General features: G+C 36.2%; 1 protein-coding gene across 2 annotated transcripts; it reads right to left on the bottom strand.

Annotated features, from left to right (window-relative positions):
• Nucleotides 1–39,940: 39,940 nt before the first annotated feature.
• Nucleotides 39,941–114,362, bottom strand: CXCL12 (C-X-C motif chemokine ligand 12). 2 transcript variants are annotated; one of them, XM_044056767.1, is made up of 4 exons: nucleotides 114,083–114,362; nucleotides 67,879–67,996; nucleotides 43,013–43,105; nucleotides 39,941–41,185 (listed from the first exon to the last, which is right to left on the bottom strand). In XM_044056767.1, the coding sequence occupies exons 1-4, from the start codon at nucleotides 114,150–114,152 to the stop codon at nucleotides 41,170–41,172; spliced, it is 297 nt and encodes a 98-aa protein (XP_043912702.1). In that variant the 5' UTR covers nucleotides 114,153–114,362; the 3' UTR covers nucleotides 39,941–41,169. The 2 variants fall into 2 exon arrangements, with proteins under 2 accessions (XP_043912702.1, XP_043912703.1); XM_044056768.1 differs by having other exon boundaries at nucleotides 39,941–43,105; nucleotides 114,083–114,359.
• Between the last annotated feature and the right edge of the window lie 29,817 nt (nucleotides 114,363–144,179).

Here is a 144,179-nt window from a genome sequence, read left to right as displayed (position 1 = left end):
AATCCAATCCTAAAGCTTCTATCACCTGGTTAACTGGATTTTATCAAAGATGCTTAAATGACACCTACAAATCACTGACTCTGGAGTTCTCACCTGTTACATTATCTTATGTGCTGTCATGTCTTAATTTATTGTAGTTTATGTCTTTCACCATCAAGGAGAATAAAGCAATGAAGCAAGTATTTTTAAATATTCTCTCATATGTGTGCCCACTTCTTTGATTGTTCATTTTTCTAGAGATATTTTTTAAGTCTTCAGACGTTGACATTAATAATCAACAATTTCATCTTAATTTGTGACTTGAGAGCAATGAACTTTCTCTCTAAGCAGCCATCATGTTTCAGTCTGAAAAAGTTCTGCCCTCCTAAGCCCATCCTGTGTACTACTGTATGTTACAACAGATGTGTAGAAAAGAAGTGTTACTAGAACAAACCCAGATGCATCTCGTAAGGATGGAGTAAGTTCTAATACTGCTTCTGGAAGAGCATTAAACAAAGCATGTTTTTCTGTAAAATGATGTTGCATAGTTTTTATACAGTAAAATACATTGTTACAGAGGGAAACATAACACATATTAATTAGGAACAATACCTTGAGTATACAAAAATTGCCTTGTATTCACATACATAATTTGCTGTACTTAAACACCTTATTCATTAACAGGCATTATAGCAAATAGATTGATAAATGGTACATGCATCTTAGGAATCATAATTACCAAGCAAGGGAGTATGAACTATTTATAGAGCCCAGCTCAAGGGTTGAACTCAGAAACCCACAAATCATTTATTTATTTATTTGTTTTTCTTTCTTGACCAGGCAAATCTGAATGGGCAGAGCCCATTTTCAGTGGAGGCCAGGGGAGAAAAGCTCCACCACATTACATTAATTTGTAACAAGTGAATTTCATACAGTTCTCAGAAAAAAAAACAGTTACATTTCTCAAGAAGCACCAAACATAATTACAAGGCAGATATATACAGTAAAGTATTTACATCAACAATTATAAGTCTATACGGTTGTTACAGCTGTAAAATCTTGCAGATGTAAATGGATTGTTACTGCAGAAGGGAAGCATTATTGTAAAAAAGTTTAGTGATTTTTTCATTTCTATAATGAAAGGTTTACAATGAATTTAAGATATGTAATGAAGTTAGTTATAAAACTGTGTAGGAAGGGAGATTTTATTATTATATAGGTTTGTAAAGAGTTCAAAATATACATTGAACTAGGTTATAAAATTATGTAGGAGGGTATGGAGATATCAGTCGTGTATAAGAGGATAGTGGTAATAGCATATGATTGAGGAGCATGGTATAGGATTGTTTCTGTTTAGGCTGCCTGTTCCAAACTGGTGTATCTAGAATGTTTATAACTTATATATACAGGAGATACATGACAGGTGTAAAACAGTGGATGAGGGCAGTTAGAAAAAGAGCAAGATGAGAAATGTTATTTGGGGGGCTGAAAAAGGATGTATTGATTCAAGTGTAGAAGGAAAAGTTGTTAGAGGTGTAATGATTCAAGTAGAGGAGGGCAAAATGTTAGTGATAAGGAATAAGAAGCTTGTGTTTTCACTAGAGGTCGTGACCTGGTGATGACCGTTAGCATGGTCAAGAATGACGAAGATATTTTTTGAGATGGATTTTATAGCCTGGGAATTTGTCAGCCGCTGTTACTCACCTAGAGCTTGGAGATGTAACAGGAGTATTGTGAATCCTCCTATGAATTATCTGCTTCAGTAGTGCTTAGTCTAAATGTACATCTGTGTGATTAAGGAGTTTTGAAATAGAGATTGCCATCCTTATTTTGCTCAGAACAGATATACCCTTATTATAACATCCATGTATATCCCCTAATAAGCAATTCAGATCCAAGTAGGGCCCTCTTTTGTGCTTGGGTCCCTATTTCCACTTAATCAATACTTTCTGTAGTGTAGTGACTATGGACCTCTGAGTTGACATTCACTACAAATTTTGAGTGCTGATAGTCTGACAACGTGATGTATTAACTATAAGCTTCCGTACTGGTTTTGTAGGAGGCAGGGCTTTAAAAGGAAGCAAGTAAAGATTACTAGCATGTGTCCACTTGGTGATTCCATGAAGAGATTTCACATAACATCCTCAAATATCCGTACCCCCCCAGTCCACATGGAAGTGAGAGCCCTAACTATTCCCATGTCTCCAGCAGATACTAAGCTCCGGGGAAAAGTTTAACAACTATGGCTGGCATGAAATGCTATTTACGTAAAATATGCCAAGGTATTGTGAGGAATATATTTCCCAGGTTCAGAATACATTGGGGCTCACATACCTGTGCTAACTGATACCAAGTGATGCCATGTGACAGTTCACTATCCGAGTCTTTTAAGGTATTTTTCATGGAATTAGTCCCTGTTTCAAAAATGTATAACCCTGCCCTAAATTAAATCTCTCAGAGTCCTGGAGTTCAGCAGTTCTAGACATAAATCGTACTACTTCACTACTCTGGAGCAGTTCACTTCCCCTAACTCACCCATCTGAGCTGATAAATAGGGGCACCCTTCTGTTTGATACAGATTGGTTATACTGACCCTGACTATTTTTGCTATCTCATACATATCACTCAGATCTGTAATATACAGGTTTTATTTCCTGTTAATTGGGTTAATAATGATATCCATGCTGTAATGAATGACAGTTACCCCTTTTCAGCTTAAAAGCCACTACTGCATAGTTAATGGAGATAGCTGCTAGCTAATAAAACAAGCTGCCAGAAGAGGTTCATTAATAACAGTATGCTAGACTTAGGGATTCGGAGATTAAATAGTTCTGAAAATGTCATTTCATGGTTTAATATAAGCCTACAACTCTATGTGAAGTAACCATGGATTGAAAAATGTCTAGCAGTTAGTGCAGATGGTTAAGGTCGTTACTGTTAATGAGCTATTTCTTGTGGTCCAGAGTTTGATTCCTTCATCTTTCAATAGTGTATTGCAGTTAAACAGCACTACCCAATGTAAATGAAGCACACATATCAAGTGACTCCAACATGTTTTCACATACAGACAGCTCATTAATCAACTCATTTAATTTCTAGCATCACAACTACTTCTAAAGTCAAGATTTAATTGCTTAAATGAAAGACAGATTTATGGGATAGTAGCAACTTGTTGTCCTGTAATTGTGGAAGGGATGTTATACCTATTGCTTAATATGTTTGGAAAGCATAACCATTTTGTATTTTCAGACAAAAGAAAATGATATAGACTAAATAAGATAATAAATATTTGTTATGTTAAACATTTTATGTTATATGAACTTTCATGAATATCTGGCCATAGGAGTTACAGAAAACATGATTTATTCAATGGAAGGAAAATCTTCAGTGAATGTTTTAAGAGTGTGCTCAGACTTTCACAGTTTACATGAACTTCTAACCATTCAGGTGGACTCATAAACTATACTGTTTTGTAACCCATCTGTTTTGTCCCTTTGAAACTAAAGAAGATGGATTTATTTTTACCTCAACTCTTCTGAGGCCAAAGACAGGATGTTGAGTCACTGATCCAGAGTGTCTTAGTTTAGTTGCCATGACTGCTTTGTAGACACAGATGTAGAAAAGGAAGTTTAGACAGCATATAATACAAAACCTGTGAACTATAGATAAATGTTAGCATATTGTAGCATATACCTTATTTGCATTTCTAGAGGGACAAAGTGAGATTAAATTTAGGAGAAATTGTCCATATTGTGTGTGTGTTGTTTTTTTTAGTTTCTTTCTACTTTTTAATCCAAAAAAATTTCCTGGAGGATTACATTATGGATGTTTGTTGACCTTTTATTTGCCCTCACAGCTGTCTCACATGCACAGTACTTTGTGGGTTTTCCTGAATGCACACAGTAGTTTCTAGCATAACTTTGTTTCTTTTTAGAAATGTTTAATATAGCTGTGAGTTATGATCTCTTGCAAATATGATTTAAATGCAGTAGAGTGATTTAATAGCAAAAGCCCCTCCACTGTCACTTTGTAAAGGGTCTACTTTAAAAGGTAATATGACAGTCTGCAGTTTGACTTTTTAATAATGTAATGGCAGCAACAGTATAGTAACTTATACAAAATATGCTTAAATTAACTATACTTTATTAATTCATTGAAATGATAAATCAGTTACTTTTGTTGGATATTTGTGATTCACCGGATGGTGTTTAAATGATCACCCATGTCCTTCATACTGGACATATGCGAGTTTGACATAGGCCAACAATTTGAAGAGCGCCCCTTCTTCAATGATACTCCAAAACAACAAGGTGCTGACTTTTCAATATCAGGATCTTTCATTATTTTCTGTGCAGGGATTTTCACCCTTTGCCCTGTTCCCCTCACGTTAGTGTATCTCATTAAAAGAGGTACAGATTTCAGAGACTTCTTTTTCCTAGGAGAAGTTAATGTGGGGACCATCTTCTACCAAACAGCAGATTTTTGATTCACTCTAGAAAGTCACCAACACAGGAATGTGACGTACTGTGAAATGAACACACATATCTCTCAACTGCTAAGATTCGTTCATAGTTGTATGTTGTATAATTTTTCACCACAGATTTTGGCTTGTTCCTTCTAGATTTAGAGATTTTCTTCTGATTTGTATTGCATACACAGACCTGTTTAATGGTTTATAAGTTAATTGACCAAAATAAGCATAAACAAAGAATCCTTATCACTAACCAAAAGTCTAGCATCTAAAAACCTTCAATTCAAAACATAAAAAGTGTTCATCTTTTTTGCCATCTACTGTGATTCCACAATAGTAGTTTGCAAAAATGTTGTTGCGCAGGGCCTGTCCACAAGATGTTACAAATTAAAGCCTACACTGGCATTTGCTGTTTCAATTCTAAATTAGCCAATACTTATCAAGACATGCCAGCAGCTGGCTGTATAGTACTGTTTACTGATGACAGGCTTTTAATTAAAATGTAAACTGACAATCTAGTAATCCTGAAATGCATGTCACTTTCTTTGTTATCCTGGCAAATACATTTCAGTGGAAAAGCCGGCAGTTGATTAAAAAAGTCTAGAAGTCTAAACCTCAAAATGCAATCACTCGAGGCACTCCTTAAAATGGAGAACATCGACATCTGTGCAGTGACAGAGACCTGGTTCAAGGCTCCAGAGAGCACCCCTGCATTACCAGGCTATAATTCATACCACACCTTTCGGCCACCTAACCTGGTCCGAAACACTAAAGGCAGAGGCATGTCCATATTCATTAAAGATATCCACACCTCCAAGCTAGTTGCTCAGCATAATGCATCCGAGATTATCCAAGTGCAACTAACTCTGGGCAAGACCGCAATCCAAATTGTAACTTGCTACAGATCCCCCACCATGTCCCAGGATTCCCACTCCTCATTTCTTGATACACTGGACAATATTAGGGTACAACCCAACACCCTAATAATGGGCAATTTCAACTACCCCACCATTAACTGGGAAAACTACTCATGTACCAATTCTTTTGCTCAACGTTTTCTGGAATTCATAAATTCCAATGCCTTGGATCAACTTATCCACATCCCCACCAGGGGCAGCAATATCCTAGAACTGATCATTACCAACATGGGCGACCAGTGTAACACACCAGAGGTCAATTCCTCATTGGTCAGATCTGACCACAAGCTAATCACCCTAGACATTCACATCCTGCCCCCACTCCCCATTAGGGAAACCACTGTAAAAACCTTCTCCAAAGCCAACTTCACACTTCTAAAGACAAAAGTGACAAACTTCACGACACCCATGCAGATGGACAATAGAGGTACGACTGCTGAAACCTACACAAATGTACTTTATAAGCACTTACATGAGTGCATGGATCGTGCTATTCCTAACAGAACGAAGATGCTATCTTCCAAAAAAAGGAAGCCAATCTGGTGGTCCCCTGCCATAAACAAATTTTATAACAGAGGAAAGAAACTGTTGCAAGAAAGAGTAAAATCCCACGATTGGAGGAACTCCCTGGTCAGCCTCAGTAAGAAGCTGAGATCTCTCATAAAATCCTCCAAAGCTAGTTATGAAAATAAAATCGCCACTGATTCTAAAGACAACTACAAGGCATTCTATAGCTATGTCAAGAATCTCAATGGCAACACTGAGATCTGCTCTGAGTTACAGCACAATGGCACTAAATATACAGAACCAACTGATATTGCCAACATCCTGGCAGATAGGTTCAGTGCTAAGTTTACCCCCCTCTCACCCCTAAAGGGCCCATCTCTATACCGGAAGAATGCAAAGTTCCTGTAATCACGGCTGCACAGGTAAAAAACACACTCTCTAAAGCCAAGAACACAGCATCCATGGGACCTGACAACATCCCAGGCTGCATTCTACATGAACTGCAGAATGAACTGGCACCCCACCTAAGCACCATGTTTAATCACAGCCTCACGTCAGGCTTTGTGCCCAATGAATGGTACACAGTGACGGTTATTCCACTCAACAAAGGGGAAGCCACCAATGACACCTGGAACTACCACCTCATTAGCCTAACAAGCCTGGTCTGCAAGGCCATGGAATGTATCTTCATGGAACTTTTAAACAAAGACATTGGTAATCTCCAAACTCTGGACCCCACCCAGTTCGGGTTTGTAAAAGGCAGATCATGTCTCCTAAACCTGATAGACTACTACTTTGAAGCAGTCACCAAAGCCGTAGACGAGGGTAAGGTGGTTCACACAGCCTATCTAGATCTCACCAAGGCTTTTGACACCATCCCCCACTCTGGAATTATAGATAAACTCACTAAACTAGGTATAAATACCTATGTCACAAGATGGGTTGCCAACTGGCTCACTGACAGAACTCACACTGTGAAAGTAGAAAACTCCAAATCTGACTTTAGACCAGTGACAAGTGGAGTACCACAGTGTTCAGTCCTGGGTCCTATCTTGTTTGGTATCTACTTTTCTGAAGTACAGGCTAACACATAAGGTCTTTGGCTAATGAAGTTCACAAATGACTGCAAACTAGGAGCCATAATCAAAACTCCTAATGATGTGGACATCCTACAAAAGGGCCTCACTGAGACAGATGCCTGGTGTCAAAGCCATGGCCTAAAGCTCAGTGCCAAAACGTGCATTGTCATCCTCTTTGCCAAAAACTCTGTACCCATGAGCTGCTACACAGATGGTAGTCTACTTAACACCGAAAGTGTGATAAGATAAGTTGGGAGGGTGGCCTAATGGTTAAGGTTTTTGCCTTACAAACCCAATGAAGTTGTCTGTGATACCCGAAAGATTTTGCATACTTGAATATCTAGAATATACCCTAAGAAATAGTATACCTCTTAAATAGTATTGCTTGTACTGGTGTTAGGATATATTTTTCACAAATCACCTATAGAAAGGATAGTCAGGTCACTGTGAATGAAAAGATTTTTTTTGGTAAATACCTACATGGAAAAAAATGTCCTGTTTTAAAAAATAAAAATGTGTAGAGCATCCAAGCCTTGTTTTGGACACACATGTTCAGACAGGATGGTGTGCATTTGTGTAGATCAGGGAAGAAAATTTTTGCAGCAGATATTTTACAATATTTGACAAACACTACGCAGGATTTTTGCTGTGTTGAAAATTTAACAATGCACAGATAGCAGAATTTGATGCCTCTCTGATCATTGTTAATGCTAGGAGCATTAATAATACATTTTTTAATTGGAAAATTTGCTACATTCCCACAAGGTTAATGCTGTTGTTGTTAGTGAAACATGATTAAAGAACAATGACTGAAAACCAGTTCTGTCAGGGTATAAATGTTTTTACTGTAACAGACATTCCAATAAAAAAATCAGGTGGAGGTGTTATGATAGGGATTAAAGATAGCTATGAGACCTGTTACTATTACATGTTCAGTGATAACACCAACACTATAGACTGTGTAACTGTGACAATAAAGACAACCCTGAAACATATAACAAATGTAGAGTATAGAGACCACCAAAGTCAAGTGCATATTACCTAGAGGAATTCATACATTTCTTGCATGTAACACAGTAGGGAATAATAATATTAGCTCTGGACTTAAATTTACCAGAAACAGACTGGAATAATGTGGATTTTTACAACATTACTAAGGAAATTATTCACAGAGTATATTCAGGAACAATTGCTTCAGATTGTAAAAAAACCTACCAGGGGACGGAACATACTAGACATTGTTTGTGTTTCCAAAGAAATTACTGTAACTTCAAGTCAAGTTTTACATTGATGTGCAGTGATCATGGGGTAAGATTAATTTGTTGCTAGATAATTCTGCCAAACTGAAATCTAAGCTAATGCACAGAAGACTGATTACAGATTATATGAAAGCAAACCAGTCACTACGTAAAACTAACTGGAGTGAGGTGTTCAGTGGAAAAACTGCAGACAGAATGTATAAAGTTTTGAAAGAGAAATTGTTTGAGTGCAAAAAAATCAAAAAAATGTTTAACATCAAGATCTAGGCATACAACATCAGGCGGATATATTTCCATAAGAACAAGATATTTGATTAAGGTGAGAGATAAAAAATATAAGAAATGGAAGAGTGGTCGAACTACAACTTTGAAAACTGAAATAAAGAAGTTGGACAAACAGATTAAGCATAGTGTGAGACAAGATCAAGAAAAATTTGAAGAAAATTTATATAAAGATATTGAACATAATAGGAAACATTTTTATAGATACATAAGATGTGGAAGGAGTAAAGACACACAAATTGATAAACTGTGTTCAGATTCTAAAATGTATTCTCAGATACAATAGATTATAGGTATATTTACAAAATATTATGCAAAACAGTTTGGCTCTACAAAAGGGGTAGTAAGTTGTCCTAGTGACATCCAGGTAACCTCGGATAGTGGAATCAAATTAGATTATATTGAAAAAGAACTGCACAAACTGGATCCAAACAAAGCAGAGGGAAGAGACAGAATTAATAAAAATGACCTGAGAACACTTCAGCAAGAACTTGCAGTACCATTATATCTATTATTCACTAGGTCATATAAATATGGAGAGATTTCTCAAGATTTGAGACATGCGCTTATTAAACCTGTTTTTAAGGGAAAGGGGAGTAGGACAAACCATATATACTCTTAAGTTTACTTTCATGTTGAGGAAAAATAATGCAGAAGGTAATATTGGATAAGTTAAAGTCAGAAATGGATAGGTTGGGACTTGAAACCATATGTCAACATGCATATGTTGAAAACAGATCTATTACCACCTGCAACGTGATGTTATATAACAATATAATAACAGCTATGAATGAATAATTGTGCTGTGATGTAACTTATATAGATTTAACTTCAGAATTTGACAGGGTCATACACATAACACTGATCAATAAATTAGTACAACTAGGTATTGCTGTACTCTTGATAAGATGGATAGCTGCATGGCTTACAAACAGGACATAGCAAGTATCATACAGCAACTGGACAGGCAAAATCCTTGGTTATAGTCAGGGTGTCCCACAGGGCTGTGTCCTAAGCCCTTACTTGTTTAGATTGTATCTTTCAGATCTAACTTTTTCATCTGAGGTGTTCTACAGTCTATATGCAGACAACCTGAAATTGGATAAAATGATTACTTGTTACAGATAAGGCATGTCTACAAAATAACTTGACTAAATTGACCATTTGGGCACAGGAGAATAATATGCTGATAAATATATCAAAAACTAAGCACATGAGATTTGGTAAGCATAAATTGAAAGGTGAATATTTAATACAGCACACAGCGATTGAACATGTAAACTAATTTAAGGACCAGGGTATATGGGTATTCAGCTATGAGTTTTTCTAATCATATTAACCAATTAGTTAATGATAGTTATAGAACAATAGGTTGTATAAAAAGATTTATAAAGTCTAGGAAATCAAAAATAATGAAGTCATTGTTTGATAGCTACATTAGACCCAAACTTGAGTACAGAATAAGAATATGGAAACCCTATAAGAAAACAAGCATGAGTAAACTGGAAAGAGTACAGCAGAAATATGCCAAGGGCATCCATGGATGTGAACATTTAAGTTATTATGAAAGACTAAAATATCTGAACTTGTACAGTGTCTCTTTCAGATATCTAAGCGGAGATCTTAGTCAGGTATACAGGGCATTTAGAGACAAGTACCTCTGGGAATGTTTGAGGTTATCAAAAAGTGCTAGAGAATCATCAGACAATCTATTTAGGAGATTCTGTAGGAATGAGAAGTGTACTAACTGGTTCTCTGAGAGAGTAGCTGATGCATGGAACAGACTACCACATTACATTAAAGCAAGTACTAGTTTTGATGTTTTTAATAAGAGGCTGGACACTTATTATGGGAATCCCCTTGCTTGAAATATTTGTATGTATTCATCTATGTATGTATGTATGTATGTATGTAAGAGGGTTATTTACTGGTCAGGGAAGAGTTGCAACTTTGGCATGTTAATAGAAACTGCCAGAAAACTGACAGCCTAGTTAGAGAATCAGCATGCTCTGTTAATCAGGGAAGGTGCAGCCAAGAGCCATTCATCTTACAAGGGGGAAACACTTGGCCACCTTGGGCCCTTGGTAAGCGACTACTAGTCATACAAATAGTAAATACCTCATGAAATGTATAATGGCTAAGGGGCAGACATCTGAACTGGTAATGATGGGTCCCATCTAAAAGAGCAGGTGCTTCCTGGATTCCCAAATGATGTTTGACAGTTAGCACAGAGGATTAAGGCGAGAGCCAGTTACTGTAGTCTTGGGTTTGCTTCTCTCAGTCTCCATTTGTCTACCTTATGATGTTGAGGAAGTCAAAGTTCCCCAACAGAGTTTGGAAAAAAGTCAATGTCGATCAGTGTTCTACCCCACCTAACAAATACAAATTAAATAAAATAAGTAGTACAATCCTTGACCAAGAGGTCCTAAAATCACATCCAGTGTCATTCAGAGAAGGACGGTTATAGTTCACACTGTGACCATTTGAAACTTTTGTTTTCTTACAAACTCTAATTTAGTTATATCTTTAATCTTAATTTACTGTTGTTACTATGTATGTAACCTGAGTTCAGCCTGCAATTTGATCTTTGCGCCATACCCTGGTAAACCAAATAAATGAATGAATAAATGAATTACATGTTCTATATAAAGATCTTAGGAAAGTGAAAAAGCAGATTTTCAAAAATTCACAGTCATAGTCATCTGTTAGCTCACAGCTGTGAAATTTATTTTCAAGATATTTATGGGCCTGGGCTATATTGATGAGTGTAAGGACCCTAAAAAGCTAGCTGTGAAAATAAATGACAGTCAAAATGTTCATCTTTTCCTAGAAGCCACATAGGTGACTGATGGCCTGTAAAAAGAACATCAACAAACCAACACTATCTGAAAAGATTGAAAAATAAACACAAATGAATGTCCTCAGTGTCAGCCTGCCAGAATCATGTAGACTAAAGAGCATCTTGGAAACTAATGGAAAGTCTACAAGTGATGACAAGGATACCTATGAATGTGGATATGATTTTCAAAGTGTAGCTTCTCTTTTTGACAACCAAAACCAGTTCTAGAAACAAGTCAAGGGTATCAAAGTGCAGCTATCGCCACAGATCTTAATACCATTATGACAATGACTGGGACTCTTTCTTGTCATGCTAATATCCTAGCTGACAAATTTAGTGCAAATTTTACTTCATCCACAGTTATAGCTATTTCATAATTCCAGCACCCCCCTTTAATTAATATGGAACAAGTTTTCTCAAAATCTAAAAACACCTTATCAATGTTTTCTGAAACTATAATAGATTGTCTGATTATCAATAACAAATGTGGATAACTGAACCCTTACTGAATTCTTTAATCTAAGCTTCTCTACTGGTTACTTTTCTGAAATCTGGAAAACAGCCATTATAATGCCATTGCAAAAGGATGAGACAAAAATGGATGCTGATAACTATAAGCCTATTAGTCTTATGTTTAAAGCTATGGAGCATATTATCTCAGACCCATACCTCTGAAATGTCCTGATTTTCTCAGACTGTCCAACGTTTTGCATCATATTTTTGGTGTGTTAATCATTGCATTTGTAGTTTTCTGGCAAATCATTGAAGAATGAGGTCACTAAGTAATGACAGAAATTTGAATTTCTGACCTCATATCCTTCAGAAAATACATGCCAATGTAAAACAGGTTAGTCTAGCAACTTTATAAGTTTATAAGAGCAACATTTAAAATCTGTTCTGATTTTAGGCCTTTTTTCCAGCATTATTTTTGGCTTTGTCAACATTTCTTACTGTAAGAGGTTAACAGGTATGCTCTGATCTCATTAATCTGGACACTGAGAATCTCTTGCCTCATCAATATGGCTTTGTCAAAGGAAGATTTTTGCCTCTTTAACCTCATTAATTTCTTTGAAAAGTAACCAAAGCAGTGGACAGCAGTCAGGCAGTACATGCAGCGTTACTGGACCTGATGAAGGACTTTGACATTATTCCAAATGGAGGCATTACTGACAAACTTGTAAATCTGAAAATGAATCCTTATGCTATGCGGTGGATAGCTGACTGGTTGTCTGACAGAATTCATATGCTTAGAGTCAGAGACGCCATGTCTAAAAGCAAAAAGGTTACCAGTGGTGTGTCACAGGGTTCATATTTGTTCCCTCTCCCCTTTGGCATCTATTTTTCAGACGTTCAAGCCAACACTCCAAATATATGGTTATCTCATTTTGTCGTCAACTATAAACCGGGTGTTGATATTCGATCATCCACTGACTCAAATTACTCCAACAAGGATTAGACCATTTTAACAACTGGTGCAAGGACAAAGATCTCAAATTAAATGTAAAAGAATGTAGCATACTTCATTTTGGTAAAATAAAAACATTTTCACATACCATATAGGTAGCACATCCTTCCAATCAGACACCGTTGCAAAGGATCTAGGCACTCTAGATGATGATTCCGTATCATTTCACCATCATGTCTCCACAGTGTTTAGGAAATCACTCTAACAGGCTCATCTAATTTCCAATGGTATCACCACCAGATCCAAAGAAGTCTTTATCCCCCCTTAATTGTATCTCATCTGACCCATATTATAATGCATCTTTTTGCATGTATCTTTCAGAAAATATCACTCAGCTGGAGAAGCCTCAGAGATTCATAACTAAACAGATCAGTGGCATAAAAAATCTTACTTGTCAGGACAGACTGGCAAACCTCTCTACACTCAGTCTCCTATAGACTCCTCTTTGGAGATCTGTGCCTGGCTTTTTGAGACAGGAAAGATCCAACTGTCTTTGACCTCCTATTCTTTCACAGAAGAAATGGTATTAAATATCAAATATCTAGCTGAATGAACTAAACCTTCTTCAACAAATAAATAAGACAAGTTAGAATGGTAAGTTTGTGTCACAGAGTATCCCTCAATTCTAGAACAAACATCTACTACATGTCACACAGAATAGTAGCCTTGACACCTTCAAGGTAAACCTAGATAATTAGATGAGTAGCCTCAAATTCTTCCCAGTCTAACTTGTCTTGCCCTCCTTGAGGCATGAGGGAACTTTTAAATATGTTTTTTTTGCTAGGCTTCTAATGGCTTGCAGATGGATTGCCTAGTATGCACCTATGTGCCATTGATTCTATGACTTCCTTAAATAATTATTACTCTTATCCCAAGTTAATATCCATTCCCCATGCAGTTCTTGTGACTCCTCCTCTAACTTCCTCAAGCATGGTCAACACAACTGTCATGAACTCACCTCCCTCTATTTTCATTATGTAAAGAGAAAAGCTCTTAAATTCAAACTACCATGATGGCCCTGTAGATAATGGATAGTTACTTTCCAAGCACATCTTATTTTGTAAAGAAGACTTTGTCCCCTGCTTCACCTCATATTTACATTACAAAGACATGCATCTGGAGCATTTCTCCCCGGGCCTCCGCTGAAAATTGGCTTCGTTCCAAGTCGGACTTTCCCGGTTAACAAATGATAAAATAAAATAAAATAAAAATAAAATAAATATTTAACTGGTCTGCATCACAAAATATATCCCCTTCCATCCAGTAATATATATATATATATATATATATATATATATATATATATATATATATATATATATATACATACACAAACTGATTGTGATTGTTATGTCAGTTTCATTTCTGTCTGCCTTTATTGCAGTATCCAACAGTACCACCTAGTCTCCAGCCTGCAACATGTTTTTGAACTAATAGAAGTACAATGTCTGGACAATGGTCCTTTTCTGAAGATATCCTACCTACTATAGATAGAGTAGATCTCACTGGTGCTGCTTTCATTGATCTCACCACGGCCTTAGACTTGATGAACCACAGTTTACTTTACAAGTCTCCCTTATCCATAGGTACAAGTGATAAAATGATTTAAAGACTTTGAAATAGATACTTATTAGGTAAAATTAGTTTACCCATCTCTAACTTCAACCCCCATTCATAAATGATCATTCAAGGGTCAGCAATCTTTCCTTTCTTATTCTCCATCTTTATAAATAGACTTCCTTCTGAATTACCTAAACTACCAATTGTGTTGCATACCAATGATATGATCTTTTAAATGTCTGACTCTTCCACCTTAGTACAAAAAATCTCACTGAAAATTATTTATTTCTCTTTTTTTTTTACTTAACAATATGCAGCTCATACATAACTGTAGAAAAGCAAAATCAGTGTAATTTTGTACTCAACCAGTAACTAAATTTAGCCTCTAAAATTGCCTCATTCAGTTTAAAAACACTGATAGTGTAGAAACTTTGGAAACGTTCAAGTATGTAGAGATTTCATGTGATCCAAATTTAAATTATCAATATCACACTGAGGTAAATAGTACCAAAATGAATAGGCTTTTATTCTAGACTTTGAGAATTTTACATTTCCTGGCCCCTGAATCTAGATCAACTACAGGAAAAGGGATTACTTAAACTGTGCCTATTTATTGTAGCACAGCTTATAAAAAGTTTTAATTTCTTAAATATAATGCCTAACAAAATCTGCTAGCTCATTGCACTTACCCCCACATTATGAACAGCACAACCTTGCTTAGTTGAAGTCAGTTGGCTTCCTATCCAGCTAAAAGCTGACCTATTCAAGGTTTTTCTCCTTTACAAATGTCTGCGGTAATAAGCTTTCCTGTACCAATAACTTCTTCCCTATATTAGTTCCCTTACTATAGGGATCCCTTTATGCCCATCTAAAGATCAGTGAATTTTATCCAGTCTTTTGTAACGCCATTAAAAATTATCCATTTGAAATAGCCAAATATGAATGCTTCTGAGATGGATCTCTTATTTTCTCATTATATGCTGCACATCCTTTTCTTCAATTAAAACATATATATAAACGATTTCCCCTCTTCCCTCTGTTTACCCCTTTTCTTCTGGTTTAGATACATTGCATTTTTAATTACAAATTGTTTGTGTTTTACATGTTTTCTCTTCCTAATGAAGCTATGTTACATTCTTGAACTGTAATTAAATTAGTTGTTTTTTTTTTTTGCATTTTAACTAAGATATTTTAGGTCATCCTGTTATCTTTTGTTCTTATCTTTGTGTCTATGCAAATTGATTTGACTCTCTTTAAGTTTTTGTCTAGTTTTCTTCTGAATTATTTCCAAACTTTGTACAAATTTTTCATTGTATCATATTAATTTTATTATTTATGTTGACTGCATATTTTAAGTACATACTCAAGGACTGAGTCTCAAAATGATCCTGATGGATCAGAATTACCATGGTTAACAAATTCAAATAAATAAATAAATAAATACAATCAAATAAATGATATTCACTTGATGGGTCACTGGAAAACTGAGGCCTCTTAAGCTGCTGTTTGTGAGATTGATGACCAAGAAATTCATTAATCAGAATTTCATACACATGATAAAATCATGTTGAAAGATGGCAACTACATGGGTGCCATGAAATACAAGCAAAAAATATATTTAAGAAGAATACAAAGAGGTTGCTTCCAATGATCATGAGAAAATAAATGCATCAAAAACAATATTTTCATAACCAGAGGCAACAGGTATGCAAATTACTGGAACAATGACTGTGCTTGGATGGCATAACAGCTCTGATAAAAGAGATGTGGGGACTTAACCCCTGATAAAAGAGATGGGACATAACCTCTGATAAAAGAGATGTGGGGACATAACTCCACAAAGCTGGATCACAGTGGGTCTCTTTTTGTGTCTCTATCTAATGATCAATAGCATTGTACCAACTGGTATAAATCTGGCCAAGTCATGCCAATGCCAGAAGATTGTAATGAGAATTACTTATCTGTCACATCAATGTTACAATTGATCCTATGGTTCTGAGGTGGGGAGATATGTGGCAAACTGGATAGAATATGGATTACTAGACATTAACTTCCTCAATACCTGCTTTAGAAATGGAAATGGACCTGTGCTGCGTCACATAAAAGGATACGTAGTGGGTGTTACTGAGAACAGACAGACAGAAAAAACTACAGAGGGAAGCACACTAGAAGAAACAAGTTTCCAGATCTGATATGCATACAACTTACATGTTAGCTCTTACAGATACATAAATATATCAAAGTTAGGTAGATTGATACTTGAATTTCAACAGTTTGAGATGGAACTCAGTGTGTGAAAAGAGGAAAACTGAGTGTGGAGTTTGGAGCTGCTGGGAAGGGAGAAGCTGCTATGTTTCTAGATCATATTATTGAGACAAAACATCTTCAGCATCTGTACCATTTATGTAGCCTGAAAGTCATGAGGTGGACTCAGTTTAAAACCTCAGGGCTGGCGTTTACATTCTGATTTATGCTCAAGAATTGTTTTTCTTCCTAGGAGCTTTTTGCCACAAATCAGGCCTCTTTCAATTTGTCTCTGACCATTTATCCCCCTGTATTAAGGAATAGAGCATAAGGATGAGATCCATTCAAAGGGACATCATGCAGGGAGCCATATGGGTTGCTTGTGCCTTTCTGGAACCCTTTTAATGACTGTATCTGTGTGGTCTGACTCAATCCTCATGGAGATAAAAATCCAGCTACACATCTCAGCCGGGGGGGGGGGGTACAAACCTCTCTGCTTGTAAATTCATGCTCTCATAGACTAATTACAAAGTCTTCCATCAGATGATTGCTTATTAGCAGAAAGCACACTCCCAGGATATACTCTGTCATACCACCAACTCCTGTGAGGGACTGTAGCTGTTTGTATCCTGCTCCACCTAACCCTCCACCCCAGGTTAGGTACACCCATCCCCTCCTGAGAATCCCATCAAATTTCTGAAACACTGAGTGACCTTAAGTTACCTGGGCTGTTTGTAGTCCACTACATCTTCATAACTGACTTTGTAAGGTCAAGAGTTTGAAGATTTATAATGCTTTTAAACTAGAAATTCAAAGGTTCTGCATATTTATTTTGTCTGAAATAAAGAGAGAATTGGTAAAATGTTGAATAGACCTCTCAGAGTTGTCACAGTTCCATCACCTGAAAACATAATCTCCCTCTTGGATAGAAAGATGTCTATACATCAGTCCTTTCTGGTTCAGTGCCACCTTGGCTGGATACATTATTCATTATCCAGGTCCTGAAGTCTCATTTATTACCTCTTTATCCTGATGTTATGAGGCTCTCAGATGTCTCCTCATAGTGTCATATCCCATATTATTATAACACTCTTCATTCTATTCTCTTTATTCTCTGCTTTAGCTTGTCATCCTTTGACCTTGACACGTCTAAGGACCACTATATGGCATCAGTCCACCAATACCCCCACCATTTGCAAACTTTATCTTCCATTACATTACATTTACTGTAGGTTAAAACCTTGTCTAGTCCTTCATATAATGAACACATCCACTTTGATATTTCATTTGATACCCTTAGTCCCTACCCTCTCTTTCTTCCTTATACAATTTAGATCCCGCACCTCTATGTTCACCTCATCAAATACTCATGTTTCTGTGATGTCAACAATGTCTACCCTCTTTTTCTGCATCCCATTTTCAGCTTCTCATCTTTCTTCCAGACTCCTTGCATTGTGCAGTAATTTTGTCCAACCATATATCATATCACCCGTCTTTATTCACCTATTAAACTGCCCATTTTGTCCTTTTGAATAATGGATGAATACCAACCTCATACTTCTTTTTCAATCTACTTTATCCATCTTCTCATTCTAGTTTGAAGATAAGTTGTGCAAACATATCTTTCTAAACAAAGTCTGAGCAGTGGTCTCCTTTTTGAGATAAGATGGAGCCTGTCCTTGATATAAAAGTGGTTTCCTGTCAGATCTCCTTCATTTTTTCAATGCTAGCCACTGGCACAAATAATATTTCTGAGTGTGTCACCTGCAGCTTTTATCTTGATATTTCTCTAATACCACCTGGATCTGCATGCCACCACCTTAGGTGTTTCCTCTGATGTATCACTGATGCCAACATATGTTATAACATAGACCCACCCCTCCCTCTTGGTGAGCACCTTGGTTACCTCCTCCACCATTTTGTTTTCTCTAAATTCTGAGTATTGTATCTATGTAATTTAACCTTTACAAAATTCTTATCCCCCTGGAAGAATGAGTCTCTGATCACCAATTCCGGTTCTCTTCTCCTATGCCTTCATTTATCCTTTCAATCCCCTCCACTTCCTGTTATCCATCCCTCTATTGCATCTTTTCCATCTTCTCCTGTTGATTCATCCCCTACTCTGTCTGCAAATTGATTCCACTTTGGAATTCTCTTTCTCCATCTAACTTTATGGCCTATTCATGTTTTCTTTCTTCGTGCAATCCCTCTAGAATTGACACCTGAATGGCCTCTTCACTTCTGCTTTGTTCTTTTTTTCTCATCTCTCTATAAGCTTCCTTGCCTGTTTCTTCCTGTGAACATCTAATAGTCCCTAACACAGATGGGACTGGGCCCACCCATGCTACCAACAGTCCATCCAATTGAATATACACATTCTGCTAAGCAATGTACCTGCTGAAAGCCACCTACATCCCATGCTTCTCTTTTAGTTCATTTCATTTGGTGATCATTCTACTTAAACTTGTATCACTTAGGCTTCTCCTTTTTTAAAATCGTTGGCTTCCCTCTATGCTTATTCTGTTGTATATATCCAGCCTCTTAGCACTAATTTACGAATGCATGTAAGTTTGTTTCTTGGTACAAGCCTAATTCTATCCACTCCTACACAACAAGGATTTCTATGCTGACTATAGCTCTCCTTAATCCTTAGCCTCTTCTTTGCTTTGTTTTCATTTAGCTTCATATGTGACAGCAACCTTAAAACTATGTACTTCTTTTCACAAACATTACATCGTTCCTTCTTTAAGGTCCCTCTGTATTGGTATAGCTCTGTTTCTTTTCCTGTCACTCTAAGACACATAAGCCTTCATCAGCATGGGTGCTATATTTCTGGTTAGTGGCTTCGGATCCCTTTTGTTATACATGCTTTTATTTGATGAGAACATGCATTTAATTCAAATGAGAGCATGCACTCAACTGTTCATATTGAAAAGAGCTTTTTGATCTGCTCTCTGTTTCTTCTCTTCAGTTTCTACCATGTCTTCAGTAATCCCCCATAATCTCTCTTTAATCAACTTTGGTGGTAATCAACAAAAGTCAGCAGCTTAATGCAAAAATTAAAACATTTAAACCAGATATGTGCTCCCTGTCTGAGAGCTGTATCATGTTTGATGTATTTTCCCTAGTTACATTATGCAGGGACAGGGCTTCCAGAGAAGTCATCAAACTGACATATGAGCTGGAGGCACTGACCTTCTGGTTATGAACTCCATGTAATCTTATTAGATTTCATCTAGAAAACCATTGCAAGATCATAGTTACAAATAGCTGACCTTGATAATTTTTATACAGATTTTCTTTACACCCCTTCACAATTCTTTGCTTAACCTATTCAGTAGTGTAATACTGTATATGCTAGTATACAGCTTTATGCTCCAAAACTGTCCCAGTTTCAAATACACCTTTTTAAGTATTTTTATGAAACAGATATTAAATATTTTCTGCAAGCATTCAGTTGCCCAAAACGCCATTGAGGTAGCTATTCATACAGGTTACATGAAATCTAACCAGTTTTAAGAGAAACCAAGTTACTCAAGCCTGTTTCACTGAATGAATGTACCGCTACAACCCTGGATAAAGTGGGGAGGCATCCACCCACACTCTTCATGTAACAACTTCTACCATCTGCATCCCTTAAATAGCTGCACCAGTTAAATGATTTAACTTTTTACAAGGTTGTACAACTTCACTGTAAGTAAAAAAACTTTGTAGATTCAAAATCATTTGACAGAATGTACACACGTGATTATGACTTTCTTGAAGGAAAATCAGAAACACATAGGAAAGCTTTTTCCTTGTAGACTGAGTTCACAATAAGTCTCCTAATCAGTACTGCTGCATACTGTAACTGACCTCCACCATGTTACTTTTTTGATTTTCCAAAGCAGACAACATCCAACTATTTTCATTCATCCATCACTCATATCCGCTTATTAAAAAATGTCTGCATGCACTCCCACTTAAATGACTCTGCTGTGCTGATTTAATCATGTTATTTTGGCACTAATATCTTTAAAATGACACTGTAAAGTCCATTTCCTTCTTTTGCCATGCAGGGCCAGAGGTGATCATTGCCATTTGCTTCCTCCATCCTTTGAAGCAAAGCTGAAACGCAGGAGGTCATATCTGGTTCATTTGGGGAAAATAAGACTTCAGTCTACCATAATAATACACCTCCAGCAGAACAGTACAAGCAGAAATAGCAGAGCAGCTCTTTTTTAACCTGGTAACATTGACAGTGAAGTACCACAAGCTTTATGGTTGTCTAAAGTGCTCTATCTATCCTTGAGAGAGGTAGCCTGCTTCTGTTGCCCTAGTTCATAAACCCCTTAATAATATCTGCTGGGTTGCCCTTTCACATGTGCTTTAGTTACCTCCAGTACTTACCATATAGAACAGAGGATAAAGGAGTCTTCACTTATTCACACTTCCTTTTCCTTACTGCACTGGGATAAAGCTTCTTCTATTACTTCACCTGCTATTTGGTCCTCAAACACTTCTTTATATCACACAACTGTCTAATCCTAATGGGTTATGTGTACATCTCATATGGATTCTTACTTCTTTGTAAATATGCTTGCTTAAAATATTGTTTTACTTAGTCTGCACGTTTGATTACCTACTGAATAAACTATCATTCCTCTCTATGGATATAACATTGTTTCCTCTTAGTTTATCCTCACTCTCTAGTTGTATTCTCCCTAAATGGCAATAAGTGCTCCTTGGGGGTTTGTTTTCATTTTTTTTCTCCCTTCTCTACTATATGTTTTCCTGAATTAGAGTTCTAAAGATTGGTATACCCCAAATCTTTCCTGTTTAAGCCATCTTGCACATTGCTTAAATACCTCAAAGATAACTTCACCCCTAGTCCAATTACTTCTGTCTTCATTATATTTCATTCTGAGTTGTAGCAATCATTTACACCTGGTTGTCATTTCTGCATTTAAACTATATCAGCTCTTCACAGAGCAGTGCTAACACTCCAGGCTTACAACATTTTGTTTCTCAGTTTCAGTGTCCATCAGTACTACCTCTTGGCCAGTTTAAGTAAGCTAAAATGTTTAGTTCTCTTTATTTATCTTTATAGCTCTTTGTTTCTTCATTCTTTACTATCTGTATACAAATAGTTTTCTATGTAGAAATATAAATTTTAGTAATCCTTAAGGTACTTTGCAGCACATTAGTTTTTGAATCCTTGCTGGTTGACCACTTTTTTGCAGTATATAATGTGATGTTACTTACTTTGCACATATCACTATTAAACTGATTGCCTGAATTAGTAGTATTTTATTTGTATGAACTTTTTAATTGAATTGAATCCTACTAGCACATTATATTGCATTTACTTGTGTAAAACTGGCTTAAGCCATGGAAGGGGGTCCATTTAGTCATGTTACTTGCTTAGCTAGTAAGTAAATAAATATAAATTAGGGTAAAGGAGCACCTGCACTTGGCCGAGTGGTAGACCTCTCAAATATCACTATTTTGGAGGAACATTCCTATTTTCAAACCTGATTTACCCTGCACGTGATGTACCTATTTTTGGAGGTATGTCTATTGATGTACCTATTTTTGGAGGTATGTCTATATTTTCAGGTTTAATTTACCTCTTCACACTTTTTCTGAATCCTACCCCCCCACCACATGTGATTTTTGAAGCAATCTAGTACCAGAAAGCAACTCTATGATCAACATATTATAGGCAACAATAATTAAAAAAAAAAAAAAGATGGCGCATATTCACTTATCAGACTGTATGCAGCACTAAATTAACTACACATCTGAAGTTTCTGAGTACTTCCGCGGTGGTGCAGCGGTAGCATTGTTGCTTCACAGCAAGAGGTTTTCCTGTTCGATTCTCAGCTTGGGTTGGGAGTGCCTTCTGTGTGGAGTCTGCATGTCCTCCCTGCAGTCAAGTGGGCGTTCGAAAGACATGCGTTGAATGGGCGTGCCTTTGTTGAAGGTTGGGCATCGGGCTGGCAACTCGATACCATAAAAAACCAACTGCCAATCATTAGTGGACCGGAGTTCCGCTGTGGTGACCCCTAACTGGGAAAAGCCGAAATACAAACAACAACAACATAGTCTGACAAGTGACTGATCTATAATGAAAAAAAGCTGCACCATTGTAATGGCTCTCAGACCCAGGTCCTCTCCAAAATATTAGGGCTTAACTATCATGTTATATCCACAGAACTAACTAATTACTGCCCCATAGCTATTCTCTCTCCACTCTCCAAAATACTAGAGAGATGCACACACTCTCAGGTCTCAGACTACCTCCTTACTAACAACCTCCTTTCCAATACTCAGCATGGTTTCCAACCAAACCATAGCACCACCACTGCCTTACTCTCCTTTACTAACACTATCCTTCAGCATAAAAACAATGGCTATCTCTCCTCTGCTTCATTCCTAGACCTATATAAAGCATTTGACAAGGTCCCACACAAACAACTTATCTCTATGAGAAGGATAGGTTATTGAGGACAATCAGTCACCAACTGGTTTCAGAGTTACCTGTCTGACTGCCAACAATCCGTTTTATGGCAGAATGACATATCTCCCCAACTACCTGTCTCCATAGGGTTTCCCCAAGGATCCATCCTTGGACCCCTACTCATCTCTGTTTTCACCAATAATCTAGCCTCTGCCACCAAACATGGCACACTCATACAGCACTCAGATGACTCAACCATCATCTGCTCAGCCCAGTCCCTAACCAAACTGCAAAAAGTCACACAGGAAGCCTTTTCCTCTGTTGAAACTTGGTTATCCAATGCCCAATTAATACTCAACCCAAACAAAACTAAACTACTCATCTTCCAACCCACCAAACATACTCAAAACAACTCTCACTTTAACATCACAGCAAAATACAATACCACGATATAACCAACTGAACACACCAAATTGTTAGGAGTGGAAATAGACAATAAACTAAAATTTGACATTCACATATCCATGACCATAAAAAAAGTCCACAAAAAACTAGGAGCGCTATACAGAAATAAGCAACTTCTCACCAAAGCAGCAAAGATTTCAGTAGCAAATTCCCACCTTATCTCCACCCTACTTTATGCCTCTCCAATATATACCAACCTAAGGCAATGCGATCTAAACAAGCTAGAGACCTGCTACAACAAAATCGCCAAATTCACCACAGGGGCATCCTACTGTAGTCACCACTGTCTCTCACTTGCTGAACTGGGCTGGCTTGAACTCCCTCACCTCCTTCAATGGTATCAACTCTCACTCGCCCACAAACTAGTAAACCATCCACTAAATGTCCCATCCCTCCAGAATCTACTCCAACCCTATCGCACCACCAGACCACTAAGATCCAACAATAAAAATCACTTGCAGATCACTAAAGCCAATAACTCTGCTGGTGAAGCACTATTCTCTTGCACCACAGCCAAATTATGGAACTACCTCCCACCCACAATTGCCTCCATACCATCATGCACCCACTTCAAAACTTTACTAAAAGCGCACCTAAAAACATGCTGGCTATGCCCTTGCAACTCCCACTTTAATATCACCCACCCCATCCAACCACTACCTTTCTTTCCACTCCACTAACTACCTTGATTATAGAAAGCTCAGATGCTCATAAGCCTAGTACTTATTATACAGCAGGAACTTCTTATTGTAACGTTTGTTAATGTCTGTTATGTACTTCACAGACAAAGATTCTAGTTGTCTACTGATGTACTATGTTCTTCATCTGTAAATATGTTGTAAGTAATTTCTATGTTAAATTGTTAATCGCTATGTAATCCAATGTAACTACTGTCTGTTTATTTTAACTGTGGAGCTTTTCTCCCAGGGCCTCTGCTGAAAATGGACCTACGTCCAGTCGGACACTCCCGGTCAACAAATATAAATAAATAAATAAATAATTAAATGTTTTCCCAAAGAAAAATAAGCTTAAATTTACTTAGGAATTGACTGAGACTCACCAAATCATACCCTGTCAGAGCTATTGCACATCCTCAAGTCCAGCAGTAGCATAAACACCCCATCAAGAGATTTTAATCTCTTCTGCAACATAAACAGAACATGTTAAAGGAATTGATGTGTATCACAGAGAATAGCACTTCTTTGTCTTCCTCCCGACATAAAGAAAAATATGTCTGTTACTCTATTTGAATGTAACCTGGACAAAAGGGAAGGGGAAATCACAAATTCAACCCTGGTATAGCACCCTTCTCTCTTATGGATGCAGTTTGAATGCAAATGCTCTGCCTGGCTCTAGATTAGTCATACTTAAATTACAAGGGCTAAAAACTTCATGGCAATGCAGGGCTAGGCTTCTAAAGATCCTCGAAGATCAATAGCCTAGTGATCATGTACCTATATATCTATGTCTATATATCTTAGATGTTCCAGTCTGTTCTATAATGTGCTTAGATTTTTCCATCATTTTCTCACTCTTTGCTTTAAACATGTGCTTCTGGGTAATATCTTATATTCCAACTGGAAGTGCTAAGAGTTTTGTGCTATTTGGTGTTCACATTTTATGTTAATTAGATGTATTGATATTTGGCTATATGTACACACATTTCAAGGATCTTTGTACCTATTTTCAATGTCTGCAGGTTGAGAGGTGTGCTGCATGGTCATTAATCACTACCAAATTCCAATAATTGTGTCTCTGTGCTCCCTCTCTGTCTCTCTCTCTCTCTCTATATATATATATATATACCTTGCATTATATATGTAGCTGTTTAAGTGGTGTATTTAGGATATGAAAAAATGTTCAGCTACGTTATCATCTGAGATACACAATTATCTGGTTATACCAGTACAGAAGGAAGGGTTATGCAATATATTTTGAAGAAATCGTAGTGAAACATGAAATGAAAGTTATTTGGCTGAAACTGCATTAGAGGTATTGGTTAGGTAATATCAGACTCTGGGGACATTGATTCTAACACAGATATAATTAAAAGAAATTTTGTTTGAAAATCTTGAAAATCAAAATATTAGTGATATGCTGTGCAAAAAGATTCTCAGATCTCATCAAGATGTATAAACATTTTTACTTTCCAGGGTGTCATTCAAATGTAATGCAGCCTTAAAATATTCTAGGATTAGTGTTTAGAGAGAGACAGACAAAGGAGAAGATATAACCACCCATATACCAGGAAAAAAAATCAATATCTGATTGAAAAGGGTGACAGCAAAGCAAAAGATGCCTCTGTTCATCCCCTAGATCAATACATATATAGTCTCAAAGGATAAAAATGCAGGCAGCTAATATATATTTCTTGTCACCAGGACCCTGTACTTCAGCAAGACAGGTTTTACAATATCCTGTACCATATGAAGATGGGATCTGCTTTAATGTCTGTCAGAATAAACATTGTTTAGTGTTTATTAGCATTTTGCTGATCAGATGGTCTTAAGGGAAAAAACAAGATGTCATACTTTCAAAGTAAACCTAGAATTAACACTCAGAAGCAAAACAATGAATGACTTAAGACAATAAGACAGTTTTACTTAGGATTTTTTAAGTTATTGCCATTAATTCTTAAAAAAATAGAATAGAATGGATTAAAAGTAAACAGACATTAGTCTTTCAACTAAATATGTTAGCCCAGTAGGAAAGGCAAGGGTAGCATCAAATAAGCACCCAGTGAACCTTGTCCAAAAGTAACCATTTGTTCACTCACAGGTAAATTTCATTATGCATTACGGTACACAGTAACTGCGCAGTCAATACCCAGTTCTGTTCTTGTCAGCAGACTCTTTTTGGCATTTTGTTCTATTAAAATGCATTTTCTAAATGTAGCTCAAATCACTGAAATAAACAATACCCAGTCATTAGGCACATTAACAGCTCATAGCCTTAATCTGCTGTGTTATGACCTTTCTGTAGACAAGGGTTTGATTCCCCCAGTTCCCAGTTTCCATTTGCCTAATGAGTGAGCAAGTGTGCTGGTGGAAATGAGGAAACAAGGCTATGTTCCTCAATGCTGTCCTAAAGACCATGCATAATATCTTCATATTAATCCTGTTTGGGTTGGTTTCCGTAGCTATCTACACATATATAACCATTACACCAGATAGCCATTTCACGCACAACATGTTTTTGCATAGCAGCACATATTATATGCAAAGATTTAGCATACTGTCTTTAGGAGTCACTGTCTGGATGAAAATATTAGACCCTTGTAGTGGTTATGTTGCTTACATGTTTGAATAAAGATCCTGGTCTCTATGACTTAGTTATGTTTATAAGTGCAGTAAAATTGCTACAATGGGAATTTGACAGTGTAACACAATTTAAATGTGATTAAACAGTAGGTGTTTATTAGAAATCCTCATTGGTTTCATGTATTTCATGAATTAATAATGACATTCAATAAATGGCTGTAGAAACATGCTTCCTCTGTACATCTCTGAGCAATTCATGTTTTTGATTAGTGTAGTTTCCTTTTCTAACTGTAGCTTTAAACATACTGAAAGATATGGTTGTTGAGCAAGGAAATGTGAATTCAAAAGCACCTGGGAAAATATCTGGAAAATATGTGTGCCACCAAAACTTTCATTTCTATGAACTTTCAAAGCATGAAAGAAGTATAAACCAAGGAGCTGACCGTCACACAGCCAAATTTATTAATAACACAATGCAAAGCTTTCAATACAGCAACTCTTTCTCAGTGCAACAGTTATATCAATTACCTTGCTAATTGTACAAAATGTACATGTTTTTATACAGACAAGACAAATCAAAGGCCGAAGAGAGAATAGCTCCACATCTCTCTGAAATTTGTAGAGAGACTGACATGAACAGCTTAAACAAACACATTCTGTATAATAGTAATGAACACCTATTTAAGTTTAGAGTTCTACCGAAAGTATATGCCAACCAGAAAGGACGAGATAAAGTTACTAGAACTGAAGCTGCTGAATGCAGATGGATAAATTATTTTAGGGCTGATATGCCACATGGCCTCAATAAGGTGAATAGTATTAAGCCTATACTGAAATTAAAACATTGCAATATCTAATTTTTAACAATAATTATTCTTTCATTTTATATAGTATATTTTGTTATTTTACCTAGCTATGTATCTATTCATTCAGTTAAGAGATGTCCTGAATTTAAAGGGTTAAATATTTGTGATTTTTTAATTGATAGTGTTTTTTGATTGGCTGGCTTGTGGTTTTTAAACATATTTAAGTATTGAGTTAATTAATATAATTGTTGCATTGAGAAAGAGTTGCTGTACTCAAAAGTTTTTTGTTATGTTATTAATAACTGTGTTTGTGTGATGGTCAGCTCCTTGGTTTATGCTTCTTCATTTACACTTTTACCTTATGGTCCATTTGGCTGCATATTCTGCTTTTTATTTTTATTAACTTATAAAACATGATCAGATCTACTTAATTTGAAGGAAAGTTGACTAAAATGTGAAACGCAACTGTCAAACCTTATTCCAGGTGAATCTATTTCATTTACATCTGTCAGAGATACATGACAATGAGATACTGAGACATGCACAAGTTATTTATTTACAAAAGGAAAACAAACATATTTTGAATTCACATGATTTTGACCTTCAGGGATTACACATTTTTAACTATTTCCTTGCAAGAGTAAATTATGTGAATTGACTTTAATTGTACTATTTCATTGTTTTCTTTGCAGTTTTTATTTTCAGCTTTGCACTTTATGCATAGATCCTTGAACAATAATTCATGTTCTTTGTTCTGCTTTTTTATTATGTGCTGCATACAAAATTAGCTCAACATTGTTTGCTTATTGTTTCAGTTGATCTTAAAACATCTCAGCTTCTCCTTAATTAGATTCTCCAAATTATCCTACACATAACAGTGTTTGCCACTATGATGTCATTTTCATTCACATTTTGTTAGAATCAACGTTAAATTTGCAGCTGCTAACTAAGCAGATGAATATATTTTCTGGGTAAATCTTTCCCTGTTTGATGTTCACTTCCAGAACTTTCCTTGTTCATGAAACTGAACACACCTACTCTCTAAAAAAGACTTGTTAACTCATTTTGTGCTAAAGATGTAACACCAGTTTTAATAATCTTTATGAAGGTATAGTTAAGGGCTCTTTGTCAGTACTTTAGATGATCAATATATGTATCAGATATTCAGCTCAGTTTACTCAGTGCATTTGAAGTATTTCTGTCCAAAAAAAGTAAATATTTTTGTCAAATGGAAATACTTTAAAATATGTCACTCTGTGAAGGAACACAAAGGTTTTACAGCTACAATGATAATATGAACTCAGTTGTATACAGCAGTAACATTTATTTATTTATTTAACATGTGTTTTACCAGGATTAAATCCAACTGGGCAACAGGTGTCCTTTTTCAGTGGAGTCCTGGGGAGAAAAGCTCCAAGAAGTAATATGGTGACCAATACATAGGTCAATAAGGTGAAATCCTTTTTTTTTTTTTTTTATGTATACACTTTTCCTCAGACTTATGATTTGATGAGTGCTCAGGAAGTGGCAATGCAAATGGCACAATGATGCATATTATTCAAAAAACAGATGCATCTTGTGTGACTCTATATCCCCTTGCAATCAAACACATACCTTCAGGCTCCAAGTCTCCGCCAGAGGCTGACTAGTACAATGCTCCCAAGACAAATGCTGGACCCATCACAGTTTGGCCTTGTTAAAGAAAGGTCATATCTATTAAATCTGGTGGACTTTTTTGAGAGAGTCACCAAAGCAATGGACGAAGGCAAGACTGCACATGGCTTACCTTGACCTGGCCAAGTCATTTGATATAATACCCAGCTCAGGCATTATAGACCAGCTCACTAATTTAGGTATAAACCCTTTTATCACCCACTGGATAGGCAATTGGCTTAATGATAAGACCCAGGAGGTCAAAATAGATGAGGTCACCTCCACCAAGAGGTCAGTCACTAGTGGAGTCCCCCCAGGGCTTGGTACTGCGCTCGCTACCTTTTGGCATCTATTTCTCTGAAATGAAACAAATGCTGAAGGTTTATGGCTGACTAAGTTTGCAGATAATTGCAAGCTGGGGAGTATCATCGACTCCCTTGCAACCTCTAGCATTCTTTAAGAAGGCCTGTCTCTACTAGCAAGTGGTGACAAAGCCATGGTCAGTCATCTGGGTACGCACATAGGCAGTAGCCTTACCTTCAACCACCACGTGGCTACAGTGGTGAAGAAATCCTTTTATGTTGTACAACTTATAAGTAAGGGGATGGCATATTCAAGGAGGTCATTATCCCACTGTACTCCACCCTTCTTAGACCAATCATAGAATACCACAAAAACAAGATTTCCACAGGATGAAGTGGCAAACTTACAAAACACTAAAATAAATCCGCTGGACAGGTAGACCAGGATCAAAAATAAAACACCATACTTAGTGAAAAAAGACTTTTATTATTGCTGTCATCCCCAAAGGAACTTCTTCGGAACCAGCATTAAAACACACAAAACTTTTCTCTTAAATAAGGTGAAACACATCCGAAATAATTGCCCGTTACACCCATAAGAACTTAATTAACCACTCAGAAAATACTCACAAACTTCCAAATAAAAAAAATAGTGATAATACTAAATGACAAAATATAAAAGAAAACATTAAGTTACACTAAACCATACAAATATTATAACAAACTTTAACAAACTTTTAACCTCCTGTTTTTTTCTTGTTTTCTTTTATATATTTTTTCATTTATTTTTTATGTGTTATTTGTAAGTCAAAAAGGTAGCAGAAATACAAGGTCTATGGACCTGCATTTTGTCTATGACTTAAACGGAACATGCTGGAGAGAGATATGAATCCCAGAGACTGCTTCTCCTATGGAAGAGGCTTCTCATGCATGTGAAGCTTAGTTCTTCTCTTACCCAGTTTAAGTGCAACCTCAACCAGTGGACGGGAATAAGAAATGAATACCAGGCCTGGCACCTATGTTCCTTATGGACAGAGGCAGCTTGTAAATACCTGGCCCTTGATGTCCTATTTGGATACAGGACATCATTATTCTTTTGGGAAATCTTGGCTAGGTTTAGATATGCCCCCTCCCAAGTCATTAGCCTAGTAACACTCTATGACTCTATAAGCTATACCTCCATCCCAGACTCTAAGGAGATGTAAGGAAGCAAACTTCTCATCATTCGGTAACCCCATCTAACCCTCTAATGAACTGACTACCAGCTTAACCAAGGTCATTGGTGATACTGATGGATATCATGTCCCTGGCTGTAGCAGTAACACTTTACATCATTAGAAGTATGTATCTCCACCCTGACTTGAATTATTATATACCATTAATAAGAGCAGATACTACAAAATTTGCTGACACTGTTCAAAGTAATTGTTTACAGTGCTTGAAATCTTTTCCTTGTATATTGTACTGTTGCAAGATTACTCCAAAGCATTTATAACATTTATTTTTTAAGGTGGAAAGCAAATACAGCAAACAAAAATGGAGTCATTATTTAAAAATATATATTTTCTGCAATAATATATATACAGCAATCTCTATTTTAACATCTACATAAAGAAGCCAACTTGCAGTTTTGCAAAAATAAAAGTATAAATGACAAAAAAAAAAAAACTCTGATTCTTCTTGACCTTGTATTGTACTTCTACATTTGATGTACATTGCTTTCTGTAACATATTTTCTTCTGAAATCTAATACAGTGAATATATATGACAGGGAAGAGAGATAATTCCAATACAAAATTTTATTAACAAACTGTAAGTGCATACATGTATACAAAAATACTGCTTTAAGTAACAAAAAGTGAATATTTTCAAAACCATATAAAAGTTTTATAAGCACCAATGTCTAATATAGCTATAAAGTTGATATTATGCAACAACAATATCATTCTTCACATTGTAAGGGAGAACGTTTACAAACATTCAAATTGCAACCACAGGACAACATAACTAGGCATTTGTATGAGAGACCAGTTAAATTTCTACCAGTGCTGTTTAACAAATAATGGATATTGATGCACTTGTTAGTGTGAGTTATATGACAGATATTGTTTGACCACATCCAGAACATGGAAAAACAGAAAGACAACAACATACAAGCTACAATAACCATGGTAAACCATAACAGGTTATCCATATTTCTTCCACTCATGCTGCATGTTATTGGCAGGTTGGACACATACTATGTCGTTATTAAAATAAAAAAAAATATATAAATGCTCCAAAAATTTCAAAACTTCGCACTACTTTAATCTTGTGCATGTGGGTTTGCGACATGATAACGGTACTCATTCAGTTGATGAGTTGATGAACATTCTGAACAGTGAGTAGATATAATGAAGGTCACCCATTCTTTATTAGTTATTTATACATGATTTGATTATATGGATATCATTATGTCCACACTAACAGCATTCATTCTTACATTATTCATTCTGAGATTGCTACTGACCTTCACCACTGCAGCCTTAATGCTTTACAAGCATGTCCTTCCTGTTAGGCAGTGGTTAGCAGTAACACATTAGGCCTAGAAAACACTGCCTGCTCATTGGCTACTGTTCGATAGTGAATTTATTGACATAATCGATCAAATGTTTAGGCTATTAATGGGTGTTGCCCAGACAGCATAAACCTGGATAACATTCACTATATTCAGTAACAAATAATAACTTTGATTATGTTTTTTTTTTGGTTACTGTGGTAGAGACAACCCCAAATGTGTAACTGCCCAGTTTATTAAAGTAAGGTATCTAACAATTTGCAAAACATTTTTCCTGAAACCAACATGATACTCTAGTTTACTTGGTCTGATTAGTTACGGTTAGCTTCATCCACAACTAGAAATATCATTAGTGATTATGTCAGTTATTATGCTGAGTTGTTTAGGATAAATGATAGTTCTATGATGCCTGTTTGACAAAAAAGAAAGTTGAACAGGGTTATGCTGGTGGTATTTTGTTACCTACAGCAATGATCATCACTGTTCCAGGGTATGTGATTCCTTTGACCTTTCATTTGATTGGGTCATTTGCATACAGCACCTAAAGTCCATTGAAACAACTCAGATAGCCACTATTTTACAAAAGTGAAATAAGGAATAAAAGAAATTACAGAGTTTCTTGAAGAACACTATGCTAGTTGTAATCTGTGTTTTTGTAATGATCTTTATTGAAAATGTTTTCCTCTATTAAAAGTACACATAGCCTGAGTAGTTAAAACAGCGAATGATAAGTAATTTAATGTTTGCATTCTTCAATAAGAGCTCATCGGATGATGTCTAACCAAGTCTTAAAGATGAAAGCTAAGAACAAATCATGAAGTTGGAACCTTTGCTTGATCATTTGTCAGTCATCAGTTTTAAGTTATTAGTCTTTTGGCACTGTACTGTGTTAGAAACTTTTGGTTTTGCTTATATCCTGAGAATTAACTTTAGAGATTGAAACCCGTATGCTGCAGATCTAACACATGTGACTTAGGTGATCATAAGACAGATGTATATTTTTTCTTATTAATGCATATCTATTAACACAAGCGGAGTTTAACACATGCATCCTTACTTGCTTCTGTTTACTTAATTAAACATCAAATTCATTTTTTGGCTCCTTTGTTGTATGTTTCATTATATTATAATGTAAACACCCTGTTTTGTGCATTACCTGAAAGAATCTCAGACTATTGTTGCTGTGTTCTATTTTTGAATGCATTTTTTGTTAACTTGTCTCTACTAACTTAATTACAATATCTTGTTTGCTGTTATATTTTGCATTTGCCCATATGGTCAGATTTGTGGCTAAAAAATAATAAAGAATAAAAAATGCAACCACATATCTGCAATTGTTAGTGTTAAGATATTATGAATACTAACATAAATGTTATTAAACACCCTCATTACCTTTAATAACACAGTCTTGTGAAACTGTTTTAATATCTTTGAGTGACATTGAGATCCAACATAATTGTTCATATTTTGCAACTCTGTTAATAATTATGTCCTGCAGTTATTATTGCTACCTTGAATACTGTCATTTCTGGTGTTGTTTTGTGCATTTGGTACTAGAATGGAGAACCTAAGTTTATAGGTAAGTATTAGGCTAGCTGCCCTTGTTGGCCATTTTAAACCTTGCCAATTTCCCGTGCAGGGGTAAGAATCAAACCCTGTAACTTGTGTCTGTGAGGTACATACCTTAATCATTAAACCAGCCCCAAACCCAGTGACTGGGCATTACAAGTCATACTAAAAGGTATATGTTTCTAAATCAAAGGCTATATAGCATGAAATACCTTACATATTGTCCAAGGAGTAATTAAACTGCTGTAATTCTAACTCCCAGACATGCAAAATTACTCATATAATACAGCACAATAGCAAAAAAATGTTTACATGCATGCTTTTTAACTATACTCTTTTCTAAAGGCTGCTTTTTATTATAATATTTATATTATATGCACTTTATGAATGACTATATAAGATCTGTCTTTATCTTTTCATTTATTTAACTTTGACACAAAATAATGACCAGACAGAAAAAAGGAGTGTAGTGTATAATATGTTATGGCAACATAACTGGATTGGTGGCAGACAGTTTAACAACAGTATTTACTAAAACTTTGCAAAGGTCATTGATCTTCTCCTTATCGAATCTGGAGAGCGGTCCTTATAGTCTACACAGCTGTTTGCAGGCATTCTGACAAAATAATGCATGGAGTTGTTTTATGGAAGGCTACTGCTTCTTGTTAAAAAAATTGTCACTGCTTTTGAAAATGATAGATTTCTCTGAATTTATTAAATGAGAAAGACGAGTACTGCCTTGAGCAAATGATTGTACGTGCATTATTTAAGCAATAGTGACCTCAGAGGTGATTTGCAATAGGCAACATAGAATTTGAAGATCTAGCCACTGATATAACAATATGGGATGTTTCTTAATCCATACATAAAGAATTAATATCAGACAGATGCCCACTCACAATATCATTATCACAATTTTGTGCATTTGGGGTAATACATTGATTATTTTTGAGAGATCTGTACATAGCTGGCCTGATATCACTGTTAGTTGTAAATGTCCAAGTAGAGGTTCCTGATTTTCTGAGGTAGTTATCATTATATCCTGAGCCTACACTCCTGGGTTGGTAATATTAGTTATTAAACACAACAGTGTATGAAACTTCTCTGTGTGGAACATTTTCAATCCATATATATCCACTTATGGATTGAAAATCTTCCCCTCAGAGAAGTTTCTTACACTGCTTTGTTTTTGGACCCACTATACTTGTTTAGTGGGTTGTTTGAAACTTCGGGGATACCACGAAGATTACTTGTTTTTTAATATTAGATGTTACTGGCATCATATTTATTTATAGCAGAAAATAATAATTTGTTATGTATGTTGGTACTTTTCTTTACTTTCAACCATTTTTATTCAATTAAACTTACTTTATATGTTTTTGGCTAAACAATGTGGTATCACAGGATATGGATTATTAAAGATGTATTTACCTCATTTTGAATGATAAGAAGCAGTCGAGGAGGATGATGAATGCATTAGAAGTGAATAAATCCAAATGTTCCACACCAGTAGTTAACCCAGAAGTAACCTTTAATATAGAACTATTATTTTCCACTCGGCATTCCTCATCCATAAACTATAGCAGGTAATCATAGCATCACGTAATATAATTTAGTCCTGGATACTCTGACTTCAGAATGCATTTCATGACTACAATGTAAGCAATGATTTACCATATTTTTATAATCCCAACATGAATTCACAATATTGCCCTGCTAAGTATCAATGGAACCTGCCTTTCAATATCTGTCTGTCTGTCTGTCTATCTATCTATCTATCTATTGTTAACATCAGTTATTTTTGGTTAAGTACTTTTTAACTATCAAAACTCTGTTTTTGAAAGGCTTTGCTAGCACTTCTGAATGAATTAGACGTGAATAATAGTTGACCAATAGCAGAAAGATGTGAATAGCACAACTAACTAAAGTCTGAATGCAGCCATTTAGTAATGCAGTTGGAATGTCTACTGAAGTCGTAAACCCCTGGTTTAGTACATGCTGTTACTTAAACATTATTTAAACATTTTGACAAGTGCTTTAGCAGAATTGTTTTGCTAGCAATAAAAATCCAATATTTCCAGTAACTTTCACCTAAAACATGCAGGGCTTACATTTAATTCAGAATGTCTTCTTCTGACATGTTTGATATAACACTAAATTACTTCTGTGCTGCTGTTATGGTTGAGGTTGTGCAGTATTTTAAGTCACCCAGGATGGCTTTTTCTTTTGATTTTGCTAGAGGCATTACTATCTAAAGAAAGTTGCAAGCCTTGGTAACTTTTACAGAATAAATAGTTAAAAATAAAAATGGGGTAAATGTGACTGACAATGAAGTTCTGACTGATAGTATGATATTCAACATTTTACAACAAGTGATTTTTGGCTAGTTAATTGTACAAATAAATGCAGGATTTTTTTAGACTCATTGCTGTGATGTGCTACACAGAAAACCCTGGCTATAATACATTGGAAAAGAACATACTCTCTGTTTACAATAAAGTGTACATTCCAATTAGTGCATAATTTACTGAAATGTTACAAAAGTGGATATTTTTTAAAAATTACTCAGTACCTTCCTATACCAATGCCTATCACTTGTCTACAATAGAAAAAGGTATGGCAGTATGTGTCACTGTATAAATTTCACTGTTTTAGAAATGTAGACTTTAATGCAAAAGTTACATCACTTGGAAGAATTTATAGATATTCTGGAAGCAACTGCCCAATATTTTAACAGGGAGTGTGCCTCAGGAATGAAATGAAATGGAACATTAAATGAGCATGTGTTGGCCTTGCTTTCTGTCACTATCCTTTTTGGAATCACTAGTTTTGTTGTTAATGGGACTTATTTAAAGGTGCAAGCTATTTCTTATTTGTAGGAACATGAACAAGAAATAAATAGGGTGGGCTTAGGATAGGGTTTTCATTCCCGCATCTCAGATGACATTATTTGTCCCCATTGACTCTTACCTAGTTTCCCCATCAAATTATCATGTAATGAGACGTATGACAAAAAATACAGTATCACAGCTTATTGCTTTTAATTCTCATATTACAAAAGGAGATACAGATTTCCAAATTTGTAAAAAAATGTCCATTTGAGAATAATTTGGGCAAAATTTGGTAGTCTAGCAAATTTTTTCTTCATATAAACTAACATGTTTTGTAATTTACCAAAACAGCAAAAAAGAACCACAAGATAAACCAAAAACTGCCCCGGGGACCTTGCTCCAGTCAATAAAGCACCAAAAAAGGTAAAATCCTTAACGCAAAATTTATTTGTAAAAAATAGCCAGCGTTTTTGCCACAGCCTCTGCCGTAGCTTCTTCAGAGGAAGTAATACAAAACATACAAAGCACAACCTCCTTTTATGTTGGCAATAAGATACAGGAAATGATGTCAACACTACGCAAATAAAAATACAGATCAAAAAACATTGTACATGAATGACTGGTTTACCCATTCATGTTTAAAACTCATTATTGTCTTTACTATCTAATAAACAGCAGAGGCTGTGGCGAAAACGCTGGCTATTTTTTACAAATAAATTTTGCGTTAAGGATTTTACCTTTTTTGGCGCTTTATTGACTGGAGCAAGGTCCCAGGGGCAGTTTTTGGTTTATCCTATGTTTTGTAATTTGTTCTATCAGGAATCAGTGAATTATCAATGTAGAAATATAAACAGTATGCAGGTCTCTACCCTGCGTGTGCCTAAACACTATCCTTCAGAAATGCATTTGAGTCAGATCCCCAAGTCTAAGACCAAACTGTATGAAAACACCCAGTCTGTAAAGGGATTAGAAAGACAAAAATATGATAGCCAAACCTCATATATATCCATAAATTATAAAATTCCTTATCAGGACACAACAATCTTCAGTCTGAGAAAGGGCAACTTACTTTATCTGGTTTCAGTTCTTCACTGTCACTTTTCATTTAGTTCTATTTTGATTATGTGATATCATATATTAATCCCTTATCACAAAATGCATAGCAATTCTTGCTACAAAATGTACAGAAAACATAACCAGGAAACAAGTGTTTATTTATCATTTACTCATGCACTGGGGAGGGCAATAAAAGATGTTTGTTTTAGAGAATGAGTGCAAAATGAAAATCATCCTTGCAATACAAATCATTTTGGCTAATACTAATCCATTAAGTGTACCACAAGCCTTTGCAGAAGAAAGGCCAACTGTATTACAGTACAGCACTGCTGCTATGTTCCATCTAAAGGTAACAGAAGAATGGCTAATGCTAATCCATTGTGTACCACAAGCCTTTGCAGAAGAAAGGTCAACTGTATTACAACACAGCATTGCTGCTATGCTTAATCTAAAAGTAACAGAAGAAGTGCACCTTGGGAAGTTATGCCCACAGCTACTCAACGGCACTGATGGAATGAAAGGTAAACCACCTGAAGAGATGCACATTCAGATGCTAAACCAAGATATGAGATGGTCAAGCAGATTCTAAACCAAGACATCTATTATTGTGAAATAGGACAGGGAATTAGAAAACTCAATGCACATCAAAGGTGCATAATTATGAAAGAAGAGGCACAGAATAGTTGCCATGTGCTTCTCTTGCCAGCTTACAAAGAATAGTGTGTTGCAGGTTTATTACTACAGCAGCAGCATATGCTGCACTTAAAATATATGACTGAGAATGCCACATCAGAAACTGTTATCAGAATTGTACTTATTCAACAAGTGTTTGCTTGTTTGTTATGTAGATAAATAGGAATGGGACCAGAAGGCACACAATTCAGCAATATATAGGGTACATAGGAATAATATTTTCCCCAGGGGCAGCCTGTGAGCTCCTGATATGAATAACCTATTTCATAAATGTAAAATTCTTTTGGGTACTGACATGTCAGCAATATTTTGGTAAATTTGGGTAAAATGGCCTAGGCTAAAATTGGCTCTTATGCTGATAACCTAGTAACAACTTATGAACCTGTTAGTCAATATTTATGGAGGTTATAAACTAAAGTTGTATTATTTCACCTATATGAATCAGTCAGATAGGATGAAACAGGGTTACCAGTTTTGAACTAATTCAACTTCCATTCAGTCTCTTCATCATACCTACAGCAACATGGATGTTACAACAAATATTATTGGGCATCACAGCTGCTCAAAGTTACAAAGGCCATTTGCAGACCATCGATGTAAATGTTTTGTATAGCCCAGTTTTACTGTGTCAGTAACAAATCATGGACTGTTGCACAGTATAAAGACTGATGCGCCCTGCTATCCAATCAGTTCACTTACTAAGGTACTGCTAGTTTTCTTCTGCTGTTATGCTACAGGGAGGTTCATTCATCAGACTCACTGCCTCACCAGGGGGGCATCAGAACATGTCATATGTAGAGACTTCTTAGTATCCTCATCTGTTCCACTCCAGCTCTTGAGTAACTGTTCTAGGAAGGAAATAAAAATCACAGCTGCACTGGTTATGAAGGGTCATGATCAGTTACTGCGCATCTTGTCTGAGAGCAACATGTGCGCAAGGGTTTCACAAGTACATGAATGAGTGCTCATGTCCACTCCTTAATTCTTTTTTTTGGCTCCTATGTAACTGACTAGTCTTACCCAAGTAACTGATACAATAATATAAAGAAATGCCATACGTAAAAGTCTAAATTATGATATGACATCTAAGCAAGCAGTTTAAACAGATTACTTAGTTTAAGGAAGTTAAAAGAGGGCTACTTGTGAAAAACATTTCTTTAGGAAAATAAAGAAAGCAAAAGCCATAGTAATAACTGAATGATATTATGCTTGTGGCTAACGGTTACAGTGTCCAAAGATCCACAAAGCTTTCTGAAAGGTTTCAGTAAAACTGAGAAATCGTTTGAGTAACTATGGAAGTATTTAGCTAGATAACTGAGAGCCACAAAGTCGAAAAAGAACTTTAAGATATTACATGTGCAAGACATAATCATTTTAAATCTTGTCATCCTTTCAGTATATCATATACATTGTACTTTATTAGAAAATGCTTGATTTTAATACTGTATTTTGAATTCACAGTGTCATTTGACAGTTAAAAAAGTGGGCAAGTTCCACTCCACTATTTATTACAAACTAACACTTGTTACTATACATTTGATTCATTGTGTGAAATAAAACAAATTAAAAAAAATTAAATTTGGGAAATGTCAGATACCATCAAATTCCAGCATTGCACACATCTAGTTCAGTTCGAAATAATTTGCATTTCTAGTGTTAATTTTATCATCAATGGAAAATTAATAATAAAGGACAACAACTTAATAAAATAAAAAAACAAAACTTTAATCTTTCAGTACAGTGGAAAAGTACTAAAAGTTTTGCAGAATTTCAAACACTGTACAGAATACAAAAAAATTGATTTCATAGTTTGACAATGCACTATTTACAAAACACAAAAAAGAGAGAAAACATGTAAAAAGTCATCTGAAGAAATGTATTCAAAGGGAACCTACACTGTTGGACATATTTACTTCAATCACTGAGGAACCCTGTACCTTATCTGTACAGTTCATCAGTAATTGATTGCTTGATATATGCTTACTACTAAAGAACTTGTGGGAAGTCCTTTCATAGAAAGGAAATTTGGGGGAATAAACAATAATACACAAATTTGTGAACATTCATAAAAAGTGCAGAAAATGATATTTACATTATATCAGATGTACACAGAATGTGGCTTTTCAATGTTTTGCAAAGGCACAGGTAAGAGTGGTGAATTATGGATAAAAAAACAAATAACATTAGCACATTGTGGGATGTGCTGCATTTAAAAGAGGATAAGCCTTAGGAAAAAATTTCCAACTTAGAGGCCTATTCTTTAATTCATTATGATGTACTCATAACATATAAAATATATTATACCAACTGGTACGTAGAAAAGCAACATTGGAAAGAAAGGCAAACATCTGGCAATGTGTGGGTTAGTTCTGTATTACAAATCTTTGAAAAAGTGATTGCAAGAAACCAGGACACAGCATAATGAAATAAGTCTTGTTTCTGGCTATATAGAGATATTAATACTTTACAACTTACTCTAATACTGAAATTAGATGGCATTCAGCTAATACAGTCTTTTATTACAATATTTTCAACAATCTGCCCTTATAAAACATTATTAATTCAGAGTTTTGAAAAAAATAATATTCCTGAAAGAATTAGAAATGTATACTGTAAAAATGTGTATGTCCAGAGTTAAAAGAGCATTTGAAGATCTCACACATCAAGACATATTGCAGTAAAACCAGAATACACTGCAATAGATTTGGAGAGGCAACTAAGGTGCTGCATTGGAAGGCAACTATGACCATGTATAAATTAACTAATTAACTCAGTAACTACACTTCTTTCACTATGACATGTCAAGCGAAGTCAAGACAGCTGGGAACATGACAGTGTCATTGTTACCACTGTCATATCTAGGCTGCAGGGTGTTTTCCGGGCTGTACACAGAGAAAAACAATAGGATTTGATTAGGCTGTAGAAACTGCCTTTCACTTCCGAGGTGGCCTGTAACAAAGAGAAGATGTGGTTATTTTGCCCTTACATATCATCACTTCTGTTTTTATAATCCATGTTAAAATAAATGGATTTAAGACGGAAATGTGGCCATTTTGTTAAGAAAAGCGCATGACGTATGAATCTATTTTGAGGAACAGTTGCATTGTGATGCGAATGGGTGTTTTGAGGCTACAGTTTTATGGTTTCCTTTGCCGTTACTAAGATGAATTCTAGTAAAGCTGATGCTAATGACTTCTGGCATGCATTGTTTTCATTTAAAGATGCATCTCAGAATCAAATCTGATAATATTCAGAGGCAACAGAGACTCACATATCTACATAAATATGTATGTTCACATCTCACTTTTAAGTTTGTATATGTGTAAAAAATATGACATATTTCTATAAAAGTGTATTTATTACAGACTTTAAATCCTTTCTACCTGAATCCAGAACATGCAAAAGAGAGTTACATGAATGCCCTGATATGTTCAAGGGAAAAAAATTAGAAATCACATAGCTAGTCTACAGAGTGACGTTTTATAAAGTATGTGCCCTGTCATCAATTGTTTGGTTTTCTTAAGACACATACAATATTGATATTTTGCATCAGGATGAGGTGATAGGTGCTGATTTTAAGGTATAATCTGTTCCCTGTGGCAGAAATACATGAAAATTACTACTTTTATTGCATCCACATTTTATAACATTTATCAGGATTTATTCTACAGCAAGGCTGTTAAGCTGGAATGATTCTAAAGTTAAAATGAGTTTGTTGCAGTTAGCTGTCACCCCAAGTATGATGATGTTTTATAAAGAAATGTACATAGTTTTCTCTCATTCTCTGTGTCCATCCAAGTAGATGAAATTTTCATGCAGCAAGATCTTCTCCTTTTAGATGCAGGTAAGCAATGCAAATCCTTGTTTAACATTTGAGCTGCAGTCTTGTGAAGCTTGAACCAGGCTAACGTAAGATGTCAGGAAATATATAGGTGGCTGCATATTCAAATTATTCTGTAAAACTTATTTTGCATGAATTGCAGAGGCAGATGAGTTTATGAAGGCAGACTCTGGAGGTCATAATGGGTAAAATGTAGTATTTTTTTTAGCAAAATAGAGGCTTAGCAGTGAGGCAGTCAGAGAAAGCTGATGGAAAGAAAACAAAGCCACATATTAAGTGCAGAAAGAGGAGTACCGAAGCACAAAGTTTTATTATATAAAGTGGCCAAGCTGTGAATATAGCGCTGAGATGCATGGCTCACACATGTAAAATCCCATGTTATCTCCTACGCATCACTCATCAGTTCATTTACTGTGACCACTTACATTTTCTTCTTGTAAACTTTCTTGCCTCTTGAAAGTCGCATTTACAAATCTTCTTAAGCAGTTTGACATGCACAAGCTGGTGTGGTATATACATTAAAAATGAAAGACAAGCATTCATAATGAGGATGTAGCATGTTGTCTCCAGAATGTTCTCTCTGCATACACTTACTTCAGAAACCATGCCATGATGCCCACTGTGGTGGTAAGCCCATCAAAGCCCCTTTCAAATGTTTGCATTCAATTGCTTCATGTCTGCATTCAGAGATACTCTACATTCATTCCATGGCTAGAAAAGTCTTAATAATAACACATTTTTGCACTCACACTGATAGGGGCTGAAAGGTAATGGCATTAAAATAAAGTATATGCAATAAGTCTTTGAGAGACAGAAAGAAGTTCAGTTTGTTTTTCTGGTGAAGATGTAGGTTAGAACCAAGGTGGAAAGGATGGCAGGTAAGGTGGGTTGCAATGGTGGTGACATATGAGATATGCTGTGCACTTGTATCTTACTTGGCATTGTTGCCTAGCGCCTTGTCAATGTAAGTCTTCAGCCATTTGGTCTCAGGGTTAAGGCAGACTTGTTTGTTACTCTTCAGTGTAGCCCTGCAAAATAATAAACATATTTGAAATCATACCTTAATATGTACATATTTCAGCATATAAAATAGAATTAGCTTATTGAAACTAATACTGAATATTGATGATGTTTTTCATTAGTATTTGGGGAGAAATGAAAAAAAAAACATGAACAAAAATGGTTACAGAAAAGCTGAGAAAATTCTGTAGAACTCAGCATCTTCTTCACTAAGGACTTTGTTTGTGCTTACTAAAATGGATAGCTGCATTCCAATGCAAATGTTTTACTAAAATAAATCTGTATTCCTGTTATGCACAGACCACCATTATATCATCAAAACGTGACTACCAGTATAAAATATATGATAATATAAAATGTTTCAACCATCTCTACAAGACCTAAATGAAACTGTAACCACTGCCTACAAGTAACTGGATTAGTGGACAACTAAAATCTAATGCAAAAACAATTCTTATTTGTATGTACTTATAAACAAAATGTATATGTGAAAGTCAGATTTTTTCTTATACCATATGAAAGCTTCATCCACAAAAATGTGACTAAAATTTGAATAACATTTTAAAATTGAGTGAATACTTGCACAACAATGCATTTTCAATATTGAAATTACAGAGAAGATGATTCATTGACACGCAGGTTTGCCTTTCAGTGCTGATAGCTGTCATATGTTTGGACAACATTCTGGATTGTCAAAAGGCTAGTTAGGGACAGAGACCAGGACAGGCTTTAAAGGGCAAAGAGTAGCTTAACTCAGGGGTAAAGATGATGCTTAACACTGCTGAGTTACCCCTAGTATGAACATGTGAGGTAATCAGCAGGACTTATAATAAGAAGGCATGCTAGTAGATATCCTGCATTCATACTGTCTTTTTTCACCTTGTCTTCACAACACTACAGGAAGAAACCTTTTTGGCCTTTGGAGTAACATCATAACAGGAAGTAATTCCTAGATTTCCTTTTCATAATAATACCATGCTCTCATGTTATTTTTGTTTATTTTAATCTTATGTTAACCAGGTAGACCCATTGCATACAGACGTACCTCTTCAGGGGCAACCCAGAAGCATGGTGACATGCTCAGAGTCACACAGTCAGCAAACAAGCACGGAACAAATCAACCTTGTGCTCTGGACTAGAAGAAGCAGTGTATTGAAAGTTTAGAGCCTTAATTCTCTATATGTACTGCTACACAGTGTTATTATTCCTTACCTGACTAAGGGGCGGCATTGTCTCCTTTCTTATGGGACAGGTAATACCATTAGTCTTTATCACTAGAGAAGTAGTACAAAGTGGTTCATGAAATCATTGCAGATCACCAGCATACATGCAATGGCTAAAATATAAAGATATATAATGCGATAATATTTTCACTGTTGAAAGAAATGCTGTAGATTCATCTTGATGTCTAGCAGGAAAGCCAGAGCAGCCTGCAGCATTTTCTATTCTTTCTACGACTAAAAGGTCACAAACAAGTGCTCCCCATAAGTCCTATGGAGGCAAATAGGACATACATATGCTAGGTCTTCTCTCATCCTCTAAACATATTTGCCAATGAACCATAGGTGCCCTAGAAAGAAGGTCTGAAAGGTGTAAAAAGTCTCCTATCCCCCTCTACCTCTGAAGCTGGACAGCTATGGGAATAATTCATAAAACAGAATATTTCCAGTTGTAGGGGAATGTGGGTAGGAGTGTGCACAACGATGGTCCTGTTATTTAAACATCTACTACTAATGTGATAGTATACTCTCACATCTGTACTGTGGTCTTCAACAAGGACTATAGCTATGGTATAATTTCTTACTCATAAGAAGAACACTAATGCAGTTTGCTTTCCTAGAGCAGGCTGACCCCTGACCCAGAAGGAAGTTACAACATGCTGTGCAAGCCTTAAGTAGCAAATCTCCTGCCTGGATTAATATGCTCAATTTGCAATACTTGAGTAAAGTGTGGCTATCTTACAATTACTAATAGTGGATACATTTTTGAAAAAGAATGCCATAGTAAACTTGAAATTGCTGTTTTCTCTGATTAGTCCTCTGACAGACTTATGATAGTTAACTACTAGAATTTAAATAAATGTGTCTGTTTTCAGTTATCAGCATGAATTGATATATATCAACTATTTGGCTGTTTTTGGTGGACTCACAGGAGTATGCTAAACATTGTTTTTCTCGGTGGTAATTTTTGTGCTTTCATTTTTGTGACTGTTATTAATTGATCTGAGTCATGAATGAAAGCTGTGATTTTGGGTTAATTCATTCACCAAATTATCAAAATAATAAATACATTTAGAGATAACTTTTCAGGATAGTGGGGTAGGGGTGTGGTATTATTTATATTTGGAAAACAGCACATGTGATTCCTTATGTCTGCTGTCAAAAGCTGAACCATCTATAGTAAGTGATTTCATTAGCATGAATTATAATTAATTGCAGGATATGCCCATTGATTTTAAATTAATTGTCATCTGACTGTGACTACCAAATCGCCCCCTCCAGCAGGGGTGCGTGCCTGGCATAAGCCATTCATGTCTATCTTTTGCACCCCAGCTTCTCTGGTACCTGAGCCTTTAATCCAAGTCAGGTCATCTGGGATGTAGTCAGGATTTTATTTCTTTATACAAATGAACTGGGAACACTGATTCTTTTTCATTTGGTTATTGAATTATTACAAGTTTCTGTTGAAAAGTTTTCATTTCTTTTTTAAAAAGAAATAATTTACTCATTTAATTCAAGATAAAATTATTTGAAGTAAACATTGTACAATTAAGTACATTGTTATTTGACTTACAGACATCATTTATTGGTTTATTATACAATTATTATTAAGCTTATTTCAGATAATAAGAAATAGATTACTTGCTTTATAGATGCCCAGTTAACTGTTTTTATCGTCTTCTAAGGCCAAGGACTGCATACACTCCTGCACACACTCACAACATTTGCTAATGTAAGGCTCACATGTAAATTATTTAACCAGGTTTCTGAAATGCTACAATTCACTACCATCTAATTATGTCTGCTACTTTGTAAATTTTAAAATTCATTCTATATCATGTACAGAACTCACAGCCAGTACAATACCTTTATTGTATTCTTGTCCCATGTCAAAACCTTACAAAGTGTTATTAACAGCCTGTGTTAATTTCATTTTGGCTTTTAACCCCAAAGCTGTTGATCATATTGACAAAGTGTAAACTAAACTTTTTTTGTCAGCACAAACTCTCTCCAGTTTATTTTCTGCTTGCAGCTGATGATACAGTGTGATAGGCAAATACCTCACATTATCATTTATTATATATTATCAACTGGAATTATGATAGAATTATGATAGAAAAGCAAGTAAGCTATCTGATCTGAATTATCAAATAGCGTATGTTCTGTGACATGCTGAAAACAAGTTATGTTTTACAAGTTTCATGTTGTGAAAATTAATTTATCTGTTTATTTATGTTTGTTTACCAGGGTAATGCCCTAATCAGTACTGACCAATTTGAGGCACACCCCAGGTGTTATAGAGCACTATCACTGAGCAATAAACTGACTGAATTGAAAACAAGTTGTACAGCATGATATAAAACTAAATACCATGAAAAACCTAGACATTAAGATTACATTTTCATAACTGTTGGTTCTATGCTATCAGCCAATAGAGCAAAGTAAAATGTATTAAAAAGTAGGGAAAAGGATTCAGTAGTATAACACAGAAGTAGCTGCACTTGCATTTCACTAGATTTTATGACACAAAGAGCTTGGCTTTACGTTTTTTCCTTTAGTCCTAAATGCAAGCTAGAAATAAGTGAGTGCCATTACTTTTTTATAGAGTTTCTGATGGCTCATTTGTAATATGATTTTACAAGCAAGAGCAAGCACTTTGAAGTTTGCAATCCTATCTTATTGAGCCAGAAATTGAGGAAATGTCAGATGTTATGTCCTATGTCCTCTCTCTCATCCATAACTGTCTGCTTTCTGAAATTAGAAAGAGTGAGAAATCCGTATTTATATTTACTGTGTAAATATGCAATGGTAGCATATTACCAAAACACATAGATGTCTAATACAGAGTCCTTTTTCTGAAAGCTATACTTGCATAACTGCAAGGAGGGAATGAATCATTGACTCAATGCTCACCCCCTTATCTTCAAATCCAACCATCAGGTTCATAGATAGGTACTAGGCTATTGGCCCTTGGGCCTATACAAGCCTAGCTAAAAAGGTACCCTGTCTTTTGCCACCCAAGCAAATTATTTTCCTGTGCCCCTGTCGAGCAGAGCCACAGAGGTGATCCCTGGGGTGAATTTCCTATTTCCCATCCAATCATCAAGATTTTTCTTGAAGAGTGCTAATGAAGAGCTTTGTTTGATATAGATAGGTAATTTGTTCCAGAGTATGGGAAGTCTCTGGGACAGGAATCTATCCCTCCAGCATGTTCTGTTTATTGTGGTGACAAGGTTTATGTCCCTAGAGAGTGTATCTCAGAGGGATTGGGATTTCTTTAACTGGAGCATGTCTTACAGCTCTGGGTTTGACATAGCTTTGTATGTTAGGCAGAGATTGCCTCTGAGTAGGCGATATGCGACGGAGTAAAGATGGAGTTTTTTGAGACAGTCTGAATATGGCATCTGACTGAGGCCGGTAATCCTTTTTGTGAGGTATTTCTGCAGCCTTTCCAGTTGTTGTAGATGTTTTGTGAGGTACATGCCAAAAGGGGTGTTGTACTCTAATGGGTCTAATGAGTGATAAGTAGAGGGGAACAATGACCTCTTTTTTCCTGGATGAGAAACCTTTTGTGATGAGGTGTGCAATGTAGAAGAATTTCCTGACTACTGTGGTGATGTGATCATCAAAGGAAAGACTACTGTCCACCTGTGTCCCAAGGTTTCTTATCACACTTTCAGTGTTAAGTAGACTACCACCTGTGTGGTAGCTCATGGGTACAGAGTTTTTACCAAAAGGGATGACAATGCACTTTTTGGCATTGAGCTTGAGGCCATGGCTTTGACACCAGGCATCTGTCTCAGTGAGATCCTTTTGTAGGATGTCCACATCGTTAGGAGTTTCAATTATGGCTCCTAGTTTGCAGTCATCTGTGAACTTCATTAGCCAAAGACCTTCTGTGCTAGCCTGTACTTCAGAAAAGTAGATACCAAACAGGAGAAGACCCAGAACTGAACCCTGTGGTACTCCACTTGTCACTGGTCTGAACTCGGATTTGGAGTCTGCTACTTTCACTGTGTGGGTTCTGTCAGTGAGCCAGTTGGCAACCCATCTTGTGACATAGGGATTTATACCTAGTTTAGCGAGTTTATCTATAATTCCAGAGTGGGGGATGGTGTCAAAAGTCTTGGCAAGATCTAAATAGGCTGTGTGAACCACCTTACCCTCGTCTACGGCTTTGGTGACTTCCTCAAAGAAGTCAATCAGGTTTAGGAGACATGACCTGCCTTTTAAAAATCCGAACTGGGTGGGGTCCAGAGTTTGGAGATTACCAATGTCTTTGTTTATAAGTTCCATGATGCTACATTCCATGGCCTTGCAGACCAGGCTCGCTAGACTAATAGGGCAGTAGTTCCTGGGGTCCGGGGTGGCTCCCACTTTGTGGAGTGGGATAACTGTCGCTGTGCACCATTCAGTGGGCACAAAGCCTGAGGTGAGGCTATGATTGAACATGGTGCTTAGGTGGGGTGCCATTTCATTCTGTAGTTCATGTAGAATACAACCTGGGATGTTGTCAGGTTCCATGGATGCTGAGTTCTTGGCTTTGAAGAGTGTTGTTTTTACCTGTGTAGCCATGATTACAGGAACTTTGCATTCTTACGGAATAGAGATGGGCCCTTTATGGGGTCGGGGGGGGGGGGTAAAGTTAGCACAGAACCTATCTGCCATCTTGGCAATATCAGTTGGTTCTGTATGCTTAGTGCCATTGTGCTGTAACTCAGAGCAGATGTGAGTGTTGTCATTAAGATTCTTGACATAGCTATCGAATGCTTTGTGGTTGTCTTTAGAATCAGTGGCAATTTTGCTTTCATAACTAGCTTTTGAGGATTTTATGAGGGATCTTAGCTTTTTACTGAGGCTGACCAGGGAGTTCTTCCAGTCATGGGATTTTAATCTTTTTTGCAACAGTTTCTTTCTTCTGTTGCAGAGTTTGTTTATGGCAGTGGCCACCAGTTTGGCTTCCTTTTTTTGGAGGATAGCATCTTGGTTCTGTTAGGGGATAGCACGATCCATGCACTTGTGTAAGTGCTTATAAAGTGCATTTGTGTAGGATACAGCAGTTGTACCTCTATTGTCCATCTGCATGGGTGTCGTGAAGTTTGCCACTTCTGTCTTAAGAAGCATGAAGTTGGCTTTGGAGAAATTTTTTACGTTGGTTTCCCTAATGGGGGTTAGGGGCGGGATGTGGATGTCTAGGCTGATTAGCCTGTGGTCTGATCTGACCAACAAGAAATTGACCTTGTGTGGAATACTGGTCACCCATGTTGGTAATGACCAGGTCTGGGATATTGCTGCCCCTGGTGGGGGTGTGGATAAGTTGATCCAAGGCATTAGAATTTATGAATTCCAGAAAACATTGAGCAAAAGAGTTGGCACATGAGTAGTTTTTCCAGTTAATAGTGGGTTAGTTGAAATTGCCCATTATTAGGGTGTTGGGTTGTACCCTAATATTTTCCAGTGTATCAAGAAATGAGGAGTGGGAATCCTAGGGCATAGTGGGGGATCTGTAGCAATTTATGATTTGGATTGCGGTCTTGCCCAGAGTTAGTTGCACTTGGAAAAATCGGATGCATTATGCTGAGCAACTATCCTGGAGGTGTGGATATCCTTAATGAATATGGACACTTCTCCACCTTTAGTGTTTCGGTCCAGGTTAGGTGGCCGAAAGGTGTTGTATGAATTATAGCCCGGTAATGCAGGAGTGGTCTCTGGAGCCTTGAGCCAGGTCTCTGTCACTGCACAGATGTCAATGTTCTCCATTTTAAGGAGTGCCTCGAGTAAATGCATTTTGAGGTTTAGACTTCTAGCATTGAGTAGCATTACCCTGAGATTTTGCTTGCTTGTACCTGTTACGGTGGTGAATTTGTCATTTGAACCTTGCCTAAAAAAGGCACTATAGGGGTGGCTAGAACCTTAGCCAGTATCCAGAATCCCAAGGGTGACAGGTGCAGACCATCTCTGGCAAAGCATCATGGTCTGTCAATCATGTCATCCCAGGCAGACAGATACTGGATCCCCTTAAAATGACACCAAGTCAATCATTTTGTCCTTGTACTGTGGTATCATTCTGGGTGATGGCAGGATGCTACACAGGGCTAGAGTCATACCTGCCTGGGTTACAAGATCAGAGAGCTCCTCCATGTCTCTTTTCATGTAGTCCAGGGAGATATGTCTCAGGTCATTCACACCAACATGGACAATGACAGAGTCATATTTGTACTTGTTGTGGAGTGACCTGAGTGCGTGTGTTATGTGGTGGATCCTGGCACCCGACAGGCAGCTGACAGTAACTTTTTCCTTGTTTAGCCTGGTGAGTGGAGCATCAGTGTGCCTGACTATAAAGTCACCTATTAAACAGAAAATCACCTCCACTCCACAAAACAGCTCGTAGTAGTCTGGCCAAGCCTGCTAGCTGTACAATAAAGGGTATCCTCCTACAAACTTTATGGAGTTTTGGATGTTCTACTAATAAATTTTCTTTTGGTGACTACTTGGCTCGTGACCATTTTACATCTTTTCGAACTATTGGGAGTGTGTTTTTGCCATCCTCTGAGAGTTTGTAGGAGGATACCCTTTATTGTACAGCTAGCGGGCTTGGCCAGACTACTACGAGCTATAAAGTCACCTATGACTAGAGTGTTGGGTACATTGTTAATGGGTTGTGGTTGAGGAGCACACTGAGTTTGTGGGCTATGTGTCATTTGGGTTGTGTTGGGGGGAGGAGGTTGCATGCGTTTCTGCTTTGGAGGTCTCTGTTGCTTGAGAAGATTTTTATTTAGAGCCTCCATGAATGTAGGTGTGTGTTTTGTGTTGCTATGTGTGTGTTTTGGAGGTGTAGATTTTGAGAGACTATGTGATGAGTGTGGTGTGGTGCGAGTGTTTATCTTCTCCTCTTGACTGTCTAGTCCAGTCTTGGGTGAAGAGAGTTTTGCTTCCAATTTGGCTATATATGTGCTTCTCTCATAGGTTGTAGTGTTGGGTGGTAGGAGGAGAGGGTTGCCTGTGTACATCAGGCAATTGCTGCACTGCCCCAAGATGCCCAGATTCATCAGGTAGACAGGAGAAAACACCGGGAGCTGACCCTTAGACATGCCTGGATAGGTGCTTATTTATTAAGTACTAAAAACTGTTTTCCTCTAGACAAGTGAGGAAAGTTAAGTGTTATAGTAATTTGTAGCTTATTTAGTGCTTACGAGTTCTGAACAAGTGCTGAGCTGAAAGAAACAGATTTGAGTGCTAATGCTAAAACTAAGAAAACTGGCTAGTTTTAAGGGAAAATTTGAAGAGCAGACTTTATTTCAAACCACCAGATGGAGAAATCAGTATGTCTGACTGAAACAACCACGTGCACTTTGGCTCAGTGTCTGATATTCAGTATTTCAGTTGCATACTTAAACTGCTCCACTTTGCCTACACATATTCAAAACACTGTGCATAGATCTAAAATGGGGAGGGGACTGCATGTTCAATCAAAATGCAGTAGGTATTTGATTTCATGGTGAGGACTATATGATATATTTTCTTAATTGAGCAGAAAATAAGACAGTGCATTCAGGCAATAATTACAATTAGCTACCCTGCTGTTGCATTCAAAAAGCTTTACTTCTCTAATGTAAATTCTGGGTAGTTGTTGTAACTGCCAGACTTTACCGAGTCATATACATTTTCTTCATGTGTAAATTAAAATAGGATGCAGCCTAAAGATTCTGTGATATAAAATATATGTATAAGTCAATAAGAGGAAAAGGGTTAACTGGCATATGCACAGTTAAAGATTAATAATCATCTCTGACGGTTTGCCAGACTAAAATAAAAGTGTTAGTTCCATCATAATTTATAATATATGTTAGCAATAAGACATTTTAATAAATCTAAAGTGCTTGAAAAGCAGTTGTTTGAAGACTATGTAATGATGGGTGTTCAGTTAGAAATACAGTTGCACTAACAGTTATTCCTTGAAATTATGGAAATGTCAGTTTCATTCTTTATTACGGTGAAATAGAATCACTCCAAGCAACTGCAAACCAAACAAACTAAAGCCTTTGTTTTGCAGTTGTTTGGAGTGATTTTAGTTTTTTGGTTATACAAATGGCTGTTCCATTTACATTTTGATTACAGTGAAATAGCCTATTTTCTGCCAGGACTGCTCCATATAAACTTATGTCTTCTTTCTGAGTTGTAGTAACTACAGAGCTGGCTAGTTGAAAACAGGTGAGCATGTATGGCACACCTCCCCCACCACAATGAGGGTGTTAGTGTCTCTGCCCCTTGTAAAAGTTATTTTTTTGAATTGTAAACATGCCATATTGTGCATTCAATGATACACATGTAGATGTTGCTTAGGCAAGTGCTGCTGTGTTTTGACAGTTTAAGTTCAGTGGCTTACCATCCATGCAGCTGATACAAGTTCTGAGAAGAACATTTTATTTTCTGTTTCTACATTAGTTAGCAAGGGAGGCCAACTGGATGCGAGTTTTCCTTTTCAGAAGCAACATGGAAGCACTGTCCAGATAAGTGTCTTTTCTCAGAGTCACACAGGACGTAAATTGAGGTGGAAGGAATCAAACCCTGAACCCATGGGTGCAGGAATCAGCTTTTTAACAGCTCAGACTTTTACACTTCTGTTTGCCACATCACAATAGATTTATTAATAAAGATGTTTGTTTCAGATTAGTAATACAAAGTAACCGGAAATGGGTAACCGGAAATGGGTAAAGATAGGTTTACAAGATCAGATCTGCAAGAATTACCTAGTTTCCATTATTCAGCCCAATGGAGCAGAGGCAGGGTGCCTGTTTGTATCATCAGTGAACTGAGTTTGAAAACAACCTCAAGCCATCAACAGAGCCCGCCAGGATGGATAGGATGAAGCAGCTGATGGATAGCTCACCTATCTTATGGGGAGGGCTTGGTGAAGCCCGATGTCTGTGCAACCTCAATTGGACATTCACAGGTCATTCATTCAGATTACAGGAGGAAACAATAATGCCTCTAACATCAGCATTGCACTAGCCACTTTGAGTGGCAACCCCACTGATGATGGCTCCAGCATCTGTACATGCAGCTTCTCAATGGAGGCACCACTCCCAAAGACTACAAATGAGTTACCATTGAGAAGGACTTCAGTAGTCTGGGAACCCAGCAGGCAAAGTGTTATACTCAGGAGGAGAAATTGAGGGATCAGGAGATGGGCAGGAGTGAATGATGGAAGACAAGCAGAAGGGTTGTTTGGTATTATGTTTGGCTGGGAAAATTTGCTAATGCAGTTTTATTACTTTTGTATAAATGTAAATTTGCCTATGTCATAAGTGATAATGTTTAAAAAAATTACTACATTACCTTTCATTTCTGTGATATGCTGTTTAACTGCCCATGCCTACATAAAAAAATGTACTAGTTTCTCAAAGAATATAGTTTAAAGATGGAGACATTGCTCAACATCTTAAATTTGGGTGAGTGACTAAAGAGACTTCTCAAGTCAATAAAACAAAGTAATAAGATTGTATTTCTGCATTTCTGTCCTCATCAGAGACATGTACTTTTTAGTTTAGCACTTCATGGAGACAGAAAGGTCCCAGCTAAAACTATTGGGTAGAGACTTGACAAAATCAATTAACTAGATGAGGCTTTATCTCTACCAACACTGTATCAATAATTTAAATAAAGAGGAAATAACACATTTTATCACACTTTGCAAAGAATGGCTGACCATAACAGTATTTAGTGCTGCAGCTGTCACCCACAGGGTCCATGGTTTGAAACTGTCCACTTAAGTTCTCTGTGGATTTGCCTAACAGTGTGTTTTCTTTCATCTCCAAAATCAACTCTGCTTAGGATTCTCTTTGTGTTCTCAAATCTGGGTTGCTTGTTTACTATTTTCTTGAAATAAGATAATAGATCATACATGTGCATATTGTGATGTGTTCATTACATATTACAGCTATGTATTTTTGCCACTGGTATATTACTGTATTGTATGGTATTACATGTTACAAAGACATGCGTCTGGAGCCTTGCTACCTGGGCTTCCCCTGAAAATTGACTAGTTCCAAGTCGGACTTTCCCGGTTAACAAATGAAAAATAAATAAATAATAAAATAAATATTAGTCTTTATACATGAATTATGTATTTACCAGGAAGATATACTAAGGTTTTGATTTTTTCTGTTTTTCATATTTGTAATGACATCATACTGAAAATAATAAAGTAAATGGTCATGGAATGCTCTTAGATGACTCAAGGTAAAAACTGTGTGAAATTAAGTTTTGTTTATGTTTCTGAAAAACTTCAGTTTTATTATTGTAAGGGAGTGTCTACTGAAATGTCAGCATTCAAAATGCTGACTGGCGACAAGCTGAAAAAAAAAGACCAAAACAAAGGAGAAGAGCGAATCTCGAAAATCTGTCTTCTCCTTTAACCCTCTTTTTGAAGGGTGGAAGCCCTGAACTTACCAATCCCAAGATCCCAAGATAAGGGAATATTCTAAGAAATGACATCTTGGACTTAATATATGTAAGTCCATTCTTTCAACATTTTAGTCTCTATTTTTCGGAACTTGCTCTAGTGTGCCCTAACATTTCAAGTGGTTACCATGGGAGGATCTTTTCTGTGCTCAAATAAATCATTTTGTGCATGTATCTCTAAAGGAATGCATTTTTTTGAGAAAGGGGAATCAAGATGATATAGTAAGCTTCTGTACTTAGTCTGAGTGGTTTTGTTGTAATTTTTCATTATTTTTGTAATTCTGAGCTCCTCTCATTGACTCTGCCCTACAAAAAGAGCAGTTGGTTTCATACCTCTCAACCTCTTAGAGCAAGAAATGTGGACATAGCCTGACATAATAGGGGGACAAAGACCGAAAAGTAGGGACGCATTTTAAATATTGCTCTTATAAACTTAATAGTTGCTAAAATAACAGGATGTGCATTAGCATATATTTGCTGAAGTATATGAAGTCTAAAACTGAAACGCATGTCATTATTTAGTGACGTTAATCCTTATATTATCCCAGTAATTTGTCAAAAGAAAAAAAAAACACTCATACCTTTCAACTGTACAGATTTTTGCAGAATGTCCAGATTTTTGCCTCATATTTTTGGTCTGTTTCTCATAAAATTGTGGTTTTCTGGCAAATTATTGAGGGTTGAAGTCATAAAAATAATGTCAGGTATTTGAGTTTCAGACTTCATACCCTTCAGAAAATTCATGCTAATGCAAAACATTTTAGTCTATCAACTTTCTAAGTGTGTAAGAGCAATAGTTAAAAAGTGTCCCTATTTTTGGACCTTTGTCCAGATTTCTTGCTCTAAGAATTTGAGAGGTATACCCACAATTGTATGAGGAACAGGCCAAAAATGTGATGCAAAAATCTGGACATTCTGCAAAAATCTGTACAGTTCAGAGGTATGCTTCGCTTACTGAGATTATCCTAGTTAACAAAAATAAAATTGGTATAGCAATGCATAGTTCCTGGGCATGTCACTACATCATACCTCTCAACCTCTTAGAGCAAGAAATCTGAACAAAGCCATAAATGAAAGTGGGACAAAGGCCCAAAAATGGGGACAATTTTTAAATACTGCTCTTATAAACTTAGAAAGTTGATACAGTAACAGGTTTTGCATTAGCATGAAGTTTCTGAAGGTTGTGAAGTTTGAAACTCAAATGTCTGTCATTATTTTCTAACTTCAATCTTTAATAATTTGCACCTAATTTACCAGAAAACCACAATTTTATCAAAAAACTGATCCGATATATGAGGCCAAAATCTGGACATTATGCAAAAATCTGTCCAGTTGAGAGGTATGCAACTACACAGATTACACTTGCAAGGTAATGAGAAAGAGTAAGAAATACTTCTAAGTCAGAGGCAACCTTCTCAATCTACACAACTGTTAGATTTATGTTGTTTTAATAAAATGTCCCGCGGTACTATGTGTTCCTTACCTAACCACTCATGGGATCATGGATATTAGTTTAATGGGAGCTGACATTTATATTAATAGAACCTGCTACTATTCATTTTTTAGCAATCAGATAATGGCATGCATCTTCAGTAATGTGAATAATAGTTTCAGTGCCAGTTAATGGAGCTCAAAAGACTACAATTTTACCTTACAAACAGTTTTTAAATCATTAGCATGAACCCACCATACAAATATTTATGTTACATCAACAAAAGAGATCATTGGAAAAGATATGCAAATCTCCAACTACTAACAATGTAACATTAATTATATATGGTCTCAGCATTATAAATAGCAGTATGGAAATGGAGTTTGTGTTTAATTATTACAGGCGATCTGTAAATATGATTCTATGGTGATATGTAGTAAGCATAAACAATCATATTGTCACTGCCAGGGATGCAGTAATGAAATGTGAAAATAATTATATATTGCTTAGGATTATTTGGACACAATATTTACTTGGTCAGTGAGATAAGGAATTGTCTTTAATACCAGGAAATGGATGGTTTTGAATGTTGTTAACCCAACATGTCCTATCTACATTCCATTTTTGATTATATATTGCTTGTATCTGAACAAGTTAAAGACTTACGGGCAACAACTGAAAATTATTTAAAATTCAAGGCAGATGTTAACATTGTAATAAGAAAATGATAATGTGTGGAAAATAACATACTTTGAAATCTGATTAAAGTTTTTTTTGTATAAGTTATTAATTAGACCTCACATAGAATAGCATTGCTTCCTGTGCACTTACAATATTTAGGCTCTTAAAAATTTGCAACATTACAAAGGTCTAACATACAAAGTATACCTTCAATCAAGTATCTGTGTTATAAAAAGTGCTTCTTGAAGATTCAGTTGCAGTTTTTCAGTTATAGATTATTTAGAGAAGATTTACTATTACTAAATAAGTGCTTCAAGAATGACATCTTGGCTTCTACTGTAGGGGCTATACTAAGAAATAACTAGTGTGACTATGAGAAATAACTATATATCACTGCAGGCAATCCCCGTTAATACAATTCTCAATATATTTTTCTATACATGGTTGATCAGGTCTGCAACTTTTTTCATTTGCTTTGATAAGGGCAGCTTTGAAATTTAACTAAAGTTCTAGAACAATAAGATTCTTTGTTTGAAGATTAAGTTTATGGACCATGTTAGTTTGGATAGAAGCTCTTTCATGTCTCTTACAGGAAAAAGTTTGATTTTGTCCACCATGGCACTTTATAACATACTATAACATTTTACCACTTATTTTGTCGTGGCACATGGACTACATAATCAGTTAGTGTTGGTGATTTCTGACATCATGTTCGGTTGCATGTCTCACTGGTTTAGTTATCACGCTGGGGCGGAGGATTTACCTACTAAGGAAAGCGAGTTAAGACGGCTTGGAGGGGAGTTTAGAATATTCAAGCATAATGCTACACAATGAGCTTTCTAAGGATGCAGGAAAAAATGTCAGAGCACAATTCCATATAAGCTTTTTAAGTGCTACATAAATATTCTTCTTCACAAGGAATACTTTACATGGCATGCTGTTACCTTAGATGAGCACAAAACACATTTATTGACAAGTGGTTATGTATAACAATTAAATGCGATGTGTTTTTTGATGAGTGAGTGATTTTTCAGACCAGAAGTATAAAATGTTTTCATGAAATCTTTTATTCCTCAGGGAACTCACTTATTAGTATGCAACATTTTTAGATTGCTACCCTTCATCCTCCTATGTCAGATACCATAAAAGAAAATATAGCATAATTTCCACTGACAGATAGGTAACTTTTGTGAAGACTGATGGTATTAAAACTGGCACTATGAGCTAAAAATAATAATACAAAGCCAAGCACAATTTTCATTACATTTTTCCTGTTGGGGTTTCACCCGTCTGTAACCCCAAACCCGAGGGAAAGGCCCTTGCACTTCCCTTATTAAAATCATCTTAGGGATGGTGCACATTAGAGAAAGGGATGCAATGACTTTTGAGCATGGGCCCCTCACACTATTAGCTGGCTCAAAATAAACTAAAAAAGCTAAGTATTCAAACAGCTACACCAATGCATTTTAAATGTGATTTCCAATTTGCAAATAAATGCTAATAAAATATATTCTGCATGTTCAGTGCCTAGTGCTATTACAAGATAAATGCAGATATCTAGAACTATCATATAGTCCACATATCCATTTTCAGTACTGGAAGTTACACATGGCTTACACTGTAAGGAAACATATTTTAATGATGAAGTGAGATGCCTCCTGCAGGCAGCGAGCAGAAAGGAAAGGAAAGGAGACAAAACATAATATGTAAACATGGACTAGGGATGCAAATTAAGCTGCTGGATAAATCATAGCATTTAAATATGAATGCATCCATATATTCCAGATTAAGAAGTTACATGAATGTATACCAAATAATTCCGATCCCAAAACTAATATGCAGCTGTGTCATGTACATGTCCCAGATGTAATAAATGTTAGGGGAGACAAGCTGTGGACATTTAAAGTTTAAACTGCCCTTTGATTTTCAAAATGAAATTAACAGATTGTGATTAATATTTCATAAACAACCAAGCCCTGCATGTGCCTTGTTTCTCTCAATCAGAAGGCATAAAACTGTTTACATTGACCAGGGCATCATAGTGTGCATTAAACCTCTGGCTACTTTTCTGTTTGCGTTTTCTATATGAGTAAATGTGTATGTATATGTATGCTCTGTGGCATTCTATCCAGGCTTATTTTTGTTGCTTTCTAATCACCAAGTCCTGTTAAAAAACACTAGTTCTTCAGTAAGCCTTGATTTGAGAACATAAACCTGCACTTGCCCAAGAAACACAGAGGAATAGCAGTAACCTGATGGCACACCGAAACTCTTCCCATGCGACATTAATCTGCAAATTTGCCTGCTCTGTGATTATGTTCTTTGATATCTTTTTTGAATTATGTGCCGGACCACTGGAGCTACAACTACCCTCTAGATAAGGTTAGTGTTTTTTTTTTTTCTTTGAATCTCACTTACTGTATACTGAGCAACAGTTGAAAGAAATTGGAAAACAATGAAAATTTAACTCACTGAAGTAGTTTTGCATATTTGGAAATTGTAGGTATTTTAATCCAAAACAATCAATATTGCCATATCACAAATCTGACTTCACTACTTTCCACAATTTTTACTAAAATTAGATTTTGAATTTGTTCTTCAAAATTGCATTTTAAAGTGGAAATTTTTGTAAACATCTGTTACTTTTGATCTTGAGGTAGTGGCATAAAAATGACACGTTAAAAGTTTACAATGAAACTGTTAAAACCTGTTAAAGGAGTACATATGTACTTCATTTAATGACAGCAACATCTAAAACTTCCCTCTTCACAGTAATACTAACCCATAAAACATCAAACCCACATTCTTTCATACTGCCTCACAAATCCAAACAAAACCGTATGGAACATGAGTGAGCATTGGCAAAGACTTGCTAATATACATTACAATTCGATATGGACTGTTCTGCGAATCACAACTATGAATTTAGGGATTTAGATCTATAAAACATATTGTACTTCAAAAACAGTTGTTCAATATTTTGATTATGAAAACTCCAGTGCAATTCTAGATGAAATAGCAGCTATAGAGATTTGTGTGATAACAAGAGAATGCAGCAGTCAGAAAATAAGCAAGTGGTCTTAGAAGATAGTGGTACAAGCATAAAGTTTTACTTAATGGGAGTTGACCCTCATAAAATATTGAAGAAAGAGCTTTGCACACTTACTGAAAAAGATTTCATTGGCTCATTACTGCGATCAAAAAAGGCTAATTCAAGATGCATTAAAGGAAAACAGTGAGGATTATGAAGGCCCAATTTGGCTGAATGAAGGAAGTGGTTAAGGGATTATGGCCAGATGAAGCCATAAAAATACAAACGCTAACAATAGATAAGGTGTCTTTAGCCATGTAATCTGCATAGTTACATTCGTAAAGTATTAGCTGCAGATGGTAGTTAACTTGTGGGCTACTTTACCCTTGCTCTTACCTTAACTACGTTTTTAAATTCTGCTCTTCTTTTAACCACACTATATCTCAGGAAAGTTTGGGGTATACACAGCATTGAATCTGGGAAACATAGCTCGTTGTAATATTTTTATTTCAATAAGCCCCTCAGATTTCCTTTGGGACTAATTAATCTTGCATATCCATTTTTCTAAAAAATATAAAACTGATAAAATATGTGGATTTCCTCAAAGTGCTTGAATACCTGAATTACTTAATCTTCAACCTTCATTCTTTGGTATTCTGCAGGTTCAGGTTCTGTTTGAACCTCCTAATGTGGTTATTAAGTTTAGATGTTATACTCTTTTTGTTATCTCTTTTTGTCTGCTTCCGTCGTCTCCTAAAAGTCTAGATATATTAAAAGTTAGTGACTTTCTTTTTACTGAATGGCTCATCTTTTATTATGCCTATTAGTAACCCAAAACTGTTCAGTATGCGTTCTCACACTGCTTCCCCAGCCTTGTGTCACCTAATATGGTCATGCAAATGTAATTGATATAATTCAAAAATGGAATTTTCCTTCTTCTACTCTTATAACAAATTATTTCTTAAGGCAATGTATTTGTGCATCATTTTTCACTGACCACATTACATCCAGATCTATACAAGCCAATTCTTCATTATTTCAAACCCTTATGTACATCAGGACTATAGTAAGTCTTTGTGCTAGGTACAGAAAATCATGCCTTTCATAAAACCTTAAGAATGTCTCCTGAATAATATTTAAAATCATCATTGCTTCTACTGACCTTTAAACACTTGTTCAATGACTGCATTGTTCTCTGCAGTGGATTGAATGTATTCTTCTTTTTTGTTCTGTTTTGTAGGTCATTCATTATACAGCCAATAATCTCGAATGCTAGTTGAACAAAGTGTTGATGGCCAAGTCACCAAACTTGATACTGTCATGCAGAAGAGTGATTAGGTCACTGGTGACTGTCTATACAAACTAGGAATCTCATTTTCCCAGGGATGCACACTACAAATGAAACATCATCTTCGCCATTACATTGCATGCTCTGCTTTCCTCCTAACTTAAATACTGCAATCCTGTGTGACAAGGACACCCTAATGTAGAAGACGACATACTACAACTTGTGCAAAACCTTTTGTTACAGTAAAGTTAAATCTAGTTGATTACAAAGTAACCCATTTCTTTGATGTCTACATTTCTTCACATCCTGTCATGTATCTCCTTTAAAGTTTTTGACTTCGTATATTTAGCCCTGTGCATGTAAGATTCATCTTATCTGAAGGACCTCCAAGACCCTAACGTATGGCTAGGCCTATAAATTCCTTTTTTTTTTTTTGCGTTAATTGGAGGTTCAAGTAGAATTTGTTCCTTCTAGACTCACTGCCTCCAAATCCTCCTTTGCCAGTAGCTGAGGAAGTCTTCCATGTTGGCCAGTATCTAGGAGTCCATCATCATAGACATATTTACTTCACCCTAATCCAGCCATGATTCATACTACTGTATATGTTTTTAAATCTTAGGATATACTTTGTACCTGTGCTGTGTTTACTTATGTGTTTCCTGTTCCATTAACATTGCTTGTGTAAAAAACACTTAAACAGAATTTTGAAGTAGAGCTATTGTGATTTCAGAGACAGTTTTAGGATGGCATTGGTTGCACAACACCTTAAAGAGTGAATGTGGGTGACTTTGCCGCAAAAGAAAAATGGTTTCTTGTTGTATATCCAATTTCAAACCAGACAATTTAGATGAATAATTAATTCATGACCTTCATATGATTTTGTTTTCAGTATTTATATTCCAGCATATTTATTTTTTTTTTATCTACAGTATCTATCTATCTATCTATCTATCTATCTATCTATCTATCTATCTATCTATCTATCTATCCATCTATCTATCGAACTACATATCTAAATCTCTATTTCTCTAGCCATCAGTTATTGACTACAGATGTGGTCTGGTGTAAGGGATCTATTTTAGTCATTGACCAAGCCATAGGCAACAGGACATTATGTATCTTCAATTAAGAATCTTTGCCACAAAAGAAAAATGGTTTCTTGTTGTATATTCAATTTCAAACCAGACAATTCAGATGAATAATTAATTCAGGACCTTCATATGATTTTGTTTTCAGTATTTATATTCCAGCATATCTATTTATTTTTTTTATCTATCTATCTATCTATCTATCTATCTATCTATCTATCTATCTATCTATCTATCCGTCTATCTATCTATCTATCGAACTACATATCTAATCTCTATTTCTCTAGCCATCAATTATTGACTACAGATGTGGTCTGGTGTAAGGGATCTATTTTAGTCATTGACCAAGCCATTGGCAACAGAACATTAAGTATCTTCAATTAAGAATCATACAGTATGGAAAGCAATGCATGACATCATGAAGACTGCATAACCTCTTCTTCTCTGTAAAGCATAACAACTGAAATTTAAAAAAAAAATCAAAATACTTACTGTACAGTTAGACAACATGCTTCCCAACCAAGTGAAAATAGTTACCAACTGCTAAAGTAACAAACACACTTATTACCTTGAATATATACAAGAGAAGGTGGCAGAAAAAGATTTAAAAATTCAAAAAGAATTTAAGAGCATAGATAATTATCTATAATATTACAAGTAAGGATTGGAGTAATACTGAGTTATTATGTTTCAGGCAGGTAAACTGAGCAGACTCTATAAGAAAATGATATAAGCTTGCATAATATCAGGCACTAATGAATTACATGATGTAGAAATAATTTAAATAAGGTTCTTCCTTAGGTGGGAAATACACAGGTATTATTTTTAAAGTGGTAGTTCTACTGATATGAGTTTTAATGAAGAAGTAACTTGCCAACTGAGAAAATTTGATGGTTTGTGGTCCAGATGTCTACATTAAGGAGTTTACAAAAAAAACTGTGCTCATTAAGTGAATAAAAGGATGATGGTGGTGTTTAATAAGAAATAGTGATGTATCCTGTCACTTACAAGCAGAGAGAATGTTGAGATTTTATTTAGGACAGAGAAGTTGTGTTTTGAAAGTTTGAAGGTTCAGTTATGAAATGATGAAATGATAAGTCACAAGATGGCAATGAACCACAGATATCCAAAATACCAAAAGGTCAAAAATCTAAACATCAAGTGCTTTCTTGCAGGGGATAATCCTTCTAGCACACCCCATGTAGGTGGCAACCCCCCCCCCACACACACACACGCCACCTCAACTTGTATATGTATATGTGTGTATGTGTTTCAAAGGAATAGTTAAAGACTTATTTCAGCTTTTTCCTGGTTAGGGGTCGCCACAGTGGATCACCTGTCTGCTCATGACTGGCAGTGGAGTTTTACAGTGTCGAGTCACCAGCCCAGCACCCAACCCTCCACAGAAGGCACACACATGCACACACTCACACCTAGGGCCAATTTAGAGTGTCCAATCCACCTACAGCATGTCTTTGGGATGTGGGAGGAAACCAGAGCACCCGGAGGAAACCCACGCGACCACAGGGAGAACATGCAGACTCCGCACAGAAGGCACCCCAGCCGAGAATCAAACTGGAGAACCTCTTGCTCTGAGGTGGCAATGCTAACCGCTGCACCACCATGGCCACCTAGTTAGAGACACTTAGCTAAATTTAATGATCATTAGTTCCTAGTAGTTAATCTTCTTTTTCTGAGGAAAAAGGTGGACAAAGTCTGCTTTCTCCAAAAATTTTTAGTAGTAGATGGATGAGCACTTATAGAAATCTTCAAACATTTTGTAACCACTGTTTTATTTCACATGCTTTATTTTATTTTAAAATGCAGTAAATTAAAATGAACAGAACAATGAATCTTTTGAACAATGACAATCAATATAAAAAAACTATATACGCAGTCTGTAACAAAGGTTACTATCAGAGAAACCACAGTAATATTTTTCTAATAAATCTGTAAGCTTTTGTGAATATAACTTCTTACGCGTAATATTTGTAGTTGTACTATGTATGGTTTGTAGCTCTTTATTACATACTTGTCTTGCTAGACATATGAAATCTAAAAAAGAGAGATAACCGGTGTTTTATAATGATTTGATGCTACTATTTAGACTTCTGTTAAATACTAGCACTACAGCATTGAAACATAATAGAAAGTACTTGCTGAATGATCATACTATAATGCTTTGTTTTATTTTTGACAAGTCTTTTGTGAACAATGGGCAACTGATTTCAGATGTTTTTCATGTAGTACTTAAAGTGCAAACTAAGTCATGATCTTTAAAATGAAACTAAAGTATGTGGTCACATTGTCAGCCTTTAGGTAATTTTGCTGAAATAATAACCAAACACATTTTAATGTGCGTCTCCAACTACTTTATTGTTGACAAGTGCTGATCTTGTGCTTTGCACATTTTGTTTTCTTCTTTTTATGTATCTACTTAATTGCATAGGTTCTCAGGACTCAGAAGGGCCTTAGATAGTTCAGAGCACAAACATCTGCTGCAAGCATTATATAGATAGTGACTTGTCTTACGGGAAAATGGAAAGCATTGTCTGATTTACGGAAGATGATGAAGGGTGGTGGCAATTTTTGCTGCATTATGCTTCATATGAAACTGCTTTAGCAGCACATGTTACTGTTACTTAACAATGAGGAATACAATATAATGGTGAGTGAAAGCATCCAAAGAGATGTCAAACAAAGTAAAAGCATCATGGAGGACATAAAAAATGGTGCAAAGTACTAAGTGGAAGCTATGGATAGAGAGATCTCTAAAACAAGATGTAAGGTTACAGAAAATGACAGGTAGCACAGAGAAGTATCACTTCTGAGTTACCAAATAGTATCCGTACAGTACTTGACCACAAAGGGAAATCCCAACATTTGTAATATAGATTAAACCTTTAAAAGACATTTAATTACACCCCAAAAACAAATGCAAGACTAAAGCAGAAAACAGATGCAGGTTAGTGGTGTTTCAACTAAATCCAATAACAGCTGCATTTCAGATATCAGTTAAAGTCCTTCCACACTTTGGAAAACCTCTATGAAAAAACAACTTGACCTACTGAACTTACATAGAAACCCCAATTAAGTAAGTTTGTACAGCTTGTTTTTTCTCAGGTTTAGGTCCTGAACATATTCATTCACAGTTGTCTTCAGTTCTCCAAGCTGTTGTGACAGACTAGAACACTTTGCCATCTGTCCGTACTAAAATTAATATTTTGTTTTAATTTGACAGGGGACTATTCAGGATGCCTGCTCTTTTATATGATGCCTTTGTGTACAGTCTCACAACTTCCTATTTCCTGATCAAGATAAAAAAAATGCTTGCATTCTACCTAATACCAGTCCTAACAATCTATTTTTATTATTTCTTACTTTGTTTATTTGTTAATCAAGTATATGCACTAGAAACAAATTCATCTTTTTATGGCTCAGCCAGGATCAATGTCTGATTTAGTGACTTGCTTAGAATAATATAGGACATACATGTAGACAGAATCAAACCAAGAAATTATAGATAATGGTTATTACAAGCTCATAGTCTTCATTTTCTGTTCTAAACTGCAAAGCATTCTTTCCAAAGCAATGGCCTCTGAAGAAGAGTTGAGATCTCTGCAGACATTACATAAGTGCCATGTGGTAGTAGCTTTTTATAACTTAGTTTTAATGCAATCCTTATTAACACCTCCGACAATATACAAAATCTCCACACTGTCACCCAACAATCTCTGCACCTAGTAGAACAAAGGCTAACTGACAACAACCTACGTCTCAACCCCAAAAAGACCAAGCTTCTCCTTTTCCTTCCAAAAAACCTCAGTCCAGCTAAAAACAACTTCACCATCTCATCCTTAGTAATGCAATTATCACCGCCGACTCAAACACCAAAACCTAGGTCTTCCATACCACAACAATAAATATATACTAACAAATCTAGACCTATATTGGCTCAAACATTTATTCTATCTTCCCTGCTATATGGTGTTCCCATACTTACTAACCTCCAAAATAATCTCTTAACCAAACTAGAAACTACCAATAACAAGATATCCATATCCGCAGCCAGTAATAGCTACAAATCCCATCAATGTATATCCATGAAAAGCTTAACATGGCCTGAGCTCCCCCACATGCTTCAAATATCACAACTGCAAATTGTACACAGCATCCTAAATAGCTCCAACTTCTTCCCTGCCCTTACATCCATAATTACACCCTACACACCCAATCGTGACCTCAGAAGCACACAAAACCTTCTGCAAGTGACCGAGCCAAACAAAAATATTGGAAAAATATTTTACAGTCATTCAATTGCATACTCTTGGAACAAACTTCCATTGTCCTGTCGCTCCACTACCAAAAGTGGTGAATTCAAAAAGCAAGTAAAAATTAATTTCCAACATGCACGGATATGTACTTGTCAGGAAATTATCTAATGAATTTTTCTTCTTCTCTCAAATAACATATCTGCCTGGTATCTACCAAAACTGTCTACATGCATTACTTTCTCTGGAGTTAGTACCTATGCTATTAAATGCATCTTTGTTGTACTATGTCATGTTGTTACTCCGAATTTTTTTATTTATTTTAGGCATTGCTACATTCCCTATAAATAACAATGCTAACCAAATTTCTCAAACATATTGCTATTGCATTCTCAAAATGCTGTACTTTTGCCTTGTATATATTGTATTGTATATTTCTCTCTGTTTTTGTACCAAGTATCTTACAAATTTAATTGTTAGTTTTTTTCTTATTTATTTAATTACTTTCCTGGAACATTTCTCCTTGGATCTCCACTGAAAAGGGGCTCTCTGAGCTCAGTCGTACTAACCCAGTTAACAAATATAAAAATAAAATAAATAAATAAAATATTAAGTTTTTACTAAATATTCCAATGTGAAAAGTTTTTCTGCCTTTTGAATATTTGAAGGGTGCCATCTCTGGAGTGGTAACCTAACAGTATTCTGAGTTATCAGCATTACTTCCTCCTGCATAGAACAATGCAGGCAAACCTTATAAGTACCAACTATTTATTGGATACCTTTTGTCTGATATTGAACTAAACACAAAAAAGTACAGGCAAGATTAATTCCTTAGTGCCTTTTTATAATTCTACATATTTCCATATTTTATTTTCTGTTTATTTACAAAGAAAAGCATAAATAAAGGCTGTGTAATACTGTCTAGAGATATTTGTGTGCCAATATTTCATGTTAACAGGAACAATACTAGTCTTTTGTTCTTCTATAAATTACTGGTATGAAGAAGGAGAAAAAAATATCAGATCAAACAATACCCAGCAGGAAAGCACAAAAGAAAATCCACAACACAAGACTTGCCTTTGTTTGTACAGTGATTTGAGCTGCTACTCGTAGCACGAAATTTGGTGTATCAGCTTGATTAGCTGCTCTCTGCTGTAATGAACTGGAAAGCAATTAAACTCACTCAGATTAAAAGCATTCACTCCAGACTCACCCTACTGCTTAGGACCATTCTAGTATATTGAAACAGGATGAACATCTTCCCAGCTCTCAAAAAAGAACAATTAATCTAATTCAAATTACTTACAGGACTTGAATAGGACAGTTGCCATTGTTTATTATCTTCAGCTGTTTAATCTGGTGTTTGTAAACACCCGAATCAAAGTATCGGCACCGACATCTCTGAGTCAAGCTCATGGGTTTTTCTAGGAGACAAAAGACATGTTCAGTCAAATTTTTTTTTTTTTGCTTATTTTTTTTCTTTTGTGTTTTTTTTATTGTTTGTATACACAGTATATATGCACATGCATGCATGCATGAGTGTTTTTTTGTGTGTGTGTGTGTGTGTGTGTGTGTGTGTGTGTGTGTGTGTGTGTGTATCTGTTTCCTTACTGCCCCCCTCCCAAGTATCCAGTGAAATAATGCCTCCAATTGAGGATCACTGCATGCTCTTTATGGATTCGTATCCAAGATGTCTTCCAGTCTGTGCATTCGTGCACAACTGCCAAACACACCTCTACTCAGTGATATGGGTCTTAACTCAAGCATCTATCACCCACATACTAAAGGTAGGAGCAGATGAATAGATGTTTAGATGCCAGCCCCTCATGTTAGGGTATGGGTACTGGGTTATAAACCCATACCCCTTTTCACAGGCAAAAAGTTCAGGACACAGGTAGACAATCAAGCCTCTGAATAAGATATAAATGCCATTTTTTCTTCTTTGTTACCTCCCTTACACTGATGTGAGATATGAATAAGTACGGAGCATCAGGCATACTTGTATATTGTTTTAAATCATGAGCTGGACTGGTACTGTTCCACATTAACCAGTGCTGACCAAACTCAATTAGACAGCACAATAGGAAAGGAGAAAATACTAGCACACTCCCCATTATTAAGAAGCAGCTGTGGTTTATTAATGCACACCCTTTTACCATTATGTGTACTTTTCCAACCCAAAAAAGGCAAAAAATAACAATAAAACAAGTTTCAGTGACATGAGTGGCAAGCTAAATATTAGTCTACATAATGAAACAGTTTTCATGCAGGCCACATTTTACAGTCTCTGAACATCTATCCAATATGACTAAGCCATGTTTAGCACATTTACATTATGTATACATCAACAAAGATAAGCCAAGTAATTAAAAAATATATACAAAAGTATGCATCATATCACTGAAACTCAGCTTTTTGTGAACGCCACAAAAAAGATTAAGTCACACATATTCTATGATTTATGACAAACCAGATCCTAGTTTACATTATCGCTGCTATAGATTGGTGGCATATAAATGCGCATGGACAATTTCCAAATTAAACATTAAACAAAGATGAACATTTGCAATGTATGATATAATGAAAGATTGAAAGCATGTTGCAGGAGGTCTTTTGTCAAGGAAACACAGATGCTGAGATGACACACTAATACAAAGCCCCATCACTTTGCCAGGTGACTATACTGATCACGTTGTTCATACATATGTGTTGGTGTGTGTGTGTGTGTGTGTGTGTGTGTGTGTGTGTGTGTGTGTGTGTGTATGTACCTACACACACACACACACACACACATATATATATATATATATATATATAGAGAGAGAGAGAGAGGTGTGTGTTTGTGTGTATGTTATATCTATATATCAAATAAAAAGCAAACAGTGCCATCCAAACCAACTCTTGGAGGTAAATCCCTTTCCTATGGTTGGAGAACCAGGTTAAAAAACATCTGTGAAAAACTTCACCATTCTAAAAACTCATGGCTTACAGGAAAAAAAAAAAAGCTATCAGTGTCCCTGTTGAAGTATCACATTCTCCAAAAGAATATAGTGGTGAAAAGATCCTTTGCAGTATCACACAACAGAAAGGTAGTTCAAAATGAAAGTAGGGCTCCACAGAATAGCACTTCTTATAAAAAGATAATAAACATCTTAGGAACTGTACAGTTATAAACATACAAATGGAAAAGCTAAAGAAAAAAGTGTAAAAGTATTTTAGCAGGGACAAGCACCATATGTACATGATTATATAAGCAACTGTCTCCTCTTTCTCCAGTCATATCCCATTAACTTATACTGTTTCATCAATGGTATGTATTTTCACAATTGCATTAAAAAAAAGTTTTGAAGTAGGGTCAGCCATTCTACATCCCCACCTTTTATATGGACTGACTGAGAGATCACACAAGAGTCCTTAAAATGAAAAAAACTCCATCAACCCCACTCTCCACTGATCTCAACATAAAGGCATTCATTAACCCTCACCCACCAGCAAATTCGCAAGCAACTGCAGAAATACATGTTCATAGCTCTCACACACACATACAGATAAAACTCATCTAGAAAACATTCACCTCTCAATACACCAAGAATGCAGCAAACAAACAAACACACCCAAACTTAACAACAATTAAATATTTGACTTCTTCACTCTTAAATAACAGCTTTATATGACAATACAAATTACCAAGAGCTCGCTGGGGATCCCCTTTACAGGTGTTTGCAAAGCTCTTGGTTCTGTAAAGGTACAGAAGATTGACTATGATGAAGTCTTTTATGGCTTGAATAGCAAAGCAAAGGTCATTGCAAAGGAATCAATAGGCATCTGAGTACAAAGAAAGGCCTGCCAGTCTATGTTGGTCAATAAGGAATTTGAGAACAGCGAATTTTATTCAACATTCACTGAAGCTTCTCAGGTTGAGCAAAAGGCTCATGATGGTGTGTGCTAAAAGGAGCATTCCATTCACACAGTCACGCACTCGTGTGTACCAATGCAGAAACATGCTCTCTCCTTCTCTCTTTCTCTCATGCTCACTGTGCATCCACATCTACAGATAATTAGGAGGCTTACAAATTAAATTACAATATATGTTTGGAATGTGTGTGAAAGTTATAGCACTCAACAAAAGCTCATGCAAACACAGGAGGAATGCGCAGTCCCCACACAGGTGGCATCCCAGCTGGGAACCAATCCAGGGTGCCAGGAGCTGCAAAGCACCACTGTTAACTACTGAAAGAGTGGGGTTTCCAGTCTTCTTGGCATAAAAAAATGGACTGCAGAGAGTAATCTCTGTTTTGGATTAAATGTGATGATACATGGTTAGTTAAAAAGTTACTTAAATACAGCGAGATGCAAACAGCATTGAGTAAATACTGGATGCAGAAAAAAATGGTTTCCTGCTATAGTAACTGAATTATAAATCCCTCCATGTCTCTCCTAATATTAATGACTTTAGTTGGTACACAAGTCTTTAATATCACCATTTCCAGTTCAAACAGTGTTTTGTATGCAGCCTACCTGCACCTGTCACATAAATAAAGAAAATGGCTTTCCCATTCCAGAAAAGCAACACCAGCAGCAGGAAACTTTGGATGTGAGACCCTAAGGTAAGCATACTGAAAATCTAGGACCTAAACATTTACTTTACTGAAAATCTAGGACCTAAACATTTATTTTACTGAAAATCTAGGACCTAAACATTTACTTTACTGAAAATCTAGGACCTAAACATTTACTTTACTGAAAATCTAGGACCTAAACATTTACTTTACTGAAAATCTAGGACCTAAACATTTACTTTACTGAAAATCTAGGACCTAAACATTTACTTTACTGAAAATCTAGGACCTAAACATTTACTTTACTGAAAATCTAGGACCTAAACATTTACTTTACTGAAAATTTAGGACCTAAACATTTACTTTACTGAAAATCTAGGACCTAAACATTTACTTTACTGAAAATCTAGGACCTAAACATTTACTTTACTGAAAATCTAGGACCTAAACATTTACTTTACTGAAAATCTAGGACCTAAACATTTACTTTTGATACTACCATACGCTTGTACTGAACGTGACGAATGCTTTCTAACATGCAGTAGTTGACATTTTAATTCATAATTTCAGTACAGTAATTTCTTCATTTGTCAGAAACATAACACTGCTTTTTAGATATATAGTACATAATACCTTTGTGTATGGACTGCAAAGCCTCATTTTGAAAATATGACCATCTATAGAACATCTACATGTAGTAAATGTGTTCGCAGTGTTGGTGCCTGAAAGAATAAAACTATCAAAAAGTAACTGGAATTGTACAGTATTTGAGGTGAAGCATTAATTTTATCTTTATAATGATATAAGTACATCATTATTACCGATTCAATATACGCAGTAACTGAATATACATTATCAAAATAAATGAAAAATAATGGAGTGATACAATGCATTCTTTAAGTACTTTTGATGCCTTTGCTACATAATGTTGGAGCTGTGGAAGTGGGTGTGGGAAAATATAATACTGTGGGATTTGGCCCTGGGCACGCTGGGTATTCAGTCCCATAGTTTGGTGACCTAAACTTATGTCTGTGTTGTTTTCATTTTTCCTTACAGATCAAATTCTACATTTCCTCGTGTGACTGAAAAGTGAACTCCTGAACTGGCAAAATGAAGGAAAACTGAACCAGTTGCAATGCTTGAAATACTCTCCATAATTATATGGTTGCATTCATTGTATCATTAGCTTTTCATGAGAGACTGCCAGAAGGTGTGTTAAAAACCTGTAAGTCTGTGCAATAGGAAATGGTTGGTTGACCTTCATAAATATTTCCACAGTCTATTTACTCAGCTGTGATCCAGCTTGTTCTCATTAGGGGTCTGACTGTAGATTGTTTTACAGGTAAGTACCTTTCAGCTCACATAGTTTCTTACAGCACTATAAGCTACAATAAACATTTTGAATTTACACCTTTTTACTCATGAGCCATTATCCATTTTCCACTTCTAAAATATAAACACCCCCCATGCACATCTCCTTATAAACCATTTAAAGACACAACTTTAAAGTGGCTTGGATTTTGTCTTACCAACTTTAATCACTCCAGAACATTCAGTTTTACATAGAATCAAATGCTACCACTGCTACATGGCCTATTGCATTCGACTTCCTCTGATAAAAAGAAAAGTGGCCCTTGACATTCAAAAAAAAAAAAAAAAATATATATATATATATATATATATATATATATATATATATATATATATATATATATATATATATAAACAACAGAGTTAATGGTGTGCTTTAAATGTATGTACTGAGGTTACTACAGCAAATATCCTATTCTGTGAGACTAACAAATAATGCAGTTTCAAGACAAAATATGCAAATAAATGGGTAATTAACAGTAGAGCTGAGTTGCAGTGACTCTGAGACGGGAATAATTATATGTCTATATATATATATATATATATATATATATATATATATATATATACATATATATATATATATATATATATATATATATATATGGGTCTACTTTGTTTCGTTGAATCTCTTTTCACTGAACTGAACTTAGTATATATGGCACTGTGTAGAGTAAGGCAAGTAAAAGGTATATGCCTTTTTCCCCACTGTATTGCAATCCTGGAGTTAGTATACATAGTTGGGGGGTTGGAGGCACAGCCTCCCACATTGGGGAGGTGGCGGGCATAGCCCCCCACCTTGTTTATTTTTACATTGTATTTTACCAAAATCTTCAAAACAATACATTTTAAACAATAGACATGTATAGTTGAAACACCAGTGACTAACTCTCCAAAAGACAGCATGTCCTCAAACTAAGTGGGGAGCTGTGCCCCCACTCCCTCCCTAACTATATATACTAACTCCAGGATTGCACTACAGTGGGGAAAATGGCATATACCTTTTACTTGCCTTACAGTACTCTACACAGTGCCATATATACTAACCGCAGTTCAGTGAAATGAGTTTTCCGTAATTTGAGTCTTCTGCAAAGTGGTCGTGGTGAAACGAAATTCAGTGAAATGAGATTCCACAAAACAAAATAGATCCATATATAAATATATATATATATATATATATATATATATATATATATATATATATATATATATATATATATATATATATATATATAAAACTACAGTAACAAACCTACACTGTGCTGTGAATCCACTCACTCAAACTGGCCAGCACACCTCTCAACTGCCCCTATTTTCACAGAATATCTAGACTTTTGTCTCATAGTTTTGGTCTGTTCCTCTTAAAATTTGTGTTTTTACTGGCAAACTATAGAGGATTGAAATCACTTAACAATGACTTACATTTGAGTTTCAGACTTCATATCCTTGGAAAAAATGCAGGCTAACACAAAACCTGATATGCTAGCAACATTTCAAGTTTATAAGAGCAATATTTAAAATCTGTCCTTATTATTGGGCCTTTGTCCCCCATTATTTAAGGCTTTGTTCAGATTTCATTTGTTACAAAGTTGAGAGGTACAACAGCCAGTGAAACGTTCTGTGGTATCATATGTATTCAGACAATTGTACTCATCATAATTCTATATCTTATATATTAATGGGCTACACAGAAGATTATAATCAGGTCAACAATCAGAACATGTTTTTTGTGTGTGTTCGAAACATGGATGCCAAGAAATTTGCAGTCAGAAAGAAACTTTAGGCCTGTCTGCATGATACGCCACTTTACTCACACAAACAAAAAATATTGTGATACAGACAGCAATATTTACAACTTCCTGTACTGGCAAACTGCCCTAGATGGATTATTTTGTAAAACCACTGAAAATCTGTTATTTACCTTATAAACCTCATACATTCTAGCTCCACTATGTGTAAACTTTGGCTGTTAACAACTACCTGCAGAAACACAGGTTCATAGGTGTATACTGTGCATCGACAACTGGCGCCTTTATATGCCAAGCTATGCAACCCAAATGTATCCCACAAAACATTATGCTTGCCTGGGATAGCATTGTCAAATAAATTCTTCCAACTAAATTACAAAAAAGATATAGCTTTCAAATTGATTATTTCCTAGGTAGATGCTTATTACATGTTTTTGTTTTTCATTTAATTTAACCCCTTTTCATTTTATTATTTACATTTTTAAGATTTTTTGGTTTTGATGGTATTTACATTTTGGTTCCAAGAAACTTGCTGGGCTTATGCAAAACAAACACAAATTTGGTGCATTACTATATTATACACACACACACGCTCACACACACATATATATCTATATATATCTATAGATTCACTTTAGAAGCTCGAAATACTGAAATATCAAAATTCAGTATTTTGAGCCCATAAAGTGGAATCCTGAGAGCAGCGAAAGCTCAGAAGCACGAAATTCAAAACCTTGAATACCAGCGGTTTTGAATTTCGTGCTTCTGAGGTTTCACTGTGGTTATGGATTCAGGTAAGTGTGTGTGTTAAGGGTTTTGTGCAGGGGCTGTGGTGTGTGTCAGTGTGTTTTGTTGCTGTGATATGTGTGTGTGAGGAGAATGTAGCTTGTGTGATGGTGTTTTGTGTATGTTTGTGTGTAGTGTGACCTCGGAGTGAGAATATTTAAATAGGAGGGTGTGGGGGGCACAGCCCCCCACATAGGGGATACAGGGGTGCTTGCTCCCCTGCTTTTATGTAGTAGAGAGCTTGTGTTTGTGTGTGGGGAGGATGGTGTGTGTATGTGTGCAGTAGAAACATGAAATTCAAAATGTCCGGTGTGCGAGATTTTGAATTTCGCGGTTCTGAGTTTTCGTGGTTTCAAAAATTCTACTTTATAGCTTCGAAATACTGAATTTTGATATTTCAGTATTTCGAGGATATAAAGTGAATCCATATATATATATATATATATATATATATATATAGACACACATGCAACACATACAACACATACATGCATACATATATACAGCACTACTATAGGAATAAGTAAACTCTGAAACTCTACAAAGCAAAATAAGGTGCTATTACATAAAAAGTAGAGAAGAGTTACCTACTTTTTGTTTAGAAAAAATATACTGGTTCACTACATGTTTTTTTCCTTATAACTGAAATGTGAAAACTGACTTAAGCCCTAAGTGTTTGTCCATTAGGTCCTTGTCCATTTCAGGAGATTATTCATTAAAACTATGAGCGATTGTACTGCATGTGACCTCTTTTTCAGTTAATAGATAATCTTCCCTTGTTACCCTTGCATGTATTAGACAGTAAAGTGCCAGTGTTAATGGAGTGTGATGACGAAATACTACAACAGCAGCCATCATAAGAAGAACTGTTTTACATAGCACACAAATGTTGCCACTTCAGAATCTTGCAGGTACCAAAGGAAAGTGCACTCCAGATATTAGAAGTAGTTTTCTGCTCAGCTTTTTAGTTTTAAAGTAGCATTCTGATTCTTAATTGTGTGGTCTCTGCCAAACAGAGCCTATCATATCAGTATGCTTAGTTGTTTAAAAATCTGTCACTTAGCGCTTTCTGTACTGCCAGAACAGTACAGATATTATAAATAAGGCAACATTCTTCTTCTTAGCAGCATTGAGACAGCACATCTGGAGCCAGAGATTGGCAGAACTTTGACAGAGCATGTAAGGACTTATCGGCAGAGGAAATTCTTTGTCAGCCAAACAAAGAACTCCTTTCAGATGATTTTATTAGTATTTGATCTCTCCAAATATCCCATCATCTCTCATTTCAGATTAGCTATGAGCTTTAGTCCTCAAATAAGATGAGTATTCATTTATTCTTTCATTTCTGATCTGGGTAGAGGGCAATAGGCATATGTGCCTCTTTAAAGCTGTGACCTGGTGACACCAGTCACGTTAAATTGTCTTCCGCAAGGCCTCAAATTATACAACCAGAAACTAATATTCAAACCAAGGATGCTGAATGAAGTCCATTAACATATATTGCCTCTAGATTATTAACAGCTGACAGCTTACCTGTTTTCACTACTCGCTATATCAACAAATGTACGTGATTTTGACACTTGCTACGCAGAGTCATTAGGGGCCTTGTATCTGCATACATCAAATAATATTAGTGAACCAAATAAATTTATGATGGATTACCAAATGAATTATATAACAATTTCAAATATAAATCCTTACCATTTTTTGGGGGGGGGGGTTCCAAAAAATTATGCATGTCTCAGAAAATAGACTTACACATGTCCACAGAAATGGATGTATATACAAGTGGTTGCACACAAGTGATTAACAATTCAAATTGTTGAACAGAAAAAAAGTTGGTATACATGATCAAAAATCAGCTGATCAGACATGCTAGCTTTTTTTTTCTGTGCGAGATTGTGGCATCGTGGGAATTCGAGAATTTGCCCTTTCTCCACTGTATTGCGATCTCGGACTTGATATAATTTGAAGTGGATGTGGGGTGCACTGTGGTTTGGTTCCCTTCAAACAATGTCTTACTGTTTTTTTTTTTTTTTGTTTTGGTATTTTTTCTCTCAGATGGTGGCTATATTATACTTTAAAGTTTCTTCAGAGTTACTGTTAGTAATGAGAATCGCTTGGAAAGAATTCCATTGTACAAAAGAAATACTACATTATGATTATGTTTTTTTTTCTCTTTTGTGCATGCTAATTGTTGTGTGAACACACTATTATATTTGGTGTTTTCCTTAAATACATAATTATGGGAGTACAGTAACGGATTTAGGTAACTTTCAAATCTGCTTCAAAAATAATCATTCAAAATGCTGCCGTTATTGATACACGTTCCTCATTTCACTGGTCAAAATGCTTTATAGTTTGTAGTACAGGCCTAGGCAAGTCTGAGAACAGCTCACACAGTTAAACTGAAAAAAAAGTCTGTTTTAAAACATGATTTAAAGATGACTTATAATGCTTTAAAATTCTAAGGTTGTCATTATACACAGGTGAAGTAAACTAATCCACAGATGAGCTTCTACAGCCATTTTCAAATTCAAATATCTCTTGTAACCAAGCACTATATAACATATGACTTAAAACAGAAAAATAATAACATATAAGTAACCAAGCACTATATAACATATGAATTAAAACAGAAAAATAATAACATATAAGTAACCAAGCACTATATAACATATGAATTAAAATAGAAAAATAATAACATATAAGTAACCAAGCACTATATAACATATGACTTAAAACAGAAAAATATTAACATATAAGTAACCAAGCACTATATAACATATGAATTAAAACAGAAAAATAATAACATATAAGTAACCAAGCACTATATAACATATGAATTAAAACAGAAAAATAATAACATATAAGTAACCAAGCACTATATAACATATGAATTAAAACAGAAACATAATAACATATAAGTAAAACTAGATGCAAATAAAATTTACTGTAAACATCAATAAATACACCAACAAGAACCAATATCTATGCAGATGAATAATATTGAATTAGTCAGTATATCACATGCAAAAGAAAACAACTGACTTTTAAAGAATCTCTTAAATCCTGACTGTGGGGAGCACACCCTCAACCATTGTGGGTGGGGACTAAATGCCATATATCAACAACTGCACCATGACAGCCTCCATCAACCCCAGTAAAGATGAAAATAAAGAAGAAGAGGGGACCATCAGTTCCTTAAATATGGTAGACCCGTGTAGTGAAGGGCTAGGTGCAGTAACAGATGAACCTTAAAGATAATGTGTAACTGAAAGAGTCCCTATCAGCTGATCGAGTTTTCAGAAACTCTAAATTCATATGGTTGAGACCATATGATTGAATTTTTGAAAATACAAAGCTTTTGAAAGGAGCTCGCTGTACAGGGCGGATTGGGAAATTTACCCTTTTCCTCACTATAGTGCTATCACTGAGTCGGTATATACAATTTGTAGGTAATGTGGGGGGCCACATGGAGGTGCAGGAGGGGTTCCAAAAATGTAAAGAATGTAGATTTTTGTGGGTTTTTTGTCTTTTTTTATGTTTGAGTTTTCAGAAACTCAATTATATGGTCTCATCCATATGAATTTTGAGTTTCTGCAAACTCTATCATTTGACATAGACCCATTTACAGTATCAACTTATGCAGGTTCTGCAGAACCAGAGTAATATTATTAAGATAAGTTGAAGTGCTTGTTAGTAACAGAGCTGTGCAATTCTGCACCAGGTGCAGATGATAAAGCTCACTGTTAGGTAGCTTCAGGTAAAGGAAGTTAGAATAATCACGATGTGAACGCATCAAGGGATGCAAAACTGCGGTAAAGGGAGTTAGATTAATCACGATGTGAACACATCAAGGGATGCAAAACTGCTGTAAAGGGAGTTAGATTAATCACGATGTGAACGCATCAAGGGATACAAAACTGCGGTAAAGGGAGTTAGATTAATCACGATGTGAACACATCAAGGGATGCAAAACTGCTGTAAAGGGAGTTAGATTAATCACGATGTGAACACATCAAGGGATGCAAAACTGCTGTAAAGGGAGTTAGATTAATCACGATGTGAACGCATCAAGGGATGCAAAACTTCTGTAAAGGGAGTTAGATTAATCACGATGTGAACGCATCAAGGGATGCAAAACTGCTGTAAAGGGAGTTAGATTAATCACGATGTGAACGCATCAAGGGATGCAAAACTGCGGTAAAGGGAGTTAGATTAATCATGATGTGAACACATCAAGGGATGCAAAACTGCGGTAAAGGGAGTTAGATTAATCACGATGTGAACACATCAAGGGATGTAAAACTGCGGTAAAGGGAGTTAGATTAATCACGATGTGAACACATCAAGGGATGCAAAACTGCGGTAAAGGGAGTTAGATTAATCACGATGTGAACACATCAAGGGATGCAAAACTGCTGTAAAGGGAGTTAGATTAATCAAGTCATGAATATTTATTCAACTCGTGGTGTGGAAACCTATCTGATCTCCATTGTGTGCAGTTCATTTTATTTTGGTTCTTGGTATTTTTGTGGACTGCACCTGGGCAACTTATTTGTTTGGTTACAAGCAAGTCATGAATATATCAAGGCATGCACCACCTGTGAAAGATATGTAAAAGGAGTTGAAATCTGAAAAAAACTGTGGCATGTACCACCCATCAAGGATATAAAAAAGGTGTTAACATAACAGAGGCCTCAACACATTGTAGCATGTACCAACTGTGAATGATATATAAAGGGTGTTAACATAACAGAGGCCTGAATACATTTTGGCATGCACCACCCGTGAAGGATATGTAAAGGGAATTAACATAACCAAGACCTGAACACACTGAAGCATGTACAAGCCATGAAAGATATGCAAAGGGAGTTAATATAACTGAGACATGAACACACTGTAGCATGTGTGACCCATGAAAGATATGCAAAAGGAATTAATATAACTGAGACCTGAACACACTGAGGCATGTACGACCCATGAAAGATATGCAAAGACAGTTAACATAACCAAGACCTGAACACACTGAGGCATGTATGACCCATGAAAGATATGTAAAGGGAGTTAATATAACTGAAACATGAACACACTGTAGCATGTGTGACCCAGGAAAGATATGTAAAGAGAGTTAATATAACTGAGACCTGAACACACTGAGGCATGTATGACCCATAAAAAATATATAAAGGGAGTTAACTTAACCAAGACCTGAACACACTGAGGCATGTACGACTCATGAAAGATATGTAAGGGGAGTTAACATAACCAAGACCTGAACACACTGAGGCATGTACAACCCATGAAAGATATGTAAAGGGAGTTAACATAACCAAGACCTGAACACACTCAGGCATGTACTACCCATGAAAGATATATAAAAGGAGTTAACATAACCAAGACCTGAACACACTGAGGCATGTACAACCCATGAAAGATATGTAAAGGGAATTAACATTAGCAAGACCTGAACACACTCAGGCACATATGACCAATGAAAGGTATATAAAGGGAGTTAACATAACCGTGACTTGAACACACTGTAGCATGCAACATCACTGAAAGGTATGTAAGGGAAGTGAAAGTAGTCAAGATGTGAAGACATCAAGGAATGCAACATCACTGAGAGGTAAGTACCAAAAACACCAAATATGGGTATCTAGTTAAAAACTCAAAAACAGTAACACAAATAACCAAGATGTGAAGACATCAAGGCATACACCACAGCAAAAAGATAGGTAAACTGAGGTATAATAACCATGACATGAAGACATCAAGGCAGGTTACACCACTGAAAGGTCCTCTAGACAAGAATGTACTTAATAAAATAGATATTGCAAAGGTTAAGGGAAATGTTTTAATGACAGATGACCCTAAGTATCAGTCTGCCATCAATAGTAACACTGAGATATTTATCCTTCTTCATAAATATTAATCTGTTACTATATAAACAGTGGCAGAGCTTACGATTGGGCAGTTAGAATCCCTAAAGGTGGCTGCAGTAACCATGGCAATGGTTTTGTACATGTCAAGCATCAGGTGATTGACAGTCATCCAGCTTGAAAGCATTCAAAGTCTTTATCTAATAAATCTGCAGAAGACAATTTGTCCTCAGGTAAAGCTTAATTTGTGCATAACAATGATATTGTAAACCTCAACAGCATTGGGCTCTTAATAGAGACCTGCAGAACCCCACATACAACTGGATAAGACCATGAAGAATCAAGACTTGAGCCACAAGGGCATAAGAAAATACAATGCATAGTGAAAATGTAAAGAAGTCATTTTGTCTGTATGGAGTCTCTGTATGGAATGTCTGTAGGAGCTGGGAAGAAAGTGGATTACACTGACAAAAGCAAAACTGATGCAGAGAAATTGTGCAAACTCTTAACATAGACCTCAGAGCTGTAAGGCAGAAAAACTTTACTATGAACTACCATGTCTGATCAATGACATCAGATTCCAGATAAGCTGTTTTTGAGCTGAGCCAGGCAGGAAAATATAAGAAAGGTCTTTTCAAGTACATTAAAATCTATGATAAAATGGTGATAAAAGTATTTGTCTTTCTGTTTCTCACTCTGCCTCTACGCACACCCTTTATTCTTTGCATCTCAGACTCCCTCCCTCTCTCTCTCTCTCTCTATTCGGGGTGAAGACATTTCTCTTAACTTTTTTTATTGATGGGAAGAGTCCATCTGTTGTGTTTTAGGGATGCAGCAAAGCTTTAGTTACACACTGAGCTGAAAAAGGTCAGTGTTAAACATTAGGCATCGACAATGGAATAAATATCAGTCTGCCGTTCCCATTATCTGTAAAAATTTGAACTTAACACTGCAGTCCCCCTCTTGCCTTGTTCTGACAAAGCTGCTTCCACCTGGTAATACGTATTTACTAATGCAGTTTATATGCACAGGGACAAAAAACGCCCATGGAAACTGTAAACTGCTGTTTTGATTCTATAAGCAGTTTCAAACTCGCTTTAGGAACGAAACATAAAATTGATTTTCTACTCAGCAGGGCCTTGTTTCACTCTTTTGTTTAAATATTGGAACATTTTCAGACACTAGTCCAGGCTACCTCTAACAAATCTCAGTATGAGACAGAATGTTGACTGAATGCTCTTGCCTTGCTATGAAAAAGCTTTCAAACTCATTTGATTACAGCTGTTTCATAGCATTTGTCAGAAGCTACTAGACATTTTAATACTTAGAAGGGAAGAATTTGTTGAAAGGAAGAAAATATAACTACCTACAGCATAGGTAATGCAAGCATGAATCTGCTATATGTACTTCATAAGGTCCTACTATTTCCATATTGTATGACACCTTCTCCAATCGGCGAAGTAAGAAAACAATTAAAGAAATGTTATGTTTTCTACTAACAGAAAGCACAAAGACACCAGAACACAGAAAACAGACATAATGTAATACCTTTTATTGGACCAACATAGGTTTTGCCATTACTTGAGCTTTTAAGCTGGAATGAGCCTTTCATCAGTATTTATTATGTTGCTGATGTTAAATACAGTGCTAAAGTATCCATTTGTAAACAAAAGGGCTAATGGCACCTCAAAAGCTTAAGTAATTGTAAGACCTATGTTAGTTCCATAAAGGTATTACGTCACGTACGTGTTTGTGTTTTCCATCAGTGAAATATAGTTATTCTTTATTCATGTTGCCATCCATGCTTAGGGGACACTCTTCATCAACTGGTTTATTGTACATTTCCCAAACAAGTCAAAGTATACACGCTGCCTACAAAAAGTATAGCAATCTGGTTTCTGATCACCAGTATTCATTACATGCAACCACTACATTAATGATGATGCTAAATTCATTTGATCAATATATTAGTGGACTTTCTTGAAAATCTGCAAGCAAGACACATTTTTTCTGCATTTTCTGATCGCATATCTTGTTAAGCTCATCGTTAGCTAGTAGCTCCTTTCTTAGACTCTAGAAAAGGGAAATTATGACTGACTGGGATTCGTACAATAAAGGAGAGTTATGGGCAACACTGTAAAGTATATGAAAACTCCCTTAGTTTCTCCCACTTTTGGAACTTAAAGTCTTATCATATTGACGAGGATCAAGATTACATGGAATTGCCAACTTTTGTGCACTATTTTGTAAATTCAGCAGGGCCTACAGTATGTGAGTTTTGTGCCACCCTGAAAAGCATAGAAAGAGGACAATAGCTTGTAGGTCTCTAACAGGGTTTGACCTCCTTGACCAGATCTTGCTTCACAGTAAATATAGTTGTTCATTTTCTGTCAAATGGCATTACTACATCTATCAAATTACTCCACAGTACTTACAATTCACCACACAGGCCAGACATTTGCTCCATCCAAACATTATTTTATGTAACTTTTCCTTAATGACCACCTCTGCTTGTTCTGGAGTTGCAGTCATCTCACTTTACAAAGAGTCGTTTCTATTGATCTGCTTGTAATATACTTTATAAGACACCTTCTCTCACTCAAACTATCTTCTATAATGATATTACGCAATGCTACTTTTCACTTAATTAGTCTTGTTCTGTGACTGTTGTGCCTGCTTGTACTCCTGACATTTGATGTGCTAAACTTAGTGACCTTTATAAAAGCTATCATTCTCTCTGCTGTCATACTTATTTTATTATTTATTTATTTATTTTACATTTGTTGAGCGGGCTAGTCTAACTGGATACATGTCCATTTTCAGTAGAGGCCCGGGGAGAAAAGCTCCGAGCAGCAACAATGACAAGGAAATACAATAAAGTATAATTAAAATAAAATAAAATTTGTTACAAAATTAACATTAAAAGGTAGAGTTATACAGAGTTATTTAGCAAATTTAGGCTGGAATCAAATACTATGAGTAAAAACAAAAATTAAAACCGAAGATAGATAAAGTAAAAAATTTTTTTTTTTTTGAGAAAGAGCGGGAGGGGGCAAGAGATATCAGTCAGGGTTGGAGCAGGGACAAAGCCAGTGGGATTTAAGATATTCTTTAAGATTCTTCTTAAAAAGTAGAGTAGAAGTAAGGTTGGAAAGTTCAGAAGGAAGATGATTCCAGCTCTTTCCTATGGTGTTTGAGAAGAGTATATATTTTTATTTTTTGGCACTTTAATTGGCTCACCTACATATCATTGAGATCTAACCTGGCAAAAGATTCAGCTCACTGTTTTTAACTGGTCAGGAATTTAACCTGATGAAAAAGTTTAAAATAAGTGCATTTGTAGGGGTGCAATACCTCCACACTCCTCAGACTTGTATATACTAATTCTACAGCAACACAAACATGGGAAAGTGAAAAGACCACACAGAGCACCATCCCTGCTGGTTTACAAATAGAAATTGCATTGCAATGAATTTCTATGGAGTGCAGTGATTTGGGAAGCTTAAACTGACACGATCCATCCTCATCCATTCAGAGCGTAACAACTAGTAGGTTAGGCATTTTAAGTGCTGCTAGATATTACTGCGCTTACCTTTTAATTATACATCCCATTTCTGTTTTGGATAAAACACAGACTGCAAATTTATTGTAGGTATTGGTGGGAACAGGTATTATGGCACTAAAAACAGAAGTAACTTGAAAAATGAGGTATTGTGTTAGGTAGGTCTGAGGTACACCAGCGCCAGGCCTATCATCTGCTAGGCGGGCTCTGATAAAATCAGTAGTGATAAAATAGGCATTACATATATGGGAATGGTCAACACTAAAAAGGATTATTACCAAGCTTCTGAAAGGATATTGTAGTCATATACAAAATCAGAAAACTGATGCTGAATATCACATTGATTGAAGCTTTGATGTTGATAAAAACAAAGAAGGCAGATGATTTTGAAGTAGTAGGGACAGAGAACATTAGGAAGGAAGATAATGTGCTCTCTTTAAGGTGACTGTAGCTAAAAACATTCATGGACTGGCAAGTCAAGCATGAAAGGTTACAGTGGGACATGAAAGGAGTAGGCAACAGGAGGCTTGCAGAATGGATGGGGCAGGAAAAGTTCAGGGGAAAAGGCAGAGGTCATCAGAAGAGAGCAGAAAAGTGGATTGTTACAGAAAAAAAAATTCATGGAAAAAGTAAAGAATGCAGCCATGAAAGCGATCACAAGAAGATGTTTACCAGGGTGGATTACAGACACAGACTAGTCACAAATGTTAAAGGGAAGACAGAGATAGAGATTACCAGGCAGGAACAAAGGGACATAGGTGAACATAGGAACAATTGGACATAGGTAGACACAGAAACAATACTAGGCCAGCGATGATGCTGACAATGAGATGCATGGCCAGATACATTTTTAACTAGACATGCTTAATACTTTTTGATACTCTTTGAGCACATAACAATGTTCATCTCAAATTGATAATTGTGGCAAATGATAATCCTGATAAAATTGTGTCTACCCATCTGATATTTATTAGGACTAGTTTTAAAGGTAGTCAAAGTAGTACTTTGACATGTAGTGGTAACGTTTTACCATAGGCTGGGAATACATTGCGTTAAGAATCTATCCTTCCCTATTAAGTCTTGTTTATTTCTGGTGTAGATTTAGGTCCCTAGTATAGATGTTTGCAGAGTCACTGGTTTTGCAAAGAAATAAGAGGTCAAATAGGACTGGGTCTTTTATTGCTCACAAAAGTGAGACACAGGTCACCTTGGAGCAGTGTGTATGCTACTAAATATAGGGAAAGCCATGATAAATTATCAGGATAGCTGAAGGATTGGAGGCCTTTAATTTTCTTGGTTATAAACATTGGGGCCTTTCAAGCTGAGTGATATGCTTGAATATATACGCATGCATAAATATCAAAGGGAACGTTGTAATCAATGATGGGTCTTGTAAAGAAGAGTATAACGGTAGAATAACTTTGTTGGATCTGAAAGATATTCCCATGGAAATTAACTGGGACAGATATATGGATTTTGTGACTAAGATGGACACTTGGTTGAATGAAAGAGCATTATCTACATAAGTATCCAAGTCTCCTCAAGGGAGTACCATTTATAAAATATCAGGAAAGAGCAAATTTAATTCTACTATGCTATACATGCTTGCATTTAGCTTGAGATCATTTTTGATACACCAGGTATATGCATATCATAAGAGCTGTTTAATATCAGTGCTTGAATGAAAGAGAGGGCCCACCTTGCAGTCATCAACAAATCTGGTCAACCATACTTCTGGAGTATTGGTGCAAATGTCTTTAAAACAAATGCCAGATACCAGGGAACCCAACAATGATCCCTGTGGTACTGCAGTAGTTACAATTTTATATTCAGTGAGTATCTGGAATTTCCACAAATTGGAATCTGTTGAGTGCCCAGTTTGTAATCCAAAGGATAATGCAGAGGTTTACATGAAACAGAAGAAGGATGCGGCAGGGATGGACACTTAGCTAAAAGTGAGAAGCAGGGAGCACAACAGACAGACAACAGGAAAAACCTTACAGGAAGAGCACAAGAAAGGGAAAAGCTTACGTTAATCTCAAATTGAGAGGTAAACAGCACAGTGAGTGGTCAAGACTGTAAATGGTAGAAGTAGAGTTGGAAGTCTGAGAGGTAGAAGGTGCAGCAGTAAGTTGAAGGAATCAAAGGAAAGCCTGTGTGGTGAAGGAAAAGAGGGTTTTGGTGAGGCAAGGTTGCATTAGAAAGGGCACTAGCAGTCTAGGCAAGCGAATAAGCAGAAGCCACATCTCGATGAAACTGGTCTCATAGCTTATGCTGAATAAAATATGGCAGAAGATAACCTATGTGATTACTAATGAAGGGGTGCATGTTCTGGTGCATCTAGGCTACAAAAATCTGGCTGAAGAGGCACTCTAGATGGGGCAAGGAGGTGACAGAAAGATGTTGGGGAGGCTTTATGTAGCATTCTCAGAAGAGTTGTCTTTGCTAATAACTAGCACATAAAAAGTGAGGATTAAGGAGTAAAATGACTGGCTGTGGTTGTGAACAAAGGAGAAAGGATTAGAACTGCTAGGGAAGGGGGAGTCTTGATACAAGACCAGCTCTTTGCAAGGGACAGGTCTACTCTTATCCTAAAATGGACAGTGGTGCTTAGCACTAGGTTGGAAATGTATAGCTTAGTGATTTTAATTCCAAAATAAGAATTATTGGAGGAGGGAGAGGGACAGAAGCAAACAAAAAGGGAAGTACATACTTGGGTAGTAAAGAGAAGTGGATAAAGGAGATTCCAAGCATATCAGAGGGATAGCCAAGGGCGACTAAGACCATGGCTGGTTAGTCTTACTCTGCAATGCAGAGTATCTAGGTAATTAGATGGCAGAGCTGCAAGAAGTGATGTAGGGAGGGTGACCTCCAGCGATACCACAAAAACATGGGACAATGGAAATAGAAGGAGAGCTGTTGATCTGCCTGGATATAACTTGTTTTGGAGTGACAAAAATGAAAGATGAGGTGAATAAGAAATCAACATAAAGGAGGGCATCATATGTGAGGTCACAGAGGAGACCACCAAACCAGGAATGGGGCAAGGATGCAACCAGGGTTAGAGGTCAGGTTAAGTGCCATGGCAGTTAAATTAGATGAGGGAGGAGGGAGCTGGCAGACTGATAGAGTATATTATTCTCCAGACGTAACAGGAGTGAAGGAAGATAAACTGGATTACAGAATAAATGAGGGGGATAAGAAGAAGAGGATATAACTTGTGCATGATCCGAATTTGCCAAAAAGAAGCCTGGGAGATTCTGAATTCTGGGGTAGAGTGCCAGGATGAGACATTTGAGGTCTTGAGCCATTAGCCCTTCAGTCAAATTGTGCATAACTGTACTAGAAAAGCTAGTATTCAGAATGTTGTTATAACTAATGCAAGATGTGTTATGCTTGTCCACATTTAGGCACCATCAGCCAACAAGGATCATGCCACTATGTTGTTTTTTTTCATAGGGAAAAAGTCAAGAATAAAAATGCAACAATGATATGGGATTTCAGAAGAGTGGATTGTACAGTGCTGTGGGAGTTAGACAAAGACGAGACAGGAGACTAGGAACAAACTGAAGGAGTATCTAAGGCTACAGAAGGGAATGAGGAAGAGACAGTCATAGAAGAACAATAGTCATCACACTTTTGTGATCACACTTTAGAGTTTTACTTACAGGTGGTTTACACTATAGATAAGGGTATCACCAGTGGTACCAGGAAGAACTACAACTAAAAGCAGAGGCAAAGATATATATTAATTTCTTCATGTGAATTCTACACAGAAATGACGTTACCAATACTGCAATCACATATAACAAGTATGTTCCTTAATTTGCAGATGCATAATCATAATGGAAAATAAGAAAAAAATCATCACCCCATATGATACAACAAATAAGAATAGCTCATCTTATGGGATTAAACTACTCTGCCCCTAACCCAAGACAACTGACTGCATATGGTGGTATAATATAAAAGTGCACTGTGTTGATGTCACAGATTACAAATCTTTAGACCAGAACATTGTTATGTATAAAGGAAACTGCTACTAAACTGCTCTAAATGAGATGATGTTACATAATAGATGACAAGGGCTACACAGCAACAGAGTCAAGAAAAGGGGTGGAGCAACTTAAGTCTCATTTAGGTTCTGCAAAACAAAGACATTTGTTATCCTGGTCAGACTGAAGCATGGTACATCTTCACTCCTTGCAAGCTAGTGAAACTAGGGCTCCCACTGCAACAAGCATGACAGTAGAATGAAAAATATGCCTGAAACAGCCGGGGCACTTAATCTACAAGGCCCTTGTGATGAAACATGTGGCTACCCCTAGCCAGTATGCAGGAATGGAAAAGATTAAATACTTAAACAACAATCAGTTTACAAATTATGCAGCTGTGGGGGAGGCCAGATAACTGAGTATATTTTCAGATGAATGGTGCAATAAATCAGTAAATTCAAAACATCTGGTTATTTGGGCAACTAACAGAACATTACGATTAGCATGTAAAATTGCAGCTTTCTCAGCTAATGCTATCTGTAAATGGTGGAAGGATTTTACGAAACATAGTACAGTTAGAAAAATGTTCAGCATCTTAAAATGTTCAAAGGGTGAATGAAGATGTGGTTACTACATTCACTGTCTTGGCGTGACCCACCCCCCACCCCCCCACACACACAAGCAGACACACACACTCCCCTCAACAAACACTAAAAAGATCAAATAGTGGGACCCGCATTAAATGTAAGTTAAACCATTGTGGTTGAAAAAGTCTCACAACTTATCAACTGCTGAATTCTTAAACAAAACCATATGAACAGTAGGAGAAATCGCCTCAGACTATTGCAGGGTTTTATTTTAAAACTGCTGAACCATCATAAGCTCCTTTCCCTCTCTTCAAATGATGCTGTTTAGCTATGTCTCCTTTAATTTTTCTTTCACTAAACATACAATACCAAAAACAGTGGTACACGCACAATGAATTACACCAGCAACTGTGGAAGAAAGGTGCTTTCAGATGGTTATGGAGTATGGCAGCAGATAGGGACTGCTTAGTCCACCTAGGCTACTAATTTCATCACCTACCATATAAGCTACAGATCTCCATAATAAGCTATACTTTTTATAACACTTAAAAGAGTGATTTTATATCTACCGCATGCATTCTGATATTTGATTGCTTTTCTGACTGTATCACCAATTCAAGAAAGGCTGCTCAAATCAACCAACCTTTTTTGTGAAATAATGTATCCCCATATTTCCAACTCAGTTTTTCACCTTGAAGCTTAAAATTATGTTCCTCTGTATCCACACATATTTGGTGCTCATGTGAACTCTCTGTCTCTTTCTGTTATTTAAAAGTTTCTATTCCTACATTCCTTCCATGTAGTCCCCTCAAGACTACACTCAATAGGTTTAAGTAGTCTCTCTTGCTCAAGCTCCTAATGGAAACCGTGCAACATTTCTGCTGATTTCCCTAGCTAGTCTCTGCTGTTAGGAGGAGTATGACTCCAGAATTGTACAGGATAGTTCATATGGGATACTTAAGTGCCTATTGGAAAAAAAATAATTTTGTGTTTCATTTCCTTCTTGCATATTTCTGTTTACCTAGAAATGTATAAGCTATCCTTCTTGGTTTCTCACTTGACCTGCTTTCCTTTATGGTATGACATACAATTATTCCAAACTTCCCAGTAGCTAAGTCTGCAATTACTGTTTCAAATGCTTTCACTCCCTTTGTATTCTCTTTTTTTTCCCGAAATTCTGGACCTCTGAGAAATACAGCTGTGATCCTAAGAAAGTGATACTGGAAGTCTGAATATAAGAAACACAGCGTTCAAGGCTAAAGTACCCAGCAGTATCTCCCCATGTCAGTGAGTTAGCTGGATTTGTAACTCTTCTACTCCAAACTTGCCACGTCTCTCTTCATCCATTTAACCCCATTGTGTGCTTCGGCCTTGTTTATTTATTTATTTGTGTTTGTTGACTTGGGTAGAGTACTGGTCTTCATGGACCTTTTTCTGACCCAGCCCTGGAGTACTGGTTGTATAATTCTATGTCATAAGTTGATGGGCAAATTATTCTTTTCAAGACCATTTGTAGTGTCTCTTAGTAAGACATTAAAAAGCACTCAGGAAAACAACATTAAATTATTTCACTTTAAAAGCTATCATTCCTACCCCAGTTTCCATTTCTTACTCATATTTCTTTTTCATTTCCAGCCATGACTCCTGTTCTTTCTTCTCCTGTGTCTGTTTGTATTGTTACTGTACTGATGTCAGCCGTGGCACACCTATTGTACCTTGAAATGGCTTTTTCTGAGGAAGGACAACAAACTATTATATTGCTCGCAGCTGCAGAGCACCTTCTATCCCATGAAATAAAAAAAACTGTTTTAGTAAGAGCAGCAAGCTGTGCTATAACGCTGTTAACTGCAGACACCCCACCTTACTGGTATGGTAGTTTGGTGAATCCTTCATTTAGTGAACAATATTATTTCACCTGGGATTAAAAGAAAAAGCAGACTATGTTGTGGTGTTACAACCTTAAAATAAGGTATATTTATGGGTGTGTATGGGGTGGGGGTCTTTGAATGCGGCTCTGAGCATAGTTTCATAGTTTCATAGATTAGGTTACTGCCATTACAGGTCATTTTAAGCCTAGTAAATTACCCCATGTGATAATTAAACCCTACACCTGGTGTTTGTAAGAGCAGACCACCTTCCAACTATGAAACCTTATCTGTGTTAGGAAAATAATTTAACATAGATTGATAAGTATTTATCAGTACAAGGAGGATCCAGTGAGGGGCATGTTAGTGGATTAGGGTGAATCTTTGTCAAATGTCCTGGAAGTAGCTGTAAAACATGGGCAACTTTCAGTACAGGACAAATGTTGACAATAATGGAAGCAGGTCTACAGAAGCACAACTTCTTAAAGATGGTCAACACCTTCTAAATTATCCAGCATGGAGGAGGTAGGATTCTTAAATAATTTATGGAATTCATCAGAAAATCTAGGAAATATATTCTGCTCAGATACTGGGTAAAGTACAGTAGACTATGAACAGACCGATGAATTAATATAACTAGGAGGAGCTTTAGTATAGAAAAATGGTACTGGATAAGAAATAACATACATTTCTTGTTCTTTGTTCAATTTCATTTCCCTAAAAATGGCGTCTTATAAATTATAAATTACCTGATAGTAGGAGTAGAACTTGGCTCGGACGTGTGAATATTTCAATCTATTGTACAAATTACTGTTCATCTCTTCATTGTTATCTTCCAAAACGTTTACAGCCAAAGCATGAAAGTCTGAATAATGACATGAAATGTTATGTGGAAAACCTGTGTACTAATTAGGAATTGTATGTCTAAAACAAAAGTGGAAAGCTGTTTATGCTCATTGTGATTTCATTATGGATCACTTTAATCCAATACTCTCCCATCTCATTTCTATTTTGACAACTTGAGCTTCATTTTGAATTCAATCCATCTTCATTATAATTACTCATGGAAACAAACTGCTACTGTTGTTCTCATTAGTTTCATGGGAAAACAAAAGCTTTCTCTTTTCCTCACAAATAGTAGCACTACAACTACTCTCACTACTAACCTAAATCTACACCCACAAATAAGCAAGACTCTCCAGAGTGGATAAGTTTCAACTCCAATGTATTCCCTGCTTATGGAATGAGTGACCACTGCAGGTGAAACAAAGTGATATTTTGGCTACCATTAAAGCAAGCTTTGAAGACTGGATGGTTAGATTAAAATTAATAGTAGGGTTATTATGTACAGCCCTGCTCAATTTAAGAGGTGAGTGCTTCTAAAGGGTGGCAAGAACTTAAAGGGGTCTATGGCTTGGTATCTTATGGTCCATCTGATTACTTGCCTGGTATTGTCATTCTATATTTTACATATATATATATATATATATATATATATATATATATATATATATATATATATATATATATATATATCAACAACTAAGATTCAGCCACTCAGTATTACTTTCCTCCACAGGTAACATGATTCCTTTCCCTTATTTAATATTTTCCTCTGCACTATCTTGCACCTGTCATACATGCATGACTTTTACTGCCTTCCTCAGTTTGATCTCAAATGTGGTGACACTTTTCCTGAGGGCAAACCTCTGCTGCTGCTGCTTGCAACACTCTAGGTGTTACCAAATATTTTATTTTGGCAATCATGACACCATCTTTGGTCTTATCCACAGCCTTCCTTTTGAAGCCCTTCGGCATATACGTCTCTTTACTGCTACTGACTGGCCATCTCTAGATCAAAAATTTTAAAGACCACTATCCAAATATCAGACTGTTTTTTGCCTCACGTAGCACGTGCCCCCATAAAGTCCTTTATACTTTACTTTCCAAATACATGCTATTTTTCTTTTGTGATGTGACGTTAGTTTTATTTTATTTTATTTATTTATTTAACATTTGTTGACCGGGAAAGTCCGACTAGGTTCCACAGATCCTGTTTTCAGTGGAGGCCTGGGGAGAAATGTTCCAGAAGCATGTCTTTAGAATGTGGGAGGAAACCGGAGTACCCGGAGGAAACCCACGCGAACGCAGGGAGAACATGCAAATTCCACACAGAAGGCACCCCAGCCGAGAATCAAACAGGAGAACCTCTTGCTGTGAGGCGACAGCATTAACCGCTGCACCACTGTGCCGCCCAGTTCTCTAGGTTTTACAAGGCTAAAATAATTTTCTGTTTTCTGACAAGTGTTCCTGCATAAATTGAAATGTACGTCATCTGCAACTGGTTGTATAAACCTTAAACGTGTTCTCTGCTAAAGATATCAAAGGGAAAAATATGCTAGGTGCACCTCAAAAGAACCATTTTAATGATGATAGTTGTAGTCTTCTAATAATCTTCTATTTGTATTGTTGATTTGTGCATGCAACGACTTTTAACATGTGTGAATGGCTGAGGATCCCTTCACTGAAACTTGACTCAAATCTGACCATCTTAAGGGTAACTTTCTAAAAGACAGCAGCATTTTCCTAAAAGGCAGAGCCACTCCAAGTATCTTCCATGCAGGTTACTATGTCTCCAATTATCTACCTTGTTGGTAGAGAACAATTCAACTAATATAGCAGTCTCTAACTGCTACAACACAAAGACCCCTTCAGCTGCACCCCACACAGCCCCCCTCTCTGCTACCTGCTGAACCTCTGAGGAATCCAGCTCTGATCCTAAGTAAAACTGGAAAACGGAATATAGGAAACAAAGTTCAAGACTGAAGTACTCTGCAGTATCACTTTACTCTAATTTGCAGGAATCTCAGGGTTAGCATATGTAAGCAACAGGAATACATGATCGCAGTCTCTGATATCAGGAACCACCTGCAAAAACACTTCAATGTCATGTCAGTGAGTTGAGGGATTCATTGAATTTCCTGGGTAATGATGCTACTTCTCTTATTTACAGATCACACCTTTCTGATAAGAAGCTAATTTGGTGAGTCTTGATTTGATAAAATGATTTCATTTGTGGGTGCTCATTGTCTTGTCTCTGAGCAGATTCACTTTCTCTCACTTCAATGAGAATTACCAGGAGAAAGTAATCTAAAAAGTAGCATAGTTTTGCAAAACACTAGATAGTACCCGTTTCTGTAGAGGTAAGGTTAGCACCTGTTCAGAGGTTTATCTCACATAACCATTTGCTTTATAAAATCAGTTGCAAGATAAAGCGAAACTGGCAGAAAATTGCAATGGCCTTTTAGTACCAGAAAATGCATACCCACACACACACACACACACACACACACACACACACACACGCACTATTTTTCACCAATGTACACAGTAAAAAAAAATTGTTTTTCATCTCTTACGGCAGTCTTCTATTATAAACGCTATTTTCACTGAACCATTCTTCGAAGCAAGATTCTATGAATATTATTTTGACAATACAGCCATGTTTTAGTTAAAATATTATGCACTTTGTAAATTGTGATAGTGATCCAAAACTGTACTTAGAATCTGTTTTCAAAGTTGAGTTTCAAGCACTTAGCTGAAGAAAAAAACATCACCAGTTGCAATGATTCAGAATCAGATTAAGGACATAATTCAGTTTTGTACAATAGCTTTTGAAATATCAAGGACAAATAAACGATTTTGTGAGGTACATATATTGACTCCCTTCCAGCATTGTTGTGTTGTTGGATTACCCTATTGCAGGTAAGTCCTTGATTACTCAGATTCTGTGGAAAAGGAAACTGGGATTAAGCAGTTTAGGGGACAGAAAGCAAATGTTTGCAGAAGATTTTAATGTTACTTTCAAGGCAAATAAATATCAATATGGTCTTCTTTGAAAGGTATAAAAAAGGACATGAAGAAAAAAGATTTTGTGGAACCAAGTTCTGTTTTCACACTAAACAATAGCATAATTCTAGACAGTCCCTTATTTCCAATTCCTGACCCAGCCACAGCCCTATTTTATCTCTTTGCTGCTGCTTTTACTGGTGACAAATGTCCTTATCGATATGTAATGGTAACAGGAGGATAGTATTTTAGTCTAGGCTTACAGTTTGTGTTTTACTTATTAATCCCGTCTACCCCAACATGTGTGTTTAAGTGCATATAGTGATAAAGCTTGCTGGGTGGCCACGGTGATGCAGCATTTAGCATTGCCGCCTCACAGCAAGAGGTTCTCCGGTTTGATCCTTGACTGGGGTGCCTTCTATGCACAGTCTGCATGTCCTCTCTGTGGTCATGTGGGTTTCCTCCAGGTGCTCCAGTTTCCTCCCACATCCTAAAGACATACTGTAGGGGGACTGGACACTCTAAATTGGCCCTAGGTGTGAGTGTGTGCATGTGTGTGTGTCTTCTGTGGAAGGCTGGGCACCAGGCTGGCAACTCGACACTGTAAAACTCCACTGCCAATCATGAGCGGACAGGTGATCCGCTGTGGCGACCCCTAACCGGGAAAAAGCTGAAAGAAGAAGAAGAGTGATAAAGCTTGCTAGCATCCAGTAGGGGGCAGTACCTCTAAAATATTTGCACTGCTTGTACCCAGGTAGAGGTGGTGTGCATCCTACCTGAACCTCAGCTGGTCATCTGACATCAGTAAGGCTAGTCAAACCCAAAATTACTAACAAGACTAAATGGCATAAGACTCTTATACATTGTGCTGGTTGAGAATACAGATAGCTAAGAATGCCTCGGTGTAAGGAAAAGTTCAAGGGGAAACCCCTTAACTGATTAAACAGCTATGCAGGCTTTATTAGCTCACTGAAGTGACAATAGAATAACAAATGCAGACAGAGTTGTTAATGACAGAGGACCCAGATGAAGATTACAAACTTTAGGGAGAGCAATAGTGAGAGAGGAAACACTAGGTACAGGCTTATTGCAACTGGAAGGACATCCATATTTTGCAAACTGATATCTTATTTCAGAGAGGTTTGCAGTTATTGTCTTGTAATGTGAGTAAAGGCCTGATATGTAAGACTAGAAACAGAAACATAAGCCAAACATGGAAAATAGTCACTTGTGGTCAAGGTAAGTACAGTAATATTTATGTTATTATATCAGATTTTAATGTGTTCCTACCTTACGTCATTTTTCCCTCTATAAATAGACTATCAACTCACCTACTTTCTCCTCATCCTTGTGGCCCATGCATTCTCCATGCTGGACTGGTTAAACTCACAATAACAAAAGGGGGTAAGATGCAAGCTAAGGTAGGCTGCTACCTGCAGGCAGTTTGCATTTTTTTATTTTTTGACCTACCCCTAACCACCGTCACTGAAGGTTTTGTACATGTTAAACACTCAGATAGCTCTGCATATAATTTGCCAACACTTGCCCATACAAAGCCTGCAAGGATTAGAATACCTGGCAAGAATCCCTAGCCTCTCCTTAAAGTGGTTAAACTGGCATTAAACCTCTTATTCACCAATGTTTATTTCCTCTACTCAAATGTGTTTCTCCCAGGTCACAGTCAGGGTTTCACACTTCAGCATTACATACATAGATATATACACTTATTGTTTTATTTGATGCCTTTCTATTAAACACTTGCCCCCCCCCACCCATTTTCTACAAATCATTAGTTTTAAAATCTATTGTGTAATGAATTGGGCATTGGGCGTACATTTTGATTTAAAAATATACTTAGAATAATAAACTTAAGAAATCCTAGCGGAAAACTCAGCTATAAAGGAAAAACCACCAGTGTCAGATACAAAGATAGCATTCCTATATGGTTGTTAAGCCTCCATCTTGAGTACAACATGCAGTTCTGGAGACATCATCATCATAATGACATCCATACAGTCCAAATGACATATACGATTAGAACTATACAGTTTGAAGACACAAGATGTGTGCATCAGGGGAGATGTAAGGAGGTACTGTTTAACTGAAAGAGTTATGGTTCATTAGAAGAGGCTTCCTGATGCTACAGTAGGGTAAAAAACAATGATTAAATTCAAGAATGCACGTGCCAGGTCAAAGGTGAGCCCTGCATGGGTGGGAATGGATTACCTGTTAGGTAAGTAAGATTTACAACTAATCTAATAAATAACAGGAAGCCTAAAGTAAACCTTGCTGACCTCAGCTGTCAAAACCAGAATTTGCTAACAACTATAGAAGCCCCGAATGCTTCTTTTCAGCTTCTCCTAGTAGTTTTCTTTTATCACCTTTCCTGTTACTCCCGACTTTCTCCTCTTGGCAATCCTGTCTGGCCATATTGCCTTTGTTTTTTGGTTTTCTCATCAGGACCTGCTTTGTATACATATGGTTGTGCTGTACCCTAGATCTATGCTTAACCTCTATCTGAGGAGCTGTACATTCCTTCTGGTGCTGTTAATATCTGATTAGTCATCATGTATTCAACAGTATATTATAATACTAAGTGTGTAAGAATGCAAATATCTGCATATGTTTATTATTTGATATAACTGCAGTGCTAAGCATGTATGTCATGTTACGACGGGTGCAATACTTATCCCAGTCTCCTCCCAAATGCTTTATAAAGCAGCTAATGCAGTAAAATTCTCATCCTTTGGTGAAGTCTGTAAAGTACATGGCTCCAGAAACATCTGCTCAGAACCATAAGTCTCTGTTAAAGAAAAAAACATTTAATGACTTCCAAACATTGAGATCAGATATTTTCAATTACATTTCATAATTAAATAAAGTGTGGGTTTTGTAACGAGAGAATGATGCAGCAGCCAGTGAAGGTTTATTGCCTCTGAAAGTCATCCTCATGAATTCACACCACAACACAGTGCCATCATATTAACACAACATTAAGCTGAAATTCTGAACAGGAAGAATGTGACCAACTAATTAGACACAAGGCTAAGTCTAATCTTCTGGGTTAAAAATCAGCATTAGTATGTCTAATAAATGCTGACATTTTGTTCAGTGAAAACAAACTCAAAGCCAGGAAAACAAAAAACTTGGCCTGTATCTTTAGAGAAACATACTCTATACAGGTGTAATATAACCTCTCGGTCCCTATATTCCTGCCCATGCTACAGTTGGAATACGGTGTTTATTTGTGGTACTCATATAAAATTATAAAGTGTCTACAGGACAAACAATACAATAATACAATACAGCTAAAACATGGTCCTAACATTTTTAATTAAAGGTTATTTTCCACAAATATATATATATATATATATATATATATATATATATATATATATATATTATTTTCACTGGCAAAGGCATGACAGATCAAACTGCCGATACCCACTGGATAATAAAGAATGCACTGGAGCTCCAGAAGAATACTTCCTTTTGCTTTCTTGACTATTCTAAAACCTTTGACTACATGAACAATAACAAACTTAGTCTGTGCATATTAAAATGAGGATATTGGGTCACTTTATTTACTTTATGGGAAATACGTATACAGAACAAGCAGCAGCAGAATCTAATGTGGAACAACTGGCTTGTTTGAAACTGGGAAAGGAGTAAGTCAAAGTTGTATATTGTCACCTGCAATTTTTGTTGAGTATGTCACACAAAATGCTGGGTTACGCAAATCAGATTTTGGAATGAAAATTGCTGAGAGAAATAATTTTCTCTGATAAGTACACTATATCATGATAATGGTTGAAATTACGGAAGAATGAATAGCCTGCTGAAGGTGAAGGTAGAAGTGCAAAAGCTGGTTTGTTGTTCAACATTAAAAAGCATATAGGTTATCTAGAGATGAAGTAGTGTCAGTGATAGATTTTATTTTTCTAGGCAAAGATCTCTGCACATAGCAATTGCAGCCATGAAATTAAAAGACACTTGCTTTTTGGAAGAAAAGCTACAGTAAAACTGGTAAACATTTTTAGAGAGCAAAGAACACCAAATTGTTAACAAAGGTCCATCCATACAGTCAAAGCTATAGGTTCATAGGTAAGCACTAGGTAATCCCTCTGGAGGTGCGTGTCGGGCTGGCAACTTGGCACCATAAAAAAATCCACTGCCAATCATTAGCGGATGGGAGTTCTGCTGTGGTGACCCCTAACCAGCAAAAGCCGAAACACACATTCACATACACACTCATGTCCACAGCTAGTGGGGTTTGGCTTTATTGGCCTGAATGTAACCATAAAAAGTCATGAACATTCAGAAGCCATGTAGATGAAACAGTTGATGTCCTTAACAGGTCATTTTAAATATATATATATATATATATATATATATATATATATATATATATGTGTGTGTGTGTGTGTGTGTGTGTGTGTGTATGTACAGTATGTATGTGCATCCTATGGGCCTTTACTACAAGAGATTTAGAGCATCACAGAGAGAAAACTCAGCTTGGCTGGGTTTTTCTTGCAGTCTGGGAACCATGATTTCAATCAAATTGTGTTTTCACTGACATCTGTTTTGTAGTCACAGTTTGGTCAACTAAGCAGATGGTCGACAGGTGTGAGAGACTGCACAATTCTTGGGGTGGGGGAATACTCCCTTTCCCCAGTATTGTACAGTCTTGGAGTTAGTATATATAACTAGCAGGGGGTATGGGGCAGCAGCCCCCCCCCATATGGGGTGCTTGCCCATCTTCATGAAAACAATGTTTGTGTTTCTTTTTTTAAGTTTTTATTTTGGATCTGCTGCGGTTAACATGAGACAAAATTACACCGCTTTTTCACAGAAGTAACTAAAATGTATGTTTAAAGTGGTTTCACTAAAATGAGACCATGTAGAGATACAAATGTTAAAGCATTCACTTATTACATGCTGGGCAACCCCCTTCTGATTGTGCTACCTTTAGCTATGAGGTTTGCTTTTTCTTGTTAGTGAGAATCTGTACTTGACCCTTGTTCTGAAGAAATGCTCAGCCTTTCATTACAGATTTGAAATGCAAATTATCTTTTCCATTCTCTCTCGGTCTTGGCACTAGGGACTATAGTAATTAGTACGTATGCTGTTTTGTACCTGATGGCTGGACACTAGTCACTTCTCTAACTGCACAGCCTTCTGTCCAGCTGCTTTTCATAGCTGCTGGTAGTTGTGTCATTGTAGAATTAGATTTCATATAGCTGGTGGGGGAGGGGCTTTAACATATGCAAATGATTTGCCTTGTTGTCCCAAGCATTCTATTATTTGATTCCATATGGAGTCAAACTGTAATAATGCATGTGCTAACATATGCTAAAAATAAAATGGTTTATGCTTAAAAAGACACTTTCTAGGCTTAGGCTGTGCGAGGGCATTTTTGTGTTGAGGCATGAAATGTGTATCTTTTTCTTAACTATGGATAAAAAATAACTCTGTGGTGTGTTTAGAGTGCAGGAAACAAGATGAAGAGGCACAAGATTTTGTCTTTCATGCTGTTCATGGGTCATCAACCGTCACCCTTCACTGTCAGAATTAAATAAAAATGTCCTGACAATAAAATTCAGAGTAAAATTTCAGTTACTTGTGCCTGTACTAACAGCACTTAGCAGAAGTATAACACTAACAGTACTTAGTAAGAGTATAATAAGATCATAATGTAAAACAGCTCTTTAGAAGTTTATTTTTTTCACTTAAGTGACTTAGACTCCTGCAATCTGCATGTGAGGGCAGAAGGGCCTCAAATCTAAGCGTCAGTGTCTAAAGCTTTATGTTATTAGAATGTATTGTACTAAACAGCATGTACTAGTGAATGTTAAAGCATATTAGAAACTCTTGAGGCAATTAAGTGCTGTACAGTACAGTATTAATTTATTTTATATCATGTTTGGTGAACACAATGACTGACTTGGTCCACGATAGTATAGCTCTCATGAGATAATCTGGATTTAGTCATATAAAAGTCAGACAAAAGAAAAATATGTCCTACTACAAGAAATGTAACAGCAGCAGGGGTGTATGTTAAATAATCCATCATGGGTGCCATACATTAACAGATCTTTAAGTGTTACATTATGAACTAACATATTGTTTTCTACTTTGAGAAAGGTAAATTATCTGCTAGAATACACTTATGAAGCAATGGAAAAATATTCAGTATGTTACAGAAATAATCCCATCAGTTCTGTTTCAGTAAGAAAACAACACTGCTTTGAAGATATAGCATAACAGCAGGAACATAAATGAAAACATTTCAGTGCTGAAAGTATATGATAATTTGTTTGAAAAACAACATATTTGCATGTATCTGTACTCGTAAAGTGTGTAGAACACACAGGCAAGGGTACCACATCATACAAACTGCAGTATCTGTGGTGATAGATGTCAGTTTTATACCAGCTAATCAAAAGCGTGTAGGCCTTGTTATGCCAGACGGGGATATGGTATAGCATTCCACACAGTCACAGCTGACTGGTAACAGCTGGCAAACAGCCAAGGTTTCAGACCCCACACATCTGGCCTCTTTTACTGTCACTGGTAACAAACAGCCCAGTCTTCGTATAACAAATGCAGTATTTCCTATGCTTGGAGCAGTCTTGGGGCACACAGGAATGGTTACTAGCTGCAATACTCAAAAGACACATAATAATTATTACTCAGAGTGCTGTTACTCTGCTGTTAAATTTATTATTTTGCAAAGCCAATTCAACAAGTAGAGAATAACAATCCATAAAGTTGCTAACACAAATGGTGAACTTACAAATGAGAAAATTTAGTAAACCACTAAGGTCACATTTCAATGTTTCTCTATTCCTGTCTTTGATAGAGATGTTTATGTTTAACTCAGTAGTTATTTTGTTTAGACTTTTTTCTGATGTGCAGTGAATTGATTCCTTTGGCGTAGTTTTATTTATTATTCAGTCATTCAGAACTCCCAAACCTTATTAAAAAACAAACTAAGTAACACACTTACTTGCCTTACAGCAAAAAGTGTTAAAAATGCACTGGGTCTTCTAAGAAAAGACAAGCTAACATATAAACTAGCTGAATAAGTCAAATGTATTGGCATCTTCTACTACAGTGTGCTAGAAGGAACACATATACAGAATAATATTACCTAATATTTCAGATGCAGCAATGAGAAAGCTGTGTCCACATGTAGATAACATAAACGTTGACCTGAATGTGCTATCTTACTTCCATTATACAATCACACATTGAAGTGCTTATCTCCCTTAAGATGCTGACTTTGGTCAGTGCAGTTATAAATATCACTAAAGTGCAAGTTTCAAAACATATAGTGTAGCTGACACCAAACAACAAGGCATACATTTGCAGCTAACTCAAAAAAAACTTCCATGTGACATTTCTAATTCTGCATGCTCTTTAATACTTTGGTGTTTGCTGTTTTCCTACACTTTTTTGATTTACCAATGTTCACCAATTTGAGATATTAAACAGATGAATATAATGAGATTAGAAAATTAGATGATTTAATATTCTTTTGAATAACTCATGTCATTCCATTATTTCTTAGCAGCAGCAACTGGTAAAACAGTGATATCAGCTTAGTACATAAACCAGATGTTTTACCCTCATTAGCTGTGGCAGGACAACTGTACTGCATGTCAGTTTACCTTCCAGCAACCTCATTTTAAACTCCTGCCCCAGTTCTGTGTTTTTTTTTTTTTTTTGAACAAGCTTCTTATTTTAATTTTATGAACATAATTTTTTTCACAATGCATAAGTAAATGCCAGACTTCCGCAGAACATATCCTAATCTCTGAATGTTATGTTACAGCAATAAGCATCCTTGTTGGAGTCCAGATAATAACACCACTCACAGATGTATGCATCTGTAATGTATTTGCCAAAAGAATAAAACAGTAAATGAAAACATGCCAAGTACATCAGGTATAAAAAGGGGTGCATCCTATGCCAATATTGTGACAACAAATGTTTATTATGTGTCTTGGAAGTTCTCCATATTTCTCTGCTGCATACTATCATGCTCTCTCTCTCTCTCTCCCCTCTCTCTCTGTCTCTCTCTAGATTTAATACTAAAATTTTAACTTTAAACACAGTATTTCTGGATGATGATTATTCCTACTTCTTGTAAGCAAACTGGTTTATTATCTTTTGCTAATATTTTAATCTGTGTCACAGCAATGATCTGGATTATGTAACCTACACTCTTTTTCAGTAGTCTGACATGATAAGCTCAGATTTGAACACCCTAGACAATAGACTTTCATGCTGTGACACAGTAAACCTCTCTCAAACCATTTTCCTGCAACTTACCAAATGTTTCAAATGAGTACTTTGGGTCTCCCCAGTAAAAAAAGGATATGCTACACGATACAGAAACAGTTAACCCATTAAAGATACATAAAATGGGTATAGCAACCCAAATGTTATTTACACAACAATGTGCACTTTTATGTATTAACCTTATGTAGCTTTTCTCTTCATTGCTAAAAAATATCACTTTCAGAAATGCACATGAATCGTACATAGTGGAAAGGGATTGGGGTGTTGCTACACTTAGTGTCTGTGTATGTGTGGGGGGTATATTTTATAATGTGGGTGGTACACAAGACTACATTACAATCCCAAAAGTCCTGTTTAAGCCACATGCATAAACCCATTCTTCCTGCAAATACACATATAAGAACCTAATATAATCAACATTTAGCTGTTGATCTTCAGTTGTACAGTGCATATTTGCACTTCCACTTTTAGCCTAAAATTAATACTGAGCAATTTGTATTATATGTAAGTACATGACAGTTTCAGGTCTGATTGGGCTTGACCTGAAACCTTACCATTTGAGAAGTGCTGGGCAGTGATAGTTTTGTTAGATATATATAGAGACATTGAATCTAACTATACAAGATGCTGTCAAAATACAAACAACAAAATCTAGACACTGGAGTATTTATCACATGTCTCAAAGTGGCAAAATAGTATAGCAACACTGCAAATATTTAAGCTGCGGCAATATGGGTTGATTATCAAAGCAATATTTTTTAATGCATGTTTTATACATAGACTGAAAAAGTGCACAAAAATGTAAGCCAAGAAATGTTGACAAATCATGAGTAGCTATAACAATTTTACAACCACAGCACATGTAATACACAAAACACAAGAAAAATGGATGAAAGGGCAGTAACTGTCTAGAACATTGTATTTATAGATTAATAATGGAGTTAACTATAAAGGTTTTCATTCAACAACAATTTAGTGGCCACAGTGTATCTGACATCCAAATCAAACATGCTTTTCTGCTTAAGAGGAAACGTTATTATTATATAAATTATTTTTTGAAAAATACATCAAAAGCTACCTAGCTACAGCAGTACTGGATGTGTGTATGTGTGTATATATATATATATATATATATATATATATATATATATATATATATATATGCATCTATGTATATATATATATATATATATATATATATATATATATATATATACATATATACACACAATATAGATATACATATATATAATATATCTATATATATATAGAAATATACACTGTATGTGTATTAATATATATATATATATATATATATATATATATATATATATATATATATATATATATATATATATATCTGTGTGTGTGTGGGGGGGGTGTATTTTTACAGTGTTATGAATATGTAGAGAACTCTTGATTTACTAGATAAAAAAGAACAAATGTGGTTTTCTGAACCCAATAAACTTGATCGTACAAAAGGCACAAAAAATTTTATTATCTTTGTTGCATACTTTCAGAAAAACAGCAGATCACTGAAGTTAAAAGGCATTACTTTAAAAAAATGCTGGCTTGTAGTTAGCCAATAGCTGTCCAAGCTTTTCTGCAAGAAATAAGACATAGTGCATAAACACACAGACCTTAGAGCCTTTATAATTACTTCTACAGACTAAGATAAAAAAATGATTACCATTGCTTTCACTTAAAGTGTCAAATTATTGCACAAATAAAGACGCAATCAATCAAAACTATGCTAAGCATTTCCACTACACAACAGAAGTAGAGCATCACAACACAGTCAATTTCATTAGTATTAAAGGATTCAATCAGTTGTTGCTTCCTAAACATTTACTGATGTGGCAACATGATTTCCTTAAAAAAGAGTATCAGTGTACCAAACATTAATTTATGCATGTGGTGCTTTCTTAGTGAGTGAACTGCAGCTTAACGGCTGGACCACGCATGGCATGCAGCTATTATAAAATTCTCCATGACCCAATACAGGGTAAAACCTAGGGCTTGGGATGCAAATTAATTCCAAACAAAGCATTCAAAGAAATGGACAAATGGGTAATTTCAATTCATTTAAACTCCAGAAAGGCCCTTTTTTTCTCTTTGTTTTTGTTTGTGTTTTTTTTAACCAAAATGGGAATGTGAAATAAACATCTCCCAATGATATTTGAACAGGAGCCTGGAAAGAGACATGTTGAACAATTGTAAAAATGTAAATGGGAATAGGGTTAAAGGCTGCACTGAAAACAATATCCCCTTGTCAAACATGAAAGCTGTGTCTTTGAACACTTCAGTCAGGTTTGGCAAGGTAAACACAGTTAAGGCTATTGTGGTAAATTCCAGAAAAAGGGTTTTGGATATTAATGCATTTTCAATCTACATCTTTGGCTAAGCATCTGGTTCTGTTTAAGACATTAAATTGTTTCATTCTGTTGTAAAAACTTTAGAAAAACAAAAGCTGGAGTAATTCACTGCCAGAACTTAGTATGTTGACAGATGACGTTTCTGAAGCTGTCAAGTATAGTCTGTTCTGTGGGTCACACACTGAAGTCTAAGACACAAACAGATATATTTTCAGTTGGGTTAACTGAGGCAATGCTGTTGCACATTTGTGAAGCTTGAGATGCTGACGTGAAACACAAGAAGTTCTAGAAACAGAAAAGTTATCCATATAAACTGTATAATTTGGTTAAATATACAGATTGCACATCTGTATAACATCCAATGGCAAGTGTGTAAACAAAACTATTGTTTTACTTTGGCTTTCTTAGTAAGTATTATTATCATTAATGTAACAAATAAAATGAAGATGCAAACTAAAATTAACTGAAATATCCATATTGCCTTTTTATAATCTTCTGTTTCTACTTTATAGAACTTTTCATAACAGTTTAGAAAGGGTTCTTTGCAGCCAGGAACCATGAATCCAGTTAGGAAAAATAGACTATTACTATATTTCAGAAAAATAGAACATATTTCAAAAGTAGACAAAGTGTAACCATCAAATAAATGCAAGGTTGGACTATAGCTTACAGTTATTAGAAACAGTGCCTGGGGAAAAGGCATGAGAATCTAGAAGCTGTCTTCTTGAATGGATTACCAAGTCTGTCAGCTGGTGTGTCTTCATGCAGTGGGACTGCTACATATATAGCTTTTTGGTGAATGAAGGACAGGGTAATGTCAGGTGCTATGAGAAAGGGCTAGGGACATTTGATGGAATTATTTCATATACAGTATTATCAACAAGTCAAGAAGGCAAAGTACCTCAGTGTCAACAGCAATTATATAATGTTTAGTGGAGAGAAAAATGTACAAGTTGTTAAAATGTTCAGCAGAAAATAAAATAAGCAAGTATTTCATGTTGGCTAGACACCACCGGTCATAGCACCTGTTCCTAAAGAGGATGTGGAGAGTCCCAAATGTTCAACTCAAGGTGTCAGAAGCTGCGTACAGATGAAAAGAGGGCACAACTTTGAAAAATGTTAAAATAAAATAAAGGTGATAGCTCTAGTAATGTTCTAATGTCTCATTAGGCAGAACAGGTGGAAGCCATACTGCAGCAGGATGTACTGACTAAAGCCCCATTTCAATTCTCTTTGAAAAGACAATCAAGCTAAAGTTCCTCAGGTCATTTGTAATTCCACTCAGTTGTTGGCCATATGCACATAGAGCAAAATGGACCAGCATGATATTGCATGTATAGTGCTGAATCACCAGTTAACATTTTACATGAGAGCAGATTGAACCCAATTTTTGTGTGGTTTTGTAAACTGGCATTTTAATTTTGCAGTTTTCATATTAGTATTTTAATTAGAATGTTAGAATAATTCCATTGTTTTAGGACCATGTGATGCAGAGGGTTAAAGCCTTGACTACTCCCCAGATGACCTATATTTCAACTAATGGTACGGGCACTTGATGTAATGGCTTGGAAGTTGGGAGATGATTAGGAGGTTTTCTTTACAGGCGCAGGTGATTACTAGGCTAAAGACATCAGTGGGGTATTTTTAGGTCTAGACATGTCAGCCAAAGGTGAGAATCAAACACTGCACCTTGTGCCTGTATTATAAACACCTTAACTTTTATGTCAACACTAGGTTAAAATGGAGTCCTGCGACATTTCTACAAGGCAGCACAGCAAAGAAATAACATCTTGGCTTGAGTTTGGTTCACTTTGACGAAGGAGAACTAGAATACATCTGCCAGTTAACCTGATGGCTTAAACATTTCAGCACATTTCTGATATCTTTGCATATCATCAAGTATTTTAAAATACCCCATGTCTTGGCGAGTAACTGTATCTGTTTCTATATGTATGGTGAAAGTGATCGAGTTTTTAGGCACTTGAAATTCAAATTGGTGAGATGATATCATCAGATTTCTGAAAACTCAAAAGCTTTTGAATGGAGATCGTGGTACAGTGAGGATCGGGAAATGTACTGTTTTCCTCAATATAATGCGATCTTAGAGTTAGTATATATAATTTGCAGGGAATGTGGGGGGTGCAGGAGGGCTTGTCCCCCTGCAAAAATGTAAAAAAAAAGATAGACTTTTGTGTTCTTTTGTTTTGTTTTGTTTTTTAAATGCTCAAGTTTTCAGAAGTTTTGAGTTTCTGAAAACTCAGTCAACTAACATAGATCTATATATTACACACCGACTATTGAGATTGATTGCACAACAACAACAGTTGGAAAATGATACATTCCCCCGTCTTCACTGTATCTCAATTATTGACAAGTAAAAGTCTGCATCTTTCAATCATCTGAGCACATATTTTTTATGTTATGTTTCCTCCATTAAGTGGATCATGACCCAAATAAAACTGTGTCTTGGATCCATTGAATGACGTCTATATACACACACAGTTCCTATTTTTTTGCATATAGTACAGTATTTATTTAGCCATTTAAAATGCAGTGTGCTGCCATAGCACCAGAACAAAGTAATTCTAGAGCATCATAGATTACCCATCTGAGTTAAATAACTTTAGCAAATGGAAACTTTACAAATGTATTTGATAAGAAGAAACATACAATATAAGAAAGTATCTATGCAGAACTGTATATTTTCATTCCCCTTTGTAGTGCAGCGAAATTAAATTATAAGATGTCAGATATTTGAATTTAGCATAATAATGGCTTAAAGGCTATGTGTCTTGATTGACAATGTTCATTTCCCTGATGACTTCAGACTACCATGGCATGACAAACAGCATGACAATCTTAGATACCTAAAGTTGACCTTTCCAAAGATTTCCTGGTGATGCTGCTTATATTTAACTTTTTAAATCCACTAGAAATCTTAAAATATTGCAAAAATCCACTGATTATGTACACCAATATAACTGTTTAGTATTCAGTGGGAAAGTACTGAGTGTAGGAATCAGAAAAGTGCCATCATACAGACATATAAAATGAAAGAAGTGTTGAAACAGTTTGTTCATTCATCACTTTGAAGATGGATGGTGTCCATAGATCAAGAACCAGTCTGTAGCACAAAATATTTCAGGAGAGGTTGTGTAATTGTTGATGTAATGAAAATAGTGTTGGATCAGAGCTCGGCATATGAAATGTGAAGAATGGGTCCACTGCCCCTCCCGTCTAAGACCTAAGACCTGCCACTAACACACAATAGCTGTCTACATTAAAATGAGCTGTAGTGTAGGTTGCATGATATAACTTACTGAAACAATTATACCAATCAATAATCACATTGTTTATATGTGTATATATATATATATATATATATATATATATATATATATATATACACACACACACACACACACACACACACACACACACACAAAACAAAGAAGGCATGCATACTCTGATCAGGGGTTGAATCAAGAGCCCAATATATTGACACATACACACACAAACACCTGTTAATTTTGTAGAAACTCATGTATACACATATAAAGGACTGGATTCATAAAGGTAACCACAAAGTGTAGACTATGGGCTCTCAGTGTAAGTCTGCCTTGACTCTGAAAGACTTTCTCTATTACACAGAGGACCGGATTCCAAAACACCTGCTCTCAATGTAAATGGTCACTTAAATTAAGAGCAAAACTTTTGGAATTGAGCCCTACATGTACACTTATAGTAACCTTTCTGAATGAATAGACAGCACAAGCATTGCGACAGGGCTGCTCATGAATTCAGAAAGGGTACACCTAGTGTGCACTTTGTAGTAACCTTTATGAATTCCCCTGCAGATCCATGTACTTATACTACATCATGAGACACTATGTCTTATGACAACACTTTATACCAGTTCACTGACTTAAAATGTACATCACTGAGAAACAGACCTAGTTGTTATGATGTATGCTATTATTTTTGTTGTTGTTTTGCAGAATCATTGTTTTTGCTTTATATATACTGCAACATGAAAGCTTTATTTTCCATTGTAGCACAGTTCATAGTTTTCTCTTTTATACTTAAATTAACATTTTTGAAACTTGTTCTATGTGTTCATTATAAAATGGCCTGGCTTCCAGAAATATTGACAACATTTTTCATAACCTAGCTTAAGATAACAATTTTCACAACCTCGTATTCCCAGTCTGCTATGGACACAAACGTCTTAAGACTTAAATCCATCTATTCAGATTACTTGCATTTTTTTTTTTTTCGCATTAACTCCTAGAGACCTAAATATCTAGATGAGCTGAAATGCTCAAAAACAAATTGTTGGAGAATTATTTAGGGGCAAATAAAATGTCGAAGATGAGATTTATCAACAGCTCCATAACACCTATAAAGTAGTTTTATAATATTTGTCTTCATTTCATTTCACCCTTGGATTACTCTGGTAACAAATTAACATAAAAGGAATATTGTTCCACCGGAATACAAGATAACCACATCAATATAAGCATGCCCACATAGCTAAAACATTATACTGCAGAAAATACTTATGAAATAAATAAATATAAGGTACTATTTTACTTAAACATCTGTATTAAATATGTCATTGTTAAAAGGTGACATAGGTATACATACAGTAAGAGAAAAGAAAATAAATCATGACATTCCATTGTTTTATATTACTTTTGCATACCACATGACAATAATACAATGCTCAACCTCTTATCCCTTACTATAAACATTTGGCAAGTAAACTGAGTATGTACAGGTAGACCCGCTAATATAGTAGATGAGCTGTAAAAGAAACAGCCTGGATCACTGATTTAAAAATATAAGTAATAGAACAACTAGAGTTGAACCTGAAAACCATGCACCTCAGTGGGCAAATAAAATAGAAACTAAACTGAAAAACAAAAAAGTGAGTGTTGATGACAATATCAAACATTAGTGTTCCAGATGCGCTATCTTCTGGCATTTTCTTTCATACCTGCTTTTAACTGAAAAGAACATTTACCACAAAAACTAAAAATGAAAATATAAATAAATGGAAAGGATTGCTTTGCAGATGTACACCGATAGCCTTTTGGTCAAGGTGCTCATTGCAGCTTTCACTCAGCCAGGTGCACATTTTCTTCTTAAAAGCTGCTGTGGCCAGTCCAGTACCAAGTATGAGAAAAAATGTTTTACAGTTATTTCATAAGCAATTATTTCAACAGCAAACGACAAAAGCTAATCTACAGACGACACGCACATATAAGATAGGTGTACCATTGAGCATGGGAAGGTGATTTTGTCGGTGTCCAGTTCTTTGAAAATGATGGCTCAACTAGCTGATAAAGACATATCCAGTAAATAATTGTAACGCTGCTTGCAGCACAGAGTGGGGATCATAGGGGGTCTGCTTATCATGTTTTTTTTTTTTTTTTTTTGAAAGCTAACATTTGTTGTAGAGCTGCCTTATTTATTTATAACTTCCAATAACAGTAAAGCAATGCGCATTAGTTTTTTGACTTGCAGCTATTACCTTCCTTAGATAATACACAGAAAGCAGCGTAGCTCGTATCACCCGAATTTCAGATGTTCAGTGCTGAAGGTTTGCAGGTGTTAAAATTAGCTGCTGTTTGCAAAGTTTTGCCTGCTCGTGTAAGCAAGTACGGCCAAGTTTCTAGGACCATATCGCGCATATATCCTTATAAAGTTGCTTAAATAACAGGATTGCATCTTAAATGTCTGTCTTAATTTAATGGCTTCAATCCACAAAATTTATGAAGAACAAACCAAAATGCGAGGCAAAAATCAGGACGTTCTGCGAAAACCTGAACATTTGAGACAAGGGTGTAGCCAGGCAAATCTTTATACCTTACTGACTACATTTTTTTCTGAGCATCACATCAGTATGGCTTTTTTTCAGGGCATATGTCTACAACTGACCGAGTGAACACCTTTAACAACAGCTGCAATATCGCTAAGCTGAAAACAATATGTTTTAATAGTTATGGGGAAACCACTGAAAATGTTACTCAAATTAAGTGCTTTGAGAGACGTGCCCATTTTTAAGTGATAGATGCCCAGTCCAAGGGGATAATACTAAGAGCTTGTGAGTACAAAATGGAATGTGTTACACCCCTTTGTGAGGTATGTCTAGGAAATAAAACAGTGAAAGTACAACATGCTGAGTATGTGACAGCATGCCTGATAATGCAACTTTTAAACAGCTTGTTTGCTAATCATTAAACCCCCAACGCTTTAATCCTAAACACCAACCGCCTCCTTAATTAGCTGCAATTAGACTGTGTACAAAGTAGAGGAGACTTAAAACTTGCTGTTTAATATGATTGATAAACTGGTCTCACGCCGAGAAGCAGCATCCATGTTTAGTGGAACTGTAACAGATCTCATGGGATCAATAACCAACATGAAGGGTGCATGCTCACCCAAAAAGCAACAGCATTTTCATTTCCAAATGCGGCCCGGGGCTATTAATTAATTATCTGTCAACTCTTTAGTTGCTTTCTTAATGTGCATATCTAATTTTCTTCCTCAGTTAAATATTTCAACTTCCCAGAGTCATAACTCTCAAATATACAGAATTTCGCAGACTGTCCAGATTTTTACCTAATATTTTTGGTCTTTTCCTTGTAAAATGTGTGGTTTTCGAGCAAGTCACTGCGGATTAAAGTCACTAAATAATGCCATGCATTTGAGTTTCAGACCATATCCCTCAGACGCATGCTAACACAAATTCTGTTATTCCAGCAACTTTTCCAAGATTATACACTCGATATTTAAAATGTGTCCTACTTTTGGGCTTTTGCACCCCCCCCCCCATTATTTTAGACTTTGTCCAGATTTCTCGCGCTACAAAGTAGAGAGATATACCCAGAGCTCTTAAATACTGCTAGTTATAAGTCATTCAGTACCGTTGTTCATCTGCATGTCCAGTACAGTGCAAGTATAAAGGTTTCCTTTTCCTGCCAGAGTCAGTATCTACCGTGTCGGTCTTTTCACTCTTGTATATTCTACATATATTAGCTCTGGCAGTTAACAGAAAGAATTAAAGTTAAGAACTATTAATAAGCTGCACCCTATGTTCCGGTGTTTAAATCCTACAGCCTCCGTTTTCCTCCTGTGTGGCTATGAGTAAGTCAGTTAACCACACAGTGATCCCGGGATGAGTCTGAAAAAGGTCCAAAACAATAACAGATCGGTGTTCTACCCGTTAACAAATTAATAAATATTATTGGGGAATTTCCTTCTTCTCTCATTATTTTGTCCTTATAAATTACGGACATTCCACCTGCACCGCATATTTATGTCTATATACAGAAACACGAAACACACACACACTTGTGTGTGTGTATCTGCACAGAGAAGGAGGAAGATAAAACCACACATCATCCCCTTTATGGTTCATACTACAATAAAGGTGAATGCCTTCTGCGTCTATTTGTAAAATGTTTCCTCACCCCCCCCCCCCCACCACAACAATATTTGTACACACGTTACATACTTTTCAACTGTCCAGATTTTCGCAGGATGTCCAGATTTTTGCCTCACATTTTTAGTTTGCTCCTCATAAAAAGTGTGGTTTTCTGGCAAAGCACTGAGGATTGAAGTCACTAAATAATAAAATACATTTGAGTTTCAGACTTTATGTCCTTCCGAAAATGCACGCTAACTCAACTTATGTTATTCTAGCATCTTTCTAAGTTTATAGGAGGGATATTTACAATCTGTCCATATTTTGGGGCATTTGTCCGCCACTGTTTTAGGCTTTGTCCACATCTCTTGCACTAACTGGTTGAGAAACATGCAAACGCGTCACGCACTTTCCTACTTATATAAAGATTGCCTTTATATAATAGCAACCAATTTAGCTAAAGACTTGATGCACTTCAGAAAATGTGCATTCATTTAAAACTGTGTTATGTTCTTAAAATTCTAAGTCAGTAGTATAGAAAATAAAAATAAAAAGTAGAGAGTCCCCAGACTTGGGGGATATTCGCCACTATTTTCGGGATGTCTGCCCTTAGCTCCGTAGATGAAAGGTAAAGAGCTGCGTGTACTTCTAATTAAAAGCCTTCCCTCCTTTTTCCTCATATGGTCCCTCTGTGTTAGCTGATACTAACATTTGTACAGAGGTTTGCTTTCTCATATATCAAAACGATCAAATGTGCATTCACAGAAGGCAGATAATGTACATTTTTTACTGGAAATCTTGGAGCCCTATAACTGTTTTCAGCTCTACACTACAGGTATTTGGAGCATCCGTGACATTTACATCCAACAAACAGACTCCCCAAAGTAAACCGACGTGCAGTCCATATAAAATTAAACGCTTTACACTGAAAAGCAAAAACCAATTGCAGAGAAAAAAAACTAGCAGAGAATGGAGAAAACTGCCAGTAAAAAGGTTGTGACTGTACTTTTTCATCTACTGTAGCCAAGTACAGTTTGGAAACCAGCTGCAGTATTACAAGTCCAATGCTAACATTGCAAGACGAACTGTGAAAAAAATCAAGCGGATTCCTGAATACTTTTTTGGGCTAGAGTATGTACCTATCTATGAGCAGTATAAAAAGAGTACAGTTATAGCCACTTTTACTTACCGTGAGATGGCGTGAAACAGACCACTGCGCCAATGACCACCAGGCTAAGGACGACAATCTTAAACTCCATGGCGGCTGTCTCGTAAGGTCTTGTGTTGCACTAGTTGTGTTTGTTCACCGGTCTGCAGGACTGTGCGCTGCCTTCCTCTCTGGCTGCACGGGAGTCAGTCTGTTCGCAGTGCTTGTGGGTACTCCTGGTCACTTCGTTATTTAGTGACCACCCTCTGTCTCGGATACTTAGCTGGATCAGCTCGGAAGGGGGAGTAGTCTGCAATGATTTATTATAACCCTCTGCGCCTTATTACATCCTTCCTCTGTTACAATGGGATTTGGGAACGGTACAGCCTTTGGTCCAACCCCTTCTAGTTGAGTTCATGCAGTGCAAGTAGCTGCAGCAAGTTACAGAAATAAAACATTTCTGAGAACCAACTACTACTTCAATGGTCCCCATTTTACAGATCCTTTCAAAAAGCGTTTTTTTTAATACTTCTTCGAAAAAAGGTATACAGTTTTTGTCACAAACTATAACAGCTCTTCAGAAAAATGACAGGATCTAGCACTCACAGCAGAGCTTTTCCATTTGATTTTTTTGTCTAATTAGTTATGAAGCCCTTACTTTGGGGATTGCATTGTACTCTAAATGGGTTACAAAACAAGTCTCCCTATAAAGTATCCGCTAGCTGACCTCTAAGGGTTCCTTCTGATCAGGAATATATACGGATACAGCCTACCAGTTTTCGATTCTTGTGGCTTTTGCTAGAAAAATTAAACGCCCACTTGAACGGATAAATGAGTTTCACTTTGTTAACCAAGATCTCAGTACGCAGACCTCCTGACAACAACACGCTTCTCAAAGTGCAGAAGCTTACAATACTGTAGCACTACATGTTGGGGACAGTCCTGTCTTCTCAACATGGGCCACCTGCCTGCACAGCTTACCAAACAGGGAGCTAATTATTGTGAACTGCATGCAAACATGCACTGCAGTAAACAATAACGTATCATGCATTCCTCGGAAATGGAATGTTGCTGAGACTTCGACAATTTCATTTTCTAGATCATCTTCATTAATATTACTTAATAACATCATACCAGTCTCAAGTGTACCTCATTGCAAGAAACGTTTATTATATGGAGTCTTAATAAGTTAGTGCACCTCAAAGTTCCACATTGAAAGTGTCTGTCACATATTCAGTCTTGGGCATTTTTCTAACTGGTGTCCATGGTAAATAGAACTAAATCAAATTAAGTCATTAAAACAACTCTTCTATAAGTAACATAATACATTTTAACCATCTTATGAGCTTCCTAGTTGAAGTTAATAAGTTGTTAGCAAGTGTTCCACATTTTGCCCATTTGTTCCACATTGTGAGAGATTATGTTCCTCATTTTGGAGATGAATGGTTAAGAGCTATAACATACTGGTTAAGAACATGTAACGGACTCTCATTCTATACTCTGGAGAGAGCTTTGCCTTAAAGCATTGAGTAATACCCACAATTACTTAAACTAGAAATCAGAACCAAAGTCCACTGCCTTTCTTTTCTTGTTTTGTCAAGTCAGTAGTAAAATTGTATTTAAAAATTATTCATTTTCCATAAAAGACTGCCCTATAGTTGCCAAAGCTGTCTGAAAAACACTTAACCCTTACAAGCAGAGCCGTTAACTCCATCAAGCAATACAAACGAGGACTGACCCTAAATTTCTTGTAGAACTTGAGTTCCACTTGGCAGAAACATTTTTTGTTGTGTATCACAGACAAGAAAAGCAAATTCTGAAATGGGTTAGAGATAAAATCAACAGTGCAGAGCTACTCTCAGAGAAGAATGGCTAAAAAACTTAATATGCCTTAAATCTATGCTGTCAGTCTGACAATAAACCCAATAAAATCAGATTAGAAATTAAACAGAAATGAAGAGTTACAGGACCTAATGACAGGTAAGGAGTGCTTTGTTCTCCTAGTTTCCCCTGTTCTCTCTTTTTTGGGCATGCTTTTGTGAAATAATACTTTCACACATCTCCAGTGAATCGTTCACTTTGCTGTGATCTTCCTTGTGTTGTCTTGTTTTACACGTGTCCATCATTTTTTGAAAGACAGTCTACGTCTGGAATAAGGATTTACTTAAGCTACATCAGATTGTGTATTCTGTAACTTCTAAAGGATTTATTTTTTTCTGCTCTTGAATTGTATGATTTCTGATGAACATCACCTACAAATCACAAAACATGCATCTGCCCTGCCTATGTCCTTATGGTGATAACATCTGTAGAAACACACACACACACACACACACACACACACACACACACACACACACACACACACACACACACACACACACACACACACACATCTTTGCTATCTGTATAGGCAATAATACTAAATCATTTTCTACTGCTTATACCTCCTGATGTTTCTAGAAGTTTTGTACCTGCCTTCCTCACTGCTTCATCTTATTGATTGTTTACCTTTAGATCATTATATATGATTACACCCCAGCCATCCATTTCCCTTTTTACTGTAGCTTCTATTTATTACTCCAGTTGCAAACTTCTTTCCTGCTTTTATGACTGCTAGAATAATTATTTATTTAGCTAGTTAACTATCTATTGATCTATGTAATTATGTTTGCATTACTGTATAGCAGTTTAACTTAGAGGTCTAAGTCTATGAGCTGCTAACAAGGTTCATTAAGCAGTCTTGAGACTGAGATCATGAATTTCTATTTGACAGATTTCTGAGTCTGAGCAAGTCAGTTAGCCAGACGATGATCCTGGGTCACTGCTGAAATGATCTGTTTGTGCAGAGCAGGGTCAATGATTTAAAAATAAATAAAAATTGTTGTGGCTTAAACCATGGTTCTGATCCTGTTAAACTTATTTTCATACCTTATGTCCCATTATATGCATCAATAATAATGTAAAATTTCATGTAATAAGGACACAGGCAACATTGTTCTTTTAAGCATCTGCAATGCCAGTTATAGGTTCATATTGTCTGTTGTGAAGTTCATGACATACTGGCTTTCAAGAAGCATGATTGTCAGTGCCAAAATTGTTGTTTCCAAATTCCCATATATGAAACAAGTGTGTTAGAAAGATGTTTGCTGATACAATTTTATTTTAATAAAAAGCATTTTTCATAACCTTGGAATATGTAGCATTATAAACCTACTGTGTTTTTTTCCTAGTTTTAGTGTGTATATAAAAAAAATTATGCTGTTAGTTCATTCAGTAATATGTTCTAAGTATGATCTATCAAAAACAAAAACAAAAAACAGGTTAATCTAAATGTCCTCTATGTAACCAGGATCAGAGTATCAGAATCTGATGATAATTGCTGTAATCTTGTGAATAGTTCTTTTTTCCTATTTCTATTATTGTTCTGACAAGGAATCATTCTTTTTTTCAGGCTGCAGTGAGTAGCCCATACAAATACTACTGCAGACTGTATAGCTGTGCTACATAATGACTGAATCCTGACATATATGCTGTGTGACAATAATTTCTCTACAGAGATAAAACACACTTTTCATTACTAGACATGCTACAAGATATACCTTTCTAATTGTGGCAAATACATGCTCAACTAAGTTTGAATTATCCACTATGGTCTCAAGTTCTTTAATTGCAATACCGTTTTTACCACTTGTCTTTTTTATTTTGTAGTCATAATTTTATCTTTTTTACTAAATTTGTAGATGTATTTATTGACACTAAATGAGACTATGGCACAAGGTATGCAATTTCTGTACTTCACCTTGCAGAACTTCAGCATGGCTTATAGAATATTACTTTTTGGTATACATTGACTGAATTCCTTCCTTTTTTGAATATTGTTTAATGTATATGGATGGAACATCACTCCATATTTAATAAGTGGGCAAACTAATGAAATGAAATAAGGGTACTTAAACCACTGTCTTCCTACAATGTATAGATTTTAGTATTAGACATACTATGCCTACATATTTTTATAAATATATTATACATTCACTGTAAATTTAAAATCAGTTGATATTATGATACCTAAATATTTTTAATATGTTGCACCAATTATCTTGTCTGTAGTAATATACAGGATTTATTTATGAATTTAAGTGTGTGTGTGTATGTGTGTGTGTGTGTGTGTGTGTGTGTGTGTGTGTGTGTGTGTGTGTGTGTGTGTGTGTGTATGCATGTTGTATTTATTTGGGGGGCTGCTGACCCTTTTGAGACACAGACTGGGCCAGTGACAGTACACAATAACTGAATGAGAAATAAAACACATTTTGGGTACTACTGCAATAACAACATTGTATAGGAGGAGTGGTGTTGTATGTCTGATCATAGGTAAAACGAGGCAATGATAACATGTAAGCAGTATGAGGATATGAGCAGGGAGAAAAGGGTGAGAAGCAGGATTACTATAAAATACTGCAGGTAACAGTCATTAAAGATTTAGCTAAAAGCTTAAGAGTGTTAGACATTGCTCATTCTTAACTGGTTCCTCTGACATATGGTGAGTGTACTGTATAAAAGTATCAAGCCAGCATCTCTGAAACATCTGCATTCATACAGCTAGAAAATGTTGCTCCTCTGGTCCTGGAAGATACTTACAATTCAAGTGAATCAAATTTCAGTAGTAGGGTTACCACCTGTACCACTTTGTGAGGGACAGTCCCTCTTTGGGCAGTTGTGTCCTGTGAAAAAAAGAAACCCTAAAAAATGGCAAATGTCCTGAGATTTTAAGACAATAAATATTTTCTAAGTTTTCATTAATAGTAGCATTAAACAGTTATTTTGTATCTGAAACACCTACATGTTGTATGACATAGCATAAGCAACCGAAATACTACAAGAATAAACATTTAGTTTGGCAAAAAAGTGAAGTTCTGTACTTTGCACTGGCCATGGGTTTGTTTTGTCTTGCAAAGTATCACTTTTCTAGAAAAAAGTCCCACTTTCGGCATTTGTAAAGATGACAATCCTGTTCACTAGAGATCTGACTGCAAAATGCAAGATACATTTTGGAAAACCCTTATCATGAGCATTGAGGATATAAGCTGGGGGTCTATATTAGATCAGCAAACGCTTAAAAAAGTGAACGCTGATTCATCGAACTTATGTAAGCAAAAGCTTACAATCTTGAACTGTCAGAACAGCAATTTTTTTCCTAAGGAAAAAAATCACTGTTCCAAAACACATACACACAACACAAGCACACCAAACAAACAGTAATCCACACATATACACCTAAAATCTCACACCTAACCCTACACTACACTATACACACACCACTAACTATCCACTTACCTTAACCCAAACCCTAATCCTAAAGTCCATCCCTATCGCACACTCACCTCACCCGCTCTCTAACCCTAACTCACCTAACCCGCCCAAACCCTCACATCCACACAATTGCACACATACCTAACCTGTGCCCTAACCCTAACTCACCTAACCTGCCCTAACACTAACATCCACATAATTGCACACTTACCTGAACCCGACCCATAACTTTCCACCACAGCACTGAAAATACCGAAGCAACAGAAACGGACAACCAAATTCTTTCCCTAGGAAAAACTTTGAGTTTGTGTTGCTTCGATATTTTCAACTTTCGCTTACCTAAGTTCAATGAATCAGTGTTCGCTTTTTTAAGTGTTCGCTGATCTAATATAGACCCAAAGCTGGCCTCATCAGTTTTAAGGATCAGTTATCTGAAAATCAGTTTGACTGAGTTCTCGATATTATTATTTTGTTGGCTAGAGAAGGGACATTAGTACGTTCAAGGAATATGAATGCTAGTGATGTTAGTATGAGGGTTAATCTGTCACTTTTCAGAAGTGAGTTACCTTTCTGTAACAGGGTATAGCAGTGTTCTCTGATACTTGATAGTAAAACAAAGTGACAAATCTTGTTTAGTGTCATCTTCAGAAGAATCATAAGCTTTTGTATGACCAGACTGATAACAAGAGGTTTTCTAGTTCAATGTGTGAGCAAATTAGATGCTTTGTATCATACCATCTCAACATGATGTCTGATTGCTAATATTTATTAAGTTCACGCCCTACTTACATATGCCATGTACCATCTTCAAGGATCCAACACATAGGGTTCATGCCACTGAGTATTTTATGTGCATCAACACCGTGATCCTTTTCTTATTGCCAAAGAGCAGAAACATTGAGTTATAGGTCTTTTTCTTTGGATTTAGAAGTTTATCATGTTTCAAGAGCAATAAATTGTCAATGTAAAGCATAATGTAAGATTTGGTAGGTACGCTGGAAGGTGATTAGGAAAGAAGAACAATATGATGGGTCCCAAGATGTAATCATGAGGTATACCAGATATGAATGAAATAGTTCCAGAGAAGGACGACTTTGGTCAACATGAAATATTTGCGATAAGAAAAAGAACTTCGATGCATCACCATGGCAATCCAAACTCTTTAAAATTCAAGTAAACGATTCAGTTTCAAATAAACAATTTAATAAAACAAAGCATAAACTAAAAAGTAGTAAAATAAAATCCGATAAGCGCTTTCGGCTATTCAGCCTTCTTCAGATCATAAAACATAGTTCCGCTGGTGCTATTTTTAAGGGATACATCAACCAATCATTTCTCTGCCTCTAGCACCCACCTTGGATTTACAACCAATGGCTATGGTGATAATACTGGTTCTCTATAGGAGACGATGTAAAACTAACAGCCAAACAAATAATCAAAATTCACCCCAATCACTACTCTTCTTCTCCACACTCCCTTTATCAGAGCCTATGGCAATCGTTAAACAAGTTAGCTCTCCATTGGATGGAATATATACCATCTACCAACTATATGATCAGAGTACATGCAAGCCTCTTATTTATGTCCAGTTATATTCCTTCTGGATTTCAATATGGGTTTCAGTGGGACAACACTATTTAGGCAGGTCAATGATGTGCTTGCATGTTAACGATCCAGTTAATTTTGCATAATTCCGTGCAATTGTTTACATCTTCTGCTCTATTAGTTGTAGCCACCACTTCTAAGACTTTAAACTTAAAATTATGTGAAGGATTGTCAATAATATGTGCCGCCAATGCATTGTTTACTTTCTTATGGTGTATGTCCCTAAGATGTCTCAAAATCCGGTCTTTAAATCTTTGGTTCGTTTTGCCAATGTAAAAGGCATCGCATTGGCAGCATACTGCTAAGTAGACTAAATGTTGCGTATTGCAATCCACATAAAAATTGAAAGTGTATGTCTTTCTGGTGGTCGGATAAATAAAAGTATTGGCACTGTCTATATATGCACAAGCCTTGCATGTAAAGCACTTGAAGGTGTCTTTTCTCTCAGACCGTGCATTGTGGACAAAACCATCTTTATTACATAAAAATCTTTTAATATTTTTCTTATTTTTAAAAAGAAAGCAAGGAGTGTCACCTATGGCTCTTCTAACCTTATCATCAGTGGTTAGAACAGGCCAAAATCTCCTAATGACATCACAGACTTGCAAATTATCATTACTATATGTTAATGTACATTTAATTTGTGGCTCATTATTTCTATTAGTGGAATCAGCCATTTGAGGAAATACCTCCTGAGGTAATAATTTAAAAGCCAGAGGCTATAAAGATGGTATAACCTAACCATGAAAAGTAACTCTGAAGAGTTTTAGGAAAAGAAAAGGTAGACCCTATTTTTCACCTCAGGAGATATTTCCTCAAACAGCTGATTCCGCTAATAAAGTTGACAGAGTGGACTACTGAGAATAAGGGAACAATTATGTATTGTTACTATTATGCAAGAAGCCCAGAATATTTAGATAAAAGATAATCAGAAAGACTGAGAGAGAAATTAGATGAAACAAAAATACCTGAACAAGAAAAATTGTCAAAAGCTAGAAATAAAATCTGTATTCATCAATACAACAGATCTTGATAAACATTATACAGACAAATACACTTTGGGCCACCTGGAAAAAGAAGATAGAGAGGAAGTGCAAACTTTTTTGAAAGGTATAAAAAAATTACCAAAAAAAGCTACAAAGGTATTTAAAAAAAATATAGCCAAAGGCACACAGTTATGGAAAATTTTACAATACAAAAAATAAGAAAACAATAAGTGGGAATGTAGAAAATATGATTATTAAGGTAGTAAGGTAGTAGTTAAATAAATAGAAACTGAAGTTAAGGATTATCTGCAAAGTAAAATATTTACACTAAAACCAGGAAGTGAACAAGAAGCAATACAAGACCAGTGAAGCCTCCAGAGAGAAAAAAGTCCACTCCAACAGTAAAAACACGTCCTTTAATGCACCACCATTTACCACGAAGAGCTTTTCGTCTCAACTAATTGTGAGACCATAAAGCACTTTTCATCTCAACTAATTGTGAAGTAAAAGATTTAGTGTGGAGAATCCAACACAGGCAATGTCACAGCATGATAGAATAATGGATCCCCAGTTTATGGAGCAACAGCTGTAATAAGAGGCATCTGACAAAGATTTGCAAGTATGGTGCTTTGGAGCCATCTGTAGATCAGTAAAAAAGTTTGATTTAAGCTGCACAGCAAGGGAAGGAGCAGGAACCAATGGTAATTTTAACATAGGTAGTGTTGTGGAGTGATGGGCTGATGAGTTCCTACATGAAGGTGTGGCAGATGACACAAATAGAGTTTATAGCCATTTAGAAAAAAATCAATTCAAGAGTAACAAAAGAAAGACATTTGGAACAAAGGATCATTAGTTGCTAAATAAAGCCATAACAGAGAATTGTAAAAAGGGAAAAAATTAAGTATAGCATGAAAAGAATGCAGAAAAACATTTAATAGCATCCCACAAAGCATTACAGAGACAGATGAAGGTTATATCACCCATTATCAACAGTTCAAAAATCATCATCATCATCAACAGTTCAAAAATAAATGTGAGAAAGCCAGATAAAGTAGTTCATAAAAAAAACAAACAAACAAGAGAATGTATACAGATATACAAGATACACCCAATACTGATTGGTTACATTACAGTGACCATAAAACAGTGGCAGATTGCTGTACAGTTGAGATTTGAAATGGGAAAATTATTATCTCAGGGATAAAAATTTGAAGAGAAAAATACCAGGGTGATTCTTTGTCACGTTTGCTATTTTGTCTTACCCTGGACCCATTAATCTGTTACTTAACAGATTAGGCTATGGCTACATTTCTGGCTTCCAGAAAACAACCTTGTTAAATAATTCTCATCTACTTTTCATGGTATATATAGTTCATCAGATGAGGAATTGAAAGTACAACTGAAAAAGGATAAAACTTTGTCAGTTGCTATAAGAATGACATTTGGTCTTGATAAATAAGCTAAAGCAACATTTAAAACAGAAAAGCTGCATCACTGAGAAAATATCAGCTTGGGACAGGAATGTGATATGAAGGAACTTGAGTGAGAGAGAGTATATAAATATTTGGGAATAAATGAATGAGCAACAATAAAATAAGAACAGATAAAAATAAAGCTATGTAAGGAATACTTCAGAAGATTAAAACTAATATTGAATAATGGTGATGTGCAGAGCTGTAGTAACTACAGAAGAATTAAATTGATCAGTCACAGCATGAAGTTATGGGAAAGAGTAGTGGAAGCTAGGTTAAGAAGGGAGGTGATGATTAGTGATCAGCAGTATGGTTTCATGCCAGGAAAGAGCACTACAGATGCGATGTTTGCTTTCAGAGCGTTGATGGAGAAGTACAGAGAACATCAGAAGGAGTTGCATTGTGTCTTTGTGGATTTAGAGAAAGCATATGACAGGGTGCCTAGGGAGGAGTTGGGGTATTTTATGAGGAAGTCGGGAGTGTCAGAGAAATATGTAAGAGTGGTACAGGATATGTACGGGGGTAATGTGACAGAGGTGAGGTCTGCAGTGGGAGTGGCGGATGCATTTAAGGTGGAGGTGGGATTACATCAAGGATCACCTCTAAGCCCTTTCTTATTTGTAATAGTGATGGACAGGTTGACAGACAAGATCAGACAGGAGTCCCCGTGGACTATGATGTTTGCAGATGACATTGCGATTTGTAATGAGAGTAGGGAACAGGTGGAGGAGACCCTGGAGAGATGGAGATATGCTCTAGAGAGAAGAGGAATGAAGGTCAGCAGGACCAAGACAGAATATATGTGATTGAATGAGAGGGAGAATAGAGGAATGGTGAGGATGCAGGGAGTAGAGGCGGCGAAGGTGGATGAGTTTAAATACTTGGGATCAACAATTCAGAGAAATGGTGAGTGTGGAAGAGAGGTGAAGAAGAGAGTACAGGCAGGATGGAGTGGGTGGAGAAGAGTGTCAGGAGTGATTTGTGACAGACGAGTACTGCTAAGAGTGAAAAGGAAGGTCTACAAGAGAGTAGTGAGACCAGCTATGTTATATGGGTTGGAGACAGTGGCATTGACAAAAAGGCAGGAATCAGAGCTTGAAGTGTCAGAGTTGAAGATGTTAGGATTTGCACTGGGTGTGATGAGGATGGACAGGATTAGGAATAAATATATTAGAGGGTCAGCCCAGGTTGGAAGGTTTGGAGACAAAGCCAGAGAGGCAAGATTACGTTGGTTTGGACATGTGCTGAGGAGGGATGCAGAGTATATTGGGAAAAAGATGCTAAGGATGAAGCTGCCAGGTAACAGGAAAAGAGGAAGGCCTAAGATAAGGTTTATGGATGTGGTGAGAGAGGACATGCAGGTGGTTGGTGTGACAGAGCAAGATGTAGAGGCTAGGAAGAAATGGAAACAGTTGATCTGCTGTGGTGACCCCTGATGGGAGTAGCCGAAAGAAGAAGAAGAAGAACACAAATATTGAAAACTGCCAGGCTATAAATCATTTTGCTCTTCCTGATCTAACTTAGAGTTTTGGGGTATTGACTGGCCCCAAAAAGTATTCAATCAATTGGACATTAAAACAAGAAAAATGCTTCACAGTTATCAAATCACATATAAAAATCAGTGTATACCAAGATTATATATTCCTCATTCTGAAGGAGTTTGGACCTCCTTGAAAGTGATTACATGTTTAGATATGCAATCATGGGACTGCATATATATCTGCTGACTTCATCATATCCAAACATAGTGAAAATCTTAAAACATGAAAAGAAGTCATCTAAGATGACATCTTTGCTTATTTTAACAGAAGCGTTTAGGTATCAAACAGGAATAAAAATAAAACCAGAAGTAGACAAAAATCAAACAGCAACTGAATATGTCAACCCCCCCCCCCCAAAGAATATACAGAAAAGGATCAGATAATAAGGGAAGAAAACTAAAAAAAAAAACCATAAATACAGTAGCAAGTATAGAGATTTTCTGGAACAACCTTATGTTGACCAAAATCTGACACATGAATGGTTAAGGAGTGGTGAACTGATACGAAAAAAAATGAAAAATTAATAATGGTGGCCTAGGTTAGTGGCTTACAAAATCCATTAAAAAGGAGGAAGAAACAGACAAATGCAGGTTCTGAAAAAACAAAATGGAAATAATTGAGCATTTTGTTGCTGGGTGTATGCAGTCATGGCTGAGGTCTGTTTATTGTTGCACTAAGAATTCTGCAAACTCTACAGTATAGAAGTAGCTGAGAAGGATTGGAAACATGAACTGCAAAGCATTATAGAGAGTGATGAAGTTTATATCACATGGGATTACTCATTACCAACAGTTCAAAAATAGATGTGAGAAAGCCAGAAACAGTAATCCATTAAAAAAAGACAAAAATAGCAGTGATCATTGAAATTGATACATCCAGTGAGTACAATGTCATATACACAGAGAAATGCAAGTCATAAAATACCAGGATTTGCAGGTAGAAATGAGGGAAATGTGGAAGAAGGATACCCTGACAGTTCCAATAGTAGCAGGACCAACACGTCTAATAAAAAAATCTACAGTCGTATTTAGATATGCTACTGATAGATGTAACTCTATATTAATTGCAGGAGGAGTCAATGCTGGTGACATTGCGGGTGAGACACAAGACTGACCCAATCAGAATCATTTCTCTTGAGTACTTTTGGCTAACATCAAAGATTAAAACAATACTAATTTCATAACCTGACTTAGGAGTGTGGTTCATTCCTATCATGGTATTAGAAACACAAAGTGTTTGGAGAAATTAAACCAGCATAAACCATATTTACTAATGTGTTCAGTGATTTGTTTTTGAACATTTTTTTTATTAACATATCTTATTTAAAGAACAGGTAGTTGCATGTTGAAGATAGAGGCAGAATCCTAAATGCTAGAGATAGCTAAATATGTGAGCAAGGGGGTAAGATATTTTGGGAGTTATAATTCTCCTCTTGTAACAGTAGTACTTGCCATTTTTATTTATGTTTTTTTGTGTATATAACTTTTCTAGAAGTATCATAAAACATCAACCACCACCATTGCGTGGAAACAAGGACAACTTTTATTATAAAAATAATAAAAACAGGTAATCGCTTTCGCAACTAATGTCGCTTCATCAGACTATTTAAAAAACACAATTCCTTAACACTTTTAAATATAAAGACCAATAAAACACAGCCAATTAACATTAACAAACAATCAATCAATCAACTTTGAATATTAATGAATCAACATGGTCACTGAACCAATCAAATGTGGTTGTGTCTATAATACATAATCGAAGCTTTAGTTAATCAAATAACTAAAGCTCGATCTTGTAATATCAACAGCTAAAATTGTTGAATGGCCGATTCGACCAAGGGGAAACACTTCCCTTGGCCAAATCAAAAAAAAAAAAAAACATCTGAAATCAGGTGGGGGGCCTTCGCCCCCACCCCCTACTTAAATATACCAACTCCAAGATCACTACAAATTATAGAAATGGGCATACTCTACAGAACTGGCAAGGGAAATGTTTCGCTGAGTTAAATCAGCCATTCAACAATTTACGGTTTTGATATTACAAGTTCAAGCTTTACTTATTCGATTAAGTAAAGCTTCGATCATGTAATAGGGAACCATGTGGTCTATATAATAACTAACCTATCTAAAAGCTTGAGGATAAACCCAAACATATCAAAAACAGTGAAATAACTCTGCCATGATTGGATACTCCGACACAGCCTTTAGTGCTCATTGTCTAAACCTTGTCCAACGAAGCTGTGAATCTGCTCACTGACACCAATCAAGTTCTAAAAACAACCTATAATCTCTCATACCTCTTGAAACTAGCAAATGTATGGGCTAGTATCATTGTGTCAAAAACCTAAAATCCCCCAAACTCAGTCAATTAAAGGGTTCACGTAATGGAGTCACCACTATAGATATTATTAAATGACTCCATCAAGCACTATCTCTAATAAAAATATAAACACCTGAAGTACAGAACAGTGCAAAAGTCACTCGTGCCACTAGGTATTGAATCACATAGATATGCTTAATAACTAGCGCCAAACCCTCTGTTACCATGCAGTCACAGTAACAGATGAAATTATAAGGGCATCACATTTAAAACTATCAGAATAATAACCATCATAGATATAATTATCATGCTGTCATTCAATGGCATATTGGCTGATGAAACCATCAGGCTATCAGTCTGTAAACTTTCCACACCACCAATAAAAATTAGTTACAAATGGCTAACCCAAAAAGAGAAAAGGCATGTCAGTCATTAACTAACACCAAACAGCGTGTTATCTGGTATCAATCTATCAAAACCAGCAAAAACAAGATTGGCCCAATCAGAATCACTTCTCTTGAACACATACTAACTCATTGAGCGGAGCAAAAACAAAATAATATACCTCTCATTCAGTGGACGATAGCTAATTAAGCTGACCTAGCTGCTACACTTCAAAGCAGCAACACTATACCCAAAGCACAAGCTTGAATATGCGACTCCAATCCTATGGGAAAACCGCTCATTAAAACTACAAAATCCAAAGTGCTTAAGGTTAGTTTATCCGCAATTCTTGCTGAACAAGCATCAACACATAATAAAATATGAACATCATTTATGGCCGTAGCTCTCAACCTTCCTTCTCCAAAATGAGGAAAACTCACCTTCATAATGTGGAACAAATGGGCAAAATGTGGAATACATACTAATGCCTTACCAACAACTTCAACTAGGAAGGTCATAAGATGGTTAAAATATGTTGGTTTTAGGTTTATAGGTTATCAGTAGGCTAACTGCCCTTGCAAGCCATTTTAAGCCTAGCCAATTATCCCTTGTGAGACTCAAACCCTGCACCTTGTGTTTGTAAGGCAAACACCTTAACCATTTGGCCACCCTCCCAGCCCCTTTACTTATAACGAAGATCCTTTATTGAATTAATATGATTAATTTCTATTTACCATGGATTTCATTTAAAAAGTTCATGTTCCTCAAAGTTCCACATTGAAAGGGTCTGTCACACATTCAGTGTTAGGAATTTTTTTAAGACCCCAAATGAGGTACGTTCCTCGTAATGAGGTACACTTGAGAGGTATGTTTATGCCAAAGATTAAAACTATTATAAAACTACACTCCCAAAATATAAATATCAATGAATTGACCATAACGCACTGTTAACACACATCCTATCACATAACCGGGTTGATGAAACGTCAGCCAATCAAACATGAAATTTCAACTTTAACACCAATGGGAATGGGCAACAAAAATAAACAAAAGACATTGAATGAGAGATAAAAACCAGGGCATATCTCAGCCCATAATTACCCATGAGATACCTTGTTGTTGTTCTTCTTCTTTTGGCTTTTCCCAGTTAGGGGTCGCCACAGTGGATCACCTGTCCACTCATGATTGGCAGTGGAGTTTAACGGTGTCGAGTTGCCAGCCCAGCGCCCAACCTTCCACAGAAGGCACACACATGCACGTACTCACACCTAGGGCCAATTTAGAGTGTCCAATCTATCATATATTATGAAAATAATAATAAACATAATAACTACAGCTATTTAGTTACCATTTAAATAACTAGAACATAAGTGCATATCCCAAAAATACCTAAACACACAGAGACAAACACATCTCATGATGAACACGTAAAACCAGAAAACATTAATCAAACCACAAATCATCATACAAACAATATAACATACAACCATGATAACAAACAATGCCTAAATACAAAATAAATTAGTATAATATGACATTAAATTAGGGAACAATGAAGTAAAATCACTATTAAAATACCAAACAACAAAAGTAAAACCAGATAGAATCAGTAGTATCCCCCAAGAGGCCAGGTTATTTCTTTGAGAAACCTCTGGCTCTCAGGGTGGGTTTCAATGAGACCCTCACATTCAACCCATAATCTTTATCAACTTGGAGCTGTAACATCCAAAATAACACAATACACTCAGTCCTATTTGAAATATCAGCAAATCGTAGTCTTTCAAACACTACCTCAATAGCCATAAACTGAAAATTATGCTCATCCCTATGGTCACAAATACGTTTACCTGGTGGATTACTGCTATCTCATTGTCTAATGCTCCTGGTGTGTTCCCTTTTTCTTTCAAAAAAACATCGTATTAGTCTTACCTACATAAAATCACAAACACACTACACACCTAGCTAAATAAACTAAACCCTTGGTCCCGCAGTTTGCTGTCACGTTAAACACATAGGATCTGCCAGTGGGCAGATGTCTAAACATGTTGCTACTGTCAATAAATTGACAGTAATTATAACAACTACACCATGTTGTGCCCTGGGACATCATCTCTGTGCATTGCTCTTTCGGTCCATAGCACAGCAAACACTTCAGGGAACTTTTGTTCTTAAATACAAAACAAGGTTCAATCCCTATCAAACCATTAATCCCATCTGACATCGGAATATGCCAATTCCACTTAATGGCTGCACATACGTGACCGACACTACTAGAATAGTGTATGAATACTGGTGGTGAAAGCCTAGCATTGCTAATATCATAGGCACCATCTCTAGTGAATTGCTCTACCATAGAATCTGAAAAGTAGAGTGCTGCTGTCCCATCTGTAAGTGTCCATACTCTACTCAACTCCATGTCTACCTCATGTTCCTTATAATCCCTTGCCAACAGCTCAGTTCTCATTATTTGCAATTCTCTCTTAAAGGTATGCACATCACTACTTAACCATGAGACCCTCATAGCTTGCCCTCTAACAATATTCCTAAACACATGCTTAGGATGATTACTACTCCTATTTAGGATGTGATTGCCATGTATGCTCTTCCTAAGCCTCTTAGTCATAAGTAGGTTATTAGCGGTTCTAACTTAACATTCAAAAACTCTATCTCAGTGTATGACACCTGCTTAGTAATCTCAAAAATTCAGCAGTGCATTGTAAATAATCAAAAAAATTCATCAAATAACCTGGAGAACGTATCCAGATATGGAAGGCATCATCTACAAACCTCCTATAAAAACAAATGTAAGATGCATACCTACTGTTTAGGACATATTCAGTCTCCCACTGTGCTACCACACTATTAACATAGCTATTGGCACATGATGTCCCCATCGCCACACCTGTACATTGTCTGTAATATTTCTGATCAAAACCAAAGACATTATTCTCTAAAATTGTCTCAGTGAAGAGGCACATCAAATCTATGTGCTTAATATCATAAGAGCTATTGACACACAGAAAATGTCTAACCATACCAACTCCTACTTGATTGGAAATAAAGGTGAAAAGTGAGCAGATATCCATCATAATCAGTAGATCTGAATCTACCCAAGGTTCATTGCTAATGCAAGCAAACAAATCTGTCAAAAAATGTCTCGTGTCCTTAAGGACAGTGCTGACATGACTAATCACTTGTCTCAAAAAACATTCAATGAACTAGGACATAAGTTCAGTGCTCCACCCACATCCAGCCACAACAGGTCTGAATAGGGATTGCACTGGGTCCTTGTGAATCTTGGGTAGACAACTAAATGATGGTACTAAAGGCTTATCAACAAGCATAAATTTATATAAACCTTCAGTAACTGACCCACCTAGCCAACACTCTAATAAACTACATTTCACATTCCTAATGATCTCTTGAACCTATATACAATTTATTAGTTCATAGGTATTAACATCAACCAACAATGTATTAACTTGTCCTTATAAAAGGCTGCATCCATAGAAACAATGGCCCCTTCTTTGTCGGCTGAATGGGAGGGTTTCAATGAAACCCACCCTGAGAGCCAGAAGTTTCTCAAAGAAATAACCTGGCCTCTTAGGGGGTGCTGCTGATTATATTTGATTTTACTTTTTTTGTTTGGTATTTCAATAGTAATGTTTTACTTCATTGTTCCCTAGTTTAATATCATATTCTATTCATTTCTTTTGTGTTTAGGCATTGTTTGTTATCTTGGTTATATGTTATATTATTTGTATGTTGATTTTTGGTTTGATTAATGTTTTCTGGTTTTACGTGTTCATCATGAGATGTGTTTGTCTCTGTGTGTTTAGGTATTTTGGGATATGCACTTATGTTCTAGTTATGTAAATGGTAACTAAATAGTTGTAGTTATTATTTTTATTATTATTTTCATAATATATGATAGATTGGCATCTTATGGGTAATTATGGCCTGAGATGTCCTGTTTTTTATCTCTTATTCGCTGTCTTTTGTTTATTTTTGTCACCCATTCTCATTGGTGTTAAAGTTGAAATTTCATGTTTGATTGGCGGACATTTCATCAACCTGGTTATGTGATAGGATGTGTGTTAACAGTGTGTTATAATCAGTTCATTGATATTTATATTTTGTGAGTGTAGTTTGATAATAGTTTTAATCTTTGCCATGAATGAGGTTCATATTTTATTATGTGTTGATGCTCATTCGGCAAGAATTAATAAGTTAACCAGAAGTGCTTTAGATTTTGTAGTTTTGACTAGCAGTTTTCTCGCAGGGTTGGAGTTAAATATTCAAGCTTGTGCTTTGTTTATAGTGTTGCCGCTTTGAAGTGTAGCAGCTAGGTCAGCTTAATTAGCTATTGTCCACTGAATGAGAGATATATTATTTTGTTTTTGCTCCACTCAGTGAGTTAGTACATGTTCAAAAGAACTGATTCTGATTGGGCCAAGCATGTGTTTGCTGGTTTTGGTAGGCTGATACCAGATAACATGCTGATTGGCGTAGGTTAATGACTGACACCCCTTTTCTCTTTTTGAATTACCCATTTGTAACTCATTTTCATTAGTGGTACAACAAGTTTACAGACTCTGATAGTCTAATGGTTTCATCAGTCAATATGACAATAAATGGCAGCACAATAGTTATAACCATGATGGTTATTATTCTGATAGTTTTATTATTTAAATGCAATGCCCATATAATTTCATCTGTTACTGTGATTGCATGGTAAGAGAGGGGTTGGGGCTCGTTATTAAGCATATCTATGTGATTCAATAGCTTGTGGCATGAGTGGCTTTTGCACTGTTCTGTAGTTCAGGTGTTTATATTTTATTAGAGATAGTGCTTGATGGAGTCGTTTAATAATATCTATAGAGGTGACTCCATTGTGTGAACCTTTTAATTAATTGAGTTTGGGGGATTTTAGGTTTTTGACATGATGATATTAGCCCATACAATTGGTTATTTCATGATCTCATGTTTGCCATAGATTGGCTAGTTTCAAGTGGTATGAGAGATTATAGGTTGATGCTTTTAAATCTTGATTGGTGTTAGTGAACAGATTTATAACTTGGTTGGGGAAGGTTTAGACAATGAGCACTAAGTGCTGTGTCAGAGTATCCAAGCATGGCAGAATTATTTCACTGTTTTTGATAGGTTTGGGCTTATCTTCAAAGTTTTAGCTAGGTTAGTTATTACACAGACTACATTTGATTGGTTCAACGAGCATGTTGATTCATTAATATTCATATTTGACTGATTGGTTGTTAACTTTGGCTGTGTTTTATTGGTCTTTATATTTAAAAGTTTTAAGGAATTGTGTTTTTTAAATGGTTTGATGAAGCAACATTAGTCAGGAAAGCGCTTACCTGTTTTTATTATTTTTATAATAAAAGTTTTTTTTCTGTTTCCTTGCTACAGTGGTGTTTGATGTTTTATGAGATTTTGTTATTTTTACACTACTGGGCTGCCATTAGAGTGATTTCATTTTTTTGTTTTCTAGAAGTATATTTGCAAAGCCCCTTATCTTGTTATTGAGAAAATGCTACATTACAAATGTTTACTTTTTAGTTTTCCAGTGTAATTAGTAAATGTTTTCTTGTTTCTCTCAACATGTGGGGCAAAGCAAATTTCATAGTTTGATGGAAACAATTTAATAAGTTTGTTAAGCATTGTTTTGGTTTAGTTAGTTTTGACTTGTTCTGAAAGCCAGGAAATAATTGTTTGTACTTCTTTTTAATTGTATATCTTACATTTGTTTGTTTTTGTTTTTGCATTATTATGTCTTACTATTATATGCACACCTATATTTTTATCGCAGAAGTGTTTATGTATTCAGTAGTCACTAATGTTGAGAAAGTCATGAGTTGCAGCCTGACCTGATTTTATTGCATCAGAAAGGATAATATCTCAATCTGTTTTTTTTTTTAAATATTCCATTTATTGCCTCATAATTTTCATTGAAGGCTAGCTGAAAAGATTCATTTAATATTGGATACTTCATCTGTATCCTTGCTGTGCCAAGCAGAAGGATATAAATTTTTCCATTGCATGTCTGAGGTCAGAGAAAAACATATTGAAGAGAGCTGAACCTATGACCAGTTCCTGTGGCACAACACTGATTGCCATGCCTTCTTTTTTTAATAACAAACGTTTTAGTTGTGTTTATACTGCCTTTGTTTTTCATTCTGTTAACCACCAGTCCTCATGTGATATCACTCTTGCCCTAGGGTTTAACATTCAGTGCATTGATGTTTTGAGGAGATTGCGTGCCTCCATAGCCCCCCCCCCCCGACTAATGTAAATACCTGCTGACATGCTAAAATATGTCACGTATTATCTTGGCTGTCCTCACAGGGTGATGCAGACGCCCCAAGCCTTCATATATCTTCTTCTTCATTAATTATCTTCTCTGTGGCTCTCAGTCACTTCTCTCAACAGTCATGGATAAATAAAACAAAAACATCCCCACTATGTGGTGCAAAGGTATGAAGCATGACTGTCACCCAGATAAGCTAAGCTTGATTAGTGACTCAAGAGATTGAAAAGCCAAGGAGTGAAGGGGAGAGGTGGATGGGAAATGAGTGGCCAGGTTCCCATCCTGTGGTTGGGTATGGTGGTTCCCAAATGGCTTTCCTTCCACCTCTGTGTTGGAGACAGGGGCCTGAAAAACAGAAACTAGATGCCAATATGGGGATTGATCCACACTGTGATTGCCCAAGCTAGTGAAAGTAGCCCTTGTGTGCACATATGAGAAAGTATACATGCACAGATTCATGGGCATTGATAGTCCACGTGTCTTTACAGGCGTGAAGCTCACCACCAGGGTGGGATTAGGGCCATACAGAAAAACACTTACATAACTCACATATTAAAAGAATTGAAGCTTTTGTGGACATGCATGTTGTTCCTTACACCTCAGAGAGAACTCAACTGGTCATATTTATTTATTTATTTACATTTGTTAACCGGGAGTGTCCGAATGGACATAGGTCCATTTTCAGTGGAGGCCTGGGGAGAAAAGCTCCACAGTTAAAATAAACAGACAGTAGGTTACATTGGATTACATAGCGATTAACAATTTGATTAACATATCAATCAATTACAAACATATTTACAGATGAAGAACATAGTACATCAGTAGACAACCAGAATCTTTATCTGTGAAGTACATAACAGACATTAACAAATGTTGCAATAAGAAGTTCCTGCTGTATAATAAGTACTAGGCTTATGAGCATCTGAGCTTGCTATAATCAAGGTAGTTAGTGGGGTGGAATGAAAGGTAGTGGTTGGATGGGGTGGGTGATATTAGAGTGGGAGTTGCAAGGGCATAGCCAGCATGTTTTTAGGTGTGCTTTTAGTAAAGTCGTGAAGTGGGTGCATGATGGTAAGGAGGTAATTGTGAGTGGGAGGAAGTTCCATAATTTGGCTATGGCGCAAGAGAATAGTGCTTCACCAGCAGAGTTATTGGCTTTAGTGATCTGGAAGTGATTTTTGTTGCTGGATCTTAGTGGTTTGGTGGTGCGATAGGGTTGGAGTAGATTCTGGAGGGATGGGACATTTAGTGGATGGTTTACTAGTTTGTGGGCGAGTGAGAGTTGATACCATTGAAGGAGGTGAGGGAGTTCAAGCCAGCCCAGTTCAGCAAGTGAGAGACAGTGGTGACTATGGTAGGATGCCCCTGTGGTGAATTTGGCGATTTTGTTGTAGCAGGTCTCTAGCTTGTTTAGATCGCATTGCCTTAGGTTGGTATATATTGAAGAGGCACAAAGTAGGGTGGAGATAAGGTAGGAATTTGCTACTGAAATCTTTGCTGCTTTGGTGAGAAGTTGCTTATTTCTGTATAATCCTCCTAGTTTTTTGTGGACTTTTTTCTGGTCATGGATATGTGAATGTCAAATTTTAGTTTATTGTCTATTTCCACTCCTAGCAATTTGGTGTGTTCAGTTGGGTATATAGTGGTGTTGTCTTTTGCTGTGATGTTAAAGTGAGAGTTGTTTTGAGTATGTTTGGTGGGTTAGAAGATGATTAGTTTAGTTTTGTTTGGGTTGAGTATTAATTGGGCATCGGATAACCAAGTTTCAACAGAGGAAAAGGCTTCCTGTGTGACTTTTTGCAGTTTGGGTAGGGACTGGGCTGAGCAGATGATGGTTGAGTCATCTGCGTATTGTATGAGTGTGCCATGTTTGGTGGCAGAGGCTAGATTATTGGTGAAAATAGAGAAGATTAGGGGTCCAAGGATGGATCATTGAGGAACCCCTATGGAGACAGGTAGTTGGGGAGATATGTCATTCTGCCATGCAACAGATTATTGGCGGTCAGACAGGTAACTCTGAAACCAGTTGGTTTCACCACATAGGGCCCCTCTTTGGGGGGGGGGTAAGCTGGACTTACCTGGATCAGGAGATAAGGGTGTATGCCTCCACAGGAATGTATCAGAGGATCTGAGTCTGAGAAGGTCACAAAGTATCATCATTGTTACCTGTATAGTGACCTCCACGGGATGTGTCACCCCATACCATACTGATTATGGGGTTGCAGCAGATTAAGTTTTGTGAGAGGAAGGACTGATGGTTGTCATGCACTGCAGCAAAATCATAAAGAAAATATATATATATAAAGAACAAAGGTTCCAAATCACAAACACATTTTATATACTGGTATAAGCCACACCAGTGTCATAGAGGGATAAAGCCCTCACCGTGGCCCACCGGACTTGGGTTTGATTAATAGCTGACTGATTGAGTGGTGGTTTTGTGGGTGCCTCCTGTGACAAACCCTTGTGGAGACTGGGCGATATCGCTATTGGGAAGTGTGGTCCAAAACGTGGATAAGGTTTGGAAATGGCAGAGGGCAGAGCTGAGTTGGCTGAGTGGGTTAAGTTAAATATATATCCCCTGCCTCTCCATGGGGGATGTTGAAGGCCAGTCCCACACGACAATCTTAAGATCCACACTAGCTGTAGCCCTTTCAAAGTAAGCCCTTGGGGGTTGCATGTGGCTGGTAGACTCAGCAATGAACATAACATGGGACACTTGTTAGTGAGCCATAGGATGAAGCAGAGGGGAGAATAAAGCTCACCTGAAAATAAAAATACTGGTATTTTGTGGTTACAAAGCAAACAGAAAAAAACTAATGTGTCTTAACATCAATTATAAAGAGCAGACTTTTTATGTAAAATCAAGGATTTCTTTGAAGCTTACAGATTGTGGGCAACTATGCTGGATGCCTACCTTAAAATCTGCTTTGCAGGTGTTGCCACTTCCTTTATTCAGGGCAGCTGCTCACATTCTCACTAACAACTACCCCCCAAGTTCTTCTTCTATTCTATTTTTTGAAGGTGTGCCATCATTCCACCATACATGCAAACATCAATTTTAGCTCTGGATATTTTTCTCCAAGTGTGGCTTGGTGCACTGGATTGGGCTTAAGCACACTTGCTATGTCTTGGACAGGGTCTGACGTCTTCTTGTCTAACACCAGGTCCTCACTCCATCATATACTGCATGTGTATCCTTGCTGTCCTGAGCAGACAGACTTACCCAGTTTTTCATGACGTGCTTGAGATCAGAGAACAACATATTAAAGATAAACTGGACTTGTGACCATTTCCCTTGGCACACCACTGTCATCACTTTTTTTATAGCAAAAATTTTTATTGCTGTTATTGAAATTATATCAACAACTAAAGATCTACACGTTTCTTTATGCATTGAAATCCATTTATACTTTTACTAATGCATGCATTTAAGTTTTGTAATAGCTTCCATCTTCTTCCAGTATTGCAAAGTTTAAGTTCTATAACTACTTCCCTTTTGTTCCAGTGGTGCAGTGCTGTTCGTATGGCAGAATTGGTTCACATTATCATTTTAAATTATTCCAGCTGGTCATTGATCATTTACATAAATATATTACAAACTTGGACTTTAATGGTGAAGTTAGAGTCATCTGATTTTTGTTTGTAATGTGTGAAGAACCATATGATCCATATGAATTCTCTGTGGAACTACTGAATTGTTTATCAGTAAACTCCATTAGTCAAGAACAATATGATCCATATGAATTCCATGTGGAACTACTGAACTGTATCAGTAAACTCCATTCGTCAAGAACCATATAATCCTTATGAATTCCCCTTGGAACTACTGAACAGTTTATCAGTAAACTCCATTGGTCAAGAACCATATAATCCATATGAATTCCCTGTGGAACTACTGAATTGTTTATCGGTAAAATGCAATAGTCAAGAACCATATGATCCGTATGAATTCCCTGTGGAAATACTGAATTGTTTGTCAGTAAACTGCATTAGTCAATAACCATATGATCCGTATGATTTCCCTGTAGAACTATTGAATTGTTTGTCAGTAAACTGCATTAGTCAAGAACCATATGATCCGTATGAATTCCCTGTGTTGCTACTGAATTGTTTGTCAGTAAACTGCATCAGTCAAGAACCATATGGTCTGTATGAATTCCCTGTGGAGCTACTGAATTGTTTGTCATTAAACTGCATTAGTCAAGAACCATATGATCCGTATGAATTCCCCGTGGAGCTACTGAATTGTTTGTCAGTAAACTGCATCAGTCAGGAACCATATGGTCTGTATGAATTCCCTGTGGAACTATTGAATTGTTTGTCAGTAAACTGCATTAGTCAAGAACTGAATGATCTGTATGAATTCCCTGTGGAACTACTGAATTGTTTATCAGTAAACTGCATTAGTCAGGAACCATATGATCCGTATGAATTCCCCGTGGAACTACTGAATTGTTTATCAGTAAACTGCATTAGTCAAGAACCATATGGTCTGTATGAATTCCCTGTGGAGCTACTGAATTGTTTGTCAGTAAACTGCATCAGTCAAGAACCATATGGTCTGTATGAATTCCCTGTGGAACTACTGAATTGTTTGTCAGTAAACTGCATTAGTCAAGAACCATATGATCCGTATGAATTCCCCGTGGAGCTACTGAATTGTTTGTCAGTAAACTGCATCTGGAACTACTGAACTGTTTATTGGTAAACTGCATTAGTCAAGAACCAAATGATCCGTATGAATTCCCGTGGAACTACTGAATTGTTTATCAGTAAACTGCATTAGTCAAGAACCATATGATCAGTATGAATTCCCCAAGGAACTACTGAATTTTTTGTCAGTAAACTGCATCAGTCAAGAACCATATGGTCTGTATGAATTCCCTGTGGAACTACTGAATTGTTTATCAGTAAACTGCATTAGTCAAGAACCAAATGATCCGTATGAATTCCCGTGGAACTACTGAATTGTTTATCAGTAAACTGCATTAGTCAGGAACCATATGATCCAGATGAATTCCCGTGGAACTACTGAATTGTTTATCAGTAAACTGCATTAGTCAAGAACCATATGATCAGTATGAATTCCCCGAGGAACTACTGAATTGTTTATCAGTAAACTGCATTAGTCAAGAACTGAATGATCCGTATGAATTCCCGTGGAACTACTGAATTGTTTATCAGTAAGCTGCATTAGTCAAGAACTGAATGATCCGTATGAATTCCCCGTGGAACTACTGAATTGTTTATCAGTAAACTGCATTAGTCAAGAACCATATGGTCTGTATGAATTCCCTGTGGAACTACTGAATTGTTTATCAGTAAACTGCATTAGTCAAGAACCATATGATCCGGATGAATTCCCCGTGGAACTACTGAATTGTTTATCAGTAAACTGCATCAGTCAAGAACCATATGATCCGGATGAATTCCCCGTGGAACTACTGAATTGTTTATCAGTAAACTGCATTAGTCAAGAACCATATGATCCGGATGAATTCCCGTGGAACTACTGAATTGTTTATCAGGTATGAATTCCCCATGGAACTACTGAATTGTTTATCAGTAAACTGCATTAGTCAGGAACCATATGATCCGGATGAATTCCCCGTGGAACTACTGAATTGTTTATCAGTAAACTGCATTAGTCAAGAACCATATGATCCGGATGAATTCCCCGTGGAACTACTGAATTGTTTATCAGTAAACTGCATTAGTCAAGAACCATATGATCCGGATGAATTCCCGTGGAACTACTGAATTGTTTATTAAACTCCTAAGTCATCATTGTTGTGCTTCTCTTTTAATAAAAAACTGCAAATAATTTCAACCCCTTTTTTACCATCTTTGCTGATTGTGGGTGTTTTGGAGGGAATGAATGAAGTGGCAAACAGGTAAACTTTCACTCATCATGTAACCTTAAGACAATACAGGCTGTGATCCACTCTTAATTTCCTCAACCTGTGCTCCCTTTATTTTTGCTACACAATATCATACTCTAATCACAGTATCTACTGCTTACTGTTCTATTTATTGTTCCTGTACTATAAAACAGCAGACAATACCACAATATTGATAATCAACAATCTATTTTTTTAATGCTCCTCCATGGTATAACTTCATTCATTTATTCCTCTCTTCCTATCCTTACTCACCCCACATAGTTTAAGCCGTTGCTTCTTTACATTCTATCCATGTGTCTGCCTTATCATGTTCATCTCTTTTGCTTCCTACAAGCACCTTGACTGGCTAGAAGGAGTCATGATCCTTTATCAAATATAAATTTAGTTTTCTTTTACCTGCATCATTTTGAAGTTAATAAAGTAATCTAAGCACATGTAGCTCTCACAATACTCTATATTCCATTTTTTTCATTTTCCTTCTTTTAATATTTATATACATTCAGCACAATATCTGCATCACTATTCTTAGTAATTTTTATCTTTTATTTTTTATTTATTTATCTATTTACATTTGGTAAATATAAACTTGGTACATTTTTTATAAAATGTTTTAACCCAGTCTTAATTATAATATATATTTCATCATTGTAATATAACACGCATGTATTCTGTTTGCCTCATAGCCCAGGTCGTACCTGAAAATGGTCTTCAGACAGGCTTACCTGCCCTGTTATCAAAATTAAATAAATAAATATGTGACATGCACTCATATCATTTATTCCTCATTGCATTGTTTGTCACTTATCAGCAGCATTACAGAAGTGTTCATTGCTTCCAGATTTACATGGCTTTACAAAAGTATAATCGTATTATACATTCAGCCACCCCACCACTTCCAGCTTTCCATCAAGGTGTCACAGCTATAAATGCATCACAATGAAGTCATCAAGCAACTTTAGCTAACAATTCTTTTAAATATGAACAATTATCATACCATAAAAAGTAATTTAAGTTTCACCATTTCCAAAGAAATCTTTTTAAATAAAGTTAGTTGTTTAACTATTTCAGTCGGGAGGATATATATATATATATATATATATATATATATATATATATATATATATATATTGATATATATATATATATATATATATATATATATATATATATATATACATTGCAAGTCTAGTGCAGAATGAGCATGCAGACATACAGACTGTTTATCATATGCAAGGAAATGATCTTTTAACAGATAATTCTGGGATTCAATAAAACCTACACTAAGTGTACACTGTTTTGAGTGAACAGACCACACAAGCATAACTCATACCTTCTTCCTCCTAATTTTAGTTTTCCTACTGATTTTCTTGCAGTTTTAAATACTGAGGGAGATGCATAAAGATTACCACAAAGTGTAGGCTACATGTGTACTTAGTATAATCTTTCTGAGTGACTAGAAAGCAGAAAAAATGTGGTACAGTTGTTCTTGAATACAGATCGTGAATACCTAGTGTAGGTGTTATTGCATCTGGCCTAAATGTTTAATTTGTCTAAATGCTTTCTAAACAAGTACAGTGTTTAGTTTCATCATGTGCTATTAAAATGTCCTAGCTTCATATTCATTCTCAGACTTGAAACATATGAGCATTAATAACACAACATAGTTCATAACCCTTACTCTGTGGAAACAGCAATGTAATTTCAAATTTTGCATTTACTATAGAATATATTTATTTATTTTACCTTTGTTTACTGTGAAAGTTCAACTAGGTTTAGCTAAATCCCTTTTCAGCAGAGACCTGGGGAGAAAAGCCATATAGACTTTTTTACAGAAATTATCAAGAGTAAACATAGGATCATAGGACATTACTAGGCTAATGGTCCTAGGGCTCTTACAAGCCTAGCCAAGTTCTACCCTTATTTCCACGATCAGCACAAATTTCCTGTGTTCAAGAGGGACACAGGTAGAACCCCCTGGGTGAATTTATGGTTACCCATCCAATCATCCAGATTGCATTTGAAAAGGCCCAATGAGGTGCTCTGTTTGGCAAGAAGTGTACAAACAGTATACAGATATTTACATAGAATATGAAATCTTAAACAGTATGCATGCATTTGCAAAACACGTGAATATTTAAGAAGTATCAGTATATTTACAAAGTATATCACAATATATGATAATATTAATCACAGCAAACAATGAATCTTACTGTTGGTGACAATAAAGGCTGTCCTCCACCAATACGTATAAAAAGGAAATGAACTGACCGATAGATAACTCCAAAATCTTTATTTGAACACACACAGTCTCAAATTAAAACAGATTAAGCGCGCTTTTGTCTCCTATCGTGAGACTTCATCAGAATCTTCTGTTAACACAATAATTCTTTTAAATACTCTCATGATGAAACAGTTCTTAATTAATTGATTATTAGTCACTTGGGTTTAATTAATTCCAGTTCTGAGTAACCCTTCGATGTATAAAAACTATCAGGAATTCACTTATCTACAACTGACATACACTCAAAAAAAAAAAAAAAAAAATTTATATACCTAAAAATATATATATATGAAAATAAAAGATACATATAAATATAAACATACTTTCATACACATAAATTCATATACATAAAATCTTGAAGGCAATAACCATGGGCAACTAATTAACTTCATATTATTGGTAATATATAACGGAACCCTATTACAAAAATATATAATACTTCATAAAAGGTGTGTAAAAATCCATTAAAATATTATATGTCACCTACTATGTTCAAATATATTAAAACTGCCATTTAAAATATCTTGTGAATAATGATAGTATCAAAAATTATATATATGTACAAACTATCCTAAAATACATCATTGATACATAAAATTGTTGTTAATGTATATAAAAATTTTTGATGTATATAAAAATTTTTACTATATGCTTAAATTGTTTTAATGCTTAAATAATGCTAAATAGAGTGTAACCAATGTGTACTTTTATCCTTTGCCAACCAATCCTGACAAAATAATAACTATATAAAACTGTCTACCTAAGTATCTACACAAACAACAGCTGTTCAGCACCCAATATTCAAGAAAAACAGACGACAGTTGAATAAAACACACCTTTATGAAACACAGAGCTTTCGGGACACACCCTTTCTCAATGATTAACATAAGGTTCATTAAAAAATTCACTTAAATACACCCAAAAAGACATCACATGACCCGCAGCCAGGACCATATGACCAGAAATTCAATTAAAGAAAATAAATATTTAATACATATAAAGATACATATAAAATACATATAAAACATGAAAATTCTTGTATATAAATAAAAATATGAACATCATCTTTACTTCAATTTTGTTTGTTGTATTTTAACCAATATTGGTTTTAAAGAAACAGCTGTGTTTAAACCTGGGTATACATCAGCCATAAGACGTATTATCCATTCATATTCCTTTGTTTCTAACAAATTATTTATGTCCCCACCTCTAAAGGGTTTTCGTACCATATCTAAAACTCTAAACTTAAACTTATGGTTCTCACCTAGTGCCCTAATGTGTTTACCCAGGGCATTATTTTCACATCCTCTCCTGATTTCTGACTTATGTTCTATAATACGGTCTTTCAGTTTACGTGTTGTTTTCCCGACATAGAAACAAGTACAGGCAACACATGTTGCTAGGTATACCACATTATTAGATATACACGTTGCCAACTCATGAAATACAAATATTCTTTTGGATACTGGATGTTGGAACATACTATTAGAACCCAGATCCATACTAGTAGGAGAAATTATATCATTGCAACAACTGCAATTATAACAACAAAAAGTGCCAGTTTTAGCCCCTATAGACTGCTTAATAGTATTGATGTTAAAATCTTTGTAACATAACAAACTTTTTAAAGATTTTTTGTTCCTATAAGCAAAAGATGGTCTCATACCTACCAATGCCGCAATGTCATCCTGTGCTAGAAGTACTTTCCAATATTTACTTATAATATTCTTAACTATATGTGATCTTGAAGTATAAGAGGTAATAAACCTTAGTTTCTCATCTTTAGATGTAATAGATGAAGGGGTATCATCAAAATTGGAACTAAAGGTAGGCTTATAAAGTGAGCTCCTGTTGGTTTCTATTTCCTTCCTTACATCAGTTAACAATGATTTAGAGTATCCACTCTCAATAAATTCCTTATATGTCTCATCCATCTGTTTCAAAAAAATCATTTCAGTAGTATTCATTCTACTTACACGCATAAGTTGTGCTTTTACAATACCC

This window comes from Protopterus annectens, chromosome 14.part0 (assembly GCF_019279795.1).
Source record: "Protopterus annectens isolate FY-2018-M chromosome 14.part0, PAN1.0, whole genome shotgun sequence".
Classification (NCBI taxonomy): domain Eukaryota; kingdom Metazoa; phylum Chordata; order Ceratodontiformes; family Protopteridae; genus Protopterus; species Protopterus annectens.
Note: the sequence above shows the minus strand (reverse complement) of the source record. Positions and strands in the feature narration are given on the sequence as shown.

Bases quoted from the DNA above. Each gene is read 5' to 3' on its own strand.
- CXCL12 (XM_044056767.1), bottom strand. From the start codon at position 114,152: ATGGAGTTTAAGATTGTCGTCCTTAGCCTGGTGGTCATTGGCGCAGTG. The intron at 67,997-114,082 runs GTAAGTAAAAGT...TTTGTCTCCTAG, and splicing joins CTGTTTCACGCCATCTCACG to AAAAACCCATGAGCTTGACT. The intron at 43,106-67,878 runs GTAAGTAATTTG...ATTATTTTGCAG, and splicing joins AACTGTCCTATTCAAGTCCT to GGCTACACTGAAGAGTAACA.